The 140,018-nt window shown below is 41.0% G+C and overlaps 1 protein-coding gene across 1 annotated transcript; it reads right to left on the bottom strand.

The window, feature by feature from the left end:
• Positions 1 to 49,677: 49,677 nt before the first annotated feature.
• LOC128733111 (pituitary homeobox homolog Ptx1) lies at positions 49,678 to 138,912 on the bottom strand. Its single transcript, XM_053826726.1, has 4 exons — positions 138,528 to 138,912; positions 104,951 to 105,085; positions 95,144 to 95,442; positions 49,678 to 50,280 (listed from the first exon to the last, which is right to left on the bottom strand). Exons 1-4 carry the CDS (start codon positions 138,910 to 138,912, stop codon positions 49,678 to 49,680), a joined length of 1,422 nt encoding a protein of 473 aa, XP_053682701.1.
• Between the last annotated feature and the right edge of the window lie 1,106 nt (positions 138,913 to 140,018).

The raw sequence follows: 140,018 nt of genomic DNA, 5'->3' as shown, positions 1-140,018 counted from the left end.
GCTTTCGTCTTTCGTTTAGAAACATTCTCCGAATTAATTTAATAATAATTTTTATAATCATCCAAGCCGGATTAAACTCAGTTTCCGACGACAGTGCAACCCCTTTCACCCCAAAATCTCTTGGGAGGTTCAAGCTGAGCCACCACCCCATCAACGACCGGCAACAAAATGTGGCCCGCAAAATTCTGTGATTCTTGTTACGAATTCCGTACGTATGTACTGTAGTAAATACCTATATTCATTTGTACAACTGAACCATACCGAAAGCCACTTCTCTGGTGTCTATATCTGTTTCGAGTTGATCCCACACGTTGATCCGAACAGCGAAGGAACTCCGGACCGTTCGTCTACCCCTGTTGTAAGATGATACGTCCATGTGATGTGTGAGGGTAAATTAGTAGGTGGAAGATTTTCCATCAACCAACGATCAACCTACTCAACGAATGTTAAACCGTATGGCGAGGAGTCTTTGTTTTAAGTTAAACGTTGACAATTTCACATTATTTATACATCAAATTTAATCAAAAATCAAATGTATATACTTGAAGGGATATTTGGCTCCCAAAATTAAATTCAACTCAAAATTTGAAAGTCAAAACCCAGAAGCACCTCCCCACTAAACGGTGCCGGTGTTAGTGTTTGAGGAATTTTCCACTCCTCCCTGCTTCTCCTGGTTGCCCTGGTGGATCCAGCCAACCAGTCAACTAGTCAGCCGGTTTAGCATGCGAAATTAGAATTCAAAATTGAAGATTTGCTCCACCACATTGAAGATTGAGGATTAAGGAAAATATGAAAATGTCTATATTAAATCGCTGTCGGAACGGAAGCTTTCTCTGTTTTGTTTTCTAATCCTCAAGGGGTTTCGAGTGCGACCAGCCAGCCAGGACTCATTCGAATGCCCTGTTCTGTGGGTTGTAAGTCACATTTTCCATGTAAATATTTTATCGTATGTAAAATTACATGCGAGCTCTTGCTGGATTGCAATACACTTGGACAGTGATGTTATTTTGGGATAGGAAAATATCAGCATAATTATAAATTGTATGTTTTTACTAAAGTTACGAGCTTCTTGGTAGAATATGAAAATTAAGAAAGTTCGAAGAAGGAACTTTTTAAATTAAAATTTGTCGCTTTATTTTATTATTCAGACATCCACAATTTTTCTTAACAACGCCTTGAAACAAAATTTGGTTTAAATTATTAATTTGGTTAAATTATTGGATTCACTTTTTGTGTATCTATAGTTTTCTGCTAATTCTTTATTTTCTCTTTTCAGGTCACTTCAAAAGGTTCGGAGAAATCTACTGTAGCCCAAGCTATTCGAAACTTTTTGTCTTTTCTGCGTTACCACAAGCAGCACTTTCAAATGTATTTATTTAATGTCAAATAATAAATTCCCAGCTAGCATTTTCATACGTATATAAAAGGTAAAAATCAGCATTACGTACAGATACACATGCTAAATAAATCGTATTTCATGCGCAAAATTGGCATATCCGTACTATTTTGGAGGCGATATACGTGATTACGAATAATTTTGAGCGTAACGACTATATAAGTATTTATATACGATAATATCCGATTAAGCGCGAGTCGCTCCGTACTACTCTACGATTTTGTGCTGAAAATTGTATGTATGTCAGTCATTATCATGATATACGACAAAAAATCAACTTGATCCCACTTTATCCAGCTTTAGCTACGATTTCGAGTTTGTTAGGAGATATTTACGATAGTTTTCGTACATTGATATACGAGTTGGTGCTAGCTGGGTTCTTCTTTTAAATCTTAAACTTTAAAACTTTCTTGTTCTATAATTTTTTTATCCCTATGAAAACCTATTGTATCTCTCATTAATCTTTCTTCCGCTTCTTTTTGTTTGTTTATATCAATTTTGGCTATTGACACTTACACATAGATTAAACTCGTATTTTCGTCTCGACCTTTATAATGAGGTCAGGCATTAAGTTATTTTTTTATAACAGTAGTTCTTACAATCGATAGAGAAAACGGTAGAAGAAGGTAATGAAACAAAGCTGTTTAAAGTATCGAAACAGAGTGGGACAAGATATGAACGGGAAAGAACGGAAAACTAGGTAAGGGAGGGTCATCGAAGCAACGCCTAATACAACAAGTATTTATATTATTAGAGCTTGTTGATTCTTTTCGGTGAAAATCAAAACTGTTGATTTGGTGTGACGTTTCTGCCTACTGTTTTCCTTCGGCCACCATCAGACGTCTACAAAACAATTATAAAATTTATTTACTATTACATTTTACATACAACCATTGATAAAGATAGCTTTCTAGCAGTGGTCAAACTTGTGCTAGAATCCACTTTTTTCTCGTACAAAGCTAAAATTCTTAGTCAAACATTCGGGTCGTCAATCGGATCGCCGATTTCGCCAGCAATTGCGGACTTGGTGATGGAAAAGCTAGAGCAAACATGCATTGCGACATTGGAAGCTAAACACATACACATGAAATGCTATCATAGGTATGTTGACGATTGTTTCTGTATTGCTCGCTGTGATGAAGTTGCAGAAATCCTGCAAACTTTCAACGAGTTTCATGATAGACTACGTTTCACTATGGCAAATGAGAAAGACGGAAAATTGAAATTCTTGGATATGATGCTTACTAGAAAAAATGATAGGGTGGAAAAACACGTGGATGGTAGATATTTGGATTTTTCGTCGGAATCTCAATTCATGCATAAATCCACCCAAGTAACCATAAGCATTAATCCAAAACCGTATTTTGGAAATAATTCTGCATCCCTGGTGCCAAACTTTTGTATATTAGCAATCTTAATGCTTATAAAACGTATATTAACATTGTTGATGCATTGAAGCATTAACGTAAATCAGCATTAAAGAAAGCAATATATGCGCGTATAACGTAACAATATAATGCATTTAGTCAATTGCATTAAAACGAGCCGTAAGTGTTGATAAACGGTTTGTACTTGACTTCTTATTTTGCTATTCTACGGCCACTATTCGTGCCCTCTTCTACCTAACGGATGCCGTCTTTTTCTACTCTATTGGTAATGCAGGACAAGTAGCTTTGATGAGAGAGAATATCACTAAGATTTAAACACATTTAAATACGACTAATTTCAACTCACTCAATCACGTCCGCTATGGTTTAGATAGCAAAGGTGCAAGGAAACGAATAAGGTTGCATGACTAATTCCAGGTTCGAGCCCGGTCTAGGTGGTAACATTATTCAGCATTTCAAAAAATGGTTCTGCTGTTTATCCTGCATCCTTGAGATGCAGCAAAAAAAAAGCTTGCTTTTTTAGTTTTTTAAATCCCGACCGAATCTATTTTTATTTTCCATAACACGCAAACGATATGCCGTCGATACTTTTTCGATACGTCGATAATGTAGACAAAATGACATTTCGTTTAAACCTTAAACAAACACTAATAATGTTTATTGAATGCTTGTGGCGTAGCATTTTAATAACCCGCTATTTCGCCTTTTTAGCATTATGCGAGCTCTACAGAAGTATATACAGAAAAATAAGCTTTTAATCATAGTTCTGTATGCTTATATAATGTTGTCAAAGGACTAGTGTTTAGTGCTTACTGGTTACTTGGGCAATACAGCTATTGCGTTGATTGATCGTGCTATTAAACTTTCGGATGGTGAAAACCGTCCGGAAGCAATAAAAACTGCGAAAAATATGCTAGAGTTAAACAACTATCCAGCATGGTTTATCAATAAAACAACAAAAGAGCGAGTTCACAAACACTACAACACCCTAAGTTAACCACAAAAACCACAACTTAAAACTGTTGCCACAACATACATCCCGAGACTGAGTGAAAAACTTAACAAAATCATGCGCAAACATAACATTGCGCTTGCATTTAAGCCAATAAACAAGATAGTAAACAACATCTACAGCAAACTGAAGGACACGATTCCAACAGGCAAGCAGACGAACGCAATATAATCAGTTCCGTGCGGTACGGACAATGGGAAGGTCTACATTGGTCAAACAGGGAGGAAACTGGAGGTTAGGCTGGCGGAACACAAAAATGACACCAAGAAGAAGGAGGCTAGGACTGGATTAGCGCAGCACACTATCCAGGAAGGACACCTGTTCAGTTTTGATGATGCTCGGATAGTTGCACGGATAGTGGACCAGGAGACCAGACTCACAGCAGAGGTATTCCACATCAAAGTACTGGGGGAGGAAAAAAGGTGAATCTTCAGCGAGAATGTGGAAAATTCAATACGGTATACGATGGGTTAGTGTTCAAACTCCGCCACATACAAACAAGAGAAGCAAATCGTAGGAGCTCAACCCGAATACGAACCGACGGGGTTACATACAGCTGGTCTAGGGGCATCTCGTCCCAGATCTTGGAAATGAGCTTCTTAAATTGGTCCATAGTACTCACCTTGTGCTCGCTCTGCTTGGCCAGCATGTACAACCATACATAATAGTCCATTAAGTTCCGGGGAGCTGGGAGGCCACAAAGTCTTATCGAGAAAATCAGGTAAATTCTCCCGACACCACGCTTGGACGATATTCACCATGTGGGCCGGTGCGCTGTCCTGTTGAAAGACGTAATGATCTTTCCCGTAGAGGTCACAAAGTGTCAGGGCCACAGCTTTCTCCAGAGCCTCGGTCTTATAGTACGCGGCGTTGATTTTCACGTTCACCAGTGGAAGCTTCCCACGGTTGGATAGGACCCCCCAAGCCATCACCGACGCGGCGCTCTGGAACCGCGGGATGTTTAGATGGGACGGGAGGATGCTGGCCTACGTCGGCGCCTTCAGCCGAGCATTTTGGACAATGTGCGACCGTTGCAAGATGAAGAGTTTCTCATCAGAAAACACGAATTTCTGACCAGCGTGCCGCGAAAGAATCAGTTTTGCTCTGTCCAGCCTCTTCTTTCTTCGTTGTAGCCTCCGTTACCCCATGAACCTTGCGTTTCTTGTACGGCTTGCATCCCAGGTCCTTCGCCATGATGGTGTGGGCAGTCCCGATCGACACATCCAGGTCAATAATGGTCTTCCGGATCGAGCGGTTCATTTTTCGAGGTACCCGCTCCCTCACCACCTTGATGGCTGCTGGCGTCCTCGCCGAACGCGGCCGCCCGGATCTAGCACGGTCCTCCGCTGAGCCCGTCTCCCGCTACCGACGGATGGTGTTATAGATGAAATTCCGCTACACCCCGTGGGATTTCAACCGCCGAAATATGTCGCCGGGTCACTCACTTCTCGCAAACAACTTTACTACGACGTTGCGGTACTCCTTCATCGCGCGCGGTAATCAAATAACAAATGTCATCAAGTCGATACCTTTCGCGTCGGTTAGCCTATATATAAGGCTAAAGCTGACACCAATAGCAATACACAGAATGCACATGATGCGTAGTTCGCCGGTTGACACTCAGCTAACCAGCGAGCCTGCTCGATTTCGACCTGATCCTAGCTGTGGTTGTTTGTAATGGTCTCTGAGAGTTTCAACGTTGGTCAAATGTAGAATTCTGGTTTCGCTATTCCTACAATCTTGACAAATGACAAATAACTTGACGTCAACGCCTCCTCTGTTATCGGTTCTAAAGCAACGTAGGTCAGAGAGGACGCGTAATGATCAGGTCTTCTGACGCATCTTCAGGTCTGAAGCACATCATCTATTACCGATCGTCCATCATCGTGCACGGTCAATAATATCTTCACAGAACGCACAAATCTTTCCATGCGGGGTACAAAATACGGGTTGAAGCTACAGTGTGTTCTGGAACCGATGAAGATGTTTTCGTAATCGTTTTTGATCTGCTTCAAAATCTCTTTGCTAGCTTCTTGGTAGTTTGTGTCATTAAGCTGTGAGTAATCTAAAGGGGTGTGGCTGCTATTAGTCATTCAATTAAACACACACATGTACCTGTTGTCCGACCGGTGTTTTACTGGTGATTTATTTTAGGCTCAATTCACTTTTAAATCTATTATTATTTATTACCGCTTTGATTTAAATTTCAAACAGTGTCGAAAATTTCTGAATAAAAATTGTGTAGAATATTTTATAATTTTTAAGCAGTTTCGTTGGTTTACAGCATGTGCGCATTTAATTTCATCGTGCATATTGACCATTGTCACCTATCATGATAAAATCATCGCGCCACTAAAATTTTGCAATTTTTGAAAACTGGTTGTTTTAACAAAATAAACATATTCAAAATATATGCAAACCTTCCTTAAACTCTATTATCCAAGCTCTTAGTTACTTTCAAGATGCCTGTTGAACTTTCAAGTTGCTTCAAATATTAGCGGTACTTCATTGAGAATGAAGTTCGGTTTACAAATGTAATGTCTGGTTGTTCAGCAAGAAAGTTCTGCGAAGCTAAATTTGATCCAAATATTAACTTCTAAGCTCGTTCCTTAAGTGAAATTCGAACTTTTGATTGCTTGGGTAGTCTCATGGGCTATCGCTCGGAGATTTGTCACAACTGAAGCGATAGAGTGGGCCATCAACAGCTTCTCTCTTTACAAATCTCCATGCGTTCTCTCTCCTCTTTTACGGAACCTTGCGGTGGATGGCCTACTGAAGAAACTCAATGTTCTAGGCTATCCGTCAAATGTTCTTGCGGATGACTATCTCATCCCAATAGTAGAAAAGTACATAATAACATTATTAGACTTAATACAGCAGGCACTATGCGTCGTGGAAACGCGGTACCGATCCGAGCAAATCCGATCCGAGGTAAATCCGACCAAAACATATATCATTTTATTTTCAAGACGTAGAAACACCAAAGGAGCTCGCGCTCTGCGTTTTTATGATTCGAATGTTGATGTCGTGAACGAGAACTCTTGGGGTTTTAAACTCAAATTTGTACATCCACTGGTTGTACATGGTCGTTGTCAGACCAATACTGGTTGTCTTGTATGGTGGCAAAGAGGGAAAGTTGTGACTTTTCAGACAGAGCTAAACCGTCTTCAAAGGATGTACATGGATGTATATAATGGCAATGTCTGGATTATTTACTACAACTTCTACTGTCACCCTAGAAGCCATTTTCAATTTTATACCCTAACACTGCCACTTGAAGCAAGAATTTCTCAATTGAATTTCTTCCTAGAAAGAAGTGGCTGTCATGCTACATGGAAAGGAAAGTTTCCGATTGTTGTTCTGTTATACCGAACGTTCCTTGTACGAAGGTCGCTTGGGTGCTAGTGTTTACTGTCGTGAGCTGGAATTGCAGAAATCCTTTTCGTTGGGTAGTTACTGCACCGGTTTTTCGAGCTGAAATCTTTGTAATTCTGTGCGGAACTCCGCTTGCGTTTCAGAACGAACTGGTAGGCAGGAATTATCTGTTCTGGTAGCCAGGCCACTATAAAAGCACTTTATGCGGTTTGGCAGACTCAACTAGTCGAACTAAGCATTCCGAATGCCGTGCGTCTGATTTAGGTTCCTGGCCGTTCTGTTATAACCGGAAATGAATGAGTTGATGAATTTGCAAGATCTGGAGCAGAAAAGTTTTTGGATGAAACAGAAGATTCGTGCGTGGTTTAGGTCGTCAAAAGTTTCATTGTAAAGCCTTTTGACAAGGTGGTAACATTTCTTTCGTAACACTCTAGGTTAGTACACCTCCCCTAAAGGTGTACTATTGGTAAAGACTATCATGGGGGTACAGTAATCATTCGGTATATACGTGTTTGTGCCGGGTGAAAGGTTGATACAGGCCTCACAGGTTGATACAGGCTTTGAGGCTTCTTCTTAAAGAAAAACAAATCTAACCATTTTTTTACAATGAATAACGAATTATGCAGTCAAACAGTTGAGGAAATCAATTCTCAGCCACTTCTTATCGCGATCATTTGTTTGATATATTTATTTCTCCGTTCATGTCAGTGTCAATTTAGAGCTTAGCGAAGGATTAACTGTCTAGCAGTCCATCAACAGAGACTGCCGCTCGTATTATTATTATCAATCATGAACAAATCGTTCCACCAGACGGTGACTCAAGCATCACCTATGGAAACTCAATTAGCTACAAATTAGCTACAAATTTTAAAAAAATAATTGAGTCCGATACTGCACGCCAACACATGTATTTCCCGCGTTTTCTCAATTTTTAGATTTCATTCCAAACAGCAGACCTCAGACCTCGGCAGTTCTTTTATCCGAATAGATCAAATAATCACATTTACCAAAGCTCTCCGACCCGGAGCAGCGGAGTCACCCTGCTAAGAACACATGATCCAGACGAAAACCACATTTCCTGAGCCTGGCGGCTGATCCACTTTCGGTTTGGTTGGTCGAAATTCGCAGCCAGAGTGTGTTTTTGTATGTGTCCGGATGATGGTGCGCTGGATGCTGTAGGATTTTTTTTTTCGGCTCCTAGATTCTCTTCGGGTACCGCGGCATTCACCGCACTCACCGGTAGGATTCCAACCAGCAGAAACCGAAGCACACAACCAACTGGAGGCGATGAATGGCAAACGACGAATGCACAGAACGAAATCCTCAAAATTAATAACCCCATAAAAATAAATCCACATGGCGATAACCGGGCGACGACGACGACGACGACGGCTACGACAAGAGCTGGAAACAAGTTTTTCTAACGGTCTGCGGCTGCTGCTGACTGCTGACTGGCACCGTAAAACCCTCGGAAAAGGAATCTCTACCGTAAGTGACTATTGATTAGGACTTGATGGGTTTGGCGGATTTGCAAAGTTTTCAATTAGGCGGAACCTTTCTCGATTTCGGTTCGGGAATCAATTCACACCGGCGGCGACGGCGGCGACAGTTGACATTATATTTGGGTTCACATTAACCAACAACGGTTCGGTTGGTACCTGCAGGTTAGTGCCGATTGATTCCTTTCCGGCGACCGGCGGCGTGCTGCACAAGTCGTTTGTTCTCAATTGGATGACATGACTTTGCGTTATTTTTCAATTGGATTATATTGGAGGGTTCAAAGCAGCAAGTAACGCAATTTTTACAATAGGAAATTTCAAATATTCAATGAAAATATTCCATTGCTTTGATTGGTTCGCTTCTGCTGAACTTTTCCTTCAAATTCCTAACAGGATCTTGTTATCCAGCAGCCAACTCAATTTTGATTCACTCACGATCCGAAGCGCTTCTATATTTAGAGAAACACATTTCACCCTCCATTTTCCACAGCAAAGACACAATCGAAATCTACAGCACCGCAGCGAACGTTCATATTTCGAGCCACATCCATTCTACCCTTGATTGGCCCTTTCAGTTATAATCCCCTCGGCTTACCGGGGGCAACCTTTCTGTTTCTGTTTGTGTTTTCTTAAAACTACACATATGTAGTGTATAAGGGTTTGCCACCCCGCCCGCTCTCACCCGTGTCGACCCACCCACACGGTCGAAAGTAATGTTTCTAGCAGCGAACACACATCTATTGTCTGTTCCTCCATGGTCTGTCTTACGGTCGGATTCTGCGTCCTGAATTGCTAGCAGCGGTAGTTTCGAGAAGCAAAACCAACCTATCTAATCAATGATTCATTCCGAGTGTTACATCTGAACGTCGGGGTATGAACCCTTGGCAATTTCTCCGATTGTATCACTCGGTAATGCCTTTATAATAATATTTATATTTCTGCAAACTCCTTTCACTGGATTTTCTCCTCCCGATTGCGATAAGAATCGTGCACATTTGATGCTGAAGACGGAGGGCAGCAAGTTCAAGAAATCAGCCATGCTTATACACAGTTCAGCTTGGTTTGTATCATTCTTCGTCCCCTTGCTATTGGCTGCAAGCACCAACTTCAGTTATTATGTTTTACCACCCAAGAGTTACGACATTTTGGGATTATCTCACAGAAAACGGCAATCGCATGCAGTTTTGTTACATTCGAAAGAGTTCAAAACCAATCGATTTACCTAGGTAAATCATTATTAACAAACCGAAAATAAACACCACTTTCGGGAACCTTTCGGTTTTCGGTTTGGAATGGATTTTACATTTCGATTAATCCGTGCAGCATCCCAGCTTCACCTCGCACCCTCGCACCGACCGAATCACGCGACGTAAAATCCCGAAAAATCGACGCTGCATTTTCCTTTCCATCACCTCCACCGGTACCGGCACCGGCCGGATCGAACCAGCAAAGCCCTTAATTTGAATTGAAAGCCTCCGTTCGGTTACCAGGTCGGCGGCGGCGGCGGCTGTGGTGGAGGCTGGAGACCCGCGCAAAGCCAGGAAAATAGAAATAAATCTCTTGAGTCAATCGGAAATTAGCTCTTCCGTTTATCAACGTGGTGGCTCGGAATCACTCAAAATATCTCGTGCCATAGTCAGTGCACTTACATGTGAAACACAGGGAGAGGTTTGGGTACCGTTCGGATTTGAAGAAGGAGCGAAAAAAATATCAAAGCTTTCAATACGTACGTAAGTCACGTGGAAAACGTAAGTAATGCAGTATTTGGAACTTGGTTGGTTTTTCTTTCTTTCGACTCCCCGAAGAGGCATGATGTTAGGTATATTGGTAGGTTATCTCTAGAGACAAACTGTGCAAAAGAATCTTGCCTGCCGTCTACGAAATAAGTCATAAGGATTGAATATGATTACGGAATGCTAACCAAAAACGATTTGTGTGCGGGATTCTCTGAGATAAACACACAGACACGAGCAGATTCTAAGAAATGATTAACTTGGGTTGTGTTTTCGGTTTTCCAGATGAGTGGAAAAGACTTTGCGAGCAGGTAGTAATTCAATTATTTCATATGGTTCTTTAATTGGATGGGAAAGCTGAATGCTAAACACGTAAATTGTTGTCCTTTGGGCACCGCATTGCAGCTAAAAGGCTATTGTGAAGAAAATGTAACGAAAATCGCCTGTTCACGTAGGCCAGGGTTGATGATTTTTTGTGGCTGGTAAATGGTTGGGTAATGCCCATCGGTGCTTTACGCTACTATTTACTTACTATTTTACCAGTTGAGAGCCGGGCTGGCTCTTGCCGTATCAAGAATTCCTCTACATTGTACTCGATCCTTGGCTACTCGTCGCAAATTCGATGCGCGTCTCGACACACGCAAGTCCTCCATAGCATCTTATCCAGTAACTCTTATCACTACCTCCTCGTGGTACCATGGTACCTCGGGATACGAGCAACCTCGGTGGAGATAGGGCAACCAGCCCCGGTGGGAACCAAGGTCGTATACTGACCGAGAACGAGGGTTCTTTCGAGCTACGTTGGTCCTTCGTCGACACTGTAGAGTTAGTTGCGAGCCTCTGAAGCTATCTTACTAACTTTACTTACTTTAGTGGCAACGGTCCATTACCTATCCAACGTCACGAAAGCAGCTGAGGTCTCACCCGCTATCCTAACGCATGATTTGGATCCGTCCAGTGTTGCACGAATCAGCGTAACTAGTTTCGTCGGAAAACCATGTTCTAGCATTATCTGCCACAGCTCATTTCGTTTAACTGAATCGTGCGCCGCTTTAAGGTCCACAAACAGATGGTGTGTCTGCAAGTTGTACTCCCGGAACTTGCAACTGACGCAGGGTAAACATCTGATCCGTCGTGGAGCGACCCTCACGAAAACCAGCTTGATACTCGCCGACGTAGGACTCCGCTAACGGTCTCAATGTGCAGAACAGGCTACGGGAAAGCACCTTGTAGGCAGAATTGAGCAATGTAATTCCTCGATATTAACATTTTTTGAAACGATGGTTTTTACAATTGATGGAGGGACGGTAGGGGAAAGTAATGAAAATTTTTTGGGAAAGGGGTGGAAAGGAAGGGGAGGGGGTAATAGGTAGCTACGCTTAACAAGTTGTCGTTGTGACTCCTATCTTTTGTCCAATGCTGGAAGGTGCATGGGTCGAACCAAGCTGTAATCAGAGATTATAACCGGATTTAAACCCACAACACCTGCCAGGGCGTGTGGCTCCCCTACTAGCACGGTTGTTGCAAAGTAGATGTAGTAAGCGAATTATAACTAATTTCAGTCGTAATCCGGTTGCTTCAACCAAATTGATCTAAAGTGTGCTACTTGGGTCGCTGGTACCCGTGTACCTTTGAACCATAGAGACGCTGGAGTCAGTATTAATGCCTGACCGCATTTCACGGGCAAAGACTAACACACGAGTTTGGTCAATTCCGCGATAGTTTTTACACTCCAGTCGATGTTCCTTTTTGAAAATTGGGCAAATGAGGCCATCCAACCACTCCTCCGGCATTCGTTCTTCCTACCAGATCCTGACAATGATCCGGTGGATTGCTTCGTACAGCCGCTCGCTCGCTGCTTTTAGAAGTTCAGCCGGGATACCGTCCTTTCCAACAACCTTACCATTTTTCAGCTCACTGATTGTCTTTTTAACCTCCTCCTGTGTTGGTGGCTCCACAGCTTGACCATCGCTTACAATTCCTATCCTGTCCCTGCTGATCTCCGCATTTACCTTTCCGTTCAACAGTATCTGGAACTGCTCCTTCCACCTGGCTGCTACCGCTGTTTTGTCGGTAAGCGGGTTGCCAGCACTATCATTGCACATCACAGGCAAAATTCCTGCATCTCACCGTTTTATAGAAACTCCGTGTGTCGTTGCTGGCGTATCGCTCTCTGCGCCGGCGAGCACGTGCTCCTCGTACTTGCGTTTCTTTAGACGATGGATTCTTTTTTCCGCAGCTCTAGTCTCTCTGTATCTCTCTCTGTATAAACCAATTGTTACGCTGTCTTCCACGCGTTGTGCCTACCACCTCTCTCGCAGCTGTTTCGATGGCACCATGCATGTTCCTCCACAGCCCATTTATATCTTCTCTACGATTCTGCGATTCGTTGGTCATGCTTCCTGGCGTACTCCACTGCCACGCCGTCTGCCGTTAACCGTTGGATGTTGAAACGCAGCGTCCTCTCAGTGCGAGCTTTCGCCGTGTTCGACAGCCTTGCGCGAATCTTACTCACTACGAGATAGTGGTCAGAGTCGATATTTGGTCCCCGAAAGGTCCGTACATCGATAACATCCGAAAAATGTCGACCGTCAATCAAAACACGATCGATCTGAGCGCTAGAGTCTCCATTTGGATGCCTCCAGGTGTGGTTCCGAATATTCAAACGTGGAAAGTAGGTGCTACAGATGGCCATTCCTCTGGCCGCGGCAAAATTTATGAGCATCAGACCGTTATCATTGGTCGACAGATGAAGGTTATGTCCTCCAATAACTGGACGGAAGAATTCCTCCCTCCCGATCTGTGTGTTTGCATCTCTGATGATGATTTTCACGTCGTGTTTTGGGCACTCTCCATGGGTCCTCTCAAGCCTGTCGTAAAACTCGTCCTTAGCATCATCGGATTTACCATTTGTCGGTGCGTATAAGTTGATTAGGCTATAGTTGAAGAATTTGCCCTTAATCCTCAACACGCATATACGGTCATCTACGGGCCTCCACCGTATAATTTGTTGCTGTTGTTTTCCCAACACTACAAAACCGACTCCATGTTCTGCTTTTTTACCGCCACTGTAGTAGATGTGGTACTTGAAAGAAGTGCCTGCAATAGGGTCTACTGCACGAAACTCCCTTTCTCCGGAATTTGGCCACCGAACTTCCTGAATAGCAGCGATCTCCACTCCGAGTTGATGCAGCACTCGAGCAAGCAAGCCAGCCCGTGCCGGTTCATGGAGAGTTCGGATATTCCAAGTACCAAGTTTCCAAACGTTATCCCTTAATCGTTTCCTTGTCCCTTGCCGTGTCCTGTACCGATTGTTCCGTCCTGAATTTCTTTCTTCGTTGTTCGTGGTAATTGAGTTTTCGGTATATTACCTCACCGGGGTCGCGATACCTACATCCCACTGATGCGGGTCTGCCATCTAAGGTATAGCTTGCGGGATACAGCATTTCATATTCAGCCGCCCGTTTCGAGACAGACGCTGTGTGAGCCACACCTCACCTGGAGAACAGGTGTTCTAGTTCGCACCTCCTAGCTTAGCTGCTTCAGGAAGTACATGAAGCATTTCCGGGTAAGGCCATTGACCGTCATCATTTGACTTAGATCTGCGTGGAGGCACCAGGTGGGAGCTTGAGAGAGCCAGAGCTATGTTTGACGCTCCCTCTAGGTAACTCTCTCCATTTCATACCATTAAGACCATAAAGACAATAAAGCGGAGTAAATCGAATTGCTTTAAGAAGCTATGCCCATCGGATAATGCATACCGAATGGCAATGACGAAACTCAGGATCCAACGCAATGCCAACCAAAAGGTATCCCAATAAGCTTAGGGTCATTATTAAAGGGTTATTTCCGGAACACGATCCGATGTGCTGGCCATCTACGCCATATGACGAGGTTAAAGGCGACGTTGAACGCAGGCAAGTGTCCAATGATGAACCAATAGCCGCTGTAACAAGGCTGAAGGTGACGAAAGCACGCTACTGAGATAGACTAAAATTGATGGCATTGAAACTCTTCCCGCACCCAAAATGCAAATTTTCGTGACAATCGATCCAGTAGTTTTTGAGTCCATAGCGGACAGACAGACAGACAGACACACACGTCGTTTTTATATACATATACAGATAGCAAATTTTTGTGTAGATTTTATCAAATCTTAAAGAAAAGATTAAATAAATCTTTACATCTTACCCTTATTGTTCAAGAGATTTCATCAAAAGTACATCCCACTATCGGGACGGATGTAAAGTCGTTTTTGTATTCATGTTTGATCTAAGCTCACGTTTCCTTTTAAGGGATTTTGCATTATTTCGCCTTTTTTATGAAGTAAGTATGAAAAAATCGAAAGTGACTTTTCCGCAAAGTTACCACCCTCTTCGCCAGAAAGGGAGCTCGTGTTTATTTTTATGATTGCAGTCTCAACCGGGGATGGCAAGGCAGGGCACACTTTCTCACTCTATCAAACTGTATGTAAAATTGAAAATTGATAAAAATAAAAGCCAATAAGAATCGGTATTGAATCAGGCGTGCACATAAACTGATGGATACGGCTTTTTGTTCTTCTTGTCGTTTTGCTACTATGACGAGAGATGTTTGCTGTGTTTGATAGGGATTTTGTTGAAGGGTAGGTGTGCTATGATAGGGTGTACCAACCAACAGTTGCAATTGTCATACCTGACACCAAACAGGTTTCAAATACCCACAGAGAATGACAAAAAAATTACAAAAAAGTGAGAGATCACTTTCTGACGCCCTTTGGTTCGAATGTGACGCAAAACGGCAGCCACCCTCGTTCCAGTAATGCATCAGCAGCGACTGAATGTTCCGGCTAAGTGAAAGTCTGCCTGACAGCCATCGCTTCCATACAGAATCATCATCGTTGCCTTCACCGCCGCAGTTGTCATCATCTACCGAACAATCTTATCCTGAATGTCCGTAAGGAGGCAAGCACCCGCGTTCGTAGGAGGACGTGTTCTTATTGTATGCGCACCCCAGAATAGATACACTCCTCCGACCGCCGACGCACGTAGCAAACGACGGAATCGGACAAGCAAAAAATCTTATTTACTTCGGATTAGTTGGAGCGCTGCTGTTACGCTTTTTATTTTATTAGATGTGATGCGTCTCGGGTGCCGAGGTCTGTCCGTCTGTCTGTCTGTTACTGTGCGAGATTCGGACATTTTGGATGGTATCCCAACACAGCGATATTCGCTGTGCGGAGTTCCTAACTGAGCTTTAAGCCGTATCTTATTCGACGTGAAGATCCTAAAATCTACGGAAAAATAAGTGTAGTACTTATGAGTACGGTATATGACATTATTTCGTCACAGTGTTCAGGCTTATCAAAGGACCATAAAGCACATAATTTTTTTAAACTTTAAAAATATGATAATTGATTGAATATTAGAAAAAACTGTCTCACCGATTTAGAGCTAAACATCATACAATTTTATTATACCACTGACAAAAAGAGATATTTAAATCCCAATATGAAGCATACATCATTATTTATACAGCACAAAGCAATACTAGTACTGTTAAATACATGACCTACTGGCTGTGCAGCGAAAAACAAACAACTTGTCAAGAAAAAACCCAAAAGAAAATATACTGTTATGCATTCTCAATCACGCGGACTTAAGGCGGTATTAAAACACTAAAGAAGTGGCATTAGGCAATCAAGCGCAAGAGTACAGATTCATTCATGCATAGTGCCACTCACATGTCGGTCGGCTGCTGGCCTGGGTCGGCTCTCTGGGTTTGGGAGGAAGAACGTGAGCAGCACGATTTTCCTTCCTTTCGTCGCAGTCGCAGTTTCCAGTGCTCCGAAGCACCGGCGGTGGAGGAGGCAAGAAGGAAAAGTGCATCGGATCTTCCGAAACTCACTAGCAATAGCAAAACTGCGGAGATGATGGAACAAAAGACTCTGGTTGAAGTTGGCTACTGTTGCCTGTCAGCCAGAGAAATGTTAAAAATCGAGAGGATCACTTTCGGTTATTATTAATATACCGAACAATCGGTAACGAGGGCGGTTTATTTTTGGATGAAAAACGAATGGCCTAATCCGCACATGACACAATATTTTTTTCTTTCGTTGCAGACGTTGCAGTTGGCAAAGCGGACGGCTTCCGCTCCGGTACGTGATCAAAGAAGTGGTTTGTTCTGGTAGTTGACTCACCCGCGCGAGGACTTTCGCTTCACGTCGCTCATTGTTTTTGGCCATTAATCGTTGGTTTCCTCCCAGGCCCAGAAACGATCTCGGAACGATGTGGTCTTTGCTTTTCATATTAATGATACAAATTATTTGACGATAAGCAGCCGAGAGGAACCGAAAACGAAGCTCATCATCCATTCGTTCCAGTCGCTCCATCTTTCTCTGTTCTCGGCTGCATCACAAAATATTGAGAGGCTCAAGTGGCGTAATAATATTTGTTATTACATAGATTTACAAGTGCTTAACTTGTTAAATATTCTGATGGGAGATGCTAAATGATGCATATCTATTGAGTTTTGTTCTGCCTGCTACGTGCTCGACGGGAATGCGATTGCCGTATTCTTTGCGAACGGAACGGTGCCGTCGTTGCCGTTGTTTCGCGATGCCCTGTGGAGTCCTTCTGGGCTGTCGGTCCGCATCAGGCAGGGCAGGGCCGGGCAGGGTAGAGCTGGGTTGTATAGAAAGTACGTGGATCGCATTTTCCGCTTCTCAAATTGCCGCTTCGTTTCGCTGCCTGACGTGGCATGAAAACGACGCGCACGGTAAACGGATGAGGCGGAGAAAAACTGCTTTCCGGCATCGAAAACTTGTTCCCCCCGAGCAAGAGGTGCTCCGATGAAGTACGAAACTACATCGTGGAATGCGAACAATTTTCCCCGATATACAATTCTATCAACTCTATAACTGCAACAAAAGCAGAACCGAAAACGATTGGCTAAATTCATTGACATGTGATGTAAAATACAGCTCGTAATTAAAACCAGAAATCGCCCCTTCAAGGATGCTCCATCCCAAAAGAAGAAGCTTCCGAACACCGGAGCATAATTCTTCACCATGATGCCGTTGCGGATGTTCATCGGCAGCTTCTGGCACAGCTCTGATAGCCTCACCGTACAGGAGGGCCTAGTCATTCACGTGTGTCGGCACAATTTCATTATTCATCATCTTCCACTTCGTTAACGATTCAGTTTATTCTCGGATCGGCCGTCCCCCCGTCCCGCCCCACTGTGTTAGGCTCATTGCCGTCCGCACAGGCCGTATGCTTATAATACCTACCTTACCGACAGCATCTTGGCTAGAAGGTTCCAGAAGCTACATATTCATAATACGGTCTTCGCCAGAGCAATTCTGCTCCTTCAATCTTCAAAGGGCTCGGCGACTGATGGACGAGTCCAGGCAGGCCGGCCGGGGGGAAAGATGACGGCTAATCTGAATGCCGAAAATGGCTGCTATCTATCCATCCTCTCGCGTGGCGGCAAGACGTTCGACTTCCTCCTAAGCGAATGCGGATGATGGGTAGAAATGAAGCCGGATAGTCCATTCCGCGAGACCGATGCTCATCTATCTTTCATGCCCCTCCCAAAGTACATCATTTGCCGCTTTGGGGATTGAATTATGCGATGCTGTGTGCACGTGCGTACGTGTGTGTGTGCCTACACTAAAAGTTTGTTCTGTATCAATCAAAAGGAATCAACCGAGTGCCACTCATCAGTATCTCACAATTTAGCTTGGGGGTAATAGGGAGATGAGCTTTGCTTGAATGGTTTGAAAACTCCGGCCTTTTGTTTCAACTTTATTCTCTAAATTTTGTAACCCGAGGGGGTTCCAGTGAGCCCGGGAAAACTACCAAGAGTTCCGAACGAACTCTCTAGGGAAAAGGATCACCGACCGTCTTTGATTACCAACGATTGGCTTATGCGCCACCTCAAATGAGGACCAATCGTCAAGTTGATTGCCCAGCTTGAGACTCTAACGTAGTTAGGTCAAAATGTCTTCCTTCGAAAAGGTTCAAAGTACGGTAGGCTTTCCTCAAAAATCTCCCGGGCAAGTCTTATCCGCGAATCCCTCCGATGACCATTATCGACAACTTCACCCTAAAATCGCTAGTCAACATCACAAACTTCCTACATGAAAAAGCTTCTCATCACAGGCAAGTTTCCTCCACTCGACACCAGAGGACCTGACCGCATGGGAAATTTTGAATATCGAACGTTAACACCTTTCTTCACCGAGAATTCTAATCTTCGAACCACGACAACATACTCGCACCGAGACACAAGATCCCAAAGAACGTTCCAGCATAGGGTGGCTACTCAGGTGGGCATAAACTAGGAAATTTCAAATTTACAAGTTTCATTTATTCTTTATCGCGCGCTACATTTTGCATAGCTCCTATTGGCCTAACTACCTATCTGTGTGCGTGTTCTTTTTACTACTTTGCTCTAACTGTTCGGTATCGACACTTGTTCTATTCTTCACTCAATCGGCTTCATTCATAGCCGGCAGATCTCATGTGCACATGGATATATGGGACTGTACTTACAGTTGGCTGCTGGGGACTTACGGCGACAACTCGTTTATCTCCCTATTGTTCTGGGATGCTGGTATCTGGACTCGAAGTGTCGATTACTGACGACAGCGGCTGGCAACGGAGTCAACGAGGTTAGCGGGGGTGGTGGTGACGGTAAAGGTGTTCCTGACGAGGGCAACGGCCGCAACGTCCATTCACCTATCAGGGTGAATTATCCGCCGACTTCACGTGCTGTCCGGCGGTGAACTCTCGGCGAACAAAATGGCGGATTTACGATGAACCGGTCACGATGTTGACGGCGTGACTTCTTCTGGCCACGTGGATGGCTGGCCAGGTATCTGGACCCACGGATTTTGACGGCGGTGGTAACCGTCGATAGCGTGATTCCTGCCCCTATTAATGATTAAGTGATTTGTAACCAAAAAGAAACACGCACTTGCACACAGATTTTATTACCTTTCTTCGAGCTTTTTAACTGCACAAACTCGGAAGGCGGCAAACCACTACTAGCTAGCTAAAATCTTCTAACTAAGCACTGAAACGATCAAAAAGAAACTTAGACTCGGCACGTGTATATTAATAAAAAGAAACTATCACCTTTTCGCAACGCGAGCAAAAGAACTTCCGACGCGTTCAACGGATCTGGGTCGAATGGACGAGTGACTTGGAATGCCCTCAGATCGGAGTTCAAGGCAGGTCAACGACATTGAACATTACGGCCGAACGAAGCGGAAACCGTAACTCTAGCAAATTTCAACCGAAGCTATCTTAAATGGTCATTAGACGAACTCGGCACGCTTGCCCGATCCTTCATTGCATCTAGCTTTCCCGTTCTTATCCCCGATTCGAAGTTCGCATTCTAACCGAACCCAGTACTGTCTAGCGTTAGAGACTTCTCCAATCTCACTTCTAGCGATATCCTCTCAAATTTGTATCATTACTTGACTACACCAGATTGTATATCCATCGGGCGTTTTATCTTCATTCTTAAACCCAGTAAATTCTAACCCATCATTCTATAATGAAAGTTCTATACAAGCGATATCGAACTTTAATAATTAATATATTATGACAAACTAGGCAACCGTTACATCACTCTCAGCTAAATTACGAAAATTTAGTTGAATTGATTCAACTAAATTTTCGTACACCAAATTGTGTAATGTAAATCTAAATTATACAACTTCAAACTTATTCCAAAATAATAATTGGTGAACATCAACTCTGCATATATCTATCGTTAACAAGTAAACTAAACTTAGTTGGGTGTATGCTTCGATTGTACTAATCGGGGTCATATGTTTTCATCATCAGTCTTGAAGACCGACTCCTCCTCTGTTTATAGATCACAATTATTACCATTGTGTCTGCCACTAACCTTCAACGTCTCGCGACTCAGGTCTCCAGCGATAGTCTATCTCAGCGTACATTCCAACTCATGAAAATCTTTCCTAACAAATATAATTTAGCACTATTTACAAACTGTGCAATCAATCCCGGTACGTTTAGCTCGTCCATCTTTACTTCTCTTTTTCACCCCAAAATCAATACTTTCTGTCGAACTTGAATATCATTCGATGAAAGTACACAACATTGCATACATAATCCTGAGACTGGGTCATCTGGTTTAGAATCCTCCCCAATTTCTTCATTGGATAACGAATGCTTCCCCAAATTTCCCGCAAAACTGTTTTGTAAGATTTTAGCCTACCCCAAAGCTTTCCTTTGGTCAAAATTGCTGAATCTCTTACAAAACGCACTAAACTTCAAACTTTATTTGAATCTACCCCAAATTTAAATTTGGTCAACTGAATTCAAACATTTACATTTCTGAAGGGCTCCAAAAACGCCCGCCGGCCAAGCTTCACACTATACTTCACACCCATGAACTAAACGCACCCTTCCTGTCGATCGCGATGACAGCTAAGCTCAGCTCATTCCGTTTGCTGCTTCTGCTTTGCTTCAACGTGTCCGTACTTTTTTAATTCGCGAACAAAATTTTCTACCGCAACGTGGATAATCCAACTTCTACAGTAATATTTACGGGGGGAGTATTTATTGCTATATCTTAATATTTAGAACTGATGCTTTGTGTTAAATTTACAGGAATTCGGAGATAGAACAATTTCTACCAACGTGTTATAACTACCAATTTTACATCTAGACGTCGGAGCTACTTTCCAGATCGCGGAATGTTACTATGTACAAAGTTTTCGTTTATGTTTGCTCGAGCGCATTGCTAAGGGTTGTCCCAGTAATTTATTGTTGTTGTGGAACGGCTCAACTCAGCAAGCTGAGGAGCACCCTTAGAATGGCTGAGATTTTTACGCAGCTCTGCTGCATCGTCTACTATTTAATAGTTTTCATAGCTTTCAAATGTTCTCAACTCGATACTCGAGGAGATTTGAGAGATGATCTGTGCATCTCTATGTGTTAATCCATAACATGTATTTGCTTTCCCTATTGGTGAATGGTTCCCTCATGTAAGGTGACATAGCTGGTAACAAAACAGGTTTCTCATATTTTTGCTTGAGGATCGGAATAGTTAAGTTTTTTCAGATATTTACAGTGAAACACGCCCAATCGTTTTCCATTTTCATCTTCTAATTCGTAGCAGTGTTCTCCGATTATTCTTTTAATCGTTGCAGGTATATATTTGGGAGCTAATTTCGCGCAGTAACCTTTCCCCTTGTCAGAAAGCTCTGTATTTTTCTTCAATATCTTTTCTCCTACAGTGTACCGAGGACAGTTCGCGTTCGATCGAAGGTTGTAGTACTTCGCGTGTTTTTCGAAAGCTTTTTTCAAGTTTTCTTTTATTTCCGAATACAGTTTTTCGCGTTCCGAGTTATTCAGTTGCATTTCTCCAGTTGAGTTGTCCCGCATGTGCCGGTATTCTTTTCCATCGGACACCATGTTTCGACCAAACATAACAAAATATGGTGTATATTGAGTCGCTTCGTGAACGGAATTCCGTATAGCATTCGCGATCGTTTGAATGTTATTTGCCCATTCCTTGTGGTCTCGCTTTATAGTCGCTCGAATTGCTGTTGTCAAAACCCGGTTTACTCTTTCCGAGTCGTTTATTTGAGGATGATAACTTGGTGTTTTCCAATGCGTAACATTGTACTTACTAAGTAATTCCTGGAAAAGCTTGGATACAAATTGAGTACCATTATCCGTTAGGACAACCTCTGGTACTCCAAAAAGTTGAAACACCATTCCTTCTACAAACGAAACAAGTGATTCAGCCGTAGCTTGTCTGAAAGGTTGGATCAATAGGAATTTGCTAAAAATGTCTGTTATGACTAGCAAACAGGTGTTCCTGCCTTTACCCGAGGCTGGCAGTGGTCCTACATAGTCCATTGTCAGAAATTGCCAAGGATGTTCGGTTATTTTCTTCTGGTAATTTAACGGAGTCGTAGTGTTGATGTTCGTAGCCTTGCTGGTTTGGCAGATAAGGCAATTTTTACAAAATTTCTGTATTTCTGATCTCATCAATGGCCAAAAATACCTTTCCCTGACACCGGCCAAGGTTTTATCGAATCCCAAATGTGCTTTCTCATGGAGGTTGCGAATTATTTGCTCTCTCTGAGATTTCGGAGGATACTGCTTCCAGCAAAATCTCTCGTCTTCTACTTTCCCTCGAGTTTGAACAAGCTTATAAATTTGACCATCTATTACGCGAAAGTCCTTGTGTCCGTACGGGTCCGTCGTAATGGCCTTAGCCAAGTCCGTATACTCTGGGTCAACATATATAGCATTTACCGACTCCAGCGAGCGAGATAAGCAATCCGCGGTAATGTTATGTTTGCCTTTGCGGTATTCTAACTCTATGTCATAAGACTGTATTTTCAAAGCCCATCTTAATAACTTAGAGTTCCCTGACTCAACCCCTATGGTGAAAAGCCAAAGCAGACTCCTCGCATCTGTTATCACTTTAAATTTAGTGCCTTCTATAAAGTGGCGAAAATGTTGAATGGCTAGAATCACGCCCAAGCACTCTTTCTCAACGCTGGCATATTTGCGTTGGGTGCTTGACAGTTTTTTGCTGAAATATGCTACAACACGTGATTGCCCGTCTCGATTTTGTACTAACGCTGCCCCGACTGCATTATCTGAGGCGTCCGATTCAATCACGAATGGCAGGCTGTAATCCGGGTTAGCAAGAACTGGTGCTGAAATCAAAGCTGTTTTCAAATCTTGGAAAGATTGTTCTGCTTCTTCCGTCCAATTACATTTCTTCTGCCCTTTCTTTAGCAAGTCTGATATAGGTGAGACTATTCTGCTGTAATCTGCTATAAATTTTTGGTAGAATCCCGCCAATCCGAGTAGTCTACGGATATCTTTCACTGTTTTCGGCCTACAATAATTAAGGATTGGTTCTATTCGAGCATTATCTATTGAGACTCCCTCCCCTGTGAGCAAGTATCCAAGATAGTTGACTTGTTTCTTGCAAAATTGGGACTTATCCAGCGAAATTGTTAGGTTTGCCTTTTTTAACCGCTGTGCAACAATCCGCAACAACCGAAGGTGTTCGGATAACGTTTTTGTGGCCACCACAATGTCGTCTAAATAGACAAACACGTGAGGTTCGAGGTCAAAACCTATCACCTTGTCCATGAGGCGGCACATGGTGAACGGGGCGTTGGTTAATCCGAAAGGGCACACCTTAAACCTGTACAGGCCTTTAGATGTTCTAAAGGCTGTATAGTCTCGACTCTCTTGCTTCAAAGGAATTTGGAAGTACGCGTCTTTTAAATCAATTACGGAAAAGTATCTGGCATTCTCCAAACGGTGAAAAATTCCTTTCATATCTTTCATAGGATAGGAATCTTTCCGTGTTAGCGCGTTGATTCGTCTAGAGTCCAAACAAACTCTTAGCTTCCCATTCGCTTTACGAACCGGAACTAGAGGATTGGCCCATTCGCTTGAGCATTCTTCAATAGCGTCTAACTTTTTGTAGCGCTCTATTTCCTGATCTATTTCCGCTTGAATTGACGGTGAGCATCGATACACTGGTTGTCGACTAGGTTTTACGTTTTCCCGGAGGACAATTTCATGATGTATGATTGTCGTTCTTCCCAAAGTTTCGTTCGTGGTACATGGAAATGTACGGATGACTTCTGCTAATTCCTTTTTTTTCAACGGCTGTTAGTTCGTGCTCCGTTTCTATTTCCTCTGGTTTTGTCCTCGAAGCTTCAGGGAGATCTAACTCTGGAATGTCCAGGGTGTTGTCTGGTGGGGATTGTGTGATAGCGGGTAGTGAATCAATGGGCTGCATGAAAAAGTGGAATGACTCGTGGTTAACCATGTCCTTGGGTTGTACCATTATTTCAGACACTTCTTCTAAACCGGTTTCACCAGGTATCATTGGTTTAATCCCAAACGCCTTCCAAAAATTTATTCCTAGGATCATTTTCCTAGTGATTTCAGGGACAATTACTACTTCTATAATTTTGGTGACCTTGCGAAATGTTATTGGGAAGTTAACATAGCCTAAACATGTATACTGTGTATGATCCGCAGTGCAAATTCGTAAGGGTGATTTAATTATCTTAAGCCCATACCGTTTCGCTAAATTTTCCGAATTCATGACACTAATACTTGCTCCAGAATCTAAAAGAGCTTGTATTTCAGTGTCGAAAATATGAATTTTAATGTGGGGACAATGATTCGTCTGTATTCGAATTTCCAGTAGCTCTTGCAACTGACATTCATTGGCTATATGAGGTATGGGATGAGGTTTTGGAATGCCAGGATCCCGATTCTGGCACTCCAAATTTAGTTTTCCGAAATTTGTGCAGTCTCGTTCGACTGTCGAGGCTGGCTTCTCGTAGGGTGCCGGTCACAGGTCGATGTTATCTGTCCCGGGTTTCCACAAATATAGCAAAAAGTTGTTTTTCCCTCCCTGCATGCTCTCCAAAAGTGTCCTTGTTGGCGACAGTTCCAACACAAAGGCAATCTTACTATTTCCTGTTGGTTACTGTTTGGGTCTCTTTGGGTTCTCTCGTTTCGTTGCAGCCTTCTGGTAATTGCATTGACCTCTTCTGTCTCTGAGTCGGTTGTTGCATTTGAATCGACTTCGACGTTATTCACTAAATGTCTTGGTCCTATTGGATGTAATGTTGGATCGTTAGCATCAATGCGGTAGTTCATGCGTATCAATTCGTCTAAGTTGTTTATTGTAAAACAAGCTAATTTTGCTCTATAGTGTTGTCGCATATTTTCCCAAATTGTGTCAAATTTTCTCTGTTTTGATATAGGCTTGGTTAATAATTTATTCAATCTTTCTATCTCTGTTACAAAGGCTATGAAAGTTTCACCTTTCTGCTGCTTACGGTCCAGTATCTTTTGCCGATTACCCTGCTCTTGATTTGGATTCCCAAAGCGAAAACGGATACTATCTTCAAAAATTTCCCAGTTCCGAAACACTTCATAGTAGGTGAAAAACCAATTGGATGCTTCACCCCTCAATAACAGATGTACATGGCTTAACAAGTTATCATTCGAACTACCGTTCATACTCGCTAAGACTTTTACTTTATAGATAAAATCTTCCAAAGTCGTACTACGAGAATCTCCTGAAAAATATAAGTTCCACTTCTCAATTCGCCTATCATATTGGTCATTTTCATCTCTACGAGTTCGACGTTCGCGGTTATAACGGTGCTCTCTTGTTCGGTCCCTATCGCTTCTCTGCCCATTTCCACGCGTACGTAACCTGTCAGGTGCTATATCGATTGATTGTTCCCCTTCACTGCTCGACGCGGCCGTTTCACGGTAGCTACTCTGTCTGCGGTCGACCCTTTCTGACCCTCTTTCGCTTATCGGTTTTGACCTAGCTCTGGACACATCTTGCTGATTACTGATCTGTCTCAGAGCGATATCTTTCGATGCCTGCCGCGCGTTCATTGTTTGTTCGTATTTTGCGAGACTAGCTTGACTTGTTTTCAACAACTCATCAAATCGGCTAGTTAGGTTTTGTAATTGAGCTTCTAGATTGCGGACTTTTCCTTTCAAAAACTCTTTAGATGGACTTTCATCACGTTTCTTGTCGTGAGACTTTTCTCTAGACGAGGGGTTCTTTCTAATTGCTCCTAAGCTGCTACTGGTTTCCTTCTGATATTCTTTCTGAGTAATTTCATTCAATTCCCTATCTGGCGTTGCAGGACTCAATCCTCGTGCCAACTCCTCTCCGTCAGAGCACTCGGTCTCCTCCGGAACGTTCTCCGGTAATAGTGCTGATGTAGCTTTATGTTCTCCTAACAACTCTCTTATATTCTTCAACAACGTGTCCTTCATTCGCTGCCCTTCTTCGTCCCTAACTACACTACGCGCAGATCGCAAAAGATAATGCTTAAGTCTGGATACTAATCTTGGATCAGACCCCTTGGACAAAGCCGCTCTAATAGCATTCACATGAGATGCAATAATATCAAACTCTTGAACGATAGAGTACGGCGAATCGTATTCTCTATTATCCTTCGAATCTCTACAAAAAAGGCGTCTAAGCAACCGTTGTTTAACATCTAACTCCTTCGAAATTTCCTCTCCATAATTACGTATTTTTAGTTCATAATCGACCTCGTCGTTCAACAGGTGTGAAGCATAAGGATATCGAGCTGCCATTTTAATGTTTTAGTTATATATACAACTATAATTATAAAATATGTATAATGTACCCAAACCAATATATTTTGTTTAATTAAATTATTTAATTATAGACTAATGCTATGTAAATAAGAAAATATGTGCACAGTAAATATATAGAACTATATAATTATGTTATTAATTAGAAAAAGAAAAAAGAAATTTGTTCCACCAAATATCACTCCAAAACTTTAATTTCCACTACAATAGTTATCAAATAACGCAATATTACGGTTGCTTTACTAAACTTTAACTTTACTGAAAATCTTTAACCTTAATAAACGATTATCCCAATTAACAGTGGGTTTGAACTTCTGTTGGGCGCCACTTATGTAACCCGAGGGGGTTCCAGTGAGCCCGGGAAAACTACCAAGAGTTCCGAACGAACTCTCTAGGGAAAAGGATCACCGACCGTCTTTGATTACCAACGATTGGCTTATGCGCCACCTCAAATGAGGACCAATCGTCAAGTTGATTGCCCAGCTTGAGACTCTAACGTAGTTAGGTCAAAATGTCTTCCTTCGAAAAGGTTCAAAGTACGGTAGGCTTTCCTCAAAAATCTCCCGGGCAAGTCTTATCCGCGAATCCCTCCGATGACCATTATCGACAACTTCACCCTAAAATCGCTAGTCAACATCACAAACTTCCTACATGAAAAAGCTTCTCATCACAGGCAAGTTTCCTCCACTCGACACCAGAGGACCTGACCGCATGGGAAATTTTGAATATCGAACGTTAACACCTTTCTTCACCGAGAATTCTAATCTTCGAACCACGACAACATACTCGCACCGAGACACAAGATCCCAAAGAACGTTCCAGCATAGGGTGGCTACTCAGGTGGGCATAAACTAGGAAATTTCAAATTTACAAGTTTCATTTATTCTTTATCGCGCGCTACATTTTGCATAGCTCCTATTGGCCTAACTACCTATCTGTGTGCGTGTTCTTTTTACTACTTTGCTCTAACTGTTCGGTATCGACACTTGTTCTATTCTTCACTCAATCGGCTTCATTCATAGCCGGCAGATCTCATGTGCACATGGATATATGGGACTGTACTTACAGTTGGCTGCTGGGGACTTACGGCGACAACTCGTTTATCTCCCTATTGTTCTGGGATGCTGGTATCTGGACTCGAAGTGTCGATTACTGACGACAGCGGCTGGCAACGGAGTCAACGAGGTTAGCGGGGGTGGTGGTGACGGTAAAGGTGTTCCTGACGAGGGCAACGGCCGCAACGTCCATTCACCTATCAGGGTGAATTATCCGCCGACTTCACGTGCTGTCCGGCGGTGAACTCTCGGCGAACAAAATGGCGGATTTACGATGAACCGGTCACGATGTTGACGGCGTGACTTCTTCTGGCCACGTGGATGGCTGGCCAGGTATCTGGACCCACGGATTTTGACGGCGGTGGTAACCGTCGATAGCGTGATTCCTGCCCCTATTAATGATTAAGTGATTTGTAACCAAAAAGAAACACGCACTTGCACACAGATTTTATTACCTTTCTTCGAGCTTTTTAACTGCACAAACTCGGAAGGCGGCAAACCACTACTAGCTAGCTAAAATCTTCTAACTAAGCACTGAAACGATCAAAAAGAAACTTAGACTCGGCACGTGTATATTAATAAAAAGAAACTATCACCTTTTCGCAACGCGAGCAAAAGAACTTCCGACGCGTTCAACGGATCTGGGTCGAATGGACGAGTGACTTGGAATGCCCTCAGATCGGAGTTCAAGGCAGGTCAACGACATTGAACATTACGGCCGAACGAAGCGGAAACCGTAACTCTAGCAAATTTCAACCGAAGCTATCTTAAATGGTCATTAGACGAACTCGGCACGCTTGCCCGATCCTTCATTGCATCTAGCTTTCCCGTTCTTATCCCCGATTCGAAGTTCGCATTCTAACCGAACCCAGTACTGTCTAGCGTTAGAGACTTCTCCAATCTCACTTCTAGCGATATCCTCTCAAATTTGTATCATTACTTGACTACACCAGATTGTATATCCATCGGGCGTTTTATCTTCATTCTTAAACCCAGTAAATTCTAACCCATCATTCTATAATGAAAGTTCTATACAAGCGATATCGAACTTTAATAATTAATATATTATGACAAACTAGGCAACCGTTACAATTTATTTTAAATCAGCTCATTATCACGCAGATTACGATAATTTTCTATTCCTGACGCTTGATTTTAGACGTCTGTGTCTTAGAGTTGGCGGAACCGAGTTGCGGAACCGATAATAAGATAAGAAATCAGAAAAGTAAATGTATGTATGTATGTATGGGGGTAGCCACAATCACCTCAAGGGTTTCCCTATGTATGCAAGTAGAATTACTGCAGTATCGAATTTATTTATCTAGCAATTTTCACGTCAATGCTGTTTGTGAAGAACCAAAAGGGATTGGGTGAACCTATAAGCAAAGCCGCTTACAAGATTCCGCGGAAATATAAGATACTCCTTCCAGCCTAGACTTCCAGTTACTCGATAAATAAATAACTTCGCCGTGCAAACTTATCTTGCGTGATGATTTGTGTGCTAGAAGGGCGCGTCAAAATCCTGGGTATGAAATGGGGAAGGTAAATGAGGAGCGTCCAATAAAGCTCTAGCCATCTCAAGCCCCTACCTAGCGCCTCCACGTGGCCGTACCTGGTAATGCTCTTTGAGTAGCCAAGCTAGGAGGTGCGATGCTGGGTGGTTCCCGGCTGCCTGATCTCAAAACCAAGGTTTTGGGCAGACGGCGGAGCCTCACGACCTTGTTAATAGGTAAGCATAAAATAAGTTATTTTAATTATTTTTTTCGTTTTAGCTTATGAAGCACCTCCTGCTATAAAAAACTTTGGCCAATACGAGTGTTAATACTGCACATGGATATTGGATACCAGAAGAAAAAATGAAACTAATTATTGGAAGCACTTATGGAAACTAAAAGGACGCAACTCTATTCCATTCGAAGGACTGCTGGTGAGATTGTTCTATTTTTATCCATATATACCACATTTCATAAATAAACTAGAATGGGCAAGAGAGAGGGACCATCAGAGCACTTGTTTGAAGCATTGGGCCTAGTGAAAGTGAAACAGTCAACTTTCTAGGATTAATCTTGGCCCGATTAACAACACATCGTGGATAATGAGCGGACTCTTCTCCCCACCTGCTGGAGTCATTCTGCTTTAAGACGGTTTATTCAACGATTGACTCAGGCGACTTAGCCCTTGGAAGGAGATTCTCTAAATCCCTGGTACGTGTAAGTGATGTTGTGACAAGGGGTGGGATGCATGACCAAACGTTGAATATCTTCAACTATTTTTGACATGATAGGCTCATTGCTATGAACGGATGTTCTGCTAAGGCAGGTGGTAGTACCATATATTCATATTCATATTCATATTCATAGAAGGGCGCGTCAAAATCCTCTCCGACCTTAAATGACATGGGCTGGTTACCACATCCCTCATCCAGTCTTTGATTTATTCGATACCTTGATGCCTTTACCCACCCCTTTACGATTGTAAAAGGTATATAGATTTTTATGAATATGAATAGGTCAATATGTAAAAATATTATACAATAATGTAAAACTCATATAATCATATATATTACAATATTAAGAATTATAAAATCATACACTGTAATCTATTACGTATTGGAAACTTAAAGTCAAGTTGGTTACGCTGCCATAGGAATTTATGTTCAAACTGTCTAAAGGTCATTATTTTGAGGTTCACTGTTAATCCATGGTTCATTTATCATTCACATTCAAAGTCACATCGCCATTTTATACATCCCAAGTAACAATTCCAAGTTTTATTACGTTCGTATAGCGGTTTTCATGACCAATTTCATAAAACCGCTAATAAAACTATGAGCTCCACCAGAACTTTCTGATGACCGCTATAAAACTGCTTTCTGACCAAGTGGCCCACGCCTCAGAATGTTTTCATAACCGCTATAAGAATCAGGCTATAAACTCAAGTATAGTCGTATCACGCTCTGCTAAAAGCAGCAATAAAACCGATCAAGCTGTCGCTACTTGACAGCCATCGCCATAATTTAAAAAAGCTTTTCGCTTTTTGCTTTTCGCTTTATGCTTTTCGCTTTTTGCTTTTCGCTTTACTAGCAAACGCCAGATAAGTTCGGTAGCTTTGTCAACTTGAATATATATCCGTGAGCAGAAAAGTTTTAGTTTTACTGACAGATCATTCTGAACGATTTGGTTTATAGCGACCAGAATAAAATATCCCATAGAATATTTATTAATTTTAAGCAATTTCGTTGGTTTGCACTATGTGCGCATTTAATTTCATCGTGCATTTTGATATGATAGGTCGATAAAATCAGCGCGCCACTGAAATTTTGCAATTTTCGAAAACTGGTTGTTTTAACAAATTGAAAATATTCAGTTAGTCAATCTCAATTTCTAGCAAAATCATTTTAGTTGTTTCCTCTGACAGGAAAACCGATTGATAATGACCTTCTTTCTGCAAAATACTTTGCTTTGATGACTTGTTGTTTGCGAGCTAAAACAAAATACTAGAATATGGCAATATGGCTTCGCATAAAAAAAATGATTTTGGTGTTGAACTTTGGTATTCTTCATAATAGCAGCAAAAAACTGTTTGGTTAGGGTGTTACCATTTTAATAGCTCTATAAAACTAACAGATTTATTGCGGTTTGACAAGTAACCGTGATAAGATCAATTTTGATTGGTGCGCCATTATGTGTTGCTACGCCACAGTTATGGTAAGTTTATAGGAGACGTGGTGCAGCCAACAAGTTTTAACGTGGTAATATAAGCAACCACAATAAATTCGCTTTATTAACAGTTTTATTATGGTTTTCTAGCTAGCTATAAGTGTGTTTGGACTCGTATCCTCTTGGTATTGCGCAATACCACCATAAATCCAGTGGTAATGATTCATACCGCAATAAAACCTTTATAAAATTCAAGTAAAACCAAGTGGCTTTGAATTGTTACTTGGGATGTCCACTCCATCCAACCAGGCAAGCACCTATCAGCTCCTAACCCTGATTCACATCACAGTATGCACTGCTGCTAAATAAAAATCACACACACTAGTGGCCGACAAACGCTTACTACAAAAGTCATCATCGTCATTACCAGCTCGCTCTACCTCAATGCTCATACTGCTCGGTTCACGCACAAAACAAATAAAAACTGCCATCACCAACACACTGTTAACATCCGGGGCAGAAATCAGATAACACCTTACACTACCACAGTCTAAGCGTTTTCTTCACCGTAGCAAACGAATGCAAGCGCTATGCAATCTTCACGCACGACATAAAATCTGTCAGCATTAACTTTTCAAAATAAATCTGTTCCACAACAACCACCAAATGACAATTAGGGTAGATGCTCCAGTAGTTGTGGTAGTACCAGTAGTGGTGGAAACGCGAAATATATCATAATTATGGCGGATTTCGAGATAATTTCAATTTTCTATTGTTAAATATATATTTGTTAACAGTTTTATCTAAGATACACAGTTAAAAGTGAAGATGTTGATGCAACAATTACAAATTCCTTTTGAGAAGACCAATAAAGTGCAATTGCTTAAGAAATTCGTAACAATCCATAACATTTTAACAAGCCTACGCTGTTATCCACCTGCTTCCATGCTCACTGCAAGCGTTGCTAAGGCGGTAAACAAAATTCCACTATTATAGGCAAATTTTCCACTATTATAGGAACATTACCACTACTTTGGGAGCACAGACTAATGTCAGGAAAAGCAATATTTTAGATATATAAACCAGCAGAATGGTATAAGTTTGGTATGTATTTAAAGCCAACATTATGGTGCACCATATTATCATGTAGTTCAATTGGAAACTGATAAATTGAGCGTTCAAATTGTCTTTAAACACTATCCCCCGATATAATCCCTCCATTACTGGAGCATCTACCCTACTAGTTGATATTTTGAGACAATAACTTAGCTGGTACTTTCCGCTACATTCCATTTTACATCAAGCGCCTATCGGTCTAAATTGACCGACGACATTTTGGTGAACAGCACCGCTTCTTCACTGCTCATGAAAACTAGGTAAAACCACATTTATTTTTGAAATTTCTTATTCATTTTAAAATTAGATCACTTTCTGCCAATTAGCACAACATGTTACAACACGTTACGCATTGAAAAACTTAATTCAAATAGGTTCAATTCCACTACTTGTACTATCCGGTAAACACGACCGCACTGGCTCACACTTCGAAGTGAACTGATAAGGAATCAGAAAAGTAAATGGTCACAAAATTAAGACGCTTGCAACAATTAAAATTTTGAGTGCATTTCATGTAAAATACTTCCATACCATGGGTCTTCAAATAGTCTAATTCAAATTTTTATCCTTTTGCTTCAATTACACGGTGTTACACGGAAAACATACTTCTCAAATGACCTAGTGTACGTTGTTAGTCATAACTAGTACATCATAAAAACACATATGACATCATCCTAACACCCCCAAAATTTCAAGTTATTGCAAAAAAAACACTTTAGGGGTCCTTAAAGTGACCTTAAAAATGACCCACATTCCTAAGCTCAACATCACTTGTTTTATATTCAATCCTAAGACTTTGGTCAAAATTTCAGCCAAATCGGTCAACATTTGCAAATTTGAGACCATTTTTAAGAGTTGTAGAATTGGTTGCTTCTCATATATCACCCGCCTAATCTTTCATCGTGTACAAGATGCTCAGTTGCACGATATCCTGAGGGTATTTCATCCCAAAGCTTCTCCAAACGTTGCTTGAAAGTATCCACCGTCGATCCTTTGGTGCTTCCTAGTTTACCCAGCATGTAATCCCATGCATAGATGTCGACAGGATTCAAATCAGACGAAAAGGCAGGTCTCTCCTTCGAAAAAATAAAATTCGGATAATTGTCCTCTCATCTCAAGCCTGCGATAGCTCTCGCCTGGTGAGACGCTGCAGAATTTTGTTGGAATCAGTGAGTGCATTCTTGTAGTATTTTTTGGCGATGGGAAGCAAATGGTTCTTCAAAACATTATCGATGTAATATGTTAGGGGATCATTCAATAATGGTCGAAACAACTAAATGAAGCTGATTCTCTCTTACTTTCGCTTCACACAAGAAGCGACTTGTTTTATTTATTGAACAAAATCTTGTTGTTGAGGTTACGTTGTCGGGGACCTGGTTCGTAGTTCTTAAGTCAAGCCTCACATAAATAATTACTACTAATAAAATTACTAGCAAGACGGAAATCTGACAAAAAATCTGTAAAAATATCCGCATCCGTCCACTCGCCGCGTGGTGTAGAATATTTATAATTAAAAAAATTCAAGATGCTCAATTTATCCGGAAAAATCGGGAAAATTAAATTTCTGCATAAGTTCGAAACTGCACTTTGTGGAACATTCTGCTACGAACAGGTGATTGGTTGAGCTCGTGGAATAATACCCTAGTAGCACAGTTGTTGCAAACCAGTTGTGGCAACCAATAAGTGACCAATTTCAGTCATAAATGAGTTGCTGCAACTAAAAGTGCCAAATTTGTGCTGCTTGGGAATGGTTGAGAAGCCATGGACAATCGGCCCTCGCCATCAGGATATCAGCTACAAGGATTGCTCGGCAAAGATTTCTGCTGGCTGCTAGGGTGTCCAGTCCGATTAGCATCAGGCGCGCTTCGAATCTTGGTAGCTGGAGCGGGTTGTTCCATGGCAAGCGAAGGAGAGCGAATCGTATGATTTTGCGTTGTATTTTCTGCCTATAAAACAAACATACGTAGCAACCAGCAATGTGTCACGATAACAGAATATTGGAACAAATGAATATCCATTCACACCAGCAAGCAGGACAACTTTCGATGAGAATATATTTTGATACACACTCGCTCTCACAAGCGCTTGTTGTTGGTGATGCAGGTATACAATAAAATATGTCTTTGTCGTCAGTCGGCTGGTTAAAGACAATACTTTATAAGCAACTTGAACTATAGGGACAAACAGCATAAAGCTTAATGAAAAAAATTGCTTTACTTAGAACCAAAGTCTGGTGTACAAAAGTTACCAACGTTACCTTGGTAACTACCAAACACTGCCACTGCCGACACACTGTGACCAAGGTTAGTCAAGAGAGGTTTTCTGATGTTCAAATTTGTTTTTCACTCCCGCTGGGTTACCCTTGACGATCACCGTTATTTTCGGTTTTTTATTCTTTTTTTTTTAATAGATTTCAAAGCTCTTTTTTCATATTTATTAAGTTTTTTATATCTATACTTTTACTTTTTCCAACAACCGCGTATTATTGGCATAAGATTAATCAGACTGCTATTTCACCTAACGTTTTATTTCTACATTGAATCATGTTTCCTATTTTGTTTATGTGGCACGACAAGGCTAAACTGCCGTCCATCACAGGAACCCAAAATAACCATTATTTATCGATAAATTACTTTCCCAACGTAGATTTGCACTCCGGTGATAACACATAATTTGCCGCTAGTTTTTTATCCTTTACTAGCCCTTTATTTGGTATTCAGACAACCGAAGCCTCTGCGTGCTTCGTCGTAGTGGGGAAAGTGCTGCGGCCTAATAAAAATAATTCTAAAAGGAAACATAAAATTGGCACATCCGGCGAGCTACGCAGAGCTAATGCCATGCTGGAATGGTGCTTCTGGAGGTCCGGTGCGAAGTGACGGCGCAACGAGGTAATAAAATCAAACTTTGCCTTTGGGTGCGCGCCGATGCGATGTACGCTTGTGGGGGTGGGAGGGAACGTAAATGAAAACGTACCCATAAATGTCGAATGGCATCACACTAAAATCAGGATATCTCATTCTGTTAAGGTTTGTTCGCTGCCTTTGCCGCCTTCAGGCGGGATGATGAGATTCCGTTCCGTTCCGAGCCGGGACTGGGGAGGAGCACACCAGGAAGATACGCACGCCATTTCCAAAAAGGCAATAAATATAAACAAACAGATTTAATGGAGAATTTGAAGAAATGAAGCTGTTGGACTTCGGGTGCTACGACGGGTTGCCGTCAGCGCCGCGGAAGGAAGCGGATTTAGGAGGGAAGAGGGGAGATGTGGTGGTCCTTTCTTCCGCTTGCTTGGCGCGCAGGCTATCTCGTGTGCAGTCTGTTCTGTCTGGTAGCGATGGTGATTCCGGAGGTTTTTACGATCTTCATAAAAATCAAATTTGATGATGATACCTAAAATAATAACAGTACAATAACAATAACAAACAGACGCAGCATCCTGGCCATGGCTGGTTGGCTGGCTGGCAGGCTGACTGGCATCCAGGCGTGTTGATGAGTACGAGAAAAGTTGGAATGGGGACGCGCCCCGTTTGAAAGCGCAGCATGGCGTCTTCAGCGAAGCGCGTCGCCCGAGAACACGCAGGACGACGGATGACGAAGGAAAAGTTATTGTTTTTTCGGGCTTTCGAAAATAATGTGCGAATAAAAAATAGGACGGTGATATATTTTTGGGGGAAGAAATAAAACTGCAGTGATATTAACCGAGAGAAAGAAATTGGAAAATCGTAAATAAACCAGGATAAGTCACGTCCCATCGACTTGTCGATGCACTTTGGTTCGTTTTTTAGGAAAGACGTATTCAAACAACATTTTCAATGTTATTAAATTACTGGAAAAATACGCTCAAAATTGGAAAGTGACATCCAACTGTTTTTCAGGTTGCCTGAATGAACCAATTTGGGTGTGCGGGTGAATTTACATAAAAGAGCGCAACTAAATGTGCTTCTCCTCTACGCATTTACCATATGTCCGAGCTGCCGCATAAATATGCATCGAAACGTTGCCCCGTTTGGTAGGCACTTCAAACCCCTCCAACCGTAGGACTGGTCTGATCTACGCGCGTACTGGGAATCTTTTCCAATTTCTAAATACTCTCCGGTACCAGTTTCAAATCACCGAGTTTTGAATACATTATGTACGTCGCCATGCTCCGTGTCCGCGTGCCTGCCTCGCCGAATGGCAAACTGCGCTCGAAAATGCTACTAGTGCCGAGTCGGTTTTAGAATTCCAAATCACGCAGGCCGCAAAATATGGTAATTTTTGGGTGTTGTCCTTCCACAGAGCGTTTTTGAATATCACAGCAGCGGCAGCAGCAGCCATTCCACTAGGAAATGTATTATTCATGCTGTTTCTAGGTTGTCATTTTGTTTTGGAACCCCCACCAATGGACGGAAGGAAGGCTTTGAAACTGTCTCGATGCGATGCTCTGGCGGTTGCTGGGTGGGAATGATGAAAGTTTTGCATCCCTTTCGGAATAATTTTTAATCCGCAACAATTTCGGCAGGGAATTCTGGCCGAATGGTTCTTTTCTTGCTGCTAGATTTCCATTTCGTTTCTAACTCAATTTAGAATCCATGTTCTCTATGTAGTTTTACTTGTTTTGAAAATAAGAAAGGTGAGAGCGGATTGTCATTTCCAATGTTTTAAGCTGGTTTTTTCAAATATAGCTTTTTTGAAATATAGTATTTAATATTCTTTACCTAGTAGCCTCTATGCTTCAATTTTATTTTTCTAGTGATAAATCATTTCTTGTGAAAAAAATCAGACCAAGAAAAGATGCTCCAAATTATCAAAGAGATTTTAAGAGAAGTTACACAAATTAAACTCCGCAATATTCGAACCTAAGGAATGGCTGTCTTTTAATTAAATTCATTGAATATTTAAAAATTTGGTCATACATATTCTTATTCCCACATCAAATGTATTTTTATGAGTACAAACTAGCAAGAATTGTTACAAATACGAGCAACGTTTTTCTTTCGAAAAGAAAAAGGAAAAAATTCGAACTTCGAATTAGATTTTTTTAGGAAATGTTCGTCTTTTTGAAAAAAAAGCAGTTGATATTCTCTAACCGGGACGACGTTTCACACCTACATATGCTAAATGTCACCGAGACGAAAAAAGAATAGCAATAGAAATTGTTGAGAAACTCTTGCAATAATTGTTTTCGAATAGTGATTGAAACCACTGAGGAAACAAGTAAGGGATTGTCCCCTGTTGTGAAACGGTTGTGAAATACCTATCGTTTTTGACGTGTTTATTAAACTAGCACTACCAAATTACTACTAACCGTTCGTCTCATTGTACTCTACCTTTTGAGCAAACAACAATCAAAATACAGCTTTCAGAATGTTTTGTAGGAAATATGTTCGAAAGACCTACCCGAAAAAGTTTTTTGGAATATTTTGAGATTGGTTTTTTTGTCTATCAAATAAAATAGAAAAAGGCAATAAAATGCCTGTAACCTTCGTTTTGGACCTCTATTTCATTACACTGACAAATTTTAAGTAAAATAATTTAGTCAAAAAATTTTACATAATTTTTTACAAACTCGTCGTTCGCCTCGGTTGTGAAATAGTGAAGTTCTCCGGCTATGAAAAATTTAGAAAACGATTATTCAATACTTTAATGATCACAAACATTTTCAAGACACTTTTCAAGCACATGAGAGCCAAATCCGCATATTTGAGATCTTGAACTACCTGTTTTTACATTCATTGTGAGAACCACTCAGAGGACTTCGAGGCACAACGCTGGTCTAACAAGCTAGTCCTATGTTCGAATTTCAGCTGGGAAAGGTTGTTAGAGTCAATAGGATCGTAGCATTAGCCACGCAATTGTCCTGTACTCTAACAGCTCGCTGCGAAGTCTGTTGAACAAGGACAGAAGTTTATAAAACTGAATGTAGTATCAATGCTTTGCTTTGCTTTGCTTTACTCAAATTACTCAAATTCTGCTAAAACGGTTAAAAAATAACTTTTGATCTCTTGCCAATTGTTTCATTGCAAAAATTAGTAAATTCCCGCGTGAAGAACCAATAAAATAAAATTGGGGTTTCACGCGGGAATTAACTTATTTTTGGAATGAACTTTCTTCTGCATTTGAATCTGTATTTTTTGTAGTGTCGAAACTAACAAACAAACAAAAGAAATTCATGTATCACTTTGAGTTTTCAGCATCACAATATTATTACTTACAGAGCTTGTCTAGACTATCAGAGGTTACAGAGAATTAATCGGAGGGTCCCAATTTAAAAAAAAACTCTCCACGGATCTGTAGAAGGATTCTACCCACTATGATCAACACATGAACCATGTGACATCCACAAATGTAACGCATTTCATCCGGGTTGGTCGCCAACCGGGAGCCCGAAGCCCGCAAAGTCGCCATTGAAGCGTGCACACGTGCTCGAAAAACACTCGCTGGTGGCATCGAATAAAAACTACAAAAAACCATCGTGCCATCATCAAGGATAGGATGGCCGGTTCTGAATGGAAATGATAGTCCGCCCTGCAGAAATGTTTCCCCTTCCGCTGGTCCGCTGGTGGCGGAAATTTGCCAACCCTGCTGCTGTTTCTGCCGCTGCTGCGGAGGTGAGTTTGAGCGATTTGAATATTTATGACGTGACCTCGAGGCTAATTAAGGTTTTATTAATTTATGGAAAAATAAACATTGCTCCGGCGGTACGTGAGTGCGAACTTTTTCTGTGATTCGTGATGATATTTCTCTGCTTTTGCTTCCCATTTGCTCGGATCACCGCCGTGCTGGAAAGTACAACTAGGACATGCAAGGTAACGTTCGTAAGTTTGTTCCATTATTATTATTCATTATAGATTCTCTGCAGCTCAAACTGCTTAGTTTACAATTGAATGGTTTAATCCAATTTTTCAACTGCTGTTCGCCCATCATAAACGTGCTTTAATTAAATTAAAAATAAAACAATCTCCTCCGAATACGGCTTCGAACATAAATCCTGGCCACTGCCACTGCCTACCGTACCGGTGTGGGATGCGGTAAAGTTTTAAAAATGCTAATTTTGGCTGCTGCTCTGTCCACGAGGATCACCCGCGGAGGAAAAGACATTTTATACCTACTGTCGTAGCACCCTTACCCACGATGCTGAGGCTATAACGATGGCAATCCATTATTGTCACCGATCCATCTTCCAGCAGCCCAAGCGAAACGTGTCCTGCGAAAACAAAATGCAAATTTTGAACGCACTTTACTTTTCATTTCGTTCCTGTCTGTGGCATCGCAGTTGGAAGTTTTTTTTAAATTTTGGAACTAAATTTTAGAGCTTCGTACTACAACGGAAAATGATAGACCTTTGGAGAATATTTAATTTTAACGTTTACTTCAAACAGTCGGAAAAACACTATAATAAAGTGGTTTAAACTTGGCTTATATAACATCATAAACTGATCAAAACTTTACAGTCTGGGGGTTGAATCAGAGCTGCCGGTCCTTACTTACTTATTTAATTGGCCTAACGCCTTACGACAAGGCCTACGCAGCATAATTTCTCCATCTATTTCGGTCCAAAGCAACTGGTCTCCAGTTCCGCGGGCACCCAGTGCTCGCCAGGTCTCGCTCCACCTGGTCTTGCCACGTCGCTCGCAGTGCCCCTCTGTATCTTGTTCCTACCGGATTCGATGCGGAAACCATTTTTGTAGGATTCGAGGATTTTGTAGGAATTGTGGACAGTCGACATCTTTGTTCAGAAGCTTGGCAACAAAAGTTACCTGTTGAATTTTCCGGTCTCTAGTTAAACTGTCAAGGTTGATCAGTTTACAGCGATCACGGTAAAGTGGGAGATTCAGAGGGTCACGCCAAGGCAAGTTGCGCATAGCAACGCGCATGCGCATGAAATACATGCACCCATTTTTGCACGTAGCGTTCTATCGCTAAGCTATGAGTTGCGCCATTCAACCAAGCAATCAGAGGTTCCAAGACGTCGAAGCTTGTGCAAAAGCTGCTTTGAGATCAGTATAAATCACGTCAACCTGAGCCCTCGATTCAACATGTGCAAAACAAGTAAACGTTAAATCTAATAAATTCGTAGTAACTGAACGGCCAGGCATGAATCCATGTTGGTCTGCAGAGATGTAACATTTTGCGCTGGAGAGGATGTTGTACGAAACAATTATTTCGAATAATTTCGATGCTGCCGAGAGATTGGATTCCACGATAATTGCGAACATTTCTTCTATCATCTTTTTTTGAACACGGGAAGCATTAGTGATTGTTTCCAGATTTTTGGGATTTACGTTGTTCGAAAGAGCTATTGAATATCACATCAAGTGGGTAGGCAAGCGATGTGGCGCATCGACGATAAACAGCCGCAGGAATTCCATCAGAACCAGGTGAAAAAGAATTCTTCATTTTTTTTATTCCAGCCAGAATCATGGGTTGAGTAATCTCAAACGTATTTAAGTCAAATATGTTAGCAGGTAAGTCAGTAACTAGTTGTTCAACTTCTAGGTCAGAAGCAACGCACGATGCAAAGACAGAGGCAAAGAATCTAGCAAATTGCTCGCAGGTTTCTGATTCCGAAGACGATTGTTCGTCATCGAGATACGTGAGTGATGGACTGGCTGAGTTTTTCCTCTTCCAGTTAACGAAATTCCAGAAGCATTTTGGATTACGCCTCAAGTTAGATTGCACTCTCAATACATATGATTTATATAGGTTTGAGTAGGTTACCTACCGCAAACTAAGGCATTGCTAGCAGACCGAAACGCATTCTTTGATTCTGCGGAACGGCAACGCCGAAGTCGACGGTGAAGGGCATTACGTACTCGTTTTAATCTTCCTAATTCAACGGTGCTCTAAGCGGGGACGGGGACGGGGACTTTTCCTAACTGGTGCGTTCGATGATAACCATTCGCAAAGGTGTAATCAAAAACGTACTGCCATATCGTCTACATCACTAAAATCTAGTATTGTGCATCAATTCAAACTTGACAAGTAATCGATCAGCGCATTAAAATCAATTTTCCGAAAGTTGAGACTCCGTGTCAATAGTTGAGTGCTGGTGTCAATATTTCTGGTAGATGCATCAGCAGGAAAGGATATCGAACCCACTAGCGGGAGATGATGGGGGTCAACTCGAAGCAGTGGAGCGGCACAATCGTTGACATTCATTGAATTTGAGTTTGTGAAGACCAGGTCAAGAATTCTGTCAAGCTGATTGTGTATTAGATTGTATTGGCGAAGGTTTAAAAAATTCATTCCATCGATAAGTGTGCTGCTAGCCGGTCTAAACAAACTAGTATTGCTGCAAGTGATCAAGTCGTCGGTGATTGACCAATGTGAGTGTGGTTGATTGTAGTTCCCACATACTAATACGGTTTCAGTTGGTGCTGTTTTATTGCATATCTCACAGATCGATGAAATGTGTTGTTCGAAAGCTGCAACATCACGACTTTTGTCCGGTGGCAAATATACAGCGCATAACGAAGGTTTCTTTCCACGAATTATTGTTGTAACACATACCTGCTCAATTGTTGAGCCGTTGCGCGTCTCTATGAGTGAGCTGACATACTTTGCAGCGTCTGCTCTGCACTTAGGACTCCACCAAAGCTAGTCTTAGGGTTATTACTAGGTGAGCGGTCACAGCGGTAAACATTGAAAGCGGCGCCAAATAATTGCACAGAGTTGATAGAGTCATTCAGGCCGGATTCTGTTAAAATAATGACATCATAGCCGCAGTCGATTGATGTTAGGAACAAGTCGTCGATTTTTGTCGTTAATCCCCTCGCATTCTGATAATAGACCTGTACCTCGTCGGTGCAAAATTCGTGCTGCAACGTACAACAACTAGATGCCGGATTGTTTATAATAACAGAAGAATACTCGCCTTCGGCAGAAACCCGAGGGTTTCTTGCAGTACCTTGCAAGTCGTAAGGGCCTGAATAGTGTCGTCGTCCTGAAAGTAAAAACGAGTTAGATCAAAACTTCTCGGTCGGTGGTCTCTACAGTAGGTGGAGGAAGAGGCACAATTTGTGTCTAAAAATAGCCCAACCCATGTCGCTACTTTAATAAGGGGGTTTGTGCAGACTCCTTTTGTCCAGTGCCTCTGTGGTTCATAGGTATTTACTAAAGGTGCTTTGGAATAATGTTTTTTTATAATTTGTGAACGACCCTAATGCATCATAATTCAAGTGTTTTATGCATTCAAGGGAAATACACAATTTGCTATCCCAAAAACTAACAAACAACAATAAAACTAGTAAAAAACGAAACTGTTTTTTTTTTCAATTTTGTGAACCACCCTAATGAGCGATCATTTTTTTCGATTTTGGATCCCTAATTTGAAATTAGTGACCCAAAATTAGTTGAAGAAGTTATTTTCAACCAATTTGAAGTAACTTTTGACTTTTGGCCAAGCTTTGTATGGAGGAGCGCCAATTCCAAGTAACAATTCTAATACCACTTAGTTTTATGTGAATTTTATAAAAGTTTTATTGTGGTATTGCGCAATATCACAAGGATATGAGTCCAAACAAACTTATAGCTAGCTAGAAAACCATAATAAAACTGTTAATAAAGCAAACTTATTGTGGTTGCTTGTATTACCACGTTAAAACTTGTTGGTTGTACCACGTCTCTTATAAACTTACCATAAGTGTGGCGTAGCAATACAAAATGGCGCACCAATCAAAATTGATCTTATCGCGGTTGCTTGTCAAACGACAATAAATCTGTTAGTTTTATAGAGCTATTAAATCGGTAGCATCCTGATCAAACAGTTTTTTTGCTGCTATTATGAAGAACACCGTAATTCAACACCAAAATCATGTTTTCAAGCGAGGCCATATTGCCATATTCTAGTATTTTGTTTTAGCACGTAAACAAAAATTCATCAAAGCAAAGTGTTTTGCAGAAAGAAAGTTATTATCACTCGGTTTTCGAGCCACAGGAAACAACTAAAATGATTTTGCTAGAAATTGAGACTAACAAACTGAATATAGGGCACGGGAGGGTATTTTCAGCCCATTAAGCAATGGCATCTATTTTTTCGGCCTATGGCCTAGTTCTAGTGAAAGAATAGGTGGTTTTGACGTTCTTTGAATAAAAAATACTAGATGACTTACAGCCTTAATAAAATAGTTATAACATATTAAAATTGTACGTCGGCAAAGTATTTATATTGGCGAAAAAAGAGGCAAATAGGCTAAATTCAGAAACCTGCTGAAAATACCCTCCCGTACCCTATTTATTTTGTTAAAACGACCGGTTTTTGAAAAATGTAAAATTTTAGTGGCGCGATGATTTTATCCACCTATCATATCAATAGTCAATTCGCACGATGAAATTAAATGCACACATGCTGCAAACCAACACAATTGCTTAAAATTTATGAATTATTCTATGGGATATTTTATTACGGTCGCTATACCTAAACCAAATCGATAAGAATAATCCGACAGCAAAACTATACCTTTGCTGCTCACGCATGCATTTTCAAGTTGATAATGCTGGCGAACTTATTTAGCTTTCACCAGAGGCGAATAGCGAAAAGATTTATTAAATTATGGTGATGGCTGTCAAGCGGTTTTATTGCTGCTTTCAGCAGAGCATGATATGACATCTTGAGCTTATGACCTGATTCTTATAGCGGTTATGAAAACCTTCTGAAGGGTCTGGCCACTTAGTCAGAAGGTAGTTTTATAGCGGTCATCACAATGTTCTGGTGGAGCTCATAGTTTTATTAGCAGTTTTATGAAATTGCTCATGAAAACCACTATACGAACGTAATAAAACTTGGAATTGTTACTTGGGCTGTGTACCGTTCTCTTGTACGCCGCCAAAGATGGTCTTCGTAAAGCGTTAAATATTGCTGATTTCTCCAGGGAAGATGACGAACCGCGTAACAAGTAAATTTTCTCTGTACGTTCTCTAGTCTAGTGGCCCAGTTAGACTTGCGCGGGTTGCAATCGCTGTTCGCAAACTTCAGCGTCGACCGTACAATAGAACAATTGAACGATAGAGAGATTTAACGGGAAACTAACCGTCATTAACTTTTCGTCGGAAAGCCCTATTTCAGAACCAGTTTTTGGGCCCAAACGCAGGATTCTGTTTATAAAAATGTAAATACTACATTCTTTTTGCCTATCTGAACACAGCGAATATATTTTCATGAACAGAATTTTTGTTTCAAACAAAAAAACTGTTTTTGAAATCGGCAGAATCGATGACGACTAATTTCACCTTAAAGCAATGTGAGTCATTGAATTTGTACACGGTCCTAGGCCACTCGTCGCCAATTTGTTTGCGCGTCTCGACACATGCAAGTCGGCTTCAACCTGGTCAAGCCATCGGGCTCGTTGGGCCCCTCAATTCATGGTGCCGGTGGAGTTCTTGAAGAGAAAGAATTTCAATGCGTAGTCGTCCGGCATACTTGCCAGTCAGCCCACCGTAGTCTCCCAACTTTAACGAGGTATACAATGGGAATCTCTCAAAGTAGTACCTCCAACTCGTGGTTCATACGCCTACGCCACTCTCCGCTATCCATTTGTACTCCGCCAAAAATAGTCCGCAACACCTTTCGGTCAAATACGGTAAGTGCACGTATGTCTTCTGTAAGCAAAGTTACCGTCTCAAGTCCTTAGAGGACTACCGGTCTGATTAGCGTTTTGTACATCGCAAGCTTTGTGCGGCGGCATATGCTCCTTGATCGAAGCGTACTCGTATTATTGTCGGCGGTGACCAGACGAAATCATCGACCGTCAATAGTCACTGTCCGTGGGAGGCAAACGTTGCTTTCTGTGAAGCCCCTTCCTACTATTTATTTGGCTTTCGAGGCATTGATGTGTAACCAAAACCTCCTAGCCTCCGTTTTTAGTCTGGCGTAGATTGCCTCCGCCGTCTCAAGGTTTCTACTTTCTAGTAATGATGAAGAAGTCATCTGCAAAGGCTGTGAGTTGGCTACTCTTGCTGTAGATCGTTCCTCTTGTTTCGATGCCGGATCACACTTTCAATAGCGATATAGAATAACATACAGGACAGTCCGTTCCCTTGCCGCAACCCTCTGCGCGATTTGAAAGTACTCGAGAGCGTCCCCGAAACGCGGACGTAGCACATCACTCGCTCCAGAGTAGCTTGAACCAGCCGTTTGTCCGGAAAACCGTACTCGTGCATTATCTGCCAGAGCTGTTCGCGTGCAACTGTATCATACGCTGCTTTGAAATCCACGAAGATATGATGCGTTGGCACGCTGTACTCCCGACATTTCTGGAGGATTTGTCGGAGAGTAAAAATTTGATCCGCAGTAGCGCGGGTCCTCACAAAGCCTGCCTGGTAGTGCTCTACAAATTCACTTTCTAGGAATAGACGACGTAATAAAATCTGGGAGAGCACCTTGTAGCTGGCGTTAACCAGCATACTGCCGCTGTAATTACAGTAATCTAGCCGATCGCCCTTTCTACCCGTTTATCTCCTCCTGTAGTTTGTCCTCCTCCCAAATCGTTGAAATTATCCAGTGAAGTGTCGTTGCTAGCGGTTCTTGGCCATTGGCCACCCGTGGGTTGCTATTCCGTTATTGACCAGGACGGATGAAAATTGCAAAATAATGCCTGGAAAAAGCGGACCTGCAAAACAAGCCTTGGGTTTAAACGTCTTTTCTAAGACTTGACCCTTCTTTATCGACCGACTTCACAGCCGGCTACTAGAGTACAGGATAGTTACGGGGCTAGTGCAACAATCCTACCGATTCTATTTAGCAACACCGCCTAGCCGAGTTTCGAACATATGACGATTGGCTTGTTGGACCAGCGTCGTACCTCGAAACGAACTAAGCGGCTATCAGCTCCCTGCATGCTAACTAATACCGACGCCGAACCCGCCTGTATGTGGATTCTGGTGGGCTGGGAAGGAAATGTTAGTGTCAAATACTTATCACTACTAAAGACCAGGGAATCCTCTGCATCTTCACAAACATTTCGGAAAAGGAATTCTTGTTAGTAGAAGGAGGAGCTTGACACAGATCCATCTTATTGGATAATGAAATCAGTCGAAAGCGTACCGTTGCCTTGGTTACCTGTCAACAAACGACTGCAGTGGACTCGTCATTTGCAATCGAAATTAAATGAAGTTTTATCTATTACTTTAAGTGAATAGTTAGGTAAAAAGATTATTATATTTTGTTAAATAACTACTACTCAGCCGGTAGGTTAAGATTTAATGTGCCTCAAGTTAACTTTCGCGAGTGATTCGACGAATGCAAGGAATGAAACAAAATATTTGAAATTGTTGAACTTTTTGTTAAAAATGATAAAGTTTGGACAGTCATCACTTAGAGCGATCATAAAACCAACACCAGGATGGCTAAATTTATAATCATTTTTATTGTAGATCATTTTCTTTGTTTTTGTTTAATGGTATGGCGTACTCTCTACCAAAGACTTATTGTTTCCACGATATACATATCTTTTTACGGGATCTCAAGATATATTTTATTAACTACTACGAAATTTGGCTTCTCATAATCAATACTTTTTTGTTTGTTTGTGTGTATGTGTTTGTGTGTAAGTGATGCGTCATCTTAACGAATACTAAACTGTATGCTGTCTGTTTGCTGATTTTGCTTTACCATGTTTTCTCTCGTTTTTGTTTTTGTGTTTTCTGTATTGTTTATAGTTTTTAAATTTTGGTATTTTTGGTTACTCTAATTCAATCGTTGGCTTTGTTTTTTTCTTTTTTTCTTTCATTACCTTCTTATTTGTTATTAAACTACTGAGTACTCTCGAAACTGTACAAATCTGCTAGCATCGATTCGGGTACTTTAAACTGATTTCGCAGGTTTTTTTTCTCGTTTTTTTCTTCATTTTTTAGTTTTCCTCTTTGACTAGACAAAATTGAAGTATGTGTTAGTGTGTTTATTTTGTTACTGTTCTTGTTTGCGATTTACTGAAACGCGTGTGTGTGCGCTAGGCATAATAGGAAACTTGTTCATTCAAGTGAAAACTGACTAGGTGTGCATCAGCTCTGCTACTTACTGAAAAGATGAGGATAGTTTTAAAACTATCTAGAATTTTAAATTTGTTTGCTTTTACAAAACTTACGCAAGCAGATTTTTTTGTCGAACAGCGATTTGTCTTTGTTGAAAAGTTTTTTGGCTTAAATTTACATGCTTTTTTGTTTTGTTATAGTTTGTTCATCTGTACATCTTAGATTCTGATTCTACACAGCATTCGGCTTAAACCTGATGGTGTTTTTCAGTGTGTGATAAATAATTCGACTGAAAGTAGGATGATTATCGAACCTAACAGCTTTGATTGCACATTAAAAGATGGATACATTTAAGAACAGAACTACTTTCGGAGACAACTATTTAGATTTGGGAGGAAAATTAGACCTTTTCATTGTATGTTCTACTTTGACTTTTTTCAAGAGGGGAAAAGTAGTTTACTGCATTCTAATTGAAAGTAGATATGTGTTACTTCCGAAAATAAAGTAGTCATACGTTAAAAATATTTACACAGCCTCGTTGGGGGAGGTTTCTCTATTTATACTACTATCTCAAGTTCTACAATTTCTTCCACGCACCGGCGAACTCTTTCCTGCTGAACGTGGAAATTCAATTTTAACGATATTCCTGCAATTTGATTTCACGGATTTCTGCTGCACTTTTTGTTATTTTATCTCTTCACATTGGGCCTATTCCTATGGCAACGCCACGTCATACTCGTCCGATAATCTTGATTGAATTTGACATTTATATTTCCTCGCTGTGCTGTAGCAGCCAGCCAACTCCGCTTATCTTTCGCTCTCACACGTCACATTATTTTTGCGGCTAACTTGATAAAGCCGATTTCAGTCGCTTTGATCTCTTGCGACTGACTAATCAACTAAACCGAATCAAAAACCCGGGGAAGTCAGTCGTAGACGGCAACTCAGTCTACGACGCTGCTGACTGACGGGAGCGGCAGTGTTTGCTTGGATTTTTGGTTGAACGACGGGAAAAAAGAAGGAGAAAAACAAAAACTAAAAACACGTCGTGAATGTAATTTTTGACAGTTATTCACTCGCACTCGGGACAAACGACGGAGTCTTCGAGCAACGTGTGTGTTTGTGTGTTTCCTGATGCACCCTCCCACTTTTTTGCTCACGCGTGTTTTGTCACTCTCTTTTCAGTTTTATTGCTGTCTTCGTTTCACTTCCCACCTACACAGCCTCAGATCATGCCAGTAAGTGTCTCTAAAAGTGAGATGGTATTTGATGGCGGCTTGAATGAGATTGGAATATGATCAAATCATTGAGTGTTTTTAACTTTTCTCACAGACAGTGCTGATAAAATAGCATTTCATAAAACGTCCAGCGTTTTTGATAGTCGGCAATTGCCTCATAGATGTCACCTGTGATATTCGAATGCTTCTGAGATTTCATCAAAGTAACCAGGAAAATTCCCCAAACACGTTTTCAGTGCAAAAATAGAACAAAAATCCCAGCAAGCTCCGTCCCCCCGGGGACACAGTACCACCGCCGCCCATTTACCCGAACAATTGAATAACCTTTGCTTGAGTACGCGTAGGTACGCGTTTAATTTTCGTCGGTTTGGTCAATTTCTCAATCAGCTCCTCTGTGCTCCTTGCGCGGACGGCGCAGCGCGCCCCGCCGCCATCAATGGACGGTCGGTGATCGATATCAAGCCGTCGTCTACCTAACGCCTAGGAACGGTGGCTTAATCCCCGTTCATGTTCGACGCGCAGATAACGCGGAAAGTCTTTGATTCCGTGCCGACTGCTGGCTGTCCCTATCCGAAATCAAGCGAGCGAGGGCTATGGCGTCCACACGTATTATTGTCGCAACATCGCACCGCCGCCGCGCCAGGCGCTGGCTGATTTATATAAACAAACACGGAGTCGCTTTGAAGTTCGTGTGCCGCTAACAGCCAAATTTTTTTTTCGGCCCGAGAATAGCTCGTGACAAGGATAAGATAAGTTGCACTCAACCGAACCTCAACTCAAGATTAGCCGTCCGCGAGAAATGAATGGCGGTGCAGGAAGGCCTCGCACGTTCAGTCATGAATATCGTCAACATTGTTCCGCCGATGATGATGCTGATCGTCGTCATCGTCGTCCGGCACCATTAGGTCGTCTTCGTCAAGGCCTGAAGTGCCCGTTTTGTCTGATCCGGGATTGTTGTTGTTGTTATTATTGTTGCCATTGTTGTTGTTGTGGTTGACGGCAACGTTGATGGCACTGTTGATGCTGGTGTTGTACATGGCAAGCGATGACGAATGGGACAGCATGCTGCCCAGGGCGTTTTCTCAGACAGAATCCGTGACACCGGCGTACTGACATGCGGATAGGCCGGCCGAATTGGATCTTGATACCGGTGACGGTGCCGAGTATGGACTAGAGAAACCGGAGGCGTGTTGCTTTGCTTTCAATCTCAGCGTCGCAATACTGGAGGTCATTGCCGTGCAGGGTTCCGCCGTTGCCCGATGATGGTACATGCTGTACGGATTGGTTGGGGTAGTGTACGGACAGGGCGTTGGGGACACTCCAGTGCCGCCGGTCGTTCCTCCCAAACTAGTCCCCATACTGCCGGGCAGTATTGTTCCGGTTCCCATCCCGGCCGCCACCGACGAGGCTGATGTATTAAAGCAATTGATTGAGTTCTGGTGGTGATTCGACGACACTATCGACGTCCCCAGGGGATTTACCGTCCACGGGAACGTTTTGGCACCCAGCGGCGACGGTACCTTCGCCCAGTTGTTGTACGAGTACGACGAGTACAGACTGTCCGTATCGGCAAACGGTTGCACAAATTGCGGCCCGAATCCATTCTTGAAGTCCGCCGCCGCTATCGCATTCATCTGATTCCGTTCCCGTTTGCGCCATTTTGCCCGACGGTTCTTGAACCACACCTGCAAAAGAGGGGTAGAAAATGGAAAATAATTACTCTCATTATCACAACACAGTGAAGCGGCAGCTTCAGCCCGATCGAACGCCATTAATCTTCATTTTTCTCGCCATCTTCTTTCCTCGTCCGCCCACGGTGCGGTGGTGGCGGTGATGCAACGCGTGGGTGGACGCGGACGGATGGATGAACGGACAGGGGGGAGTAGAGCAATTACGCGGTTCGTTGACTGCGCGCACTCAGGGGATCCGCAGTTCGCAGGACGACGGGTTTGTTTGGTCGTTTTGCCGACGGCGAAAATGGCGCCGCCGCCGCCGCCGCTGCGAGAATGTTCGTCGACGACGACGGTTCAACGAGCCGTGCGTCGGATGACATTCAATTTAAAACGACCGCAAAATGCGTTTTCTCCTTCGGGACGGGAGGGAAAATGTTACGCGTTTGTTTTCACTCAAGAGATTGGTGATTGTTTTTTAGAGAATTTGTAAAGTGTTGGGAAATGATTGGGATTTTTCTGAAAAATATATTTTGTGACATCAACAGGAATGCTTACGTGTTGAGTAATATCTGACAGTGCTCTTTGGCCGTGTTTTATTAAAAATGAGTTAATCACACATCTGTTTGCGCATTTTTCTTTTAGAGAGTATTTAGATGTCAACAAAGCTTGCAAGTTTGTTTTGAATTTTCATTCGTTTAATAGTTTTTCAAGAGTCATGGACGCAAAAAGGAAACTTGTAATATTTAAGTCTGTTTTTGAAAAAAATTCCAATGTGATATTTTAAAGAAGCGGAAGCTACTCAAGCGATACAAGACAACCGGTCCTTAGGAAATACTCCCCAAACCTGGCCGTAAACGTCGATAATGTTTTGAAGAACTATTTGCTTCACAACATCAAAAACACTACAAGAATGCACCATACTGCTTCCAACAATATTCTGCACCGTCTCTATAGGCGAAAGCAACACAGACTTGATGAGAGGATAATTTTTCCGGATTTTATTTCTTTGAAAGAGTGGCCTGCCTTTTTACTTGATTTCAATCCTCTCGACTTCTATGCATAGGGTTACATAGTAGGCAAACTAGAGAGCAAGAAATGATTGACTATGGATACTTTCAAGTAACGTTTGGAGAAGGTCTGGGATGAAATGCCTCAGGATATCGTGCGTGCCAGCTGTAACTCTTCAACGGCGATTTCGACTGGTAATTTGAGCTCTTCCTCCACTCACTTGCATTGCAATCTGCGTTACTGCGCAAATTTTATTGCTAAAGTAGAGCTACTGCATGGCTATTACCCGTGAGACTTAGATAAGAACTTACTATAATAATTTAAACTTTTAATACAATTTACTAGTTCAAATTTTTGTTGCAGTGACTTACTGTAAAATACAGTTGGGAGATAAATGAAATGTCTGTTAATCCGGCTTCGAAAATGTCTGCCAATAAACACACCGTCGCAGGCAAAATCAAACGTGTCTGGTTCAGAAATTTGAAATGAAAAACTATACTGAGACTGATATACAGGCCTTGAGTCGAAAATTAGAAAAACTTTCATGACGATAAAAATTGTAATAATATTTACCTACGACATGTACGCTTCATTCGTCCGTTTCGAACAGACAACTAATAAAGCCTGCAAGTCAGAATAATAAATAAATAGTACAATTAAACGACGATGTTTCCTCTTTCTCTATTTTTAGATTCTACGAAAAGGCTCATCAAAGAAATTTTAGTCAAACAAAGTGCATGTGGTGCGCGAAAGCCCATAGCGGATATGGATAAATCTCATCTTAGTCAAACCGGCCAGATATGTGGAGAAATTAATGCGGATGAAATGATGCAAGCCTTTTGCGGCAGATCAGCAGAGCATTTGTCGCAACCTTTCATCCAACTGCACCAATACATCCAACTGCAGCGATAGTACGCACCAAGGTTAGTCAAGAGAGGTTTTCTGATGTTCAAATTTGTTTTTCACCCCCGCTGGTTACCCTTGACGATCACCGAAATTTTCAAAGCGGAAACTGTTGAATGGATAAACAACGTCGATGGTTGCAAACCAATCCTTCCGCGCACTTCTGTTCTACAAACTGTGAAAACTAGATCACCTATTTTAACTCACCTTGGTACGCACCTTGCGCGTACCACTCTTGTTCGCATGACGTACCGCCGCGGCGTGCGTCGGAATCGTGTTGAAACGTCAGTGGAGGAAAAAAGAACAAAAATATCGAAACAGATTGAGAAGTGCTCGTGAGTGATTTTAAACGAAGATTAGTTTTTTCACTAGTTTCCACGTTGAAAGTAGTTAAAACTTATAGTTACGGTACAGTTTAAAATGTATATATCTGAGAGCAAAATAAGCACAGAAACGCACGGAAAACAATATTGACAGCACCAGATTGCCAAATTTGACACTGAAGTGACACTAAGCGCGAGTTTCTCTTATTTATACGGTTAAAAATACATACTAAATTAGGCTGACAAGACGCTCCAGATTAGACGGGACATTGGATGGCTTATCCCGGAATACCAAGCGTCCCGGAAAGTGTCCCGCATTGATTATTTTTTAATCAATTTTAATTTTAAGAATGACATATAGGGAATTACTCACACACTCCCCAGTCACGGCCCCGGCCAGCCGGCACCTCGAACTCCTCATCTGACCAACGTTGCTCCTGACTGTTCTCTTCATCTTCAGCTTTCGCTTCGTTATCTCCCAGTATTTCGATACTGGACGAACCCGGGGACAATTTGATGCACTCAGCTCTTTTGAAATGAACTAAAGTCCTAAAATTGTAGCATGCATGTTGGCGGCAGGCTATCATGGGACTTCGCAAGTAGCATATCTTATTAAGTTACTGTAACCCATTTATCACCAATTTTAGTCATAAATAGATTGCAGAAACAAAATGTGATAAAAATGTTTACTACTTGGGTTAATGAAGGGCAAAATCCGCTTGGTGAGGCACCTACCCCTGTGTATCTCCAAATTCTAATCCGTCACAAAATACTGGTTTTCACACGGATGCCAGTAATATAGATCTTTTGCCATGTCATGACCTTTTATCACGAACCCTTACCCAAAACCAATCTCGAATCTGCTACAAACCCTACCGCGAGCCACAGCATAAAGAGTTTAACTCCGGGGTTTTGCTGATATTGGCCTTCTCTGAAACTTATTCATCATCGAATCAGACACATGCATCGCGTATTGTCATCACTCAGCCACACAGCCCATGAGACCGAATTCTAGCCTTAGTTTATTTTTTTATGCTTCTCTAGGCTCCCCACTTGCTCGGCAATACTTGTAGCCATTCCGAGACGGATTCGCCGCACAGTACAGCGGCCAGTATCCAGTTTTTTCGCCAAAGCACAATCCGTGATCTAGGCTCATTGGTTACCGCAGACAACGACCCCAGCAGAGAAATACAAAGACGCATTATGGCAGGAAATCGTGCCTACTTTGGACTCCGTAGGACGCTGCGTTTGAACAAAATTCGCCACCGCACGAAATTAACAACCTTCAAGACGCTTTATTAGATTAGACCGGTTGTCCTATACGGCCATGAGACATGGACTATGCTCGTGGAGGACCAACGCGCCCTTAGTGTTTTCGAACGGAAGGTGTTGCACACCATCTACGGCGGAGTGCAGATGAAAGACGGAACGTGGAAGAGGCGAACGAACCATGAATTGCATCAGCTGTTTAGGGAACCACCTATCGCTCACACCGCTAAAATAGGTCGCCTGCGATGGGCTGGACACGTCGTGAGGATGTCGGACGACAACCCGGTTAAAAAAGTTCTCTATAACGATCTGACTGGAACGAGACAGCGGGGCGCTCAGCGAGCAAGATGGATCGTTCAAGTGGAAGGCGACCTACGGACCCTACGTAGACTACATGGCTGGCGAATTGCGGTCATGGACCGAGTGGAATGGAAACGACTTCTTCGTACAGCAGAGGAAACCACGGCATGGAGCTGGTTAAGTAAGTAAGTAAGTTCAATCCGTGATGCTGAGATCAGTCTCAGTCCTGCCACTGCGAAACTGCGAAAAAAATATACCGAACTGTTTGCAAATAATACAACGCTACCAAAAGCTAGCATCCATGGCCACTGGAAGCGCCGCTATCGCTAAAATGGAGTGCCCAATTTCTAATTGATCCCATCTTTACTACCGAACCGATTTAGCAAATAAGCCATTCAATGTGTCCCGCATTCATCTAAAAAAATCTGGTCACTTCATTTTAAATACATAAAGACACACAAAACCTAACGATAGGAACAACAAAAAACGAAACAATAATTTCACTGTTGTACAAAATTCTATAATTTCATTCTTTAGAAAATTTTTAACGCTAGCCAACAATACTTCGAAAAGTGGTTCTCATGGCTGCGAGTCCTCCTACGAGCCGCCGGTATCAAGATTCCTAACTGTTACCGCACCACCACATCTATCAGTAGGCACCGTGCAAATGCATAACCTTGTTTCGCAGCCGTTGTCTACCAACGGTTCCAGAAAAGAACTACAGTCGAAGTTGCTCTAGCTGGGACAAGAACCGGAGTTGCGCCGTTAAAACTTCTTACTATTCCGCGCTCCGAACTACACGCTGCCGTTCTAGGGGTCAAACTGGTGAACTCTATCGTGCAATCCCAGATTACAGGGATGTCGGATCATCGGTGCTACAGCTAGGTGCTAGGTTGGCGCGAATCTACGGGAATGACGATGGATTCTTGCAAAGTTGAACTTGGCGGATGACGGAACCAAATAGAAGGGCACTTCCGATCTGAGCAAATCAAACCGACGGTTCCGTGCACCTGATTTCCTCCGGAAAACAGAAAAGGAGTGGCCGGCAACGCCGCAGACCATTAGAGTCACTGACACGGCGCTTCGGCTGCATCTTTGTCTTCACTTCAAGGTTTTCGTGTCGACTCAGCAAATGGTTTGTCCTGCTGAAAATTACAGCAGACAAACGTGCTCCGAGCTATCAGCAACGCGGAACGAACAATGCGAAAGACTTGCAAAGCCAGCAGACTACTCACGTGTGATGAGTTGGCCAAGGCTCAGTGCTACCTGCACCAGATAGCACAAAGGAGCGCGTACGGGGAAGATCTACTTTTCGAGAATCACAACGGAGAGCAAATCCGTAAGAGTGGCCCTCTGTTCAGCCTCTGTTCGCAGGCTGCATCGTGCTCATCGTGCATCGTGCTAAATGACCTGAAACAACGCTTCTACGTTTCGAGAATGGAAGCGTCAGGCGGTCCGAAATAGATGTCAGATCTGCAAAAACGAATGAGCTCGTCAACAAGCGCCGCTGATGAGTGATTTGGCGTCGTCACGTCTTGCAGCCTACAGCAAATCGCCTCCTCATATGGGCGGATCTTGGGGAAGGTTGATTCGCACCGTTAAAAAGAACCTAGAAAAACTGCAACCGAATCAACCTGCCTTCTGATGAAACGCTGCAGAGTATACTGATAGAAGTGGGGTAAATTCGAGGCCGTTGACTGATATCCCTCTCGATGATGATCAGTCTGAATTATTTTGAAGGGTAGAAAACTGATAAAAACAAACATTGTCCCCAGTTTAGTAGTCATGTCCATGGGCGACAGATAAAAGCATACTGCCACGGGTATGCACTGAATGCGTTTTATTTTCAACTTCATGCAGGGCTATCAATTTTTTTTTGAGTACAGGTAGGCATATTGTCTTTGCTATGGGATTCAAAAGTTATTGCGATCTTTAGGTTGGATGTTCAGCTTTTGCAGTTTTACAAAAATAAGTTCAAACGATATTTGTTGCATATCCGACGTTTCGGCCGTTGGGTTCGGAATTTCATGTACAGTCCGAGGGTTCACAGTGAACTTTTTAGAGCAGCTCTAACAACTTCTACTAAAGCAAACTGATGCAGAACTCTTTGTATCGAATTAATTATTACCAATTCCAATATAAAAATGTGTCGATTTTTATTATCATTGTACTGTCTTCTGTCAAAATGCTCATATCCGTTCTTATGTTGTATCAATGTTTATAAACCCATCTGACGAATGGTGCAGCGCATTCGTACGCATCCTGCGTCCGACAATCATTCATCAGCTTGGATTACCGCTAGCACAAAAATGCGCTTCAATATCCATACATCATGTAGGACATTCAAATTGCATTATTTATTAATGGTAACATTTTTACATTTCATCTGTCCGCATCGGACTGTCTGTGTTGTGCGACCATCGAACGCGGACAGCAACAAAAAAAACAACATCCGCACGCATTTTTTTTAATCTCACCAGCCGAAGATAACAGATAAAAAATCATCCGACAAAGCAAATACCCTCTGACACCTGATAACTTATCATACACAACGGAATGCATTCCGGTCCGGTCTGCAACCGACAGCTGCTGGCCCGGGAGCCGTCGAAAACCTCGTGAACGGGGGATTAATAGCGAAATTTTAATTTATATTAAACATCAAAAGCCTGTCAACCAGTCAGCGGGACTTCGAGTCAGTTTAGGAAATTAATTGAAGCATCCTTTCAATCGATCACCAAAACAAAATTAGCCGCCCGGTCGGTCTCTCAATCAATAGTTTACCCGTTCGGCAGAATCACCGGCATGACAGTCAACAGGAAACAAACGGCCACACAGGGAAGTCAAATCTAATAAATAGTTTTGGTTTCCTTAATCCTTTTCGCCCCTGCTCAATTTCGGCGTTCGTCGCCAGGGGAATAACATTTCCCACTTTTTCCGTCCCCGCATCGGAGCCGGAGGTTTGCTTCCTTGCGTGAAATGGCAATATAATAATAAATGTTTGTTCGTATTATAAATGATCATAAAAGGCAAACAGAAGGACGCATTGTTGTCGTGCAGAAGTCAAACTGCGATTTTGCTCGATTTTTCCCCCTTCACATGAGTTTCCCGTTCCGTTTCGTGTGTGTTGTTACATAGTGGCGCGAAGCGGTAGTTTTTCCCTCCTCAAGCCGACAAACTGCGGCAAGAATTAATGAATGGGAGAACCGAGGGAATCTTTGCCAGAAATTGCCCCGTAATGGCAAGTGAGGATATTAAGGAAACATTAAGCTGTAATTGTTATTACACGGTCTCCGTATGCGTCCGACTCGGATACAGATTCGTGCATTCCTTTCCTGCTGAGAGGGTTTTTCTGTCCCGGACGGGTTCGTTTCGGGAAATGAATCGATTTCTTAGCTAGTGCACGGAAAAGTCATGCAAACTGCCATTTCTCCCACACGATTAGCTTCTTTGACTATCAAAATTAAGACATTAGAAACGCACCAATCGTTAACGATCCGCTACTAATGCGGTGAGTACCACGCGTTTCAATTTCATGGCCTACTTTTCGGGTGGCTCCGGGATGCTCCCGGACGGTGGTGGTGGGAAAATTAGCCTACTAACAAGTGGCAGCATCCGGTAGCACACGCTCACTCACGCTTCCGTAACGAATCAAATTGATTGTGCCGGAATGGACTGGCAGCAGAGCGGGTAGCATCGGGCGGTGATTTGCGTTAGGCCAATCTGTTTCGGTTCCGATTTCGACGGTTTGCCTGCCGCGTCGGAAGCGCAGAACGAGACACACGGGAGCATAGTGTAAATCAGGGATTTACGTATCCTGTATTGTGTGGATCTAATCCATTGACACGGGTGGCTAGTGTCCGTAAATCAGCGCTTTCACAGGGCTTTCGCGCGGTGATGCTCGCTGCTTGGTTTTGTTCTGTTTGGGAAATTACTGGGCATAGATTGATTGCGGAAGCTATTTAGAGGACATCCATAAAGTGCGTCAAGCTTATAGGGAGTGAAGGAGATTGATAAAATTGTGAAAGTTCAGAGAATTATAATTTAGCTTTCAATCTAAGATACGACTATTGAAGACTTCTGTAAAATTAACGTACTGATGCAATTTAACACAAATAGTTAAATTTTTACCTAAAACTGCTTGGTTTCTCCATTTCCTACCCCCCGGGGCTACCATCCCAGTACTTCGGGAGAATAATGTACCTTCGTGACCGATACGGGGATGGCGACCAACTTGACATCCATCCCTTCACGACCACCCTAGCAGGATTTCTTTGCGTGAGTGTAAATAGCGTCATGACCGCATTCGTGAGAACTCATCGGTACGTGGGACCAGCCAAGAGTGCTCTTCAATAAAACGGGCACTCCGTCACAGCAACCATCGCGGGATTTCTCCACCTGTCGAGACGTGAACCGATATGGAAGCCCAAGCAACTTGAAAGTTCGAATTTCACTTAAGTAACTAACTTGCAAGTTCATATTTAGTTCGAATTTAGTTTCGCAGAACTTTCTTGCTGAACAACACTACACTACCGAACCGAACTTCATTCTCAATAAAGTACCATTAATATTTATAGCAACTTGAAAGTTCAACATGTAGCTTGAAAGTTCAACATGGCAACTTGAAAGTAACTAGGAGTTTGGATAGTTGTGTCTAAGGCAGGTTAACAAGTGGTTCAAGTGGAAGGCGACCTGCGGACCCTACGTAGACTACGTGGCTGGCAAATTGTGGCCATGGACCGAGTGAAATGGAGACGACTTCTTCGTACAGCAGAGGAAACCACGGCCTGAAGCTGATTAAGTAAGTAAGTAAGCAGGTTAACAAGTTTTCTTTATGTCTTTAGATATAGAGCTTGCTGAGCAGCTTCATGTAAGTAATTAACCGAACTTTAAAGTTGTATATCTCAACCTTCTACCTACTCCTAACTTCCGCAAATTCGTTTCATGCGATTAAGATAGACCATTTAAAAAAAACTTGAACTATCGCATAGCGCTTCTGGCTTTGAATAAATACGAAACAGGGTAAGTGGAAAATGTCCCCCAATTTTTTCATTTTTTTGGACCTTAAGTGAACCTTTTGTGATCTTTCTAGTCTTGTTTGGAACGTGCTTTGTGTTCCCTTTGAAATTACCAAATACGAACTTGAAAGTACGGTTAGTTATTTAAAAATTAAGCGGAATAGAATTAGGCTAAAAAAATGCCCTTTATCGGAACTTTTGGTTACTTGGGAGCGCCGTCCAACATAACGCGCACCCCGCACAGTCCCCATCACAGGATTTATACAACTGCCACTCTGCCCCTAGATGGAACAGTGTCCATCTAGGAATAGGGACTATTTTGGGAATGATCCCATCCCCCACATATATGAGTCCGTCTAGAGTTCTACCTCGCCCAGAATCGCGTTGCTTTTGTTCTGTGTGTCATATGCGGCCTAGAGACGTCTGTTCAATCTTCTTCTTCACACGTGTCACCACTTTAACAGAGCTAAGCGTCGCACAATGGGCAAAAAGGAGCTCGTAATCCTAAGAAATAGAAGCCGCTGGTTTGGAATCTTGCTAGATACCTATTCCTATATATAAAAACGCAGGAAATCGATTGGTGATGGTTTTATCCTGCGTAGACTTCGGGAAGTGGTCCATTTTGCCCTATTATCCCTATAAACCATGATAAAAGCTAATTAAACAGTATAAAAACTTATTTGCCGCCAGTGAAATGAACTCAAATAGCTTCCAAACGTTGTCAAAACATCAGAAGAAACAAATCCCATTCATACCATGCAAATGCAAGAATAGTCGATTTTGCCCAATTCACCCCTAAATACCTACATAGTAAAACCTAATTAAAGCGATTAAAAATAATTCAAAGACAGGGGAATAAACTCGACTAGCACCAGTGCAACTGAAAGACATCAGGAAAGTTAAATGTCATCGATTCAGTACCGTGATTAATTCACATACGGTCCGTTTTGCCTGATTGTCTGCTAGATCTGCAAAAACACGTTTATTTGCAATTGCGCAAAAAATTCGTAATTTTTCAGCGTTAGTGTTTTTAGGGAAGTTTATCAATAAAATACAGCGCATTTTTTTAAATCATTAGGGTGATGTTATATTCATCTATCAGAGTGGTACAAAATTTTCGATTTTTTGAATCCGTCCAAAAAATTTTTTTGTTCAGAAAAAATGTAGAAAATTTTAAAATGAGCAACTTTGCTGAATATAGTAACTGTATATCTTTTACTAGTTGCGAGATATAATGATTTGCTTAAAAAGAACAGTTAAAAATCAATTCTGCACAATATCTTTGCTTCCAATTCTTTTATTGCTTTCAACTGCTCTGAAAAATTATTCAGTATGATAGAATACACATTTTTTCTTGAGACTGCTTTTGCCTTTGAGTTAATTTTAATCGCTTTAATTAGATTATCTATGTACATGGGGGTGAATTGGGCAAAATGGACTATTCTTGCATTTTGCACAGTATGGAATGGATGGGATTTGATTCTTCTGATGTTTTGACAATATTTGGAAGCTATTTGAGTTCGTTTCACTTACGGCAAATAAATTTGTGTACTGTTTAATTAGCCTTTATCATGTTTGGAGATAATAGGACAAAATGGACCACTTCCCAAAGTCTGCGCAGGATGAAACCATCACCAATCGATTTCCTGCGTTTTTCTACATAGGAATAGGTATCTTGCAAGATTCCAAACCAGCGACTTCTAATTCTTGGAATTACGAGCTCGTTTTTGCCCATTGTGCGTCGGTTGGCGGCTTGGTGGTCTGCCCTCTATTTTCACTACAGCTCAACCAGGATTCTTAAAATCGATGTACTGACGGCTCATCTAATCTAGAAACATTTCGTCGCGTTACGTAACCGAATCGGTCGCAATCGTACAACAATCGTTTTCAGAAACGTGCTAGAGAGATCCGAGAAGTCTGTTTCGTTATTGTTTTCCATACGCATCAGACCGTGTCCGTCGCACGCGGTAATCTAATGTGCTATGCGTGATGTACGAATTCGTTCGGATAATAATTCAATCCCCACAACACGATACGTTTAAAATAATATTGCAACGAAACTAAAAGAGGTAGGTATTTCGCGTTGAAGAACGAATTGTAGAACGGTACCAGACTTTTAAATAGGTAAATTTATTGGTAAAACTGGACGAAAAAATGTAATAAAAATGCTCTGAAAAAACTTATTTTAAAGCTGTTTGCATCTGAAAAGTTACTAAGTTTCATATAGTAGGAGGTTTAACCGTTATGTGTGCAACAGGGTACCCGGGTACCTTTTCAGTTTTAAAATAGTTATAACTCATTCAATTTAAAACAGACGTCATTGAAATTTTGCGACATCGTAAAACTCGTTGATCTTAAGTAATTGAGGTTTTTTGGTGCATATCCATAAAGGGGTTTACCAATGAGAGGCACTTGAATTTTTTTATTACGTAGGAGGGCGACAAGGGTACCCGGGTACCCATGATTTACTATGTTTATAACTTTGGCTATCTTGAACCGATTTGGATGAAACCAGTGGCATTTGATTCGTACATTTATCTAGTTTTGATTAGACAAAGCATTTGGCCATCAAATGACATGTAGTTCCCGGGAATCGGTAATTCCGGAGCAACGTCCGGTAAAACGTGGGAAGCCGCTTGTTTTGAAAGAATATCAGCTTTCAGCAAAGCTATTAGCTTTGAACTTGACATTGTGGACCCCTTTTTCATCTTATTATATAAATTGGTGACTTTAGATCGCATTGGCCATTCCATAAAAGGGTTCCTGTAGGGTTACAGATGGCCAGTTGGGTGCCTAATCCAATATTAGGATTGGTTTAGCGGATGTTTTAGATGTTTTGAACTGATATGGTCAGTTTAGTATTGATTAATAATTTCGGAACTGGTTCCAAATGTATAACGGATAGTTCTACGTTTTGAACTGTTCTGATAATGCTAAGCATTATCTTGAATCCTGCGGTATGATCTGTGACCCCGTAGAAACTGTTGTCGAAATAACCAATCAAAATATATCGAAATGTAAAAAATATCACCTCCCGAACTAATTCCAAGTACTTTGATACCCATATTGCTAGGTTTTTACTTCCAATCCTAGACTGGCCACCCATGACCCCACAGGAACCTACTCCGGAATGGCCAACCTGATTCATCTCATTATATGAAATAGTTCATTGTATGAATTTTTAGAGTTTTTATATCCGCATGACTGATTTTCCTGCAATACAAACAGTTCCCTACCTCACAGCGGACACTCTGTCGGAATTCCGGATTTTTGGGCCCCGTAAATCTTTTAATGGCCAAATGGCCACATAATTGAAAACTAGATAAAATAACGAATCAAATGACACCTATTTCATCAAAATCGGTTTAAAATTGTTGATGTTATAACAATATCAATTTTGGGTACCCGGGTACCCTTGTCGCCCTGCTAAAGGTGTTTTTTTTGTCGCACACATAACGGTTAAGAGCAATTTTCAATACAAAAATTTTGGGGCCGGTCACAGTGTAGTGGTTAGCATTCACACCCCTCACGCCGAGGACCCGGGTTCAAATCCCAACCCCGCACAAGTCACGAATGACCCAAGCTGTTGAACAAAATTTTCTTAGCTTTCGAATGAAAGTAACAGATTTGTTTTATCTAGCATAGTTTTTGTAATAAAGCTAAATTAAGGCAAACAGACAAAAATGTTTAATAACTCGATAACGATTGAGATTTGGTCATATACAGAGAAGGATTTTTTCGTCAAATGTAGTCCTCTATCACCACCTGAAATATTTGCACTAAGCTATCTAACACCCTGTATAACTTTGTCAAATTTTCCTCGGTTGAGACGATATTAGACCAAACCTCGTGTTTTAGGTCTTGACCTTGAAATGCGGTCAGGCATATATTAATATTTTTTGAAACGGTGGTTCTACAATTGATGAAGCGACGGTAGGGAGTAATATATACCTGACCGCATTTCAAGGTCAAGACTAAAACACAAGGTTTGGTCTATTTCATAGGAACGGAGCCTTTCCCCGCAAAACCCGCGCTGAGAATCGCGGCTAACACGCTGACAGACGAACAGCGTCACACGCAGTACCTTGTAAGCAAGGTTGCCAACAGCTTTTCCCGAAAATCTGGAGAACACGAATAAAAGTGTCTGGCAAAAATCTGGTGGTCAAGGGGAGGCGTTCTCCTGAAAAAATCTTACTCGTTTTGCTCACCGTAGATGCAACCCAAGTAGCACAAGTTGTCACAATTGAGTCGCAGCGGCTGATATGCGACAAATTTAAATGTAAAACTTCGGTTACAGTAACCTAAAATATAACAGTTGTGTAACCGAAATAGCGCAACTTATGTAACTAAATCTGGTTGCATTAACAGTTACTCAATAACCAATATGTAACATGTATAGTTACAAAATGGTTACTATTGAAGTTACACATAAACTGTAAATTGACTTTCAATTGGTGGCAAATTAGTTATCTTGTAACTTTTATTGCATAGCGAAAATGTAGCAGGTTTATTATTTCAATCTATGGCTGTCAACGTCAAGCAGTAAATTTAACTGTTGAATATAGAAGAGTGTATAAATTATTATTTCAACACAAATTTTAATGCAGTTTCAAATTTATGGTGAAATGCATGATTCTAGCTTTGAAAAATTCACGCGCTCTTATTTAATATAGCTTTTCGTTACTTACTTCTTTGAAAAATTGATGTTTTGTAAATCAAATAGAAAAATTTAAATTTTAATTTTTTGATTTTTTAAATTTATTCTTAGCAATAATGAATTAGTGGAGCATTCACCTAGAAACCATTAAAAATCAAGTTGTTTTCGCTATCACTTCTATCACAGTAAAATTCATAGCCATTTTGCCTTTGGTTCTAACTCCTACACCATCGTCCTTGAAGTTTTGTATCGTTTTCGGCATATTGCATGAAATGATTTTAAGCAGCCATTGTTCATTGTTCACATTGTTGATATCGGGAAAAGATATTTTTTAGTGATTGTTGTGAAAAGAAAGTGTTAATTTAATATCAAAGAATAGTTTCAGTTTGAATAAAACAGTTACCACCAGTGTTAATCATAGAAGGTTACATTTCAGTTACATTCTAGTTGTACGTAACCTTAGCCTTCGACCTGGTTACGGTATCGGTTATACGGTAACCAATATTAAATCTGTTGTAGTCACTTATTTCTTATGTCGTCATTTCTAAGTTACACTGTAACCTATTTTCATTGCCGGTTTCGTTTCGATGTAACTTGATCGTTTTGACGTTTGAGAATAATCATCATTTGTTTACTTAATACCAATGTCTGGGCGGAGAAGATTCCAAGTACCATCAATTAAGTAAATAAACGCATTTACAAGAGCATTTCACAACCCGTGTACCAATTGTTTATCTTTAACATTAGCAATATTCTTCAGGTCTAGTTTTTCCTTAATCCGTTGTGTTTACAAGGAACAGTGAACAAATTGTTGCGAAAATGTTACTAGCCGACTTTTTTTGACTTCGTAACTGCTCGTAACGGAAAATTCACTGTTTTGCGACCAGCAAGTTGATGACAGTTTGGAAAAAGGTTTCATTTGTGTCACTTGATAACTATTTGGTAACTCGTAACTGAAAGGTGACTGTTTTGCGACGACCAAGTTGTTGACAGTTCGAAAAAAAGGTTTCAATTTGGTCATTTGGTAACTACCTGGTAACTTTTTGAGATTTTTGTCACTAGAAAACTAAAAAGTAACTATTTTTAATTTTATGTAACCTAACTCGTTACAAGTATCCTAAATGTAACTGCTGTGCAACCTTTTTGTATTTTTTTATTTTTATGATTAGTTACAAGTGCTACTTGGGAAAATTTCGTCCAAAATTAGAAGTGATGACCTTTTTGCAAGACAGTGGATCGGAAATCTGGCAAAAATCTGGCACATTACCAAATATCTGGAAGATTTTAGCTTTGTCTGTTTGTCTGGCGCTTTCAAAAATCTGGCAAAATCCAGATTTATCTGGCAAACTGGCAACCGTGCTTGTAAGTCGCAAGGGCCTGCATAGTGTTGTCGTCCCGCCAGTAAAAACAAGGTTAGATTAAACTTCTCGGTCGGTGGTTTCTACAGTAGACAGAGGAAGAGGCACAATTTGTGTGTAATACCCCAACCCATGTCGCTAGCTTAATAAGAGGGGTTGCGCAGTCTCCTTTTGTTCAACGCCTCTATGGTTCAAAGGTACAAGTACCAGCGAGCCACATGTTCTGGCGGGTGTTGTGGGTTCGAATCCGGTTATAATCTCAGATTAGAGCTTGGTTCGACCCATGCACCTTCCAGCATTGGACAAAAGGTAGGAACCACAACGACAACTTATTAAGCGTAGCTACCAATAACCCCCCATCCCCCCTCACCTTTCCATTCTTTTCCCTCCATTCAAAAATTTTTCATTGCTTTTCCCTATCGTCCCCTTCATCAATTGTAGAACCACCGTTTCATAAAAAATATTGAGACGATATTGTGAAATGAATCAAAATTTTGTCAAAATGGTCGAACCATTCCTGACCAGGTGGATCAAATTGAGTTTTTGAATCACAACTTCATATTTTCATGACTTATTTATTCTTCTAGTGTGAAATAAGAATAAAAATGAAATAACCAATATGTGCATTTTAACATTTGCACGTTTTTTTAATCCTGATGTACCTCATGGCAAGGGGAATAAGAACATTTTCATGAGTATTTACAACCGGACCTACTAAGAGTAAATCAAGAGTGACATATATCGATGTATTCCATTTAGGAAATGACTTCGTTTGGCTCTATACTGACGTAATAGATATCAACAACATACTTAATTTACTTGTGAAAGAGAAAAGCAGAATCGGCTGCATGCTGTTCAATTGTGAAACAATATTATGCCATCTAAGCCAGTAAATTGCGACAAAGTCTTTATGCGATTAAACATTGTAATAAACTTGCTTAAACAATGATCATTATTATGTTGCCTGCTACTGGCCGAGGTTAGCGAAACTATATCTGGTACGCTTTCCCAACTAATCGCAAACCTAATGGGAAGTGTCCACCCATAATTCAGAATAAATCTGTCAATTTCAGCAAACCTCATTATTTCCAGCGTGAGGCGCGCAATCCTTTCCCAGCTTAGAGAAGCAGTCCCGTTTTCGTCCCAAACGTCCGTATGCAAAGCATTTTCGCGTGTCGGCCGCATCTAGCATCCAGACGAGAAAATCAGTACGCAAACCTTCATAATGACCGGGCGAGCGAGCGTTCGTGGGCTGGCTGGCTGGTGGGATATGTCTAAACGCAATATCCACTCGTGTGACCGCTTCTGCTGTCTGCCAGCCAGATAAATGCTTCGGGAACCATCTTCATTTTGGCACCTGTCCCGTCTCTGCCTGCCGACCGAACCTTTTAGCCTTGTTCTGAAGCTTTCGGAACCGCTGCTGCTGCTGCTGGTGTAGGCTTTTGAGTGGGATTAAAGTGTTCATACGGACAAACACACATGCAAACATGGACCGGAATGGTCACCATATGTGATGAGTTGGAAGACACTGTGGCGTCCCACACGGGCTGCCAGCCTGCCATCGCATCGGTGTTCATTCGAAATTGTTTGCATGAAAGGGTCAGCCTTTGCCTCATCATTATACATAATGCAAACCGTGCGCACTTCAGATCAGATCCTGTGCTCGGCCAACAAACGGCCATTCTGATTGCAACAGAAGCGCCATACCCACATTTACATGTACACACGAACACTCACACACACAGAGACATGTAGAGAGCTGCTGGGGTTATCTTGTCAACAGCATCTCATTTCCATATTCTGTTTGCGTTGTTCAACCTACGCGACATAATAACTCGGAACGGCAGAATGGGCACCCCCGCCGGTCGGTCGTCGGTCGTCGGTGTGGTCAGGTGGCTTGTGATTTCCCGTAAGACTAGATTGAACCGAAAGGCTTTATTAAACCCGGTTTCATAACTTCACATCGGGCTCGCAAAACCAGAATCGATTATTCGGGAGGGATTTTGTTGAAGTTGATTGCAAAAGGCTACATTTCCATCCTTCCAATGAATGCCTGCCATGTCAGCCAGCATGCTAGGAAAGCAGGTTCATTCAGGCCACAGCTGATCGAACCCCTCAGCAACGAAACGCCACTTTAATTACCCACCACAAGCCTGCAACGCTCAATATTTCCCACATTTTTACCGGCAATCTGTTTCTAATTCCGGTAGCACAACTTGTATGCCGTGTTAATATTTACTTTCAATCGCGCTCGGCACAGCCAAAAATTTGTTATCAGTTCAGTAGGAAAGCAGCACCGCTGCGCTGCTCTGCTCTAGCCTCGGTGAATATTGAGCATACCCTAGGTGGACCGTCCGACGGGCGGAGGTACCGCTGGTGGTGGCGCGACCGGACAGGACAAAGTTATCAGTCTGATAAACACCACTGTCAGCGAGTACACACAAACACGGCAGCTCTCTGTTTACCGTGCTTGACTGGCGTTGCCGCTGCCGTTGCCGTTTGAGCGACTCCTGGAGGATGCTTTGCGACAACCCAATCCCGGCCGAAGCAGGCCAAATCGGAACGACTAGTGCGCGCCTAACTAATCCGGTCGGTCGAATGAAACTATTCCAATTTTTCGTCAGGCCACCAGGCCACCAGGACCGGTGCGCGGTGTTTATTACACTTTACGACCATTTCGGGTGGGAACTGGCTTTTCAGTGCTTTTCGGATCGTAGCGGAGCTTTACACCTCTAATGGAGGCCAGCGCAATCGCCGGAACAAGGATTTACGCGTGATGTTTCTTAGTTCGTTCGGTGATTTGCTTCTAGCAGGAACCAGTAATGATTTCTAAATTATTACCCTAAAAATATGGTTGTTGCGGGGGTAGCCACAGTTTAGGTTCATTTAATTAAATTGAATTACTCTTTTGCATCTAACGGAATCGATTTATCACCAGAAACATTAAAATAAACCGTCGGCGAGCAAACCTCCGCCGCAACGGCGGCCGTGTGCCATGGTCATTAATTTGAAATATTGCCTTTTAATTGAATGTTTGTTTCCTAATTTTCACCGGATGCTGCTTTGAAGCTAGCCACATTTTATCTTCCGAACCTTAGAGTGAGTGAAAGTGAATCAACTCGCCAAAAAAATATTAATAAAATTAAAACAGAAACACCGTTTGCTTCCTTTTCAGATTTATGAAGTATAAGACAGTTGAACAGACCCGTATTTGGGGGAATCCCGTAGACTTTGCCCTGCTTTTAGCTTGTATGTGCAACCGGAACATAGAAAAGTTAATGCGATATGCGTTATTTCAGGTTTGAATGTATTTTTACCGTTCCGGTTTTAGCCCTATGAATTTCAGCCCCGTGATAAGATTGACGGGCTTGTTTTATTTTTGAATCGCGGACCATAGTATCTAGTGCTTCGGACGTGGCGCCGGCCATTCGTGCCCAACACCGATTGATTCGAACGAACGGGTTGTTTCGATTTGCTCAGCGTTCGAGTTAGATTATCGACAAGTAATTTGCAGCAAAATTTGATCGATTGCCTGTATATGTCTTACCGAAAGGTCTCATCAACTGCAATTAGATTATCTGACTGCGTAAAAGTTAGACTTTATCTGATGAATTGTAATGGAACCAAGGGTGAAGAATCAAGACCAAGACCAAAACCAAGGTCAAGACCAAGACCAAGACCAAGACCAAGACCAAGACCAAGACCAAGACCAAGACCAAGACCAAGACCAAGACCAAGACCAAGTCCAAGACCAAGACCAAGTCCAAGACCAAGACCAAGACCAAGACCAAGATCAAGACCGAGACCAAGACCCAAAACCCAAGATCAAGTCCAAGACCAAGATCAAAACCAAGACCGAGACTAAGACCGAGATCAGGACCAACACCATGCCCAAGCCCAAGACCAAGACCGAGACCAAGATACAATATCCGAAACGCAAGACCAAAATCAAGACCAACACCAGGACCAAGACCAAGATTAAGTACAAGACCAAGATCGAGACCAAGACCAAGACCAAGACCAGGACCAATAAAATGTGCTCTATCGAAAAGTTTCGGAAAAATTCAAAAATAAAATATTGAGTAATTCTCGCTGAAACGGGGCCACTGCTGACTCGGGGTCTTCAAATATTGGAACTTTTGTACTTAATTGATTGGAAATGGCCAAAAAATAAGACTTACCCTTTAATACCCGGAAACAGTGAACTCTTCGTTCGCCAAGGGGCCTAATAGTTTCAAAAAGAGCTGAATTTTTAGCAAACCTTGAGATCTATATCAGGTGTTATTTACTAAATTTGCCATGAAACATCTAGCAAACGGCCTGGTTCTGTAAAGAACAGGGCATTCAAACGGAGTAAAAAAATTTTGGCGGCCATCTTAGATTTGCTCGCCATATTGGATTCTATTAATAAATCGCCGTTTTCGCCATCAGCCCCCAACCGATTTTTATTTTAAGACCGCCACTGATAAGCTGATAAAAATGCTGTAACCCTTTATAAGGCCGTGGCAATTATATTGCCATTATTTTGCGTCTATAATGACATCAATATAATTATAGAAGCAAAATAAAAAATTTTTGTTGGTGGCAATATAGTTGCCACTGCCATATAAAGGGGTAAGAAAGATTTATAAAATTAGGTGTGCATTGTCATTCACTGAATGAAGCAACCAGTTATCTGTACCAAGGTTCACAATTTTCATAAAATTATTGTGATATTTCCAAAATTTGCTATGAAAAATCCCAAGTAATAAATCTTCAGCTGCTTGGTTTTATTAAATTTTATAAAGATTTTAATGCGGAATAACGATAACGATTAAGCTTTATAGTGGTCATATGGTATATGCCCATTGTCAAGAAGAACGAGTCATATTTAATACTTATAGCTGACTATTTAACTCGAGTAAAATTATATGTAAGCCCGCATCATAGATCTCTGTGTATTGTCATTGGGGGCATGAAATAAAGAGAGAAGGAGGAAGGAGCGTCAAATATAGCAAGCTCCCACCTAGCGCCTCCACGCAGATCTAAGTGAAATGATGACGATCGATGGCCTTACCTTGAAATGCTTCATGTACTTACTGGAGCAGCTAAGCTAGGAGGTGCGAACTAGAGCGCCTGTTCTCCAGGTGAGGGGCGGCTCACACAACGTCTGTCTAGGAACGGGCGGCTGAATAAGAAATGCTGTATCCCGCAAGCTATACCTAAGATGACAGACCCTTCAGTGGGATGTAGGGATCGCAACCCCGGTGAGGTAGTATACCGAAAAACTCAACTTTCACGAACAACGAAGGAAGAAATTCAGGACGGAACAATCGGTATAGGACACGGCAAGGAACAAGGAAACGATTAAGGGATAACGATTGGAAACTTGGTACCTGGAATGTCCGAACTCTCTACGAACCGGCACGGGCTGGCTTGCTTGCTCGAGAGCTGCATCAACTCGGAGTGGAGATCGGTGCAATTCAGGAAGTTCAGTGGCCAAATTCCGGAGAAAGGGAGTTCCGTGCAGTAGACCCTATTGCGGGCACTTCTTTCAAGTACCATATCTACTACAGTGGCGGCTAAAAAGCAGAACATGGAATCGGTTTCGTAGTGTTGTGAAAACAAAAGCAAGGAGTTATCCGGTGGAGTCGCGTCCATATATGCGTGTTGAGAATTATGGCAAAATTCTTCAACTACAGCCTAAGCTACTTACACGCACCGACAAATGATAAATCCGATGATGCTAAGGACGAGTTTTACGACAGGCTTGAGAACATCTATGGAGAGTGCCCAAAACACGACGTGAAAATCATCATCGAAGATGCAAATGCGCAGATCGGGAGGGAGGAATTCTTCCGTCCAGTCATTGGAAAACATAGCCTTCACCTGTCGACCAATGATAACGGTCTGAGTCTCATAAATTTTGCCGCTGCTAGTGGAATGGCCATCTGTAGCAGCTACTTTCCACGTTTGAATATTCGGAAACACACCTAGAGGCATCCAAATGGAGACTCTAGCTCTCAGATTGATCATGTCTTGATTGACGGTCGACACTTTTCGGATGTTATCGATGTGCGGTCTTTTCGGGGACCAAATATCAACTCTGACCACTATCTCGTAGTGAGTAAGATTCGCGCAAGGCTGTCGAACACGGCGAAAGCTCGCACTGAGAAGACGCTGCGTTTCAACATCCAACGGTTAACGGCAGACGGCGTAGCAGTGGAGTACGCCAGGAAAGCTTGACCAACGAATCGCAGAACAGCAGGTAGGAGATGATATAAATGGGCTGTGGAGGAACATCCATGGTGCCATCGAAACAGCTGCGAGAGAGGTGGTAGGCACGACGCGTGGAAGACAGCGTAACAGCCGGTTTGATGCCGAACACCAGAGAGTGACAGATGAAAAGAACCAGGCCAGGAGTCGCATGCTCACTGCGGCAACACGTCAAAACAGAGAGCGGAACAGAGACTAGAGCTGTGGAAAAAAGAATCCATCGTCTAAAGAAACGCGAGTACGAGAAGCACGTGCTTGCCGGCGCAGAGGAGCGATACGCCAGCAACAACACACGGAGTTTCTATGAAACGGTGAGATGCAGGAATTTTGCCATGCCTGTGATGTGCAATGATAGTGCTGGCAGCCTGCTTACCGACATAACGGGTGGTAGCTGTCAGGTGGAAGGAGCACTTCCAGACACCGTTGAATGGAGAGTTAAACGGCTGCTGGGAAGCACGGTATCCCGACTAAATTTCTAAAAGCGGGGAGCGAGCGGCTGGTCGAAGTAATCCACCGGATCATTGTCGGGATCTGGGAGGAAGAACAAATGCCGGAGGAGTGGTTAGATGGCCTCATTTGCCCAATTTTCAAAAAGGGATATCGACTGGAGTGTAAAAACTATCTAGGAATTACATCACTCAATTCTGCCTACAAGGTGCTTTCCCGTATCCTGTTCTGCAGGCTGAGACCGTTAGCGGAGTCCTTCGTCGGCGAGTACCAAGCTGGTTTTCGTGAGGAGCGCTCCACGATAGATCAGATGTTTACTCTGCGTCAGTTGCTAGACAAGTTCTGGGAGTACAACTTGCAGACACACCATCTGTTTGTGGACTTTAAAGCGGCGTACGATTCAGTCAAACAAAATGAGCTGTGGCAGATAATGCTAGAACATGGTTTTCCGACGAAACTAATTACTCTGATTCGTGCGACGCTGGACGGATCCAAATCATGCGTTAGAATAGCGGGTGAGACCTCAGCTGCTTTCGTGACGTTGGATGGACTGAAGCAAGGGGATCCACTCTCTAATCTACTATTCAACAATACCTTGGAAGGTGCATTACGAAGGGCACATGTGGAAAAGAATGGAACTATCATCACGAAATGTCACATGCTTCTTGGTTTTGCGATTGTCGTCGATATCAACGGAATCAACCGTAGAGCAGTGGAAGAGGCCTTCAGGTCCTTTAAAAGGGAAGCGGCGAGATTGGGACTTACCATTAACACCGCCAAAACGAAGTACATGGTTGCTGGCAGGGAACGTGGAAGACCAAGTGATATTGGTTCCGAGGTGGAGTTAGATGAGGAACGATATGAAGTTGTGGAGGAATTTATATACCTTAGTATACTCGTTACATGTGACAATGATGTAAGCTGCGAATTGAAACGCCGCGAATCGGGCTTTCTACGGTTTACGGAGCCAGCTGAAGTCCTGTAGTTTGCAAATTCGCAAAAAACTGGCACTCTACAGAACATTAATCCTCCCGGTGGCCCTTTACGGACACGAATCATGGACGCTAAAGGATCGACGAGTGCTTGGGGTTTTTGAGCGTAAAATTCTGCGATCTATACTTGGTGGCAGAATGGAAGATGAGGTGTGGCGCAGATGCATGAATCACGAGCTGTACCAAGTATACAAATATGCTGATATAGTGAAGGTAGTGCAATGTGGCAGGCTGCATTGGGCTGGACACGTGACCAGAATACCCGATGAAAGAGTAGCCAAAACTATTTTCAGCAGAAAACCAGGAAGAGGCCGTATACTCCGAGGCAGACCCCGCACCCGGTGGGTGTGTGCTTTCGAGGACGATGCACGTTCAGCTGGTGTTCGTGGGGATTGGAGAATAGCAGCCCAGGACCGATGGTACTGGAAGACCATAATTCGTCCGGCACAGGATCGGTAACGGACCGTTGCGACTAACGTAAAGAAAGTATTGTCATTAGGGGCTCCGTAGCCGCAAGGTGCAGCATCAGCATCTTTGGTTCGAGCAGCACGTTCCTCAGATGCTGATGCTGAACCTTGCGGCTACGAAGGTCCTGTGCCAAACGAATTATGGTCTTCCAGTACCGTCGGTCCTGCCGGGCTGCCGTTCTGCAATCCCCACGAACACCAGCTGAACGTGCATCATCTTCGACAGCCGCAAGGTTCCCGAGTCTGCTTTGACAAGCGAGTGGTCGTGGGTTCGAATATTAGTAGGACTAGTCCAGTCGACGTCAAGTATGGGTTTATTCTCACTGGGACTTTAGCATGGGTTTATTCTCAGGCCCCTCATTACACTTCCTTCCCATAAAGCACTCTTGACAGCATTCTTCAATAAGCATACCGCTCATTCAATGAAATGCAGGTTATACAGCAAAAACCCGGGCAATATCACAATGGATCAACGATACTGATCGCAGTGATGGGTCCATACAGGAAAAAAATTGTCTTTGATGGTTTCGAGTATCCCTATTCTTATAAATTCGTTTTACTCAGAGAGAATAACGTAAGAGTCATTTCATCTAAAAGCCAAGTTATTCAATTTTTGAATCATGTTATGTTTTCACTTACCACATGTTGCATATAACATTTGATAGAAAAGTCCTTTAAATCACAATGCATTATCGCCAGCACGACGAAAGACTTGAATGTAATACTATTTTTAATTCAGGCTTCGCATTTTTATCAGCAAATTTGTTATTTTTGTGTCTCTACGTCACCTTAGCGCATCATAGCGGATAACATTTTTCTTTTGGTTGGTAAGCTAAATCTGGAATGGTTATTTTAGAATTGTGGATAAGATAGGGCCATTGAACACATTTTAAAATGAAAGCACAACTCATTTGAAATCGGAGCAGTTCAGTGCAGACTATCCACCGAAAACACTACAGCTCCATACAACAGCCAAGGATATCTGGGTGGTCATTTTATGGCTACCTCTCCATAAAAGGCTCATTTTCCGCATAGATTACTCCATTACTAAATTATCACAGACCATTCACACAAGCATCAGTCCGCTACAATCGGTTTGACACTCACGCTTTCGGTTATCTTTGGTTTGATAAATATTGAAACACCTACACAGAACGACTTAACGTTTTCAGCTCAATAAATCTCCTGATACTGTCCAGTTTTCCAACTCAGCACTTCACCCATTGGTCACTCCAGTGCAATGGTCCAAGAAGGCAAGAGGAAGGAAGGAGAACTATGATTGCACTAAGTCGTAAAACCCATAAACAAAAGAGTAAAACACTAAAATTGCATGCTGTCGATTCTGTTCGACGCGTCGTCGTAGCCGGACTCTTCTTCAGCTGGAACCAACTCTGGGTCAGCACCCAGAGTCCGGTCCGGTCCGGAGGAAATGACCACTGGGGAAGCGCCGTCCTGCTTTGTTCTAGTGGGAGACTTGTCTTCTGCACCAGCAGGACCGGCAGCGATGTTGGAAAAACTGCAACACCATAAATTTAAGCCGTCGATTGTTTAGTGTTTTACGGCCGCTTGTTGTCGGCACCACCACCACCACCATCGGACCGGCATGGTCAGAACCGTAAAATCTTCCACTGGCTGTTCGAGCGTCCGGTTAAACAATAACAACAACAACAATGACCGACTGCAGTACACTGCAGTGAAAAAGGAATATTTAATTTATCATTCGCTTATAATGGATTCTTTCACCATTCCACCGGAAACGTAACGGCGATGGTTCTCGCTTTTCGCATACTTGGGACTGGAGCAGTTCTACAATCGAACCAGGAATTATCGACCTGGTCGTTCGAGTCCGGCCATTCCGGCCAGGTACAGACCGTTGGTATATCATGCGGCTTACAGGCCACCACGGTCGGTTCTTCATTCACCGTGGTTCTGTGTATGTATGTATGTGCATAGAGAAATGTGTGCATTATTGTCTATCTCCTGAACGGGTTTACTTCCTCCTTCAACCGCAGCGCAGCAGCAGCAGCAGCGGCAGCCAACCAACAGTGAGTGTGTTGAGAGGCTTTTCCCCGCTGTTTTCCAGACCAGCGAAAACGTAAATACGTCGTGCCCGGATTACGGCCAACAATATATTGCATTCATAAAACCAATGTTTTATGCCGCTTTCACTTCCTTTGTGTTTGTCGAGTCGAGTCACTTTCAAGCTGCCACTTCCGAACCCCAACCGGTGCGGGAGCGATGCTCGGGGCACTGCTAATAGCTTGTTTTCTATGATATCCAGTGTTTGTGGAGACTAAAAATATAGCGTCATTGAATTCAATCGGGAATAGTGTTCGGTCGTTGACCTCGGTTGCATGTAAGCCAATGAACTGCTGCGCTCGTAATCATATGGCACTGAATTTTATGGCTTGTTGCTGCACCACAACAAACTATTGTTGTCGAGCCAAAGGGAAACGGCGCAGGTTCAAGTGCACAGCAGATTAACGAACGGATTTTATTCCACATACTAAATCCTCGCTGGAGTGTACTTGCGAGCGAGCCTGGAAAATCCCTTTTCAGTCTGTCACTTGATGTCGATGGTCTACTAATCCTTGGCATCTCCATCACAAACAATGCCGCGATGATGGGTTGGGACACGGTTTCGTCGGTTGACCCCGTAGCAGTTACCAATCAGTTGCAAGTTCATATGCACTCACAACACTACTTATTTTAACAGGTGTTGCTCCCCTGTTGGCCACTTTGAAAGTACGATTGAAAGGTTAAACTAGTCACGTAGACCTGCCACAAAGCAGGAAATGAGTCTCAAGTGTTTTTCCCCTCCCGCTTCGGTCGGCCGGCACTGCCAGTGCACTGCAGAGGACTGATAACCGGGAAGTTATGCTTGCGCGAGGCATTCGCGACTGTTTGGTTGTGCTGACACACCCCTGCCTGGGCGGACGAAATAATAATTACCAAGTTCAAGTGTGTCCGTTTGCCGAGTGGTTACTGAGGGATTTTCGCGATGGGATTTAATCACGGGAATGCAACGGAACACTAATCCTTGATGTTTGCGTTTGAGTTGGATAGTAGCAACTGTTACATTGTTGCTGCCGGTTGTGTTGACACTTGACCAGCTGAGACCAGCAAAGGATTGGAGTAAAATGGCAACCCAAACATGAGAAACGAATTTAGCCTTCAATTCGGCCGTAGAAAAGAAAATTTAGGAAATATCATATGATAAATATATAAAGGTTTCCTAAACGGCAACTTTTTTGTAAACTGTTCGGCCCCTTGTCAAACTGTTTCGAGGTATTAAAAGTGTAATTCTAATTCTTTTCAACCAAATTTCATCCATCCAAGTACAAAAGTTTCAATACTTTAAGATCTCCCGTCAGCACTGGCCCATTTTAACCAACATTACTCCTCTCCATGGCTGTTTTACCATTTTTCTATCGTCAGTTTTCTATTGTCTAGTTGAATTTTTGTCGTTCTTTCATCTATTCTCGTCGTATTTAAATCGTTTCTTTGTCTTCTTTCTGCTACCGTTTCGCCCTTTAGTTTCGTCGTTTTATTTGTAGCGTTTTAATACCTTTTTGACATTCTTCATCGCCTTGGTAAAATTTTCACTAAAGTTCTGTTAGTTGGCTTCTCATCGTCTATTCGTCACTTTTGCATCGCCCTTTTTTGCGTCACGTTTTTTCATCGAATTTTCATCGTCTTTTCATCGCCTTCTTATCACCTTTTGTTCTACTTTTGACGTAGGATTACGTCTTACCGCAAGGTGTTATTCCAAAATTTAGATTCTAGTTATCGTCACGAAAATATGAAAGATTTTCAATGCTAATAACTCTGCCAACTATGAATGAATTTTCATAGTTTTGATACCGATCGACTGATAATAGGTGTAGCAATTATGTGATTTTTATTTTAATTTTAGTTTTCAATCACTAAGTAATGAAAATTGACAAAAGTGACAAAGGGAAATTTCACCATATTTTTTTGGGATCCCTAGCTTCACAGGTAGGAACACACAATTAAATATACCATTAGTTTATTGTGATTTCGATTAACTTGCTTTTAGAAAAAAAAAGTGACAAAGTTTTCTCGTCCCAATAGGTCAAAGACTGTTTACGACGATCAAACCGACAAAAAGTGACAAAATGCCCTCGTCCCAAAAAGAATTCTTGCAACCACGATTAAACCTGAACTAATTTGCTGTCTCCGTTGGGGAAGTACACCAGAAAACTTTCTTGTCCCAACAGGTAGAAGATTCTTTACGACGATTATTCACAGGCCAATTTGATGTCTGTGTTAAGGAAGTGCACTACAGCTGTAGTGTTTGCCATTTTATTGGAAGAGAAGTAAAAAGAGAATGCATTGTGTTGTGGCAAGGATGTGCTACTGATAAAAAAGGGATCGAATTGGTAAAATGTCTTCAACGTGGGAAGGGTTGGTAACAAAAACGATCTAGGATTTCCGTAAGGTAACAGGACAGCAGCAGTTATGTTCTTGATGTTGTTAAATTATTTTAAATGTGCATTTTTGCCAAGACAACTATGATGTTTTGCAACTATGAGGTTTGGTTTGAGTATATTTATGCATCAAGGCTCAAAACGCTGCGATTTAAGTCCACTAATCCAATGCATGCTATGATCGTTTTGTGAAATATTTCGAAAAATATCAACTGAAGGTTGTTTACTTGTTACTTACTGGACTGTAAACAATGAGTTTGGAAGATATAAATCACTGGCTAATTTATATCCTTTTTCTTCTGAACTATTTCAACCATACCGAACCATATCCACACAAATCTCGTTTTATGTCCACTATTGGGGAGACGTAAAATAATCAGTTATAAAAAGAAGACGGTAGTTCAAATTTTGGACGTAAAACGAGATGACGTTAATTCAAATTTTTGACGTAAAAAATGTGGACGTTAATTCAAATTTTGGACGTAAAAAAAAAGTTATTTCAAATTTTTTAAAACCACCCAATGATTTTTATTGTTAGTTTATAGTCACTTTAACCAGCGGTCATTCGTGGTCCTCGGCGTGAATGCTCACCACTTCCCCGGGACTGACCCCTTTAATGATTTTTGATGACGTTAATTCAAATTTCGGACGTAAAAAAGTGGACGGTAATTCAAATTTTAGACGTAAAACGAGAGGACGTTCATTCGAAATTTGGACGTAAAGAAAGAGGAAGTTAATTCAAATTTTGGGCGTAAAATGAGAGGACGTTAATTCAAATTTCGGGCGTAGAAAAGGTGACGTAAAACGAAATCATGTAAAATGAATAGACGTAGAAAGCGATTCTGGTAACTTTCATTGAACAATGATCGTTCCGAATCATTTTACTTATCAATGGTCGTACCAAGCCATTTTATTCACCAATGGTCATACCGAACAGTTTCATCCATCTATGGTCGTACCGAACTATATGCTTTAATGAACAATGAACAATGATCGTACCGAATCATTTTAATTAGGCCATTACAAATATTTTATAAAGTTTTTGTCCTTCCGATGTTGGGCCACTGAAGAGGGGAAGGGGCGAAAAAAAACACAAAGAGCGAAAAGCAAAAAAAAAGTGTTTTAAGCATGTTAGAATTTCCATTTCTGTTTCGTGCTAGAAATGTTAACTCAACTCTTACACTCATTTTGCGAGTTTTTTAGGCTGTAGAGCACACAGATAATTGATTAATTATCTTTGCCATTATTTTTTGCCACCGATTTTTCAAGCTGGTGACAAAAACCTTAAAAACCGAAAACCGAGTCTCTGACAGGACGTCATAAGAGGCTTATCAGTTACTAAAAACAGGTCCTTGACAGTACGTCATGCTTTCGTAGCAATGGGTTGTATTCTCAGTCACCCCACTGGTCGACTGCTGGACTGCTCGATTGCTCAACTGGTTGACTAGACTGCTCGACTGGACTGGTCGATTAGACTGCTCGATTTGATTGCTCGACTGAATTGTTTGATTCAACTGCTCGGCTCAACTGCTTGATTGGACAGATCGACTTGACTGCTTGACTGAACAGCTCGAGCTGACTACTCGACTTAAGTACTCGATTCGACTGCTTGACTTACTACTTGACCCGACTGCTCGACCTAACTACATGATTGAACTGCTCGACTGAACTGTTCGATTCGACTGCTCGACTCGACTGATCTAATGAGCTGCTTGAATCAACTACTCGATTGGACTATTCGAATCGGCTGCCCGACTCAACTGCTTAACTTGATTGGTCGATTGAACTGCTCGACTAGACTACTCGATTTGATTGCTCGACTCAACGGACAGCTTGACTCAATAGCTCGACTAGACTGCTCGACTTTACTGCTCGATTTAGCCACTCAACCCGACTGCTCGAATCTACTGATTGACTTGACTGTTTGATTCGACAGCTCGACTTAACTGCACGATTCAACTGCTCGACTGGACTACTCGGCTGAACTGGTAGACTCAACTGTTTTTTTTTTGTGTGTGAGTATTATCACTACGACCAGCATTTTGATCTATTGTGATGTTATCCAGGTGTTGTTCCGCACTTCGTTGTTATTGCAGTATCGCTATAGAGTGAGCGAACTGCTTATTATCCGTGCTTAAAGTGTCGGTGTGTTTTCACCCCGTTTTCCCTCTACGCTTTTTACTACTTTTCAACCAACTTAGCGCTAGAGCCAGGAAGTGCGGAGACTAGTTATAATTTGTCCTTGGACAAGAGGCTTCATTCGCACCTCGAGCAAGTATCATTCTTATAACCAGTCCCGGCTAAAGGCTTCATGGTCGGTAAAGCAGAGTTCAGCACAGAGTGAGGGTGTGTATGTGTGTATGTATGTGTTCCTTACTACTTATGCATTACCAATCTCGTTCCTAGAACCAGGATGGGGAACAAGCTATAATTTGCCCTTGAACAAGAGGCTTCATTCGCACCTCAAGCAAGTACCACTCTTATAACTTGCCCTGGCAAGAGGCTTTCATTGTTAGTAAATGCAGAATGCAGCAGGAAGGATGTGGAGGGGCCTGAGAATAAACCCATGCTAAAGTCACTTAACATCGGAACGGCCTGATTCTACTAAGATTCGAACCCATGACCACTCGCTTGTCAAGGCAGACTCGGTAACCTTGCGGCTACAGGGCCCCCCTAGACTCAACTGTTTGACTTAACTGCTCGACTGAGCCGCTTGACCCGACTGATTGACTAAATCATTCGATTCGACTGCTCGACGCAAGGGCTCGACTAGACTACTCGATTCAACTGCTCGACTGGACTACACGACTTAACTACCCGATTAAACTGCTCTACTGAACTGCACGATTTAACTACTCAGCTTAACTGCTCAGCAGTCTAGTCGAGCAGTAAAATCAAGCTGTTCATTCAAGCAGTCCGGTCGAGCAGTTCAGTCGCTCGACCGGACTGCTTGAATGAACAGCTTGATTTTACTGCTCGACTAGACTGCTCGATTTGACTGCTCGACTTGACTGTTCGACTCGACTGCTCGACCCAACTGCTTGACTCGTCTGCTCAACTCGATTGCTTGTCGCAATATCATATGGTCGGTGTTAAATCAGACCGGAGCAAGTCGCAAAATTTTAAAAAATGAGTTAATGATAGCAAACCATCAAGAATTATCTTAGCAACATTTTACTCTAATCAGACTACATACATGTTGCAAACAGCCAGAAGTTTTTATTCAGTTAAATAAAATCCAATACGACCATAAAAACTATTTGTTTCAGTTTCCGGCTATGACTCTTTTATGTACAACATCTTAGAGCTATATTATGCAATATAAGAACTCAAAGAACTAATACAAAGATTAAACATCTACACAAACACTGACCAATGGAATGTATTCGCAGTTTTCGGACCAATGCACAGTGGGATTTTAGACTATTTTTCGTACTTGAAGCATCTATGGTCGTACCGAACCACATTTTTCAATGAACAAAGATCGTACCGAATCATTTCAGTTTATGGCTATAGAAAAATGTTCCGTTTAGCAATGTCAACGTGACACTTTTTCGCCCTTCACCGGTTCCGGCTTTTTAGGTCGATTCTTTCACGTAAACCTGATTATCCTGAGCAACGAATCTGATTAATTTTGTTAAAATCAGTTCTCTTGGAAACGAGAGAGAGAGAGAGAGAGAGAGAGAGAGAGAGATTGATAGAAAGTAAAAAGCAAGAAAGAGTAGGAAGCGAATGAAGAAAAAGAAGATAATGCAAAAAAGCGAATGAAGGATAAGAAGAGATGAAAGAAGAGAAAAAGAATGAAGAAAAGGAATAGAAGAAAGAAGAGAAAGAGAATGAAGATGTGAAAAATGAAAGAGGAAGAGAATCAAGAAGCGGAAGTGCATGAAGAAGAGTAAAATAATGAATAAGAGAAAGACCGCCCAGTTAACTTCGAGGTATGATGCTGGTCTAATAAGCCAGTCGTCTAATGCTCGAATCTCGGCTAGAGTCGGTAGGATCGTTGCACTAGACCCGTAATTGACTTGTATTTGTATTCTATAGCACTTCATCAATCATACATGTCATACATCATACAATCAAACATTCCTTCGTGTCTGGCCAAACTGGTAGTTCAACCGGTAATTGCAGAGAGCGCGGCAGCACATCCGCTTGTTTGTGCGTCACCGAGGTTGACAGTTAGCGCAGTTGCAGCAGCTGTTTTGGCTGTAGTTCTTACGGTGTGCTACAATAGCATTGCCGTTGACGTTGTTCCTGCTGGCGGCATACCGACACCGACACCGACACCGACGGCACTAGCAGTTGTTTGGCTCCGTTGGTCGACAGTCGCGTTGTTGTCCCGCAAAACTGGCAATCCATTCCGGGGCATTGGCTGCGCCACTAAACACACATCCGAAGAGCTACTACAGCCGCAACCGGAGATTGTCTGCTTTCCAAGCGTATGTCTTCGCGTAATCCGGCCAGATTTATTATCTTAATCATGTGAGGATTAACCTTATGCCGTTGAAAGGACTACGCATGTATATTTTAGCATTATGCTATGTTTATTTATACCGTTGGAGAGCAGCTCTTGGCGTGTGCTCTCTAAATAAACTATCGGTGGAGGGGGCAGCTACTGCAGGCATATCTTTCGCCCTGAGGCCATTAGCAGGGGTGATAGTTCACGTTTATGGTCCAGCACATGGAAGTTTTCCTGCAGATAAAATGCTACAAGTTTTTGTTTCACAAAATTATCATATTGTTACAACCTCTCACAAGCACGCATATTGCGAAAATCTCAGTGACTCAACGACTGTCATTACGCATTCCGAAAACATACTTCCCCAAACAAATCTTGGAACAGGGCGGAGAAAGTATGAAAAGTTTCCGTTCGCTGTTACTTCTTGTCACCCCCTGTTTCGCCCCCACTTCAACGGAAGGTATAGGCTGCTCCGGTACGACGCATTGCGGATCCCGGGCGACAGGACAAGACAGAGTTGAGGCCAAACGATGCGTAAAAAGCATAAATTAAAAACTTCTCCAACCACGTGGCTGGCTGGCTGGCGTCGTTGGTTGAAGGTAGATATAAATTATCTCCGCACTGCCAGGCCAGCAACAATGGCTGACAACGGTCGAGTGCGCGCGCGGTAATGGCGCCGCACTGTTGTAGAACGTAGAATGTCACCGTGCGTCGCGTCGCGGCGCCATCGCGCGATTGCCGCCCTTCGTCTACCCGGCTCGGGTAGAAAGTGTTTCGCGTGAGTTGTTCTACAATTAATTGGAGCATCCCACCGCAGCAGCGGCGCACCGGAGCGGAGAGATTGTTGCCTCTGCAGAGGCAAGCAAGGATAATCGTGCGGAAAAAGACATACATCCGTCCGTCCCCGGGCTTTGGCATAGCTGTTTTTCATTTTAATTAGTTTCGCTTTGTTTCGTCAAAAGTTAAGCGTTCAAGACTGGGTCCGGGAAGGGTTTGGTTGTTTAAGGAACCATTCTGAGCTGCAGTTTTTGTTATGTTGATTTGAAATATTTTAAATAATTCATTGAAAAGGAATAAGCTAAAAGAATTCTAACTTTTTATGAATTATAAGTTTTGCCTAGAAAATTGTAATTTTTTCTAGACGATGAGATCGCAGTAAGCATGGGTCTGATCGGACGTGAAAATTTTTTCACTAGTTTTATTTTTGCAAAAAATGGTGGTTTTTTGTGTTTAATACAGTAGGTAACTATCAGGATGGTGGAGCAGGGTTTAGATGAAGTGATGTAAAGTTGTTTTGATTAATTGGACCTGCCGTAGTTGAAGCTCTTGTGATGGTAGGACACAATAGAGAATGTAGCAGAAGTGATACAAAAATATTGGAGTGTGAATAACTATGAGCTGCGTGAAGACAGTGTTGTTAAGAAAACGTTGCTGCATCTGGAATTGCCATTGGAGTAGCTATTCGGTTCCAACTGGGAGAGTGAAAGGGTGCATCATTGGACATACAGAAGATAAGATTTATCATGCAAACTATTTTATATTCATTCAGATGATTAGATACCTATATGTCATAATTTTCCTGAACGTTTTCCTACCGTATTGTGTTATCTTTTAATGCATTGGGAGGACTGTAAGAGGTTCCCGCATCCCGCAGTAGTTTTTCCTAAAAACCATTTTATAGTCGAATGGATATGGCTGTTATACTTCAGTCAAAGTATTGATATTGCTGTGGATGTGGACTGATCTATTTTGGGGAGCTAGCTCATCCAGCAGATTTGCTTCTTAAAGAACCGAAGAACAGCATATTTTTAAATCGGGAATTGTATTTGTCGGTTTTTAGTTTGGATGCTTTGTTTAGTTTCTAGGCGTGTCTCTGGGTCTACAGTTGCTGTGATCAATTGGAATTATTAATTTTTTAATTTTATTTTATATTTATATCTATATTCAATTAAAATTTATAATATTTTAAAATAAATATTACATAGTACCATACATTTTGGTAATTTGAATTAATCTTTGGTTGGGTAGTTGGTATTTTTTATCTATTTTCAGAGAGCGATACAAGGCGCTATAACCTTGGCCAATAGCAGCCGGGCTTTTGGTCTAAATGCCATAAGTTCATCCCCAAGGGTCCGGAGTATCACTTAACCTTTATTAGCAAAGATACTCCCAACGAAACAAATATAAAGTTAATCAGAAACGGTTGGTACGAGACGTCCCCGTTTCTTCTTCCCCTGTTGATTTTGAAATGCATCTATGTATGAATAACTTATTCACACAAGATTTATTTCTTATAATCGTCTTTGCGGCAATACTTCACAGTTGGCCTGGCCGATTAAACATTTGCAATATATCTTTGATATTTTGCAAATGTTAATACAGACAAGAAAATAATTTTAAATATTTCTATGATTAGAAATAATTAAATTATTTCCAGGAATCCTTTATTGTGGCTGTGTTGGTATTAATAAGAATAAGAAATAAGAAAATTGTAATTTTTTCTAGACAAGGCATTTCCTTCACATAAAACACTTCACAAGGCGTTCGGAACAACCGACGCTGGAATAAATCATTTCCAGAGCTCGTATTTTATCCGGCAGCGTACGCTTTCCCTTTGTCCGCTCGTCGTCGTATTTATTACTTGTCGTATTATTTTTGCTTACAGCATACCTACTCTTTGTGCATCTCTAAGAAGCTAAGAAGCGATGGAATACCCGTCGACCCGCCGCCTCCCAGTGGACCAAACTTCGGTCCAGCAGCTAACGGCAGCATCCTAGAGGGCTTGCGTTGCTAGGACAGATGAAGTGAAATGATTTTAATTACTTTTCCAACGAGTACACCTGGAACACATGAATTATGGCTTTCTTCTTGCTGCCCCGGAGTTGCCGGAGATGTGCTTCCTCCCTTGGGGCTCACAGCCATCTTCCTGTTCTTCAAGAAGTGGGATGGAGCTTTAATTGATTAAATTATTATCGGTTAGTAGCCAACACAAGAGCTTGCCATTCGGTTTGCTATTGATACTATGTACGCATGCGGTGGATCAAATTGGTTTTCTGGAAAGGGTTCGGTTCGGTCGACGGCGGCAGAGGTATAGGAAATTTTAATTATTACATTTCTCAGGTGCATTTGACAATGGCTTGAGCTAGCCACACCGGCTTAGTGTTGTCTCACAGATTACCTCTGCCCGGCCACATGTCATTTCGATTTCAGTACTACAATACGTGGTGGGTTGTCTTTGTTAGTGAGCTACGAATATATTAGCAGAAACACTGTCTTGTGAACTACCTGGAGAAGAGAGAAATGATTTATGATTTTCTTGTCGGGTTTAAGCCCCTACATGCACTGGCCACATGATGTCATTTTGTGGTGCAATGTACATATTTGCGCCCAGCCTTCCCGGAGACATTGAAACTGTGAGTAGAAAAGTTTGTTTTCCGATAGTAACAGTTTGCCTCCCTTATCGTAAATTTTCACGTTTCAGCTATTAAAATACAATCTTTTCTTCCATGCGAATTAATTTATGGAAAAATTTCTTATCGTTTGATGCAAATGTATTAATAATTCGTCAAAATTGAATGAGTGACAAGCGTTTGAAATTTGACCATTTTCCACTTTTAGATTTTGATTATACACCCCTATCTTCCTGTAACACGTAGTCCTACGTCAAAATCCTTTCTGCAGCTGCATTGACTGCATAATCAAACTGATAACTGGTTTCTCCTGTTTCCTATTTCTCAGACCGAGACCGTTGCAGGAACCCTTTGTTAGCGAATACCAGTGCCGTTTTCGAGCGGCATGCTCCACCTTGTGATAAATCCGGGAATTCAACTTTCAGATCCACCATCTGTTTATAGACTCCAAAGCGGCGTACGATTCAGTTAAACAAAATATGCAATTGCGGCGGATTTATGCTTGACAATGGTTTTCCAACAAAAGTGTTTAGCTACTGCTACGTGCTACCCTTGATGGTTCAAAATCAAGCGTCAAGATGCGTTGGAAGGAACTGGAAGGCGTTGAATTCAACGGGTGGGCGTGTAGAGAAGTGATACCATCATCAGCGAATCTCACATGCTCGTAGGTTTTGCGAACAAAACTACGAGGCTTCGAGGCAGACTGCGTACCCGTTGGGTGAACGCTGTTAACGGAGATGCTAGAGCTAGAGCAGCGGGTGATAGAAGCGATTCATGTGTGGCTACCCGAGATCGACAAGTGTAGAGATGGCTCTTGAAATCGGCACAATAAACAATACAATAAACACCCCAAGCAACAATGTGAGTTTTATTGTACTTTTATGGTGGTTTTCATGACCAATTTTGGTATTGAATACCATCCTTGCCACAACACAATACATTCTCTTTTCAGAATTCTTTCAATGAAATGGCACACATGAGCATCACAGATGTGAACATATAGAATCATATTCAACCGAACAGTACAGCTATAGTACACTTTCCTAACACAGAAAACAGAAAACAGAAAATAAAATAAATAAATAAATATATAACACTGATATAAAATCAGCCTATCGCCGTAAAGAACCTTCGCAATGTTGGGTTAAGTAGGATTTGTCATTTTTTGGCGCACTTCTCTACATAGTCATAAAATTGGTATAGATTTAAGCGTCGCGTCGTACGAAAAAACCTCCAAACTGTTAATACGGGAGATTTTGTTACTTTTTATGACGCACTTCTCAAGCACAGACATCAAATTTGTCTGGGTTGAATCGGGGTAAACAATTTTTGACCTGTTGGGACGAGGAGACGTTTTTTTGTTCTTAACCCTCTAACGGGCAACATCGTAAAAACGATGCAATCAAGGTAATAACTATTTTATCATGAAAGTATACTCAAAAAAAAACCTTAAGTTCTGATTTTCATGCGAAAATAATTATCTGGAGGAGCGCTAGGTTACAAAAAGTCCAATTTCTCTTTTTCGTTTTTCATGTCTAACGCTCTACCCAGATATTTTTTCAATTCAAATACATTACAAAATTGAAATAAAGCATGAAATTTACTCATAGAAAAATTTTAAGGTCAATCATTTTGTTCTAGATATCTTTTTTCTCCAAAAGTAAAAAAGGGAATATTCGCGCATTAATTATTTTCGAAATTTTTCGGAATTTTTGTTTTTGAAAGATGACAACTTTTGAATGCATAGTCATAATGTTGTGATATTAATATCAAAATGTCAAGAAATCTATTCTGAACACATTTTGCGTATTGTCAATTCAAAACAAATTTCGTATGCAACTCTGGAGCACCAAAAGCGAAGGCCGTCTACAGACGGTCTTACCCGTTAGAGGGTTAAAGGATCGAAATGACAGTAAACACTTGCACAGATGGCGCATTTAACAGTCGTCCTTACCTGTGAAGCAAGACGATAACGAAGAAAATGTATGGGGAAATATAACCTTGACAATTTTCGTTAATTTTCACTATTTAATGACTAAAAAGAAAGAGCGTTAATAAAACGCAGAAGGGTCTGTGTCTCCGGGCTATGAGGACTATGAATGTACACACCTGTAGGTACAGTTCCTTCCCTTAAGATTGATACTACTGACCTTTGTATATTTAATATTTATATACATGCTGAATCTTGCACTGCTGACTACTTAGAAAGTTGCGGTCTTCGGGAAGGTTGCTCAAATGACTTCCATCTTCAAGATGGCATGGGAAATAGCGCAGAACTGATTCACTACGTGGCGCTAGTGTCAATGTAAAATGCTTAAACAGGCTGTTTCTCGCGCTGCTGACTATCTAGAAAGTTGTGGTCTTCGGGAAGGTTGCTCGAATGACTACCACCTTCAACCCAAGTAGCACACGTTGTCACAATTGAGTCGCAGCGGCTGATATGCGACAAATTTAAATGTAAAACTTCGGTTACAGTAACCTAAAATATAACAGTTGTGCAACCGAAATAGCGCAACTTATGTAACTAAATATGGTTACATTAACAGTTACTCAATAACCAATATGTAACATGTATAGTTACAAAATGGTTACTATTGAAGTTACACATAAACTGTAAATTGACTTTCAACTGGTGGCAAATTAGTTATCTTGAAACTTTTATTGCATAGCGAAAACAATGCAGCAGGTTTATTATTTCAATCCATTGCTGTCAGCGTCAAGCAGTAAATTTAACTGTTGAATATAGAAGAGTATATAAATTTCGCTTGTTATTTCAACACAAATTTTAATGCAGTTTCAAATTTATGGTGAAATGCATGATTCTAGCTTTGAAAAATTCACGCGCTCTGATTTAATGTAGCTTTTCGTTACTTACTTCTTTGAAAAATTGATTTTTTTGTAAAACAAATATGTACAAATATAAAAATTTTAATTTTAATTTTCTGATTTTTTATATTTATTCTTAGCAATAATGAATTAGTGAAGCATTCACCTAGAAATCATTAAAAAACAAATTGTTTTCGCTATCACTTAGTAAAATTCATAGCCATTTTGCCTTTGGTTTTCTACTACACCATCGTCCTTGAAGTTTTGTATCGTTTTCGGCATATTGCATGAAATGATATGAAGCAGACATTGTTCATAGATATTGGGAAAAGGTGTTTTTAGTGATTGTTGTGAAAAGAAAATGTTAAGTTAATATCAAAGAATAGTTTGAGTTTGAATAATACAGTTTACCAGCAGTGTTAATCATAGAAGGTTACATTTCAGTTACATTCTAGTTGCACGTAACCTTAGCCTTCGACCTGGTTACCTGGTATATTGAATCTGTTGTGGTCACTTATTTCTTATGTCATCATTTCTAAGTTACACTGTAACCTATTTTCATTGCCGGTTTCGTTTCGATGTAACTTGATCGTTTTGACGTTTGAGAATAATCAAAATTTGTTTACTTAATACCAATGTCTGTGCGGAGAAGATTCCAAGTACCATCAATTAAGTAAATAAACGCATTGACAAGAGCATTTTACAACCCGTGTACCAATTGTTTATCTTTACCATTAGTAAAATTCTTGAGATCTAGTTTTTGCTTAATCCGTTGTGTTTACAAGGAACAGTGAACAAGCTGTTGCGAAAATGTTACTAGCCGACTTTTTTTGACTTCGTAACTGCTCGTAACGGAAAATTAACTGTTTTGCGACCAGCAAGTTGATGACAGTTTGGAAAGAGGCTTCATTTGTGTCACTTGATAACTATTTGGTAACTCGTAACTGAAAGGTGACTGTTTTGCGACGACCAAGTTGTTGACAGCTCGAAAAAATGGTTTCAATTTGGTCATTTGGTAACTACCTGGTAACTTTTTGAGATTTTTGTCACTAGAAAACTAAAAAGTAACTATTTTTAATTTTATGTAACCTAACTCGTTACAAGTATCCTAAATGTAACTACTGTGCAACCTTTTTGTATTTTTTTATTTTTATAATTAGTTACAAGTGCTACTTGGGAAGATGGCATGGGAAATAATGCAGAATTGACTCAACGGACGCCGCTAGTGTATTTGTGATTTTTTTGTGTTTCCCATAACTCATGATTTTGGTAATGTACAAGAAGTTGCTTTCTTTGGAAAGCTTGTTTAAGTGACAGTGGTTATTTTTATTTAACTAGATAGATAGTCAGCAGCGTAAGATACAGCCTGTCTAAGCATATCACACGTACACTAGCGCCACGTTGTGAGTCAGTTCTGAGCTATTGTCCATGCCATCTTGGAGGTGTCAGTCATTTGAGTAACATTCCCGAAGACCCCAACTTTCTAGATAGTCAGCAGCGTAAGAAACAGCCTGTATAAACGAATCACATAGATACTAGCGCCACATAGTGAGTCAGTTCTGTGCTAGTTTTTATGCCATCTTGAAGGTGGTAGTCTTTTGAGCAACCTTCCCGAAGACCGCAACTTTGTAGATAGTCAGCAGCACAAGATATAGCATGTATAAGAGTATTGCATATACGCTAGCGTCATGTAGTGAGACAATTCGGCAATAATATAATCCAATGAAACCCGTTGATGTACTGAACAACTCTGTCGAAAACACCACCTTCTATTGGTCAGGATCGCGAATTATTCCATGTTGGAACCAATTAAGTCGATTCCCATATACTACGTAGACTCCAATAAGGACGTTCAACCGCGTGAATGGAATCACTCGAGACGAGTAAAATGAGTTGGTACGATCATTGTTCAAAGAAGCATATGGTTCGGTACGACCATAGATGGATGAAATGGTTCGGTGCGACGATTGGTGTATAAATTGACCTTAGACAAACCAAATGTTTCGGTACCTTTATTGTTGAATAAAATAAAGTAAGTTTTGTAATTTGATTTTTAAAAATATTTAAAATGAAAATTGTTTTATTTCTGTTAATAACAGCGATGGCCGAATAAAACGCAAACAGTAAACCGAAACGTAATCAACAAAGTATAATATTGCATCAATCAAAATCAATCTGAGCTCATGCACTAATAAGCGCCGTGACTAAAACCAAATCATTGTTGAATTAAGTGTATGGTTCGGTACGACCACAGATGGAAGAAACGATAGAAGACGCAGCCCAAGTCGACACAATATACACAGATGATCTCAAAGCTGCTTTTGACCGCATTGACCACCATATTTTGCTTCGAAAACTAAGCCGCTTAGGAGCTTCTGGTGGCTTCGGCTGCTGGCTTCAGACTTACCTAACAAATCGACAACTCTCAGTTAAATTGGGCTCTACTGAGTCTTACTGCTTTTGCACTAGATCTGGAGTCCCGCAAGGAAGCAACCTAGGCCCATTACTGTTCATAATATTTTTAATGACGTCCGTTCGGTGATCCCATCGGACTGCAAGCTACTATACGCTGATGATCTAAAGATGTTTCTCTCTGTACGATCTGTTGAGGACTGCAAACTATTACAAGGCTTTATCAACTAGTTTACAAAATGGTGTCGTTTAATCAACCTGACCATCAGTACTTCCAAATGCTCAGTCACTTTTGTCTTGAGCGGGTCAAAGTTATTAAGGACCTAGGAGTGGAGCTGGATACTAGAATGACCTTCAACAACCATTACTCAGACATTATTTCAAAGGCGAATCATAATCTGGGTTTTATCATGCGCGTGGCTAAAGATTTCCGCGATCCATATTGTTTGCGAGCTCTTAACTTTTCCCTAGTACGCTCCATTCTTGAGACTGCTCTTGTGGTATGGAGTCCGTTCACGGACATCTGGTTAACAAGAATCGAAGCAGTGCAACGCAGATTCATTAGGCACGCATTAAGACATCTCCCGTGGTCAGACCATCAAAATCTCCCGCCCTATGTGGACCGTTGTAAACTGCTGAATGTGGAAACCCTTTGTAAAAGGAGAAACCTATCCAGAGCCGTCTTCGTTGCCCAACTTTGGAAATGGGAGGTCGACGCTCCAGAGCTTCTACGTATGATTGATGTGAATGTTATGCCTCGACCGCTTAGATCTCGAGGATGAACCAATTCATGCGAAGTGTTGTTTATTTAATGAGGTGTATGAACATTTTGACTTTACAAAATCGACGAATACTTTTAAGAATAGGATAAGAAATAGTGTCACTTTTATGTCTCTATGTTTGATTAAGTTTGTGTACCAATGTTTCTTACGTTATTTCAAAAGATAAAGGGTTTTTATGCCGATTTGAGCATGGGATTTAATCACAACTCAAATCGGCTTTTCCCATCCACAGTTTAAATCTTCATTTAGACATTAGTTCCGATGAAGTAAGATAATAAATAAATAAATAAATAAATAAATATGGATCGGTAAGATCATAGATGAATGAAATGGTTTGATACGCCTCGGTAAAAAAAGTTTATTGTCAAAAAGGCTGGTTTATTCAGTATGATGGTACTTGATTATGAAGTAATTTTACTAAGCTATTCATTTATTTAGACTTTTGATAGATAAAATCATTGATCCATTTAAAGGGGAAACCGAAAATGGCTCAAAGATGGCTAGATAAATGACTACCGTTCGATGCATGTATTGTTTTGTGCCCACAAAATGCATCTGTATTGGCAGAGCACGCTCTCGTCACGTAATGAGAGCTTCCAGTGCTGTTATAATGTTTATAGTTATAATTTAAAACTTGTCATATAGAACATTACGTGTTCATAAAACGTATAATCTGGAATTAGTTAATAGATATTTGGTTGCGCACATATTTCGTTGCACCAGCGATTTCCAAAAAAAAACAGCACCGCGGTCTCAAAGTTTCGCACATCATTGAGCTTTCAAAGAGCTTTCAGTTTTTGCCGCAACGATGAGCTTTGAGGGAAGTAAATAAACGAACAGCTGACCAGGAATGAAAGACTGGCTTTCAATGCAAACGGATTAATTAACCATCCTATTGATTAAAATTATGTAGGAAGCGGCACAACATGTGTCGATAACCCAACCTAACGCGTCGCTATCCTTGAGAAGTGGATTTTGCGGTCTCCTTTTGTCCAGCGCCTCTATGGTTCAAAGGTACAAGTACCAGCGAACCACATGCCCTGGCGGGTGTTGTGGGTTCGAATCCGGTTGTAATCTCAGATTACAGCTTGGTTCGACTCATGCACCTTCCAGTATTGGACAAAAGGTAGGAGTCAAAATGACTACTTGTCAAGCATAGCTACCAATACCCCCCCCCACCTTCCTTTCCGCTCTTCCTCACCTTCACCAAAAATTTTCATTTCTTTCCCTACCGTCCCTTCATCAATTGTAGAACCATCGTTTCAAAAAATATTAATATATATGTATGACCGCATTTCAAGGTCAAGACTAAAAACTTGAGATTAGTCCATCCTATTGATCCTATGCATTATTCAGTGCTGCTGCAAATCTTAAAGTGAATCTGAATGTCTTGATAAAGAAAACAAACCATATTTCGGAATGTTCGTAGTCGGTGCGGTTGGCTGCGGATCAGCTGTGTTTATGTTTGCAAGCTCAGCTATTTGACATATATTACCAATACTAATGCAACATTCAAATAAACGTTCAAGTTTTTAACGAATACATGAGATGTACAGTACAGTGTTTATCGCTCTAACAGAATAACGTTAGCCACTTTCGGTTTCACCTTAAAGAGATTTTTAAGCTGCATTGGATTCTAGAAAACTGCCAATGTATTTAAGAGCCCTCAATAATGCATAACAATTGCGTTTGCCTTTTCTCCGCATTCAGTATGCCAGGATGCAAATTTGTAAGCCAAGATGCAAATTTGAGACTGTGATATTGAAAAGAGAGACACAGAAGAAAATTCACTAGTATCATCTCGTCAGAATCACAAGGCAGAGAATCCTGCCGGTCCAGAAAGATACAATAAAGCTTGTGAGTTCCACATTACTGGAATGACAAAAACAGCAGTCACGTGAAATCAACATTCCTCTTAGACTTACCCTACCAGTCGAATCATCCTCAATGCCAAAAAACCCGGAAGCATTTCAGGAACGTAAGAACTTATTATCTTCATTGAGTCGGCGATAATCATCAGCGATAATCAAAGCTTTGAACGTATCCATTTTTACCGAATCCAGCAACACATTAGACGCTATAAATTCGGCCTTTGCATCAAGATCCCAAATAACTGCCGATAGAACTACTTACAGACATATCATCGGTTAGTTTATTTTAAGGCGGTGCACGATTCAGCCAAGCGACATGGCCTGTTGCAGATAATTCACGAACACGGTTGAATGACGTGATTGGTCTCGTAGATGCGTCCAAATCAAGCGTCAGAATAGCGGGTGAAAGCAACGTCGCTTTCATGACATTTTATCTAATCTAGTTTTAAATATCTCATGGCATCAACCGCAGAGCGGTGGAAGAAGCTTTAGGGTTTTTTAATTTCAATATTTTTCATCTGGTCAGCAAAACCTCCAAGGGTATTCAATTCAATGGAATAGGCTATAAACATATTTTCTTATTTATAAAAGGATTCACGATATCAAAGAAACATTAAAACTAACGCACAAACAGTTTATTTAAAGAATGGAAGTCACCCATTGTGCAAAAACACTCACCCTGAATGTCGCCGTTGCTGTCCAAGTATTGAAATAAGACATAACTTTACATCACCCCTTATTCAATCGATTCGATTCCCGGAGTGCTAAAATATCGACGTGGCGAGAGCAACAATGGCAAATATATATCCACACCCACACACACAGTCAAACAAAACAAATCTGCATATACATTACGTCGTCGGGGATCCACCGCGCCCCCTGCTGCGCGGGCGCATAATCCGCTCAACCCCGGGGGCGAATTTTTCAATCAAAATAATAGCCCATTCCTACCGGCAGCCGAACAACCGCTGCCCGTTTGCCTTGTTTCGAATGTGGCAACACCGATCTAGTCTAGGCTGGATAGTCTACGATAGACTGGGGTCTTCCTTCCCGAATCCCCTAGTGCGAGCGAATCATTCTCGACCGGTTCGGAAAAGTCGGGAAAATGACACATAAAATTACAATTTTATCACCATCAACAAATACCTCGGATGTGGCGCGGCGGTGAACCCACCCCGATCCGATCCGGGAAGGAAACCCGGACCGACCAAATTTAGTGGGTTCAATAATGCACTGTACGAAACTGTTTGGCCATAAGGCGATGTAATTCTTTAGCTAATACTGCGTTGAAACCGATCCCAACAAGGGGAAACGTTCCGAAAGGGTTCGTCTTTTTGTTCAGTGCAAAACCAAGAATGAACTCAAAATATGCTACTTCTTTTGTAGCCGGGATTCGATAATAATCATCATCCTAATAAAACTATTATGCACAGAGCAAACGTTTGTCATCCCGTTCTTCCCACCCCACCCCACCCCGCTCTGGCGGCTGGGTTGCGGATGTCGACGACAAAAGGGGTTCGCATCGTGTTTTCATCATCACCATCGGATCGGAGGAAAAGTTATGAATAACAATATGTACTGCGCAACATTGGCCAAAAAAGGAAACGAGAGGCGGAGAAGCTGTCGGGCGCTGCTTTAATAAACCATGAAAGTGTGTGCTTTGTACTCACCCTAACTCGGGCCTCGGTCAGGTTCGTCCACATGGCGATTTCCTCCCGGGTCGACATGTCCGGATAGCGGTTCCTGCTGAAGGTCTGCTCCAGTTCGTGCAACTGCTGCGAGGTGAAGTGTGTCCGCTGGCGGCGCTGCCGTTTGTTTTTCTTGTCGTTTTTGGTGCCCCCCTGCTCGTTGCCACCGGGCCCGCTGCCGTCCTGCGATATCGTCGCGCCCGGTGCACTGCCGTTGTCCTCGTGGGACAGGCCGCTGCTGATGTTTTCCGTTTTCACCGACGTCGGATCGACACGTGTGACTGCGGGAAGAGAAAACCGGAGAAGGGAAATCAATTAAAACTTTGTCAATCAATAGTTGGGAAAGTTTGAATATGCTTTTTCCGGTTCAAGGGAAACACTTCGGTGTGCAGTTCTGCTGGAGAGTAATGCAAATTTACCGTGCCACCGAAGGGTCTTTGTGCTATGCTGCCACAATAGAATTATTGGTGTGATCTTTGACAAACTGGAAAATGGAATAACACAAATTTGGCACGACCGTTATGCAATGTGCAATTCACCATTGATTCAACCTCAATTAGTTCCACAAAATAGCTCAACGACTTCCTCCGTCAGCCGATCGGCATTCGGCAGCAATGATGAATCGAAACAAATATACCCAATTAGGGGCAATTCATCAAATCCCCCAAGCACCTGAATACGCATATATTTGACTAAATAATCAGTTCATCAAATCATCGATTGCCTGCGAGTCTGGCGGCGAATGATCGAAACCCTTCTTCGAGGAATCTCGCGATAAGCGGAAACCAATAGCACAATCATCAGAAAAAATTCAACTGTTTCGCCATCCCGTCCAGTCAATGGTCACTGTCATCCATTATACAATTCAGCTGTCATCATCGGTTTGGCTCCCCTTCCTCCTCTTGGTGTTATCTGTTTTTCCTCCGGCCGACGACGACGTGGTGGCTCGGTGGCGGGTGGTGAAAGAAGAATGTTTACAATTTAACTTACGCGTATGGTTTATGCTGGGAGACCTGTAGTACGGTACGACATACGACCGTACACTTCTGTCCAGTCCCAGTGATTGATCTCCATCGGAGTTTGAATTCGGCCAGTGACAGTACAATCATGCATTCACCTGTCTTCGATTGATACACAGTAAGAGTGGCTCGATAGACTGAGCGAGGGTCAGTTTAGGTGCGTTACTTGCCAAAAATAAAAACCATATTCCGAATTACTAAACGATTGAAACAGCCAACCAATTTTTTTTCCAGTTTTGTTCGAATGGCCTAACTGCATAACCTTACTCAAAATGCAATGTGCAGCCAGCGCAGTAGTGGCAGACAAGATACACACTCGTGACAGAGTTAGCCATACAGCGCACTTCAGATAAGGTTCTGTAAACAACTGTAAACAGTACTCGTAACATCTGTAACACGCTTCCGAGCCCAGAGGAAGGGCAGAGGAAACTCTGTGCTTGTAGATAAGAACGATTTGACACGGTTGCATTGGTTGGGTTGCGCGATGACACGTTTATAGAGCTAGGTTTTCTGCAGCGAAATGCTAAACCTGTGATGACGAAATGAAACATTTTTAATCTACTTTTCCATTTGTGAGTGACCTTTTAAAATTTATTTCAACTTTTTTGGTTTAAGGTATCTTTGTTGCCATTTTGTTACTACATATATTTTAAGTTGTTGCTGCGACGTTGCAGTGACGAAATATATTGAACATTCTATTAAACAAAACTTGTTTTAAAAATCTTTTTGGTCATTGATGACATGAAATGGCATCCAAATTCATCACCATAAACTGCACTGCAATGTTTTAAATTAAGTATTTTAGTTTTAAACGACAACGATAATTTTTACTGCACTGTAGCTTCTAAATTGCCAAGTGAAACACCGCAAGAGGCCCCTTACGAGCGAGGAGTTAACTATTTTGAGGAATTGAAAGTTAAGATCTCATTTGTCCATGTTCAACCAATCGATTACAACCCGCTCCATTTCAACAAGAGAGATCATTCAGAGGTCAAAAGTCAATCATTGTAAAATAAACATTGTTTTACAAAAATGTGAAAAAGAATCCACTGCAATCCAGAAAAAAATACTTATAAAAAATTAGGTATAATTATTACAAGAATACCTATTGCAAAAATTGGTTTAAATTTTTATAAAAAGCAGAGCTTGTTCAAAAGAAAAAGTGTCAGCTTGCTTAATCTATGGATTCTATAATACGCTCATGGCAGGAACATAAGAACTCATGACAGGAACAAATGAACTATAAACAGTACAACTGTGGTGCAAAAATGGCGTCAAAATTTGAAAACAAAACATAAATAGAAATAGGAATGGCCCCAAACAGAAACCTAAATAACAAAAAATTGGACACAGAAATAAAAAATGATACAAAATTGTTACAATATAACACCAAAATGATTAAAAAATAGCAAAACAAAAAAAGTGATTCAAAAATTACATAAAAGTGAAACACAATGATACAAGGAATAAAACAGAAATATTGCAACAGAAAATGAAACAAAAAAGATTTCTATGTCTACATCTATGTATTGAAAATAACAGAAAAATGATTAGAAACGATTCAAAAAATATACAAAAATCACACAAAATGATACCGATAATGAAACTATTTTCTTTTTATTTTAATGTGGTTTTAACCAGTTGGTCATTCACCAGATAATGAAACTAAAATCAATAAAAAGGTACAAAAAGAACCAGCAAAATAACCAAAATGCGGCACACCAATGAAAAATCACAAATAAACTGTATAAAAAAGACACTAAAATAATACAATAATATGACGAGTAGACTTTTTTGGTTTCTTTTTATTAAAGATGGAGGAGTGTTTGGTGAGGAAGAATGATAGACTGGATGATATTACGAAACTTCGATGTGAGGCCAAAAATATATTGCGTAGTTCAATTACTGATTGGGACTCTAGCTCACACTCTTTCGGTTTGCGCCCAAATGTTTGCCCGATGGCTGATTTTTTTTTAATAAATACAAAAATTACACACAAATGACATACTGATGACGCAATATTCCAATTGCAATATTCCTTGGAAATTGACTTAAAACATCAGGGGGCAAAAAAATAATTTGTAGAATATGAGTTACATTTTTTTATAAAATCAATTGTCTGTGGACTCTACAACCTGAAAAACTCACGAAAAAACTAGCACGAAACAGAAATGGAAATTCAAACAATGGTATACAATGGTATACAATGGTATAATATACAGAAATGACATTAAATGGTACAATAATGATACAAAAATGAGACCAAAATGATACAAAAATAATAGAAAACTGATTCAAAGACGATTCAAAATTTGGGCAAAAAAGACATGAAACGATACAAAGACAACACAAAAATAACGCAGTAATGATGCAAACAAAATTAAAAAGGCACAGAAAGGACCCTAAGCAGACACTAAAAAAACAAACGCAACGCACAAAAATTATATCAAAATGATACAAATAACATTACAAAAATAACGCAACATGAAAAAAGAAATAAAAAACCAAACAAGACACAATTATAATGAATGAATGAACGAACAATGATTCAAAAATGATAAAAAATGAGGTCAAAAAAATACAAAAGTAATAGTAAAATAATAAACAAACGACACCAAGATAGGAAAATAACAAAAAATTCAACACAGAAATAAAAATATGCATCAAAAATAATAGTAAAATTGATACAACATAATACAGCAAACGATAATGAACTTAAAGCCATAAATAGACACAAGATGGACCCCAAAAAGACAAATAAATAACAGAAATAATAAATGATACAGAAATGATACAAAAATGATAAAAAATACCAAAAACTGATGCGAAAATGAAATAAAAATGACATAAAATGATTTCAAAATCAAGCGAAACTAAAAGAGAATTATAAAAGATACAGAAAGTATCCCAAAAAGATTCAAAATGACAAAAATTACGGGCACATAAATCATGCAAAAATAACACTAAAATGTACACCACATTAACGCAACATGAAACAAGAAATTAAAAGCCAAAAGGAGACTCGAAAATAAACAAAAATGTCACAATGATACAAGGAACCATAAAGTAATCAAAAATAAAACTAAAAACAACAAAAGGCACAGAATGGATCTTTGGGTTCCCGGGCTGGTAAAATAATAAAAAAAAACTAACACAAAGCTGAAAAATATTACAGAAATGATAGAAAAATTTCCCCAACATGATTCAAAAACAACAAAAAAATGGTTCAAAACTACAACGAATGCAAAAATAATGCAAAAATAAAAACACAAAATGGACCCGAAAAAGGCACTAAATTAGTTAAGAAAAGCTATCGCAGTTTTGGAAAACGACACAAACATGGTTCCAAAAGGATAGAAAATACTAATTTCCCCGTGCTTCCCAGTTACCATCGAGGCAAAGACATTCCATCAAGACAACTGGCGCCTCTGCCAAAAGTCGAGAGACAGTAACAACAATGATATCGACCAAGTTAAAGTGGAATTACCACATGAAGTAATTTGCGGTTTCGTCACTAACAAGAATGACATTAGCTGCGGATCGTTTATGTAGGAGTGAGAGGGGAGCGAAGAGTGGAGGAGAGGATCCGGGAGTTTGATATTTGATGTTGTTGATATTATTCCTACTGCAAACAGCCTCAGCGAGGGCCTAAACGAATGTCAAAAAATCTTTATATGTGTACGTGGTGGAATACTTCATACTAGTGTCCGTATATTAGCATATGGTTGTACACAAACACGTATGCAATGCATTGCCACGCGCGCATACATCTTTTCCCAACAATATATGTAGGGAAGGGTGGGTCAGCAGCTTTCTAAATTCAGCCTATTTGCCTTTTCTTTCGCCAATAAAAATACTTTGTCGACATACAATTTTAATATGTTATAACTATTTTCTCAAGACAGTAAGTAATCTACTATTTTTTATTCAAAGAACGTCAAAATCATCTATCCTTCCACTAGAACTAGGCCATAGGCCGAAAAATTAGATGCCATCGCTTAATGGGCTGAAAATACCCTCCCGATTCCTACATACAGTTTCAACTTTTGTCGGGAGGGGTGCGCTGTTGCTTCTGTTACCGTAAAATGGGGTGACATTGATCAGTTCAGGAAAGCTGGTAGAAGTTGTTTATTTCACTGATTTATGACAATGTTCTAACTGAGCAATGTTAACCCGATGATAAATGTTACCCCGTTTTACGGTACTGGTCATTTGTATGAGAGCAAGGAAGAGATGCCATCCTTTTTGATGGAATGTTTTTGAGCGAGATATGATGCACAACTTCCAAGCCAATAGTCGTTTGTTCGAATCGCGGTTGGACGATACAGCTAGATAAACTTAATAGGATCATTGCACTAGCCCCGTAGTTGTCCTGTACTCTAACAGTCGGCTAAGAAGTTTGTCGATAAAGAAAGTCCAAGTCTTTAAAGACGTTTAAGTCTAGGACTTTGCTTTTCTAACACAAAATCCGTATGAAATTATGTAAAAATAATGCAATAACGACACAAAAATACCTCAAATATGATATGTACGAATGAAAAACCAATATAAAAAGAGCGGAAGTTGGGAGAGAGTGAATCTGTAAAACCCTTATTACATTTGATAAAACGCCCAAGTTTATCAACAGACGGAGTTCTCAGGATTCAAAGAAACGAATCAAAGAAACGTTATGAAACAAGGTCGCGTTATAACTACATTTCATCAATTTGTTTGAGAAGTGGTGTGCAAATGTACGACCTGTTTCAAGTGTCAACAACAGTGAGCACATGTTATACCGTTATCTGGGTTGATCTATCATCCTCAGGTTACATTTCTACCGTGAGCGGATTTGTGGCATATCCTGAACCATAAAAATAGCAAACAAAGCGATAAGAGTTTCTTATTCTAAGAGTTTACACACCAAGGATTTGAAAAATTGTCACTATGAAAGCGGAATTAATTTGTGTCACTTTTTGGCCATGCCTCCGCATTTCGGCGGAATCTGGGAAGCTAGAGTCAAAACTAGCTGTCGAATCAGAGGTAGTCACCTATTTTAGCACAAACTTGTTTTCAAACTCCTTCATTAACCTCTAATTACTATATAACTGTACCCGATCTAGTCATAGTCAACTGTTTCAAAATTCAACTTGAGGTGCAATTCCAACCCACAATTTCAAGTTCCATTTTACGTCCAATTCGAGTCTGATTTCGAGTAAAATTTCAAGTTTCATTGAATCTCCCATTTTAAGGGACGGTTCAAATATGACGTCCACCAAATTTCTGCTTTTTTAAACCCCCCCTCCCCCCTCTGTCCGATTGTGTCACAAAACTCAAACTCCCCGCCCCCCCCCCCCTTTGGACGTCACACAAACTCAAAATAAAAATGAAAAGCGTGTTGAAAGTAAAAGTGGTTTATAAAATTAGCTTAAGCTTTTAAGAGTTAATGTATGATTAAAAAAAATATAGAAAATAACAATTAATAAAAAATAATAACTACGAACAAGGGCTCTAACAACATTCAATTGCAAATTGTTACAAATCAATGAAAAAATGAAGCTTTGGTTTCAATTGAAGTAGCATGGCTCCGCTTCAAAACAAGCTTCAATCTGCGTTGGCGAAGCAGGTTTCACTACATCGTGACGATAGCTTTTAGAGTTCATTATACTTTTCTATCCATTATTTAGTAAAAAGCTAGAAACTTTGATTGCAAATGAACTGAAATTGATGTGTAAATTGATCCTTCAATGTAACACGTGGTCTATCTAGTTAACCGTTATGTGTTCGGCTGGGTACCCGGGTACCTTTTGAGACTTTATAGCCTCGAAAAACAAGGTTTACGACAACTCAGCCAGCTAAAACTCGTAGAATGCTCCTAACTAGTGGGAATAAACCATTTGTCATCAACAGATTGCCTGTAGCAGCAGGGGGGGTCGAAGGGGGGGCCTTCGAATTTTTTTACCCCGTAAGTGTTCGGATGGGTACCCGGGTACCCACCGAAATGAAATGCTTCTAACTTTATCAATTCTTGACCGATTTTGGATCTTAAACCGTCAAAAGATTGGAAAATTTGTCTATTTTTAGAGCATGAGACTTACCAAGCCTGGGACCACGTCTGGTTTCCGTAAATCCGGATCTCCGGGACCATGTTCCGGATCCAAAACAAATGTGTACAATTGTCAATAAAACCACACAACATTGGTATCAAAATTCATGAAATCACTCCAGGAGTTGATGTTTATCCATTTTGAGTCCATTCAACTTATAGTCTTCGGAATGGCCACTCCGGAGCAGGTTCCTGTGGGGCCTTACGGAACCGCTAACATATTTGGATAGAAAACCCTAGCAATATGTATATCAAAATTCACGAAATCACTCCAGGAATTGAGTTTTATCCATTTTAAGTTCATTTGATAAGCTGTCCCTGGAATGGCCACTCCGGAGCAGGTTCCTGTGGGGCTCTATGAGACCAGTAACATGTTTGAATGAAACCCTAGCAATATGTATATCAAAATTCGTGAAATCACTCCAGGAATTGAAATTTATCCTTTTTGAGTTCAGTTAATGACATGTCCTTGGAACGGCCATTCTGCGGCAGGTTCCTGTGGAGCCTTATGAAACCATTAACATGTTTGGATAGAAACCCCAGCAATATGTATGTCAAACTTCATGAAATCACTCCAGGAGTTGATTTTTATCCACTTTGAGTCCATTTGATGAGTTGTCTCCAGAATGGCCATTCCGGAGCAGATTCCCGTGGGGTCCTATGAGGCCACTAGCATGTTTGGATAGAAACCCTAGCAATATGTATGTCAAAATTCATGAAATCACGCCAGGAGTTCATTTTTATCCATTTTGAGTCCATCTGACAAGTTGTCCCCGGAGTGGCCATTCCGAGGACAACTCGTCAAATCGACTTAAATGGACAAAAATCAATTCCTGGAGGGATTTCATGAATTTTGACATACATATTGCTAGGGTTTCTACCCAAACATGTTAGTGGCCTCAGGGCCCCATGGGAATCTGCTACGAAGTGGCCATTCCGGGAACCACTCATCAAATGGACTCAAAGTGAATAAAAATCAACTCCTGGAGTGATTTCATGAAGTTTGACATACATATTGCTGGGGGTTCTAACCAAACATGTTACTGGTCTCATAAGGCTCCACAGGAACCTGTTGCGGAATGGCCATTCCGAGGACATGTCATCAACTGAACTCAAAAAGGATAAATTTCAATTCCTGGAGTGATTTCACGAATTTTGATATACATATTGCTAGGGTTTCTATCCAAACATGTTATTGGTCTCATAGAGCCCCACAGGAAGCTCTGGAGTGGCCATTCCGGGGACAAATCATCAGATGGACTCAAAATGGATAAAACTCAACTCCTAGAGTGATTTCGTGAATTTTGATATACATATTGCTAGGGTTTCAGTCCAAACAGGTTAATGGTCTCATAAGGCCCCACAGGAAACTGCTCCGGAATGGCCATTCCGAAGACAACTCGTAAAATGGACTCAAAATGGATAAACATCAACTCCTGGAGTGATTTCATGAATTTTAATACCAATATTGTGTGGTTTTATTGACAATTGTACACATTTGTTTTGGATCCGGAACATGGTCCTGGAGATCCGGATTTACGGGAACCAGACGTGGTCCCAGGCTTGGTAAGTCTCATGCTCCAAAAATAGACAAATTTTCCAATCTTTTGACGGTTCAAGATCCCAAATCGGTCAAGAATTGATAAAGTTAGAAGCATTTCATTTCGGTGGGTACCCGGGTACCCATCCGAACACTTATGGGTGTTAAATTTCCCGTACACATAACGGTTAACATTGACAAATTGTGCCTGACTTTCAAGCGCCGTCAGCTGGAACAATAAGTTGGAAAATCGAAATAAATCAATGAGTGATGAATGACTGAGAAACATTTTTTTGCTGCCTTTTGATGAAAATGCAATTTTTTTTCGACGGATGTCACATTTGCCTAGACCCCCTCCCCCCCCCCCTTTGTCACAACCTGTCACAAAATTGACACCCCCCTCCCCCCCATAAGCAATGGACATCATTATTGAATGATCCCTAAGTTTAATTTAAACTCCTCTTTCAAGTCCAATTTCATGTCACAGTACAAGTCCTATATCATACATTAGCTCAATTTTAAGTATAATTCAAAGTAAAGCTTCTAGTCACAGTTGGTCTAAAGTTGATTCTAATTTCTTGCTAATTCGAAAACCAATTTCAAGTAAAGTTAAAAGTTAAAATTTAAGTTCTATTTCAAGTCCAATGTAAAGTAAAGCTTCGAGTTTAATTTCAAGTACAATTGCAAGTCCGACTTAAGTTTCATTTCAACGCCTCTTTTTTGTCCAATTTCGTATCCCAATTCAAGTCCTAGCCTGTCTGATTTCAATTTGAATTTGAAGTCCAAATTCTAGTCCAATGTACACTTAACCTCCAATCCAGTTTTCAGTTTCTTTTGAGGTCAGGCTTCTAGTCAAAATTGACTCACATTGAAGTCCAGTCCCAGTCCCAGTCCCAGTCCCAGTCCCAGTCCCAGTCCCAGTCCCAGTCCCAGTCCCAGTCCCAGTCCCAGTCCCAGTCCCAGTCCCAGTCCCAGTCCCAGTCCCAGTCCCAGTAGAATACGAAATACGGGACAGTCCCAGTCCCAGTCCCTGTTCCATTCTCATTTTTTGGTTATCATATTATAAAGTTTGTAGTTATCTTCATAAAATTTCGTCATTTTAACAGAGAAAAAACAACATCTACTTGTTTGTTCTGTGCACTACTCACCGTCATGCTTTCGATCCCGATTACTCCGGTTCCGCACCGTCGACGACTGGAAGCCCATCTGCGTGTGGTCGATGCTGGTAACGGCTGACATTGCACTATGACTATTATCACGAAAATCACCCGTCTCGGCCCACACTGCAATGGAAGAAAGGAGAGAAAAAAGCGCGCTGGTTTTAGTATCTCTCTACACGGCACGACAGTAGCAGCAGTGCATTACACGACAGACAGAAGGTGTGCTCTCTAAAGTAATTTAATTCTGGCTAGATAATGCGAGTCCACTTGCTACGCTCCACGGAAGCACCGGATGCTCGAGGTAAGCTACTATACCAGGCACGGGAAAGTTACTTTGTTCGAAGATGCTTGCGGGCAGATAAAATTGATATTTATGGATTCGCTATGTGCCGTATTAGCGAGCGATTTTCAACGGCTTACTAAAATGTCATCAAACGATTAAGACGCAATGAAACGCCAAACTTAACAGCAATTTACTTTCCCCATCCCGGCCTCTCGGCCGTTTAGTGGAAACTTACCATGTGACAGGCAGGCAGGCAGTCAACAAATTGGCCGCCTCGTAAATAACTCAAATCTTAAACGGCTGATGAAACAGCAAATTATCCAGACAATCTGCGCCCGATAATTGACCGACATGCAGTTCGTTCGTTCCTCTGCACGTTGCACTTCACCTCAGCGCAGATCTCAGGCTGATCGTCGTCGTTAATGAAAAGAGACACTTATGAGGCGTGGACAACATACCCAATCATCGTCAAACAAGATACACCAGTTACAAATGCTACGCCACCAAGGTTGCTGCACGCCCGGGGCATGCCGGGGAAAAAATGTCACTTTCGAACAAGGAACCAATAAATCTTTCCGTCTAGGTCTATATAGCAGCGCGCCGTTTATCTCCTGACATACGACAGAGCAGGAGCAGCCTGACGCATCGCAACAGGAGCACTGCTGCTGCAGCAGCAGCAGCCGCAGCACCAAGGAAACGGGAGGAATAATAAAAACGCACGTTAGAATGACAAGACGAGAGACAGTCGGGAAAAATGTCCCGCTACAACTGCGAACGAGCATTCCGGACAAGTGTTAAATGACAGTCTTTAAAAATTGTCTCCGCCGCAGCCGCGATCGTGTGGAAACTGGAAAGCAACCAGAAAAAAAGAGGAAAAACAAAAACAGGGGCGCTGCTGACGATAATTTGTAGTGGCGTGTAAATTTACATAATTTTTAACACGTTTTTTTTTGTTCTTCTTGCGCCTGTTGTTTTGTACCGTTTCATCGGCTCGGTTCGGTATGGTTCGGTTGTCCGGAACACGGGTCGAATCTTGTTATGGGAGAAATATTTCACGGACCAAGCTGTCTCGGTTTTCGGGAGATTCTGACAAAACGTGAACATATGTGTGGTTAATATTTCATCGCTCTGTGGCGGTAGCGGGCGAGTATACAACGGGATGATGGCAGTGGTAGCAGTTTTCAGGTCTGCAATTGGGTTTTCTAAATTTTGGTAAAGAATTTTGTAGGTAGTTCCAACGATAATGTTTTGGAGCTAGAATTGTTGTTTTAACCAATACTGATTTCAACTTAAACAATATCGAAATTGACCCTGAAATTTATACAGCTCAATGAGAAACAATGGCAGATGTTTATCCAATTTATTTCGCATACCACATCCGGTGCACCACAACTGGAAATGCATTTCATCGCCTTTGATTGGAACATATTTCAAACGCATCAAAACGCACACCGAAAACATAAACAACCCTTCAGTGCCATCGGGAAACCTCCGGCCCGGGTGAAAGGGTTGATCAATTTGTCAGCATATAGAGCAAATGGAAACTTTATGTTTATGTGTCCAGAAGCTCCGGAGCAAAAGTCAGTCAGCCCTTTAATGGTCGGTCGCCGACAACAGTGCTATCACAATATTTTGGTCATCAATTCTATGCGATGTGCTCGATGCTCTCGAGCACTAACCAGCTATCAGCAACAGCAACCCTTTTTGTTCCGTCCAGGAATCCCACTCCTGGGCCTGGGGTAGGACCATATGTGTGCGACATTGGTGCACCCCGAAATGTGCGTTGCGGTTAGCTGGTTAAATTTTGATAAAATGTGGTTCGATTTTTGCACTTTTGATGGCGCAAAATGTGGTTTTAGATTTAGGTTACTCACTCACTGTATTGTTAATTTAGGTCTTCGGCGTAATTGTCCGAGGGACATTCATGACGATCCTCGCGTCACGTCGCACTACGCTGCTACGGTGGTGCTCGATAGCTGTGACACTTGACTTTGCACTGCTGGCTGCAATAGGGATTCGATGGCCGACGCGTCGGCCGGCAGCGAGCGACAACATAATTTATGTTTACCGAACCCATAAAACTATCAATAAATTATTTTGATGTTTTAACACCCTTTCTTGTGGTTTTTCCGCACACACGGTTCAGCCAGCCAGCACAGAACAGCTTCCACCAATGTTCGCGATCCGCAGGCACCGCCAATAGGTTGGATTTTTTTCCCACTCTATCTCTCTCGGTTTTCATGACAACATCATTACAAACCACATGATGACGGCTAGCAGAGAGCACTGCCAGCCTGCTTCGTTGTTGTTGTTTTTTTCTGCGATTCAGCATGGGATTGTCGTTTTTTCCCTGCCTCGGATTCGAATGAAGGTAAAAAAAGGAATCACAAAGAAACACACAAATTCACACTTCATTGAAAATTAATTCGCGTAATGATTATTGTAACTGTTATTGCGAAAAAATCTGTTGTCGGTTTCTCCGGCTGTTACGATAAGGACTATGTACAGGGTACTCTAGAGAAGGTTAAAGAACATGTGGGCTAGCATGTGAGTTCTGCCACAACCACTAAACTTTTGTTTTATTGGGATAAAAAAATATTGTTATTTGATAGAGTATCTTCATTCAATTTTTTACCGAATTCCAATGAGAACAGGAATACTTTAGCTGGGGTAGCTCTTGCCGTATCAATAATTTCTGTCAAAGGCTTGGAGTTGGCTACTTTTGATGAAGAACGTTTCTCTCGTTTCAAGCCCGCTCGCCAGATCACACATTTAATAGCGATGTTGAATAAAAACCCTTGCCGCAACTCTCTGTGCGATTCGGAAGGACTCGAGAGTGCCACTGAAAACCATACCTAGAACATCACTCACTCCAAGATAGTTCTAATCTACCGCGTCAGTTTGTCCGGAAAACCATTCTCGTCCATTACTTGTCATAGCTATTTGGGCTTGACCGAATCGTATGCTGCCCTTAAATCCACAAAAATATTATACACGATGTACTCTCGACACTTCTGGACGATTTGTCGGAGAGTGAAAATTTGATACGTAGTAGCACAGGTCCCCATAAAACCCACCCGATATTGCCTTAGGAATTCTCTTGCTATTGAAGATAGAAGAAGTAACAAAATCTGGGAGAGCCAGATCACCTTGCAAGCGCACTAATTACAGCAGTCGAGCCGATCGCCCTTATTGCAGATTGAACAAACACCTTCCATCCAATCCTCCGGTAGTTTCTCCTCGTCCCAAATACTCGAAATTACTCTGTGAAGTATCGTACTAGTGGTTCTTGGCCATTTTCGTAGAACTTTGCCAAGAGTTGGTCCTTTCCGGCGGCTCGGTTATTCTTCAGCTGAATGATTTCTCACCGGATCTTTTCGAGATCGGGATCCAGGACGCTGAATTCGTTTGCAGGCATTCTTAGATAAACCAAATTTGACATGTGACTTTGAGGCTCGGAAAGCGACCCAGTCAGCATTTTCATATGTATAATTAGATTGCAAATAAGAATTACGTACTGATATGTATCCAACAAAATCGTATTTGACGCGTAAAAGCCGCTTCTTCGTACCATTTTGGAGGCGATATACGCACTGAGGAATAATTTTGAGCGATACAATTATATAGGTATGTCAATACGATAAGATCCGATTAAGCACTACCAGCTACATACAGCTATACAACTTTGTGCTGAAAATAGTATGTTTGTCAGCTACTAGCATTATAAACGATGAAATATCAACTTGTGCGCGCTTTATTAGGCTTTATTTATGGATCCGAATTTGTTAAAAGATATTTACGATAATTTTCGTACATTGATATACGAGTTGATGCTGGGCATTGCTGGCTGGGGAAGGCTGTCCACCGACCCATTACAAAATAACACCCAAAACAAGTAAGAAAATAATATTCATGGAAAGTAGTCGTTTAAGAGTACTATAAACGTACTTTGAAAACATATGTCGTTATTATTAAGGTTTTGAGACGTTTTGTGGTAACAATAAATTTATTTGACAGCTCATATAAAATGTATAGGGTAACTGGTGGTAAAATGCCCAGTCGGGGCAAAGTGCGCCGCTATCATATTTCATGAATTACTCACTTTTAAACTGTAATTAAGGTGCCAATCGCTTCTATTTTACATTACAAACTTGTGTTGAGCATATAAGCTTTCTAAATTACATAAATCCTTTGAAAAAACAAAAAAATTATTTGCCGTCTTATTTCTTACAATTTTCGCAACTTTTTTCGTAAGACATTACGCCACCAATAAACAATATTACGTATCTGTAAATGGCTCTTGTTTTGGACAATGGTCTCGGTATCCAGCAGGCAATGTAAAATTGCTCAATTGAATTATAATTTATGTGATTTAAACGATTTTTTTAAACAAGTTCTAGCGGGGCAAAATGCGCCGTGAGAAGCATGAATATACTTGCAGTGCAACCAAACGTTAATCGATCTAGTAGCCCATACACTTTTAGGCAAACGTCAAAATGTTGGTAAAAGCAAAAGGCAAAGTGTTGTTTTAATTCTGATTCGCTCCGAAAAACCCGGTTAAGATGTCGCGAAGCTACATAAAAAACCCACCGCCGGTCTTGGCCGGAGCCTGCCACTTGCGGCGGTAGTGAAAACCAGTGAAAAACAGTGAAAGACGCGTTGCCGGCAAGGTACCAAGAAAACCCCTTGTGTGATATCTTAGCATCGACCGCTCCAGCGAAGATGGACCTGGCGATTGCAAAACCGCGATCCGGAATAACAGATTTAACAAGTAGGTAGGTCCTCACGCTGTTCTGAGTCGTGCCGGGTTTACATTGAAATAAAACAGACAGCGCATTTTGCCAATTTGTTGTGGTGCATTTTGACCCTTTGTTGTGGCTCGTTTTGTACACACCTATGCGCATTTTACCCCTAACGAATCTGAAAACAAATTTTCAAATGCCTTATATAATTTCACGATTTAAACGTGTTTTATTGATTTTTATGCTTCAGGACGAGCATGTTAGGTAGAAAACTGTTCTACTTTAGGGTTTATAGTCTAGTTTCTGGAAATGCATTCCACATTGATGAATAATATGATATTCTTCTTAACGTGGGCATTATACCCCCAGTCCCCCTAATGATTGTTTTGTCAACATGTCAACACGAAGCTTTTTATTATGTCTCCATTACTAAATTTAAACTATTGGAAGAACAAGTTGTAGCTTAGCTATAATAACGTTTAAAATTGGTATGAAATAACCTGACACATACTTCTTGCAATTATTGTTTCATTGGACTTCATTTTTTGCGCTTTTCAGGTAACAGAGAAGTTCAGAACTTGTAATGTGATGTAATGTGTATGTAATATTATACTGTTCTATAACAAGCTGTGTTGCTTGGGTAGCGTGACAAGCGCTAGTAGTAACATCGGTAGCAATAGAGCTTCCTCTTGGCACCTCTGCACAAAGCAAAACCCTACCGGATGTAGTCCTACTTTACGATTTTCTGAACTATTTGCCTATGGCCACTTCGCATTAAAGTTGAGCTGGTGAGAAGACCATGGCTAACGTATATTAAGATTAAACCAGGAAAATCCCATGGCCAATTCGTATTAAATTGACCCGGTGAGAGGACCATGGAAAAGCCCATGACCATTGCGCATTCAAGGTGAGCCGACGAGAGGGCCATTGCCAACGTAAATTAAGACTGAACCGGCAAATGCCCATGGCCAACTCGTATTAAAGTTGAGCCGGTGAGAAGACCATGGCCAACGTATATTAACATTGAGCCTGGAAACGCCCATGGCCAATTCGTATTAAATTGACCTGGTGAGAGGACCATGAGTAACATATATTAAGATTGATCCAGAAAAAGCCCATAGCCATTTCGCATTAAAATTGAGCCGGTGAGAAAGCCATGGCCAACGTGTAGTAACATTAAGCCAGGAGAAGCCCATGGCCAATTCGTATTAAAGTGGAGCCGACCAGAGGGCCATGACCAACGAATATTACCATTAAGCCTGGAAACGCCCATGGCCAATTCGTATTAAAGTTGAGCCGGTGGGAGGACCGTGGCTAACATATACTAAGATTGATCCAGGAAAAGCCCATGGCCAATTCGTATTCGAGGTGAGCCGACGAGAGAGCCATGACCAACGTGTATTAACATTGCGCCTGGAGACGTCCATGGCCTTTTCGCATTGAAATGGAGCCGTCGAGAGGGCCATGACCAACGTATATTAACATTGAGCCTGGAAACGCCCATGGCCAATTCGGATTAAAGTTGAGCCGATGAGAGGACCATGGGTAGCATATATTAAGATTGATCCAGGAAAAGCCCATGGCCATTTCGCATTAAAATTGAACCAGCGAGAAGGCCATGACCAACGTGTATTAACATTAAGCCTGGAAACGTCCATGGCCAATTCGTATTAAAGTTGAGCCGGTGAGAAGACCATGGCCAACGTATATTAACATTAAGCCTGGAAAAGCCCATGGCTAATTCGTATTAAAGTGGAGCCGACGAGAGGACCATGGGTAACATATATTAAGATTGATCCAGGAAAAGCCCATGGCCAATTCGTATTCAAGGTGAGCCGACGAGAGGGCCATTACCAACGTATATTAAGATTGAACCGGCAAAAGCCCATGGCCAACTCGTATTAAAGTTGAGCCGGTGAGAAGACCATGGCCAACGTATATTAACATTGAGCTTGGAAACGCCCATGGCCAATTCGTATTAAAGTTGAATCGGTGAGAGGACCATGGCTAACATATATTAGGATTGATCCAGGAAAAGCCCATGGCCATTTCGCATTAAAATTGAACCGGCGAGAGGGCCATGACCAACGTATATTACATTGAACCGGGAAAAGCCCATGGCCAATTCGTATTAAAGTTGAGCCGCTGAGAAGACCATGGCCAACGTATATTAACATTAAGCCTGGAAAAGCCCATGGCTAATTCGTATTAAAGTGGAGCCGACGAGAGGGCCATGACCAACGTATATTAACATTGAGCCTGAAAACGCCCATGGTCAGTTCGTATTAAAGTTGAGCCGGTGAGAGGACCACGGCCAACATATAATAATATTGATTCAGGAAAATCCCATGGCCAATTCGTATTCAAGGTGAGCCGACGAGAGGGCCATTGCGAACGTATATTAAGATTGAAACGGAAAAAGCCCATGACCAACTCGTAAATAAAAGTTGAGTCAGCGAGAAGACCATGACAAACGTGTATTAAGATTGAACCGGGAAAACTCATGGCCAATTCGTATTAAAGTTGAGCCGGCGAGAGGGCCATGGCCAACGTATATTAAGATTGAGCCGGGAAAAACACATAGCCAATGTATATTTAGGTTGAACCGGCAAGAGACCATGGTCAACGCGCATTAAAGGTGAGTTGGGAAAAGGCTTTAACCGACTCAAATTAGAATTAAGAGAGGAAAAACCCATGGCCAAACCATATTAAGGTTGAGTCGGAAAAAGCCGATTGCCAACGGATATTGAGGTTGAGTTGGAAAAAATATTGGTTAGAGTTGAGTTGGAGAAAGCCCAAGACTAGGACCTATGAACCTATGATTGAGTCGAGACGAGTCCAATGCACAGTGGTCCAAAAGAGTGAAAAGCGGAACATTTTTCTTAGTGTCTTTTGCTTTCATTTTATCATTTATGGTCTTCAGCACTTTTGTTCGTATGAATATCCCCCTTAATCTAAAACTGTCAAAAATTCGTCATCGCTTACTGTAATGAAAATAAAAAAATAACTTACGTGTTAGGAAATATGGACATAGTTTTTTCGGCAAAGTTGTGAATATTGTAAAAACAAGCAACTTTGTGCTTTGTTTGTTGAGCAACGAGTGCTGAACTATAGGGAATATTCTTTAAAACTTGTTTAAAAATTGGTTTTTCATACTTAGCTTTTGTTAGTTGCATTTTACAAGCATACAATGTTCCAGGCAATTATCGCCTAGAGCCATATACTCTTGTAAAATGCAACCAACATACGCTAAATATGAAAAACTTTTTTTTTTAAATTTCCAAAGAAAATGCTCTACAGCTCTGCACTCAATAGAGATAGAAATGTCATTTCTTTAGCAAAATTGTTTATCATTATATTTTCTATAACTTTGCCGAAGAAACCATGTGTCTATCTACGAACACAAAAAAATGGACGTATATCGAGCCTTTCGCGAACGCGAAATACATTAAACGTATGCTTGCCGTACACTCATTTGGGTGGTTGGGGACAAGCGGAACCCATACAAGTATATAGTACTCGACTTAAGCTTTAAGATGAAGCGCTGATTTCATAAGTCCGCTTGCCCTATTTTACCCCATGGGCTCGTGAAACTATGGAAATTTAAAGCTTGAATATGCGATAACTTAGCAAGTAAAGGTCCAAAAGATTTGCGGTCATCTGCAAAAACGTGTATTTTGAGAGCTTCGATAATTGCCTAGAACATTGTATTCTTGTAAAATGAAACTAACAAAAACTTAGTATGAAAAACCAATTTTTAAAGAAGTTTGAAAGAATATGCCCTATAGGTCAGCACTCGACAAAGATAGAAATTTTATTTCTTCAGCAAAGTTGCTTGTTTTTACAATATTCACAACTTTACCGAACAAACTATGTCTATAATTCCTAACACAAAAAAGTTATTTTCTTTTATTTTCATTATAGTAAGCGATGACTAATTTTTGACAGTTTTAGATTAAGGGGGATATTCATACAAGCAAAAGTGCTGAAGAACATAAATGATAAAATGAAAACAAGAGACACTAGGAATAAAGTTCCACTTTTCGCACTTTTGGACTACTGTGCAATAGCTAATATTTAGAAAAACGGTAAAACGTTGGATAGGTAGAACATCATGAATCGTGACTATTGACTTCAGGAAGGTAATGATACTGTGTTCCACTGAGCTACTGGGTATCAATCATACTGTGTATCAATGACAAGATATGGTAGATACTGTGACAATTATGCGTGTCCTAACAAAGTTAGTAAGTAAGCGATGTATGAGAGTTAACGAAGTTCAATATAACAAACAAAAATAATTTGTAGACTACACCAGCAATGTAAATAATCTATAATTGACCTGTAATAATATCATATATTGAATTATTCATTTTATGCAGGGGAGAATGTGGTATCCTGGAATTTGATAGCTTATTAGAGGATTTTCCTGGAATGAGTAATGTGCGTTAATGGCACATTATTTGGGTAGTTGCCAGTAGCGAGTAAGCGGCACAAAGAAAAAGTATCGGAGTCGGCTGACAGCTTCCCGCGTAAAAGCGAAAGAGCAGTTAGTTGTGTAAGATAACTAAAGGCAGTACATCACACTCTGGACTACGCGTGCGGATAGCGACAAAAAAGACCACAAAAAAGCTCGAATTTGTTCTTCTCGAAGTTTTCAGGGTCAGTTATCTTTAATATTCAAGATTTTAAAGCAAAACCCTATCGACAACATTCGATCCTACTTTCTGATTTTTTGAACCGTTTGCCCTATAGTGCGTTTAGTTTTGACTTTTCTTGTTGTTGCTTTTGTTGTTCGATTAAGATTCACTCTTATAGAAAAGTTTTATACAAGTGTACAAGCATCCAATTTAGGTGATTTTATCAAGCAAAGCATGAAGTATGAGAGCTATTTTTAACAATGAAAAAAATTTCTTTACAACCGATTTACATAATATTCCTGTTCAGTTTTACAAAGCTCTTACCTTCATTTATTTAGCGTTTTGGCAGAAATAATCGCGATAATCAGAACTCCGATTTTTATGTGCGATATCGTAGATTACCTACATTTGGTCAATCGTTGAAATAACAAATGTTTTCAAAGGAGTTCCATATAAAATATATCATCGACACAGTTCGTTATTTGTCATCCTATACTTACACATCGATCAATAAATCGAGTACAATCAAGTCAAGTCTACTTGTTCTTTGTTCCGTAACATCTCAACACAAATGAAACAATATCGATTACATTTTGTCCCTTCAGTTTCAGTCCTCCCTCAGGAAAGTGCTTCCTTCCTTTGGATAAACTTTGGTTTCAATCCAGGAGGATGACGACAATGATGATACTGATGATGATGACGATGATGATGAAGAAGATAAGCACCAGCCACTAGCAAGCAACCACCCGGACTGATTACAATGAGCAACCACAACACAGGGAACAAAAGATCCTTGCCGTGTGGGTTTTTCTGGCAAATTTTATTCACCCTCCCTTTCCGAGGACTCCGTCCGGAGGACTTGTTACGACAGGAAGGGAAACGCCGAGCGACATTTTCCGAATCTCGGCAAGCAAAACACAGCCCAAGCCATATGGGACCAATTTTCTGATCGAATGAGTTTGTGTGCCTTCCAAACTGAGCGGACGACGAGCCGACGTTAGGGTTCGGTTTCGATCCGAAAGATGAGCTCCTCCGAACCGTGTTTCTGCATGTACTGCAAAAGGGTAATCACTGTTATACAGTGTCCTGGCCTACGGCAGGCCATCTTTATCTTCGAACCAGGGCTCAAGATACGATGGACTGTACTGTACGGTATTGTTGAGTAATAAGGAGTGTTACACTAACTGATTCGTAACTGTTCCTTGGGGTCCACTTTGCCTGCCCGACCAAGTGGCATAATGGATGGTTAAATTTCAATTTAAAGAGATGAATGGATGGGGGCAGACGGCGCCGGCGGGTTGGTTTGTTGTTGTTTTTTCACCAGCAAGCTCGGGACAGCTTGAATAAATGTTCCCACGGCACTTACGATGCCGCCGAAGAACCAATTTGCGCAAAGATTACTTACTAATCGACGCTATGTACCGCGCCGATTGTTTTGTCAAAGCTAATCCCGAAGCGGGGGCCGTAGAATTAGAATTAATCTCTGACTCAACAGACAGAGAGAGAGAGGGAGCTTGCGGGGGCTGACTGGCAACGTTACGGCACCGTGTGCCAGGAGACTTTTGGCAAATAAAGCACTTCAGGCGCGGTACCGCGCGTCGGGAGTGTCACAGATTAGGAGGTTCCTGAATCGATCCCGTCCGGTCGATTGATTGAAAGTTTTAATCTTTCGCTAAGCGAAGCTTAGCTTGTCATTTTGTCTGTTCAATCAAGTATTATGTTATAAATTTTTCGTAATTAAGAGACCCCCGGCGGGTGAAACAAATGAAGGAGTAAAAATCACGCTTGACAACCAAAAACACGGCTCATCCCTGCGTGGCATCGGAAAAGCGCGACCGAATGTGCGATTGCAAATATTTGACAGCGCACCCGTTCTTATTTACACTTTTATCTCCCGGTGCCATTGTTTTGGTAGCTTGTATGACTGCTGATTAAGCTGCTGGATTTATGACACGTGAAGATTTTTTTTTCAGGGTTTGAGCGTGACGCGACTTACGTATAGCGTTTTATAGCGTGTTTACTTGAACCGAAGTCGTCTCCCGTGTTTGACAAGCGTTATTTTGGGCAATACACAACACGGTTTCCATGGTTATAATGAACTGGCGTCAGGGTTGATGCGCTTATTTGCCCTACTCTTGTGACTATTACTCCGTAATCAAACAGATTTACATTATTTCAATCTGTATTTAACCTATTTAAATGAAAACATTAAAAGTGCATTGTGCAATCCTGAACTTCTCACGATTGATTGATGTTAATGTTTGAATGACCCAAAATAATCCATTGTCAAATTAAACTTAACACCCTCAAGCGAAAAAAAAGCCGTAACACTACGGTCCCGCGCCCCATACCCCATCTAGCGGACCAATGATCCTTGACAGAATTATTTTTTGCATTCGACTAAAGCCGCAGTTAAACAAATTACAAATAATTGTCAATAGAAATAGTTCACCGTCCGACGGTCGAACGCTGGCACTGGCATCGTGCATTACTGACATTCTTCGGCTTGGTTTACCGACGTGAACGGTTATTTATACTCTTATCGGATTAATTCCGAAAGCACCCTCGGTCGTCCGCTCCGCTCGGGCCGGGCCGGGCCGGGCCAGGGTACGGTGCGGTGGTTTATGGCGCACCGAAAACTGTCAACCATTATGGCTGGCTTGGCTGCTGGCCGACCGACCGCGAGCGACAGCAAGCTTCGGTGGTGATTTAGCCAAACTGCGCCAGTGGATTGAGGTTAAGCATGTTTTGGTCGTTTATCAGCTCCTGTTCAGCTGACTCGGATCAAAATTAAACATCGTAAAAAGTTATTGATGTAAAATTTACCAAGGTTTTTTTTCATTCTGCTGGTCTAGTACAAATAAGCAACCGAGAGTTTACCTCGGTACGAGATGGTATTCTAAAAAAATGTCTGCCATAAAGAGCCTATCTCTAGCAAAATCCTATAATCACATCCACTGGCGTGCTCAGGCTGAGGCATACTGGGACACGTGTCCTACCTTCTCTTTAAAATTTTGTACTCTGAGAACACAATTTCGTATTTTTTTACAAAAATATTCGTAAAACTATATTCGCAGCAGATAAAAATGTTTCATACTATTTAAAAGCATTCGTAGGTTTATTTTCTACCACACATATTGTTATTACGAATGATTCGTATATGGTACAGGAACGCATTCGTAGCACATTTTGCATCAAAACGCATTTGGTGCACTGTTATTGTATGGCTTCGTTATCGACGAGATCGGGCTGCGAAGATGTTTTATTCTTAGTGTATATTGAATGCAAAATAATTTCTGGAACCCGGATGGTTGATTCTGCATATCAAATTCTCTGCCGCATCCTGTTACATAGACTGAGGCCTTTGCAGAAAACCTTGGCTTGACGAATGCCAGTGCGGCTTCGAGAGGGACGTTCCACGACGGACCAAATGTTCACCTTGCGACAAATCCTCGATAAATTCCGAGAATTCAACTTGCAGATCCACCATTTGTGTGTAGACTTTAAGGCGGCGTACGATCCAGTTTTACAAAATGAGCTGTGGCGCATTACGCTTTAACATGGTTTTCCAGCAAAACTAACCAGGTTGATACGTGCTACCCTTGATGGTTCAAAATAATGCATAAAGATTTTGCGATCAACTCTTCGCAGCATATTAAATGAAGGACAGTAACACAAGCGCAGGGCCCATGAGGCGGATATTGCGAAATCATGATACGGATGTATAAAATACGGCAGGCTGCAGTGGGGTTGCCACGTAGCAAGGATGCCGAATGAGAGACCTGCGAAAACAATATTCAGCAGAAAAGCAGACCATCGACTTCGAGGGAGACTCTATACCCGTTGGATAAGCGCCGTTGATGAGTATGCTAAACAGCGGTTGTTAGGGGCGACTGGAGAGTTGCAGACCAAGACCGAGAAGCATGAAGACAAGTCCTAAATTCGGCCCAGATTCGATAAGCGGTTGTTGCTGAAAAACTAAAATTAAAGTAAGTAAGTTCAAGACCAGTTATAATTTAATTTTCAAGTTTGATTTCAAGCCTGTTTTTGGCTTTATTTCAAGTTCAAGTTCAAGTCTGATTTCATACCCGATTTCAACACTGATTTCAAGTTCACTTATAAGTCTAGTTTTAAATTCAATTCAAAATACATTATCAAGTGCAATTCGAGTCCAATTTATACCCAAGTTCAATTTCAAGTCTAATTTCATGACCATTGTCAAGAGCAATCTCAACTTTGATTTTAAGTCCAACTTCAAATTCTCTCAGCCATGGGCAGACTTGGCTCTATCTGCCCACCTCGTGCTGCTAACGGAAACGAAACTTCAGGTACAGTTTCAAGTCCCATGTCATGTCCAATTTTAAATTTAAATTTTTTTTTCCAATTTTAAACGTTCCATTTGAAATCCAGTTTCAAATCCAATTTGAAACCAATTTAAAATTAAGTTCAACATTAAATTAAGTGTTAAAGGGTGTCCCACATCAAATTGCACCACCAAAAAAACGCTGTAGAAAATTACCTGATTGACCGATGCTTTTGAAACTTTCAGACAACAAAATATAACCCATTAGTAAGCTTTTCGCATATTTGTTTCATTCAACTTCAATACCATAACCGTATGCTCGCACCTTACGTTTAACTCCACTCAAAAAGTTTTGTACAACCTAGCTACAGCTTCATCTGTACGGAAATACACTTTTTCTTCATGTCTTCCTCAGACTGGGATGCTTCCGTAATGCCTGCTCCATAAAAGCCTAGTATTTTTCGATGGGCCTTAGTTCCAGTGCATTCGAGGCGTTCATCTCCTTGGGTACGAAAGTAACTCCGTTGGCTTTGTACCACTCCAATACAACCTTTGAATGTTGGCACGAAGGTAGATCCGGCCAGAAGATCGTAGGGACCTCGTGTTGCTTCGACAGAGGAAGCAGGTGCTTCTGTGGACATTCCTTGAGGTAGATCTGGCCGTTTACAGTCCCGGTAGTCACGAATGGCGTACTCCGTTTGCCACATGATGTATTTCTTGGCCAAATCATGTATTTCTTGGCAAACTATGAAAGTTTCTGCATCCTTACTTCCTCCGGAACATCAAACTAGTGCTGGGCGGTGAAGTACAGCAGCCCCGGAAGCTGCCTGAAGTCCGCCGTGACGTAAGACTCATCATTGATGATGAAAGAGTTGAGGATTTTCCAGGTGCTTGCGCAAAATAAATTCGCGACGCTGCTTTTCGGGTGACGCCATTTTTTCCAATCTTCGAAAAACTGACCGCGATGAAAATACAATGTAAACAATACACTCTAAACTACTTCTACTCAAATTTTCAAGAGAAAATACCCAATGGGTAAGTTTCTACAGCGTTTCTTCCGTGGTGCAATTTGATGTGAGACACCCTTTAGTGGAAAACACTAAAGAAAATACGAAAAATTATGATCTGTCAAATGGAAATTCTTTTAAAATATTGAGATTAAGTGATAGTCTATCTTTTGCTGTTCCTGGAGGAAAAAAACAGAAACGACCGCGGTGGAAAACGTGATAAAAACTGGACAAAAGGGAATGAGAAAAGTTGAAAAATGCGTGGGAGATAAAGAACTAAAACCGGCAATGATAAAAAGAAAAACGAAACCAAAATTATGATACAATGGGAGGCAAAACTAGACGTTAAAAAAGAAGTGGAATAGGATAAAACGAGGGAAAACGACACAAAAAAGTGGAGGAGACTGATCAGAAAAAAGAGAAAACGAAAAAGAAGACGATGACAAACTGGATGGAGAAGGAGAAAAAACGAAACAAAACGGAAAAACGGAATAGAAGAGTTGGAAAAGAAAGGGAGAAAATACGGAAGCAGTAGAATTAAGAAACGAGAACAGAAAAAAAACAGAACATAGCGGAAGAGGAGGAAAAGCAGGACAAAGCAAAGTAAGAGGAAGAACGGAACTGACGAAAACAAAAAAAAAAGACGGACGGAACAGAAAACAAAAAGAAAAAAGTGGAAAAACAGGCTGAAAATTTAAAAAAAAAGATGAAAAACGAAACAGAAAAGAGAAAATCAAGAGGAAAATCAGGACTGAAAAAGGCGATAAACGGGACGGGAAAAGAAGAAAAAGAGAAATAGAGGGAAGAAGGACAACAAAACAACAGAAAAGGTGAGAAACTGGAAAATGAAAAGAGGGAAAACGAGACAAGAAAGCGAATACGGGACAGAAAACAACTGAAACTAAAAGGTAAAAGAGCCATTGCGAAAGAAGAAATAGAAAAGCGATAGAGTAAACGAGGAAAATAGAAAATAAAAGGAGAAATGGGAATGGGAAATGAGATGGGAAAGTTAGACAAGAAAGAACAAACGACAAATAAGAAAAACGATCCAAAGAATGAAGTAAAACTGTAGAAAAAAAGATGAAAAACGAGGAATAAAAAAGTAAACCAAAAGCAGAATAAATATTACAGAAATGGTGAAAAACGGGGTTCTAAAAGAGAAAAAACGAAACAACTGAAGACGCTAAAAAGTGGAGAGTTAAAAAAAGACGAAACTGGAAACGAAAAAAAGCAGAAGAAAAGACGGAAAACGCAAAAGAAAATCACTTAAAGTAAGAAAGAAAGGAACAGGAAACGACAACAATGGAATAATGAAACAGAAAACACAGTACAAAAACAGAAAAACGAAAGAAAAAGGAAAACGGAAGGAAAAAGAAGAACAGTGCCACTATGGGCCAGAAATTACAATTTCGGGACAAAAATATTTGCGGTTAAACATCATGTCTCAGCTCAATGCGGTCTTCGGCAACTTTTTGAATAAAAAATTGATGCATATTTTGAAGGGGTCGTCCAATATTTAAGCGTTACTTTAACAACAATTTAAGTAATAACTTTTTGAGTAAACTTTCTTTCACCTTTTTGGTTTCGAAATATTAAAGATAAACCAATTTCAAGTAATTTTTCTGAAGATATGAAACTTCTACCTTTTACCCATTTTCAGCAATAGACCTTTGTTTATAAACGACCCCTCAAATCACATTTCTTCTTGTAATATGTTTATTTCAACAGACAGCTCAATGTGATGTTCTAGAAAATATTTTGCACATAAAAGAGGAATATTTTTACTGAAAACTGTTTTGCTTTAAATGCATTATTCCAAGTCAAATTCCAAGTAAAACTTCCAGTCCAAATTACTTCAAATTGAATTCTTGTTTCAAATCCAATTTTATGTCCAATATCAAGTCTAATTTTAGCTCTAATTGCTAGTTAAGTTTCAATGCTAGTTTGTAGCCCAATTTCAACTTTGATTTTGAATCCAATTGCATCCGAAAGTCCGGAGTTTTCAACCTAATCGGCTGGTATTTTTGTAATAAGCAATAATAGATTCGTTTGGGCACGCTAGTGACCACATCCTGCTTATAACCACTTTCTGCGTACAAAAAGCGAAACAACGAAAACAAAGGGTGACCTTCCCTCGACCGACCTGGATACTAGACCGAGCCCTTGTTCACCGAGGAAACTTAGCCAATATTCTATTCTCTTACCATCACCGCACCCTTCGGGAGAGACACCACATCGTTATTATGCCCACCAGATAATTTAAGATGCATTACGCACATGTTCGCTTTGGGATCCGGTCTGCCGGTCTTCCCGTTGCGGGTGCAGGATTGAAACAGATGAGACAGATTAGCAACCTAAAACGAATTGACGGGTGACGAAATCGAAACTTAATTTAAATTGATGCGCTCTCCGCCCCCCGGGGTCGGTCGGTGGGTGGTTGACTGACTGACTGCTGCCGCGCGCGGTGTAATCAATCAGCAATCCAATATCTGTCCTGCCCTGTGGCGGTACCTCCAGGGGGAAGGGAAAAACCCAGCACGAACCGAGCGTCTAAGGATTCTGCCTAGCAACGGTTAGCCACCGGCTTGAACCACACTGCCGTTTCCGGCAAGACTGACTAGAGGGATTTTTCGAGTACTGTGCATACTGCATACAACTATTTCTGTTATCTAGTTTCTAGGCCGTTCTAAATTCGATCCGTAGGTACCTTGCACGGACAGCGAATGCAACTCAAAGCTGTTGAGCTGTGCAAAGGGTTTATCTAATCTTTGTGTCCGCCGGCTGACTGGCTGGCAGCTTGCTGCAGCAATACGAGCGTAAATGCAATTTAGTTGAATTGCAACGAGAGTGCAAATATCGTAAATTTTTGCACTTCGCACGAAGGCTGCTTGCACCATCAAGGTTAACGGAATAAAACACTACACTATCGTGGCTCGTTTCGCAACAGCAACCTTCAACAGACGTTGTAGTTTATTGTCTAGGAAATAGTGTGACAAGCCGTTTGTTTGCACATTTATTTGCGCTGACACAAACTATAAATGTGACGCAAACATTTCGTCTTCAAAACATGTTACGAAATTTCATCCTCATGGATGGATGAAAATCAAAACTGTCATTAAGTGCCGCAGGCACCGTTGAGCACTTGTTGCCACCATTGAATATCGACCGAGGAAAAAAGAATCCTACCAGTTAGGATCCTTGTAAACCTAGGCCAGCGGACTATTTCTATCCACGAAGGACGACGACGATGGTACTTATTGCGATGCCAAGCTGCGCAAGAATGGTTGTCGAAGCTGCGAAAATATTCCTCCGACCGAGAGTTTGTACCTCCGCTTCACCAACGCAAGGATGGAAGGAACAAACAGGATCCGGCCTACGCCGCCGGGCTACACCGCGGCGTAATGGGTCGTAACCATCGAGGACAATTTGTTCGGGGTATGGCGATAGTATTGAGTTGCTACGGGGAGGCAGGCAGAAGATATCATCGCGTTGTTTCCTGCTGTGAGTGCCGGTAATACGGCGCGTTATGCGTGATACTGTGTCGAATTAACATGGTTCTATTAGCAGTTGAATTGAACGATTTGTAGATGGTAAAAATGATGCTGCGAATAGTTTGTTAGAGCATAAATTTGTTAAGAAAATTCTTTTTTGAATATCTGTAACGGGAGCGTACAAGAAAAGGAGGAAAATTTCGCTGGGTGAATTTGTGTAGAACATAAAAATTTTGCGAGCGAAACGAAAGCTGAATATCAGGCAACTGGATGTTAAACTGTCTTGGTGGTGTAATTGCGAACACACTCGACCGGAGATCCACAGTTGTGAGTGTGAGGTGCATCTGTCCAGTCAAGTATATTTAAAAGTTTGAACATCATATTTTCCAGTTCATTGAGCATGAATTTTGACGAAGGACTACGTCTTTGTTTACTATACTGGAACTGGGTAGCACTTTATGAAAACGAAAATAGAACTGTAACGTTTGAATGAAAGATTTCAAATGGTAATAACTACCCACCTAGCATTTTCATATGCATAAAAAAGCATTACGTAAAGATATACATGCTAACAAATCGTATTTGATGCGCAAAATTGGCATATCCGTACTATTTTGCAGGCGATATACGTGAATACGAATATTTTTGAGCGTTACGACTATATAAGTATTTATATACGATAATATCCGATTAAGCGCGAGTCACTCCGTACTAATATACGATTTTGGGCAGAAAATCGTATGTATGTCAGTTATTATCATTATATGGGATAGAAAATCAACTTTGTCCCACTTTATCCAGCGTTAGCACCGATTTCGAGTTTGTTAGGAGATATTTACGATAAATTCCGTACATTGATATACGAGTTGGTGCTAGCTGGGTACTAAACTACTGAACGAAAGTGCACAATTCATATGTCGTTGCATAGATAAAATGACCAACAATGTTATAGAGGGGGCAAAAGAGCAATTTTATGAAGGGCGTAAGAGGGGGGGGCTCTTTAACAAATGAAACACAAATTTCCTCAAAATGCAAGAACTAATCAAGCAAATGGAACCAAATTTGGCATGTGGGGGTTTTAGAAGGCTGGTTTTTTTCTATGGGGTTCTGAGACCCCTTCCCCTTGTAAGAGGGGGGGCTCCCATATAAATGAAATACAAATTTCCTCATAACTCGAGAACTAATCAAACAAATGGAATCAAATTTGGCAAGTGGGGGTTTTTGGAGGCATGAATTTATTTTATGGTGGTTTGAGACCCCTCCCCCCTGTGGTAGGAGAATAGGGACTCATACAAATAAAACGGACATTTTTGTGTATGTGCCATGTTTTCTGCTATGTAACAAGCGAAAGTAAACTAATAAAATCTTCTCGGAGCAAGAGACAGTGAAACGACGCCGCTATCTTACGTGCCTGTTGCCATTCATGTCAAAGGAGAAGAACATTCGAATGGCATGTCATATATGCAATGAACATGCTTTGGCTTTAACGGGAAACTAGCAGTCATTAACTTTTCGTCGGAAAGCCTAATTTCAGAAGCAGTTTTTTGGCCTAAAAGCGGGAATCTGTTTATAAAAATGTAAATACTGCATTCTTCTTGCCAATCTGATCACAGCGAATATATTTTCTTAAACAGAATTTTTGTTTCAAACAAAAGAACTGCTGATGATGACTAATTTCACCTTAATGTTATGGCTCTTTCAAAGGCCAGAAGCGAGTTAAAGCGATTGATATAGTCATACGTCACCCTTTCGTACAACCCTTAGGGCAGTATACAGTGTTGCCAGCTAAAATGACTCATGATTGTGTACTGACTGTTTGAAAATTTTACCGAATAACAACATAAAAACAAAAACTGCACAAAATATTGATTTTTAAGGAAATTAGGTGAATTCTGGATATATTTCGCTTTTTGCAGGGCACAGTTCCCCATTTCATGGAGAATAAACTATGAACATTCTTATGGTGAAATTAGTCCTCTTATTTTCTTTTGCTTATATCTCCGGAAATATTAAGGTTAGAAAGACACTATTTTCTCATTTTCAAAGGAAATTACCCAAGGAATTCAAAAAAGATATTATTTTTGAGCACCAATGCTGCCAAATATTTTTAAATTCAATTTGAAAACTAAATTTACATTTTTCTTTCAATGAAGGCAATTTTATCTGAAAAATTCCAATTTCATCGTATTTCGCAGATTTTTTTACATAAGAATCACTCATCGCCCCGAGGTATCCCGAGATACAGCCTTTCAAAACAAGCAATCCCCCATTTTTAATGTAAAATTAAGAGCAAAATAACTTTTTTTTGAATCAGTGATCCTTTACGCAATGTAAAAATACCTTGGCATATCAAAAAAGCATTTATACAGTACTAGCTGACCCGATAAACTTCGTATTGCCACAAATTAACCTGTGTTGTACATAAATCATGAATCTCGGATGATTTTTGTCACAATCTCGAGTTTTGCAAGCCCCAAGGGGGCGGGGCTTCCGACGGCGGGTCACCAGCAACACTCGCGACCGTCTCGTCCTGAATGATCTAGTGTTACTATAGATAGTTTTTGTGGTCTTGTATTGACTAATGTTTTATGGAAGAGTCTCGAATTTCTAGAGTTCGATTAGTTTTTGAGTTTCGCAAAAATTTCTGTTTTATTTGTATGAGAGTCCATATCCCCCTACCACAGGGGTGAGAGGTCTCTAACTATCGTAAAATGAATTCAAGACTCCAAAATCTCCCACATGCCAAATTTGGTTCCATTTGCTTGATTAGTTCCCAAGTTATAAGGAAATTTGAATTTCATTTGTATGGGAGCTCCCCTCTTAAAAGGGGAAGGGGTCTCAATTCACCATAGAAAAAAAATCTTACGTCCAAAACCACTTACATGTCAAATTTGGTTCCATTTGCTTGATTAGTTCTCGAGTTATGAGGAAATTTGTTTTTCATTTGTATAGGAGCCCCCCCCCCCTCTTAAAGTGGGGAAATCCATAGAAAATATACCATAGAAAATATTCTTGCCTACAAAAACACCCACATGATAAATTTGGTTCCATTTGCTTGATTAGTTCTAGAGTTATGAGGAAATTTGTATTTCGTTTGTATAGGAGCCCCCCCTCCTGAGGTGGGTAAGGGTCCTAATTCATCATAGAAAAAATGGTTGCCTCCAAAAACACCCACATGCCAAATTTGGTTCTATTTGCTTGATTAGTTCTCGAGTTATGAGGAAATTTGAATTTCATTTGTATAGGAGCCCCCCCTCCTGAGGTGGGTAAGGGTCCCAATTCATCATAGAAAAAATTTTTGTCTCCAAAAACACCCACGTGCCAAATTTGGTTACAGTTGCTTGATTAGTTCTCGAGTTATGAGGAAATTTGTATGGAAGCCCCCCCTTTTAAAGAGGAGAGGAGTTATAATTCCCCTTATAATGAGGGGAGGGGTCTCAATTTACCATAGAATAAATTCTTGTCACCGAAAACACCCACATGCCAAATTGTTCTATTTGCTTGATTAGTTGTCGAGTTATGCATAAATTTGTGTTTCATTTGTATGGTAGCCCCCCCCTCTTAGTGGGGGGAGGGGTTTCTAACCATCACTAAAACCTTTTCTGGCTCCAAAAAACCTCTACTTGCATATTTTCATGCCGATTGGTTCAGTAGTTTTCGATTCTATAAGGAACATACGGACAGACAGACAGAAATCCTTCTTTATAGGTATAGAAGATATAACAAAGTTTTTCTTAACTGTGTTGCCAACAGTTCAGTTTTCCGCATGATTAGTTACATTAATTAAGGGTATATTAGTCTCCCAGCAACAATAAAGAAGGAAGGTAATAACTCATGCCTATTAGCGAGCTAAAAAACATTTTACAAGGCTATGATCAAACAACTAACATATATTTTACGCCTTTTTGAAGTATTATTGCCTCATCTAGCGCGAATCAAACGAAAAGCTGTAAAGCTAGCAAAAGAAAATAAGAGGTTTTGACAAAAACAGGTATTTTCCTTAAAAATGAAGGTGCTAATAAAAAATAACACATTTTTCAATTGATTTTTTCTGAGATTCCTTAACAGATCTCCTAATAGAAATATTTTTTTTTTCTAAAAAAAAATATAGTACTTTAATCGAATGGTTGTCTGGTTTGCGCGAAGTTGCCCGAAATTGAAAAAAAAATTTTTGTTTTGAATGCATATTGCAATGTTTTTTTTTTTTTCATTTATTTTAGAACTTTCAAATATGCGTCCTAGTGACAAACAGTCTTTAGAGAAAATGTGTACTTTACCAGACTGAATAACTTTGTAGAACACTCAAAAGCAATAAAAAAATCGTGCGCAAAGTTATTAAGCATAATTGATTTTTAAGTGCTCCTTTTTAACAATTCATTATATTTCGCAACCGGTAAGAGATAGATAGTTACTATATTCAGCAAAGTTGCTTATTTTAGAATGTTCTGCAACTTTCTGGAATTTTTTTTTAAACAAAAGTTTGTATATATCACCCTAATAGGTGAAGTCACGGTCACCCTAACAGTGCAGAAAGATGTGCTATATTTTATTATTAAACTTCTCCGAAGACACCACCCTTGAAAAATTACGCATTTTTTACCAAATTGCTATTGTCCGCGTTTTTTCAGATCCGTACCACCGTGCATCGATTCTGTAAATTTCGAAAACAGTTTTTTTGTTTGAAACAAAAATTTTGTTCTAGAAAATATATTCACTGCGTTTAAATTGGCAAGAAGAATGCAGTGAATACATTTCTACGAACAGAACCCCGCTTTTGGGCCCAAAAACTGCTTCCGAAATTGAGCTCTCCGACAAAAAGTTAATAACTGCTAATTTCCCCTTAAGCATAGATTTGGATGCGTATTACGTATTCTAACGGGTGACAACTAAAATTTTGCAATTTTTTCGAAGCCCCTATACTCAACAACAAATGAGTTTAGGAAGAAATGAGAGTGTGTATGGCTCTTTCTATCAGTATTTTTTGTTTTGTTTACGCTTGCCAAATTTTGCTTAAAACGGCGTCAAAACAAGTAGCATTCCGCGAGCACGTTGTACACTTCTACGAATTTCCACAGAAATCTCGGGAAAAAGTTTACGGTACAACATTTAAAAAGCGAATATGTTGCGGCTTCGACTGTTTACCATATCCTAAGATGCCCAACAACTATTCACGAGCAATGTAGTGGAAGACCAGCCAAAACTATGGACGCAGAAAGACATCGTTCTCTTTCTCGTTTCTTCAACAACAAACCCTCTGGTTTGGCTATCAATTAAGATGCACCAGACGAATGTTTGAACAAAATTTTGATCCCGTTTCAACAAAAACCTCATGCAGATGGACAATACGTGTTTTGGCCGCATAGAGTATCATCGCATTACGCCAAAAAAACACAATCGTTCCTGAATACTCATCCGATCCCATTTTTACCCAAAAACCACGACCCGTAAAATCTGGCTCAGTGCGCCCAATCGAAGATTTCTTCGGGATTTTGAGTTCCTTGGTGTACAAAAATAGCTGAAGAGCCACGAATTGCAAACAGTTGATTGGTATAATCAAGAGATGCATTCGCAAAGTCGGCATGACGGCCGTACAACGCTCGTGTTTCGACGTCAAACGAAAGCTACGCCGAACAGCCGATTACGGACCGTTTTTAAATGTACACTAATTTTTTTTTCAACAATGGATAATGTATCTTTAACTTCGGTAAATCAGATCTTCTTCATATATCTTTGTCTTTTTTTGACAGCTTGAGAGAAAAATTCCAAAATTTTAGTTGTCACCCGTTACTCAGTAGATTTTCAGAATTTTCGATCTCCGAAAACCTTGCATCGTTCTTTCGAACCGATACTCCTTCCAACCAGACGATCCTTCCGATCGCAATGGGCCGTCCATCCATCGGAAACTCGCTGAAGCGTACAGCATCCTTCCAAAACAAATACACGTCGTGCTGCTGGCGGTTAGGGCTAGCAAAATGCAGTCTCCCATGAAAATTTTCACCCGGAAAATTTGACACCAAAGAAACGAACGCCGTACCACCGCACCGCACCACACCGCATCGACCGATGTTGCGTTTGCGTTGACTGGACCCGTTTTACAGCATTAGGTCCGAGCCCTAAAATTAAGTTGCCAACTACCTACTTACTGCTCGGGTCGGTCGAAAGGTACATCAGCATTCCACTAACGTAGCGCACCATCGGTCGATGGGTTTGCCGCCTGGAGGAGAAGATTGGGAAATGCGTTAAGCGAAATTTACTTCCGAAAGACACTCCTTTTTGGCTGTACGGCTTTCGGGTCCACCCGTCGTCGTTGTCGTTGTCGTCGGATATCTTCATAAATCTCAATTTAAACATTCCGCTTTCGGACGATTCCACCCACTTACTCCGGTGGCCTTCCGGGGGCAATCAACTGGGGAAGATGAACTGAAGAAAATCGATTTTTACAACACTACTATGGCGACTACAGTGAGGTTGATGATGGTAATGATGATGATGATGATGATGATGATCTCCGCAAGCGTGTTCTGAATTCTATCCTTTTTTTCTTTTTTCGCTCGACGGACGGTCCTGGTTGGCGGGACCAATCTCGAACCGGACCAAGCAGGAGGGTATTGATTTTTGCCACAATGGCGCAATGGTTTCGAGTGAATATTTATGATTCTCGAGAAGCAGAATTCCCGGCAGGGTCCAGCACCGCAATGCTCGGCGGAGGTGATGATTTACTGTATTTATTTAGAGAAACCCAATATTTATGTACATCTCGGGTCGTGATCGGCACATCTGGCTTCCCAAGAACCATAAATTATATATTATTTGCTCGTTTTCGGTCCGTCCGTTCGTCCGTCCCGTACATATCTGTCGCTGGAACGGGTGTCCTTGCTCACACTTGTCGGTGTCCTTCGGAGGGTAGCAGTGAATGATTCCGAAGAAAAACCGCAGCAAGAAAGAGTTGTGTTGTGTGTAAGGAACCTACCCATGTAATACGAAACGACTTAGTAAAGTGAATGATTGTGGAATACTAAATCTTTTCGTCATTTATTTCTGGTTAACAATTACTTGTTACTGAATTAAAGTTAACGGTCCTTTGAGGAGCTTCTACTGTCTCCCGGAAACCGATTTCTGCAATCGGCTCATCGCCCCAGCCTCAGCACAAGGTGGTAATCTGACGGTCCAGTTTTATGTGGTGAGATTTATATTTATTGCTCCCATTTATGACGATCAAACGTGCCTCCGTTGCTAACTGCACAGATAAATAAACTATCAGAAGCAATTCGAAGTTTGGTACTTTACGAGAAGAAAACCTATCCGTTGAGGTGCACGGCAGTAAACGTAATTTACGATCGATGCGCTCCGTTTCGGTGACACTTTCGCTCGCTGTCTCCGTCACTAATCTATATTTATAATTAATTTCCCCTAATTGGTACTAAACGTTTTGAGTCATAAAATCACACACGCATAAAAAATTAACACCAATAAAAACATTCCATGCCCGGACTCGGGCTCGGGCCCGGACTCTCGAATCCGTTGTGCCTTCTGCGGAAGCGCGGAATTTCTAAGTCATTTGTCACGTCTGATGGACGGTTAATCCCTGGCTGCTGCTGCCTGTATTCGATGTGCTGAGTTGCGTTCGGCTTGGTGCTGCACGTCAGCTGCATGCTGCATGCTGCATGTTTAGCATCGAACATGCGCCTGTGTACGGACCAAGCGACCGATGATGGTGGTTTTAGTTGTTGGTAATTATAGTGTTTCAAATTATATCTCTTCATTGGCTATAATTTTTTACCCGCAATCAGAGGCACTAGCTAGTTAGGCTAATTTGAATTTTGCAGTAAGATGTTTAATGTTGTTTTAGCAAAACGTACGGACTAAATAACCACGAGTTAATTCATGTCCGGAAAATTGGGTACTAACTATCTTGTAGTCGAAAGCAGCGTTGCCTGTGTAGTTAACGATAAGGCTTTCAGAAAATACTCGCAATAAGTAGAAACATGTGAACACGATGGGGCAATTTTATGTACTTTGGTTACACTTTCAATTTTCGGAATACATATTTGTTGCATTCCGACCTAAAACTACCTATTTACATCTTATTTTGAACCATACTTTTCAATTTTAAAATGGGAAATTATATTCACTGAAATGAAATTCGTCCTCTTGAATGTAAAAATATTTACGATTTCGAAATTAATAAAGATAATACCCCCGCTGGAATGACCTTCCTTAATCTGAACTGAATAGAGTTACCATATATTCAGAATAAAAATATATTCGCCTGATCTGAACGAGGTGTTTTTCATATTAGCGGGGGTTGAGGTTAATAATTCATTAAGTAGAAAATAGTTTCGCAACTTCTTTTTAGAGTTTTCCACCACAGTGGAAAATGTTGTAAATAACTTCCAGATAATATTAATGAGGAAATTTTCTTACTGGTGCCCCGCTGTTCGAAAATATTTGTTTTTCGAAAACAAATCACTGTACGTCTCCATAGTAATATCGCGACTTTATTCTTTAAAAATTCTTTGCCTTTAAAAATCATAATTGTCATTAAAGCAAAAATTTCCACATATCTGATTTTGTGTTATGCTATGCTAAAAGTTTTTTAGTTCCAAACTTACACATAAACATAAAATGGATAAATGAATGTTTTGGCCTTTAAAAACGGAGTAATCGTAGTCGGCCGGTTAGGTTGAAAACTTTTGCCTAATATGGCACTTACGCAAAAATTTCTGTTTCATTTGATGAGAGTCCTTATCTTCCTACCACAGGGGATAGGGTTCTCAAACCATCATAAAATAAATTTATGCCACCAAAAAAAATCCCATATGCTAAATTTGGTTCCATTTGCTTTGCATTTCTTTGCAAATTTGTATTTCATTTGTATAGGAGCCCCCCCTCTTACGCCTTCCATAAAATTGCTCTCTTACCCCCTGCATAAAATTGCTGATCATTTTATCTGTCCAACGACATATAAATTGTTCAGTTTCGTTCAGTAGTTTAGTAGTTATTATCATTTGAAATCTTTCATTCAAACGTTACACTTCTAGTTTCGTTTTTCCAAAGTGCTACCCAGTCCCAGCATAGTAAACAAAGACGTAGTCCTACGTCAAAAACTATGAGAAATCAGTTGACCGCACCGAAAGCTATGTGCTATCAACATATTCGATTTGTTTGAAATCGCGCGCGGTCAGTCATTAAATACCGATAGACATTTGTTGCTATGCACGAAAGCTGTCCTGAGACAAACGTGTCTATTTGTCAATTCATCAAAATCATTGACTGCACGAGATACCTTTTGTCATCCTTCGATCATAGAATTGGCTTAAAACTCTGACTATTTTATTAGGGAGCTGTATAAAAGCTATCAAGCTTTTGATATTTGATAATCATATGATAGAAATAACGCGAGATTTTCCTAAGTAACCGATTTCACGATTAAAATGCACGTTTATAAGATTTCACTAAAACGCACCATTGCTAAGTGTGCTCAAATGAATTCAAAATGGCGTTCTAAAACAACCGCTGTCGGAAATATGCAACGAGCGAGACACGAAAGCAAACGATACTAAATTACCATACGAAAAAATTCTCAGTATGTAAGCACCGGTTGTATGAGACTAACCTGGATATTCGGAAATTTTCGTGTAAAGCCAGTAAATAATTAAGAAAATTAAGATCAAAAATACAACTATTTCATAAACGAAATATAATGGTAATGGTACACATGCGGGATTTACGGTGGCTTGAAAACTTCATGATATTATACCTGAAATCAAAAATCAGGCACAATGAAGTAGAGCCTAAAATTGGAGTTAAATTAAGCTTAAGATTGGGCTTCAAATCGGACATGTAATTGAACTTGACATTGGATATATTAAATTAGACCTAAATTTGGACTAATTTGAACTTGTCATTTTACTTCAAACCGGACATAGACACGAAGCTTTACTTGAAGTTTATATAGACATTTTTCGTTTTATTCTCTCATTATACGTCTTCCCGCTATTCTATTCTGCTTTTTCTTTTATCCCGTCTTGTTTTACTACTTTTTGATCCGTTTTTCTCCCTTTTTGTACTGTTTGCTTAGTTTTCTGATTATTCTGAGAGTCTTTTCAACTCCTTTCCTTCTCATTTTGTTGTCTGTTTTGTTTTTCTCTTTTAGAAGCCCCGTCTATCTGTCTTTCCTGTCTTTTTGTTCTGTTTTTGACGTTCTTTTTTGTTTTTCTTCTAGTTTTTCTTCTTTATTTCCCATTTTCACATTTTTCTTCTCTTACGTTTTACCTTTTTCTTTAGCACCTTTTTCCTGATTATCTTTTCTTCTTTTTCTCTTTAATTTTCCCGTTTTTTGCTCCACAAAACAAGCCTTGACTTCGCACCTGGTTAGTAGAGTACAGGACAATTACGGGGCTAAATAGTGCAACGTTTCTACTGACCAGTTCTTAGAAATCTCATATTCAATTTATGCAATACGCCTGAATTGATGCAAAATACTGCTCATTCTTTACTGTTACTAGTACAGATGGAATGAATTCAGCATTGCCAACTTAAAAACAACGATTCGAGCGAATCACTTGCCTTCGTGTTCGTGTTATTCTCTATATTCTTTCATCTCGACAATAGTGAATGAAATCAAATGTGAATCATTCATTCATTCTGAACTGCCGAGAAAGGCAAGCGAAATTACAATAGACCATAGACGTAAGCATTGCTCCGGAGTTTTAATTATTTTGCTCCAGCCATGTTTTGGTTGTTAAAAAGCAGGCAGTTTAAAAAACTAAACTTTCTAAAGTATCAACCAAGAGCAAGAAAATTGACTGACAGGTTACTCGGGCAATTTTTCAACACTGCAATTCATGAATGAATTGTTTTGAAGGGTAGAAAACTGAGAAAGACAAACACTGTCAGCAGTTCAGTAATCATGCCCATGCGCTTACAGTTAAAAGAGTCCTACAAGGGGTACAACTGTATGCGTTGAATGCATTTTATATTCGCCTTCATACAGGGCTGTCAATTTTTTTTTGAGCACTGGTTATTACATTGTAATGGATACGAAATTTTGATCGATTGCTGCAACAAAATTTGTTAACCCATTTAAAAATAAATTACTGCAATATTGCCAAAGGGAGCATTTCTATATCTATAAGACTGCTACTCTGTTGGTAGCAAAAAAGAGCGCTCTTTTTGCTACCAACGGCATTGCAGCCCTATAGTGCCGTAAATTTAAAATATAAAACTTTACTTTCTTCAACAATATTGTAGATATTCTACAATATTCTGCTTGGTTGCGGTGCATTAATCCAAAGAGCAAAATCTATGCGAAAAGGGTATGCGAAACCTGTCGTCCAAGTGTTTTTCTATATTCCGCACGTCGTTCTTTCGTTGGATCGCTACTAAGCATTAAACAAACTGCTTATTATGCATTTTTTTCCTTTTTGATTGTACTTTGCAACCAATCTAGCTCTCTACAACAACGAAAGTGCGGAAACAGATTTTACATTGCAAAACTTGATTTGTTTGTTGTTAATTGTGCTTTGTTAAAACTTGTTTGCTAGTTATGTGATTGTAAATTTGCAGACTGAGTGAGAGTGAGTAGGTACCATAGGTAAATGATTGCGTAAAAGTAAATCCAGGCAGTCTCAGGTCCCGTTTCAACTCCCACTTCAACTGTTATTCAAATTTTAAGTCTAATTACATATTCAATTTGAAGTAAAACCAAGCAAAGTTTACCAAATTTGAGTTTAATTTCATGTCCAATATCATGCCATTTTAAATTAAAATTGACCTTTCAAGTTTTATTGTAAGTTAGATTCCCATATCCCATTTAAGTCCGATTTAAAGCCTAATTTCAAGCACAATTTCAAGTTCAAAAGGAGTCTAATTTTAAGTCCAATTTAATATTTAATTTAATTCCAATTTAAGTCCGATTTCAAGTCTAAATGTAAGTCCAAGTCCAGATAGTAGCAGAAAAATATATGCGGTGCAGGCTATACCCGGTCGATATTACAGTAGATAATGAGTAATGAGTCCACACAGGAAAAAAAAGACTAATTTCAATCGCAATTTTAGCTCCGATGTAAGTTCATATTCAAGTCTAACGTATAGCGCAATTTTACGTCCTTTTTCAATACCCAGTTCAAGCCCTATTTAATGCCTAAGTTCAAATTCAATTTGAAGTCTATTTTCAAGTTTAATTTAATTCCAATTCAACTCCAATTTCAAGCCTAATTTTAAGTTTAATTTCAAATTCAATTTGAATTCAATTCCATGTCCCATTTCAAGTCCAATTTCAAATTTAAATTAATTACAATTTATTTCGATTTCAAGTCTAAATTCAATTCAAATATGTCCCATTTTAGGTCCAATTTCAGTACCAATTTTCATTCCAATTTTAACTCCAATTTTAAGTGCAATTTCAGTTTAATTCCATGACCAATATCAAGTCTTATTTCCCATCTATTTTCAAATCTAATTTAAGGTCGAAATTCAATTCCAATCTCATGTCCAGTTTGTCTCCAATTTCCAATAAAATTTGAAGTGCAATTTTAAGTATCATTTCAAGTCTAATTTGCAGTCCAAATTGAAGCCGAACTTCGACCTTAACTTTAACTCAACTTCAAGATTAATTATGGCAATTCAAACACCCAGTCCAATTTGAAGCAAAGCTTCAAGTCTAAAGCTGTCTAAATTTCAGTCCCATTTTATGCCGATTTATAGTCTTTTTTCAAATAAAATTTTAAGTCCAATTTCCGGGTTAGTTTCAAACCAGTTATAAGGTCATTTGTAAGTCTTATTTCAAGTCCAGTATATACATTTATTTTCAATTTAAAGTTCAATTTCATGTCCATTTTCAACTAAATTTTCGTATTTAATTTTCTGTCCTGTTTTAAATTCAATTTTAAGTTTTTTAGATTATAGTCACTGTAACAATTTGGGTCATTCGTAATTTCTGCGGAACCCGGGTCCTCGGCGTGAGCAGCGTAAATGCTAACCACTACACCGGGACTGACCCCCGTCAATTTTTTTAAATCAAATTTTAAGCAAAATTTTCTGTTTGATTACAAATTGAATTTTAAGTTCAATTTTATGTCAAATTTAACGCCAGTTTCAATTAAAATTTCAAGTTTAATTTTCAGTTTATTTACAATTATAATTTTATGTCCAATTCAAGTCCAAGTTTCCAACTTTGAAGTCAAACTTCCACTTCAGTTTAAAAAAAAACTAAAACTGACAACGAATGCTGAAACGAATTTGAAATTCAAATTCAATTCTAATCCAATATAATTCTAATTTCGAACTCCATTTCAAATCTTACTACAAGCTTCATTATTTTAAATTCAATGTTTAGAAAAATTTTAAATTAAAATTTCGTGCTTAATCTCATATCCAATTTCAACTCCGATTTCAGGATCAATTTTAAGTGCGAGTTAAAATCCAATTTCTAGCCAACTTAAGTTCTATTTCAAATATAATTTAAATCCTATTTCATGACCGATTTTAACTCCTCTAGCCTTAATTTGGAGTTCAATTCAACGTCAGGAAATTATCCTGTTTAATTTGAGGTCAGGCTCAATTGACGTCCATTTTTATGTCCGATTTTCATTCAAATTTTAACTCGAAATTTAAGTTCAACTATGAGTGAAATTTCTAGTCCAATTTCAAGTCCGAATCCAAGTTCGAAACGTCGCTGGGCTAGAGTCAAACTTTCGATGTCAAAAGAAAGATATCTTAATAAGGATTCTAATGGCACGTGTGTTTCTAGCAGTTACAGCTAAGTAAAGACTATTGCATCCTACTTTTCTAAATGCACAGAAATGTTAAGCTCAATATTTCTGGAATCCGCCGCAAAAACACCAGAACAGGAGACAGAAAAGACAACAGAACCATTGAACCAGAGGTGTTAATAGTGTCCAGGGCGACACAAGACGTGAAGTAGATGAGCGGAAAATCAGGTATAGGAGGGTCATTGAAGCAACGCTTCTTAATTTTGTATAACATTCCTTTTTACTTTTGCTCGTTTTTTCATGAATGTGTGAACGACTTTATTGCGTTAGTTGGAAGTAGTGACGCTAAAGACGATTGACGGCTGACAATCCAATCCAAACAAATTATATTCATCAGTAGTGTAAAAATATAGTTCAAGTTTAATTTCGATCAGAGTTGAATCAATCAAATTGATCAGCAAACAAATAGTACATTTTGTAAACCCCTCTGTTTACGAAGAGTCCCCCGCAACGGTTCACATCTCTCCGACACTTGCCGGCATAATCCAATAATAATTATCCGATTTGAAGCCTGATGGTGCCAACGAACAGAGAGGGATGACGATGCATCGTCATCAAATGATGATGTAATCGCATTGTGTTATCACAATTAAACAAATTACACCGACATAATAGCGCTCAATTAGATCACGATTTCACTTGCCACAGCGCGCGTATTGGAACAGATCGAGACCATCGCCCCCTTTGCCAGCAGCCAGCAGTGGACAGATTCGCACCCTTCGAGGTACGTACTCTCGGCAGGCAACGGAAAAAGCGCAAAGGAAGCGAGGGATTAAAAAATATCACGTAAAACACGTATCTCACCCGGTGCAGCAGCAGCCAACGAAACGAGGGAAAAATCTGCTGTCGGGAAACAAATTGCTCAATTTTTCTCCCATCCCTTCCGTCAGCCCTTACCGATCGAACGGGCCGACCGACCGGATCCTGCGTGCAATGGAAAAGCGGACCGAAATTTGTTTATTTATGATTATCTTCAAGGAAACATATTCCCGCGCCGTTTGTCTGCTTTCTCAACGGCGCGCTCCGCGCCAGGCCAGACAAGTTGAAGGGTGATCAATTAGCCGTGAAGAATCCCTCCGACCTCCTCCAATATCCGTTGTGCCGGGAGAACTTGACTCCCATTCGGTGAAGCAGGATTCCGCCTTGCCACGAAGCCCACACAATGACAAATAATCGCTCCAGATTGAGCGTGACCAAGTGACAAGACGCGGCTCGTGAAGTACAACAGCTGATGTATGCAGAATTTATTGCACCATTTATGAAAGGTTTTTTTTAAATAAATTGTCAGGCTGAATTTTCGTACAAAATGTTAAAAAATACTTACACTTCAGCTTTTCCAGCGGCTCGTGCAGCACCGACGACGGATGCTGGTGGTGATGGTGATGCGCACTGAGATCCGGTGTTCCGTGATGTAAATGCCCAAGCCCACTATTGATTCCGGGACTCATTAGGCTAGTCAGGGCGGAACTCACACTGACCCCACCAGCAGACACAGAATCGTGCAAAGATCCATGATGGTTATGGCTGTTGTGGTTGTGGTGCATGTGATGATCTGCGTTACCATTAGGAACCGTTCCACCACCCCCTCCTCCTCCACCACCACCACCGCCGCCTCCGCCATTACTAACCAGATCCTGCAGGCACAGCCCACTGGCATCGGCCATGGAGTCCAGGGCACCGGAGCCCGTCCCACCACCGCCCCGTTCCATCACGGACTGTGGATATAACGAGCTTAACTGGTTATGGCCACCGCCCGGGAAGATGTCCTTGTACGGCCGGAGATAAATCGTTTTGACTGTTTTTGATCACCGGAGTCTCAAAATAGGCTCGCTGCTTTACCAGCGATTTTCGTCGTGTTTTCTTTTCTTCTAGTGTTACGAGGAGAGATCCCCTCGAGGTTCGCTTTTTCACCACAGGCTGGATTCTTGTTTCACTGTGAACCTGAAAGTGAACCGAGAAAATGAGAAGAAACATTAATAGATAGTTCAAAGTTGACTCCTAATCCCGGCTACCGAATTGAAAGCAAAACATCTTAAATAATTTCGAATAACGGAACGCGTGCGCCCGAACCGAACGAACCCGAGGAAACACATCAAATCGAGGGGATTAACTTTAATTAAAAATAAAACTAGAAAGGCGAAAACGGAACGTCATGAAAACCGTCTCGAGCGAAAAGATTTAAATAAATTAAAATGGAAATGCCTGCTGTGCACGGGTTCGGTTCCTCCTTTCGTCTCGCACAAGAGAATCGGGACCGGCAGCCCGACGACGAGTCCAGTGGCCTGTCGACCCGTCGCGACGCCGCCGCCGGTCGGTGTATCGGAAAACAGCGACGAGGGCGGAAAATGATAATCCCCGGTGCGCGTTCCTTTGGAAAATTATTGCGGTCGAAGCAAAGAATACCCCCCGTGCGTCGTCCGCGGAGCGTCCGAATTCGTGGGCCAAATGCGACCAAACAGTGCCGAAGTCACGAGTGAATTATGGACAACCATCGGCTGTCGGACTCGTGGCAGTGAAAAATGACCCTAACCGATAGCCGTCACGTTTCACCACATTCGGAAGCCAACCCGAAAGCTAAATAAATGCTGAATGAGCTAGATCCGATAGCGAGCTTCGCTCGTGCCTGCCCCGGGAATCAAAAACAACGCTGAGTTATTGCGAATCGATAGTCATCTATCTAAGCTATAGAATTCGCGTTTGTATCGAAAGCTGCACGCAACCAGACACAATTCCAACGCCCAAATTTCCCTCCAAAAATATTACCTCATTTGACACATTCTTCATATTCAATAAACTCCCAAGTATTTATTGACAA

This window comes from Sabethes cyaneus, chromosome 1, assembly GCF_943734655.1.
Source record: "Sabethes cyaneus chromosome 1, idSabCyanKW18_F2, whole genome shotgun sequence".
NCBI classification, from domain to species: Eukaryota; Metazoa; Arthropoda; class Insecta; order Diptera; family Culicidae; genus Sabethes; species Sabethes cyaneus.
The sequence above is the reverse complement of the archived record's forward strand: the minus strand, read 5'-3'. Positions and strand labels throughout refer to the sequence as shown.

Excerpts from the sequence above, each read along its gene's own strand:
- LOC128733111 (XM_053826726.1), bottom strand. The coding sequence starts at position 138,912 with ATGGAACGGGGCGGTGGTGGGACGGGCTCCGGTGCCCTGGACTCCATG. Across the intron at positions 105,086-138,527 it reads GCCGCTGGAAAAGCTGAAGT|TGTGGGCCGAGACGGGTGAT; the intron begins GTAAGTATTTTT and ends CTTCCATTGCAG. Across the intron at positions 95,443-104,950 it reads TCGGGATCGAAAGCATGACG|TCACACGTGTCGATCCGACG; the intron begins GTGAGTAGTGCA and ends CTCTTCCCGCAG.